This window comes from Periplaneta americana, chromosome 7, assembly GCF_040183065.1.
Source record: "Periplaneta americana isolate PAMFEO1 chromosome 7, P.americana_PAMFEO1_priV1, whole genome shotgun sequence".
NCBI classification, from domain to species: Eukaryota; Metazoa; Arthropoda; class Insecta; order Blattodea; family Blattidae; genus Periplaneta; species Periplaneta americana.
This window is the reverse complement of record NC_091123.1, coordinates 184,400,187-184,544,365: the sequence shown is the minus strand read 5'-3', so window position 1 is coordinate 184,544,365 and position 144,179 is coordinate 184,400,187. Positions and strand designations below refer to the sequence as shown.

At 35.3% G+C, this 144,179-nt stretch overlaps 2 protein-coding genes and 1 non-coding gene across 4 annotated transcripts; 2 read left to right on the top strand and 1 right to left on the bottom strand.

Annotated features, from left to right (window-relative positions):
• Positions 1 to 28,190: 28,190 nt before the first annotated feature.
• Prp16 (ATP-dependent RNA helicase l(1)G0007) lies at positions 28,191 to 112,673 on the bottom strand. Its single transcript, XM_069832042.1, has 20 exons — positions 112,106 to 112,673; positions 111,730 to 111,865; positions 108,931 to 109,142; positions 106,046 to 106,259; positions 104,531 to 104,766; positions 101,440 to 101,654; positions 99,769 to 99,954; positions 95,083 to 95,403; positions 89,994 to 90,236; positions 83,232 to 83,378; positions 50,879 to 51,089; positions 47,869 to 48,087; positions 46,276 to 46,435; positions 40,140 to 40,290; positions 38,567 to 38,738; positions 37,528 to 37,669; positions 37,278 to 37,438; positions 35,894 to 36,048; positions 33,829 to 34,046; positions 28,191 to 29,125 (listed from the first exon to the last, which is right to left on the bottom strand). The coding sequence occupies exons 1-20, from the start codon at positions 112,254 to 112,256 to the stop codon at positions 29,044 to 29,046; spliced, it is 3,732 nt and encodes a 1,243-aa protein (XP_069688143.1). The 5' UTR covers positions 112,257 to 112,673; the 3' UTR covers positions 28,191 to 29,043.
• On the top strand, positions 55,580 to 75,539 carry l(1)G0469 (lethal (1) G0469). Of its 2 annotated transcripts, none has more exons than XR_011333271.1 (5): positions 55,580 to 55,736; positions 57,776 to 57,974; positions 69,868 to 70,043; positions 72,692 to 72,790; positions 75,324 to 75,539. XR_011333271.1 is itself a non-coding variant. In XM_069832043.1 (5 exons), exons 1-5 carry the CDS (start codon positions 55,682 to 55,684, stop codon positions 75,414 to 75,416), a joined length of 603 nt encoding a protein of 200 aa, XP_069688144.1. In that variant the 5' UTR covers positions 55,581 to 55,681; the 3' UTR covers positions 75,417 to 75,539. The 2 variants fall into 2 exon arrangements, 1 of the variants encoding a protein (XP_069688144.1); XM_069832043.1 differs by having other exon boundaries at positions 55,581 to 55,736; positions 57,776 to 57,955.
• Positions 112,674 to 113,123: 450 nt separating the features above from the next.
• TRNAP-UGG (transfer RNA proline (anticodon UGG)) lies at positions 113,124 to 113,195 on the top strand. The gene has a single exon. It is a non-coding gene; the product is annotated as a tRNA-Pro (tRNA).
• The last annotated feature ends 30,984 nt before the right edge of the window (positions 113,196 to 144,179 follow it).

Genomic DNA, 144,179 nt, shown 5'->3' with positions numbered 1-144,179 from the left:
TACGATTAAATACGGGTTCGGCCTACATGCAGTCTAATAGGGAATAAGATTTCACATCCTCCTACAAGAAATGAAACCAGTCCCGTTACTATGAGAGAGCGATGATTGATGACTCAATAAACAGTAGTAGTAGTAAAGCCTGTGTGATGAATCTTGTCTCACTGTGAAAAGAGAGAGAAAGGAGATATGTCTTACCTCGTCTGTGTTGTTACTGCGATGGGGAGAGTGAAACGATGCCAGTGGCGGAGGGGTCTAGTTGATACATTCTCTAGCGCAAAATAAAGTAACAAATTATCTCTCTTCGTACTATATAGTTCCGTCACTGAGCTTGTCTTTCAAGAAACTGAGTTCCGGTAGCGTGTACTATAACAAGGTTTTGAAAGGAATCCTGAAAATTTACAACCCTACTATAATCTCCACCCCCTTTTGAAGAGACTTGGTTTTATTGCTACTGAGACAAGACAAACCTTACCAGGTATAGTAGTAGTAGTAGTAGTAGTAGTAGTAGTAGTAGTAGTAGTAGTAGAAGTAGTAGTAGTAGAGTAGTAGTAGTAGTAGTAGAAGTAGTAGTAGTAGAGTAGTAGTAGTAGTAGTAGTAGTAGTAGTAGTAGTAGTAGTAGTAGTAGTAGTAGTAAGAGCAGAAATGCTTTAAAATGCCCATACTATCATTCCCTTCTTATTAAAATCCCCTAATTCTTGTATTCATATAAAATACTAGCCGTACCCGTGCGCTCCGCTGCACCCGTTAAAAATGAATATAAAGTAATTACATAATTAAAATAGGACGTTTGATCCAGGGAACATTTGTGTTTGATAGAAGGATAAATCGTTCAATATGTTACTTAATTTAAATTGTATTTAAATAATTAAAATGCGATCATTTTAGTCCAGAGACACTCATTTGGCGCAATGACAATTCCTTTAACATGTTTCTTAATTTTTATTACATGCAACCATAGTTTAATGAACATTGAGATCATTTAGATTTCATGTGTATATTTTATTTTACTTGTTATAGGTTTCCATTGAATTATGGTAATAACGTAATTTTAACCCTTGTTTTCTACGTATTCAGTAAATTGCGCTTGGCCCACTATGGTTCTGAACCCTTCAAATAACTTAAATTATATTATATTATATTACATGTAACTGTAATAACATTATAGCATTATGTCCATCTAGAGAAACTACACTTTCCAATGGTGAAGAAATAATTAATTATACAAATCGGTTAATTTAGCTTTCGATTGTTGCTGTCCAAGGCACCTTATAGACGAAGTCATTTGTTTTTTAATTCATTACACGGCCTTAGATGGCAGTTATTTTAATTTTAAAACTAATTTATCTCATTAAATATCAGTCCTATCAAAATTTTTAAAGGAATAAAACTTATCAGAAATTATTTTTAAAGAAACTTTTGTTATGTAACATTTTTCATGAAAATCAATAATAAGCGAGATATTTCGATTTATTTAATTCAGGCCCCCTTATAACCCCTCTTTTAAATAATGTATTTTGAATGCCATATAGCCTAAAATCTAAGTTACAACGAACTTAATTTATATTCCAATTTTCATCGAAATCCGTTCAGCCATTATCGCGTGAAAAGGTAACAAACATACATACATACATACATACATACATACATACAAAAATTTCAAAAAAGCGATTTTCGGTTTCAGGGTGGTTAATTATATATGGTAGGACCAATTATTTTTGGAAAATCGAAAATTACCAGACAAATTTCGGCTACAGATATATTATTAGTATAGATTTGTGACAAAATTAGTGTCAACTTCTGTTCTATATAATTTAAGTATTCTCTTTAAATCTGAGACCAAAAATAGGTAACATCAATGTTCTACGCGAAAATAAACCCTCCGTTTTACTATTCCAACAACAGTAATAAATATAACTGTGAAATTTAACACTGTGTCAATCCATCTATTCCGCTGTAAATTGACAGTCATTCAAACAAATTCATAGCTCTCTTCCTCTCAATTATTCTCACTTGAATGAAGGATGTCTACACTACATAAATTATGGAATTAAAGCATTAATACTGTCAATTCGTTTCTCAGGTCATCCGGCTCTTTCCGGCGTTCATTAATCAAAGTCGCAAGATGTAACATCGGGCGGCTCTTTGCACCCGTTGCCATTCAAAACTTGAGAGACCGCCAGTGGCTCACAATAGAGAGCGCGTTAAAGAGTGCTTCCTACACAAACGTGGAATTTTACCTACTCTGTTTCCACCAAAAACTGCATTCGACTCCGACCCTACAGACACATTAAAAACGTTACAGAATTGATAACAGACTTACTTCCAACTCTAATTCCTTCTTTGATTACGAGATTCACGACTGAAGGGCTCCCTGCAAAAATGTGGTGGCTCCACTTTTACAAAGTTGTGCTGAACAACAAAAACATTTTAAGGCCCGATTGTATAAACCATTTAATCTTAGATCAGAGGTTAAATTGATCCTTGTTTCAGCTGAACTTGGAATTTTGTGTTGTATAAAGTTTAATCTGAGATTAATTTGTCTTAAACTAAAGTCAACTTTGACTGAAGAAATTTCTCCGATTAAGTTAGATGATTCAAGTTCAGTTATTTCTTTTCTGTTTGAAATATACGAGTGACAGATTGTGCAAATAAAATATCCATTATTATTAATATCAATAGATATGGTAGATACATTTATATATATTTCTTTCAATTTCTTGCCTTAATACACAAACAATCTTATATTTTATAAGGCTCTATCGTGTTCAGCAGTATCAAATAACATAACCTATAATTATATTATGTCTATAACAACCATTAATTATTAATGGATATGATAGGTACATTCATAAATTTTCAATTTATTGCATTACTAAACGAAAATAGTCGTTTTATAAAGCTTTATTATGTTTAGCAGTATCAAACACCATAACATGTTAACAACTCGGAGAACAGTCAACCTTCTTCTTATTGTCCGCCATTATTTACATTGCACAAAAAACCAGTGTCTCCAACAGAGTGTAATACGAAAAGTCGCCAAAAAGTAGTTGTAAAGTCGCTAGATTTCTCATTATCAACAAAGAAAGATTAAATTTTGTCACTATGGGTTGCTAAAAAGGTCACTAAATCCCTATTTAAGCAATATAAAAGTTAAAAGAAATTGTTGTTGAAAAAGAGTTGAAGTCGCTAGATTGGCAACACTGAACAAACCTGTATAACATGGTCCGCGCATCACGTATTTCACCTGTTTATGCGATGTTGCCAGATCCTTTTCACGTGAACTTAGATTGCATTTGAACCAAGGTAATTTGATCGCAGAAAAGTTTTATACAATAGAAGAAGTGTCTGAACTCGGTTTACTTTTCGATCTACGATCAAAGTTGATCTTTAGTCAGGGAGTTTTATACAATTGGGCCTAAAACATCAAAATTAAACCGTCTAGCCGCGAAACCAGGTGGCCCGGGTTCGATTACCGGTCGGGGCAAGTTACCTGGTTGAGGTTTTTTCCGGGGTTTTCCCTCAACCCAATATGAGCAAATGCTGGGTAACTTTCGGTGTTGGACCCCGGACTCATTTCACCGGCATTATCACCTTCATCTCATTCAGACGCTAAATAACCTAAGATGTTGATAAAGCGTCGTAATTTTTTTTTAATTTTTAATTGGGTTATTTTACGACGCTGTATCAACATCTAGGTTATTTAGCGTCTGAATGAAATGGTGGTAATGCCGGTGAAATGAGTCCGGGGTCCAGCACCGAAAGTTACCCAGCATTTGCTCGTATTGGGTTGAGGGAAAACCCCGGAAAAAACCTCAACCAGGTAACTTGCCCCGACCGGGATTCGAACCCGGGCCACCTGGTTTCGCGGTCAGACGCGCTGAGCGTCGTAAAATAACCTACTGAAATAAATAAAAAAAATGTTAATTCTGTTATAATTGGTTTATAACGAACGCGTAGATCAGCGAGGCGATATAGCGAAATGCTGCTCTTACAACTCTCGTACAAAAGCTCTGGTTGGCAAACCTACTACAAAGGAGGCTTGTGCAATAAATGTCATGGCAGAGCTCCATTCATTCATCGTTAGTCTCTTCCAAGTCCATTCTGTTCCATCGCCATCAGGTTCTTCGAAGATGACTTGGCATACTGTAGTGTACTTTCATGCAAGTTTCAACAAATCAAACACAAGATGATGAATGCACGGTTGTTATAGAGAACAGGTGAGAGTAAAGAGGATATTATGGAAGCAGAACACGACTGAAAGGGAAAGTGATAAAGTGATTACTAAAAAAAAACACACTCTAGTACGCCTACTATACCTAGTCGTTCATAAAAAAGACGATGACGCATGAAAGGATATGAAACGTTCACTGGAGACCACTTGTCTTTCATGCACGAAAAATTGTATCTATATAACAGTAATAAAATTAGCATTCCAACATTTTGCAACCACTAACAAAGCGTTGCATTGTAATGCCTCCAGTTCTGCACAAAGCAGCCGTGGCGAGAACGTGACTCGCAAGACATTGTGGCTCGCAGTGCTTGCTTCTAACCTCCGCCAACCCCCACCCTCTCACTCACTGGAGTCAAACTCTGTTCCATTTGTATTTGTATCTGACCTGCGAGTGGCATACGTCTCTCTCGAAACCATGTACGAAAGTTCCAAGTAGGATGGGAGGACGCATTTTTTTGCTGTCAATATGATGAGAATATTAAATGTATGATTTGTTCACAAGTATTACGAGGAAAACGATTGTATAATATAAAACGGCATTATACTACATGCCAGTGATGAAACATTAAAAGATTAAGTGTTGTCGTCGTAGTCATCGTCATCATCATCATCATCATCATTATCTCTGTACGTCGACCCTTTTTCAGCAGATGCACGAATGACGCGGTTAGCTCTTCAATTTGAACTCATTGATTTACTATGTGATGTCAAATGAAAGCTAGATGTAAGGACTTGACAAATGTTGAACTTTCAAATCTTTGCCAAAAAATAAATATCCTAACCTTCGTTCTTGTCATGTTCGCTACAACTTACGTTTGTGAAAAATAATTTTCAACAATTAAAATAGTAAAAACCAAATTTAGATCACGACTGACAGAAAAATACCTTCGTGGCAGTAAGTGATATAATTCCTGATTTTGAAACTTTGTCGCAGAGACATTCTGAAGACAGTTAATTTTAGGTTGTGATATTGTTCATTCATTGTTCATTTCTTTCTTCGTTACACATACTAAATATTACTTTGTAGCCTTGTACCGTATAAAATTATATTTAAGCGCTTGACGTAAGGAAAATGGAAATCCGTTAATAAGTCAGACAGTTGCTTCACTCCCCTTCGGGTGTCCGCCTCCTTCCATAGGTGCTATGCATGTTGCAGGTTACACAGTGGCTCGGCGCACAACTACATTTTCGCCACCGCTGGCACAAAGTGTTTTCAATGGCACTTGCAAGAAAAGACACGGGCCAGGGGAAAAATAAAAATAAAAACAGATGCGGAGAAATTCAAATAGTACCTAGCTTTATGAAGGAAAGGTGAGTGCAGTCAAATGAAATGTTGAAATATCTGCAGAAAATGCTTCGTAACGTTCTAAGTACGAACTTATTGGCCAATTTATAAACGGTAACAATTTCGCAAGACTTAATCATTTCTTCCACTATGGTTACTCCAACTAATAAATTTCAAAGCTGATAGGAGAACCTCGCCAATCCGAAACCCAGCAATCTGGAATTTCTGTTAATCCGAAACATGGCGGAGATTTTACCTAACCTCACCAGACTGCGATATTCTTGAAAAGGTTAAGAAAACATTTTAAAATATTAATAAATTTAAAGTTTTCGTTAAATTCGGATTGAAACTGTTTAAAAATAATGGGTTTGAATGAATAACAAGAAGAAGAAGAAATAATGCACGGTATTATGAGGGAGTATAACCATAAAGTAATATATCGGGAAGAGAATTTCTGACAATCCTAACATTTGCCCCATCTATAGCTCGACCAACTACAAAAAGACCTTCGACTTTTCCAATACTCACGTGGCCATGGAGGGGGAGACGTCATCGCTATACGAGCAGCTCGCTAGGCCGGGTTACACTAGTCGGACTCCAACTGTGGTAGACTATGACACTGCCCCTTCCTTCAAAACGTTTTTTATCAAGTTGATCGAAACTCCCGTAGCTTCCTTGTTGATGTGACAACATTATATTTCAACTTAAATTCTTTTTTTTCTCTCTCTTTTAAGGGGTTAGGTACATCTTACAGCAGTAAAATTTTGGAAATATTCAACGTTTTTTCCTCCATTACTGTATCTTGTACAATAATGAAAATTGGTATGTGTAAAACACTATATGAGAAAAATATTTTTACGATTTAAAAAAAATTATTTACATTTTTTTTTTTTTTTTTCAAAATTCATTTCTCTATGCAGTGATGAAGCATTTCCCACATAATTCAAAAACTATCCAACATTCTGTGATTAAATTTTCTGTGTATTTATGTATGTTATATCTACAATATGATGCAAGATCACTTCTCTACCTTCGATAGATTGTCTGATAAAAAACAAAATAAAAAAATATATATTATTTATTAAGGAATGTAGTTGAAAGAGCATGATATTGTAAACATGAGTTTCAGTAATAAAATAAAAGAGAGAGAACATGAAGAAGTTAACAAGTGTATGAATTATAAGGGATACGCTTCATCACTGCACAGTGAACTGCCATCATTTTGAATTTGTAAAAAATATATATAAATAATTTTTTAAAATCGTAAAAATATTTTTAATATAGCAGAAGGACAGTATTGTGAATGCTCACATTTAAATGCATTTATTTTAACATTATTTCCGTTCTCGTTCTCGTTTTTGTTCCCGGTTTATTGTGAACCAGCCTTAATATGTGCATGCGTGTCTAATGCCTACCCACTTCACTTGCGTGATTCGGGTTCCGCATACTGCGGATAGATGGCAGGGCTGTGATCCATTTTTAAAGTTGCACAGCACTTCGGCGGACCACGTTATGCATGATGTGTATTTGTGAAGAATTATATCGTGTACTATAGTCGCGATGCTGTTATTCCCGGCGTGACTCCTCCTCTTTGCTTACGTCTTAGAAAGTCAAGGCTCTATAAAGTCTAGGTAGATAGTATCGTCCGCTATTTTTGTTCTTTCGTTGCTGAGCTACCAGACGAGGGATCTATTTTGCCACACCCTTAAACATCATCATGTCGTTGCTCCTATGATAATAAATCAAACGCACTGTAATTGAGCGGCAAATAACGTCCTCGTGTGCTTTCTGCGAACGCCAACGAAAGAGCCAAAATGGCGGGCGATTATATTAAGTATTTATCTAGCCTTAGGAAATGCTTAACATCTTCATCAGTTGTGATTCGCAAGACGCTCACGTTTAAATGTAGCCGACCTGCAACGTGATTGGCTGCCGGAAATTGGAGCGACGGGACTATAGGATGATGATTAAGGTGAAACGGGGAAACCCGGCGCCGGCAAGTAACCTATTCTTGTCGAATAGCACAAGAGGGCCGACAGGCTTAACGTCCCCATCCGACGGATGAACCTCTATCAACAGTGACATATGCCTTCTCTTCATATACACTGTGGAGAGATTTGGGATTTAACCCAGGCATATTGGTACACAATTTAGTGATTACAAGTTGTGCACCGCTCTCTCTCCTAGTCCCGAGGTAGAAATCTTACATGAAAATTTCTGACCATGATCAGTAATATTAATTTAAGATGAGATGAGAGCCATTCTATTTCAAAGAAATTAACATTTTTCAAAATAATTGATTAAATGGCGATCGTACTAGTATTAATTATGTAAGCATGTGCGGCTTACAGCTGTTTCGGTGCTACTTGACACCATCCTCAGAGCCTTCTGTGTCTCGGCGTCATCTCAACTTCGCTGCCAGTTGTGTGGGTGCGTTCGTGTGATGAATAGTTGTGTCAAATAGTGTGTGTGTTCTGAAATTGATCTGTGTGTTGATTATTTGATTAGGGTGTGTTGTAGTGTGTCTGTATATTTCATATTGTTCTAGTGTGTTGAGTTTTTGGATTTTGGGTTGTATGTGTAGGATTTCCATGTCTGTATTTATGTTATTGTATGTGTGGTTAGCATTAGTTATGTGTTCGGCATATGTAGATGTATTGTGTCCTCTGGTTATTGCTTTAATGTGTTCTTTGTATCGAGTTTCGAATGATCTGCCTGTCTGTCCAATGTAGAAATTGTCGCAACTATTGCATGTGAGCTTGTATATTCAAGTGTTAAAAGTAGTGTACGAAAGATTCAACATGGATAATATTTTTCACTATTATTCAGATACGAAGTACGGAACAATCTTAAGCGTTTTCACGTATTTACGGAATCGAGATTCTTACTCAACATCCATGTAAATGCGATCTTTGTCACAGAAGCACTCCTTGCACAAACACATCTGAAGACTATCTAGTGCTAAAAGCATGATCTGCTAAAAGCCGGTAATGGTGCCGGATGACAGTTCAACAGATTTGCGCTTGGAGTTTGCACAAGAGACGAGCAAGCTATTAACATGAAGGAAATGTGACAGTTAACAGCATTAATTAACAATGATCAGGCAAGTGATCCAATCCTGCTAATCAACGTTCTCTCACAGAATCTAACTTAATTCTTAAAGGTGAAGCGATGTGACAGAACTAAATAAACAAGTAAGTTATCTCCTAAGGAGTTCATTTCTTGACCTCCACTAATTTTACAGCGTACAATTCAAATCGATATCTCTGAGCTCACTTGCTTGTCAGTTGTTGTAAATGGTCTCGCAGTGCTATACATAACCATGACTATGTCTTAACAAGATATGGCTTAACAGATTTACACAACTTACCTATATTGTTTTTCTTTTCGCAGCGGAGTAACCGGTACTGGTTTTACTCAAATATCTTGTATATCGTCGGCTTACGTCAAAATACAATCAATCAATTTTGGGCATTTCAAAACTTAAGGAGAGAAAAAATGACTAAATTTTCAAAAAAAAAAAATATATATATATATATATATATATATATATATATATATTGTGACACCGACGTGAGATTCGAACTCACGACCAGCGTCCCGCAAGAAAGCAGATCGCACAGACTCAACGCAACGAGAGTGCGCGCGCATCTGGTGCTGGTAGAGAGGAGAGGGCTCTGGATTTTTCTGGAGTGCCATCTCTGGAGACGCGTCGAACTTTCGAGACTACGTCGCTGCGATCATAAAAGAAGAAACGCCAGCGAACTCGAGCAGAGTTTTCAGTTGATTAGTCAGCCAGTCAGTGAGAAAGCCAGAGCAAGCAAGCCAGTCTTGTGTACCGGAGTTCGACTCGAGTGTGCGTTCGCAACTGCGTCAGCATCTGAAGGCCTGAGTCCGAGTGCAGTGGACCGCAGTTGGAGGGACCTGAGTTCGAGTACAGTGAACTTTCTTTGAAGGTCTGTGGTTCGAGATACTGTGAACTCGAGTGACTGAGATAGAAGAACTGTGAACTGAGAACTGATAGTTCTGATTTGTAAATAGTGCTTTGTAAATATTAGTTAAGATTAACAGTTCATTGTTGTTCGTAATAGTCCAAGTAAATTGTCATTGTCGTCGGTGGAGTGCTATAACGAATACTGTGTTGAGTGAAAATCCAATTGTTGACGAGAGCGTTTAAGGCGAATTGTAGAAAGGAATTATTGTTGTGGCGAATAAATTACATTGTTGTTACTAATAAAATTCACGATATATATATATATATATATATATATATATATATATATATATATATATACTTTAAAATACTCTGTGATATGTGTGGATCGCCATTTTTAAACTTCCTGCATTTTGGATTTTTAAATCACTCGCCCACTTTTATTGTTGTTTCCGGTAAATTAAGTTATTTTTTTTTTCTTTAAAATACTCTTTGATATGTGTGGAATGCATTGCATAACATTTTGTGGGTATTTGTGCCCTTATCGGATGTTGAGACGTCATTTTTAAACTTCCTGTCCTATGGATTTTAAATCACACGCCCGCTTTTATCGGTTTCCAGTAACTTCATTTTTTTTTTTTTTTTTTTGCTACATTGCCAGACAAAATGGATATAATTTCTGAACTATTGAAGATACATGCATGAAATTTAGGACACACATTCTTTAGACTATTAGGACACTTTTCTCTGTAACAGAATTTTGTTAATTGATATCATTTAAAAAATACGTCCATTTGTTTGCAAGAAAGGAAATCAGAAAATTGTTACTAAATTGTAATTGTTTATTTTACAGACGTAGGGACTAATATTAAAATTCTGTTACAGTTTGTAGAACATACTTTTGCAAATACATTGCAAAAACTGTTTGCATCTATCTTTAAAAACGGTTTAGATATATCGGTTTTAGTACAATCCTGCATTGGGTATATTTTTTTTCAAAATTGGGCCCCGAAATAATTTTTTTTCAAAATATTTTTATTTGGTTGAGTTGCCATAGCTATGAGCTCTCTACATGCAAAAAAATTAATAATTTACACCAAATAGGAAAAAAGTTAAAAAAAATACCATCCTCTCCCCGTAAGAGGTTTTTAGCCTCATTCACGATATATCGCCATTCGTCTCTCTTCTTTGCATCTTCTTGTCCTCCCACTGTAGAAAGATGATCATATACTTGGTCCTGCCAACGGAGACGAGGTCTACCAAGAGGTCTGTACATCTTGGAGAACAGTCGAAAGCTTTTCGTAGAAGAGAGTCTTCATCACGCCGTAGAACGTGTCCAAGCTAACGTAGTCTTCGACTTTTTATTAAGGCTATTACGTCCGGATCTTTATAAATATCCCTTAGTTCCCTGTTCTTCAAAATTCTCCATGTGTTATTTTCTTGAATGGGACCACAAATCTTCCCCAAGATTTTGTTCTCAAAAGTAAAAAGGGATTTTGTTGTTGTTGTTGTTTTTTTTTTTTTTTTGTTAATATCCAAGTTTCACAGCAATATAGGAGAGTTGGTAGGTTATTGTTTTATAGCATCTTAATTTTGATAATCTAGAAAGGAGTTTGGAACTAAGCAATTTATGAAGGGAGTAGCAACACTTATTTGCCGTAACGAGTCTACATTCAATTTCTTTCCCAAAATAAGCCTGTTTCATTAATTAATTCATTAATTATACTTCTTCTTCCCTTCAAGTATTAGGCCAAATGGCCTGTTACGATCTCACAGTTGAATTTTCAATCCAGCGCTTCTTTGGACGACCGAGAGATCTCTTCCCGTTTGGACGATAGTGGAGCATGACTTTTGGGATTCTATCTCTATGCAGATGATTTAGCCAGTTGTTCTGATAATGTTTTACGTGATTGGCAACAGGTTCTAGTTGTAATTCTTCCATTACATCTTCATTGCGTTTGTGATCCCATTTAGTATATCCCGCTGTATATCTCATAAAGTCGACCTGGTTGGCGAGTTGGTAAAGCGCTGGCCTTCTATGCCCAGGTTGCAGGTTCGATCCTGGGCCAGGTCGATGGCATTTAAGCGTGCTTAAATGCGACAGGCTCATGTCAGTAGATTTACTGGCATGTAAAAGAACTCCTGCGGGACAAAATTCCGGCACATCCGGCGACGCTGATATAACCTCTGCAGTTGCGAGCGTCGTTAAATAAAACATAACATTTAACATTTATCTCATAGATTTCATTTCATTAGCCGTTATTCTGCTTCCGTCTTTCTTCCTCAATGTCCATGCCTCACTGCCGTAACAAAGTACAGGTCTCGCCAAGGTTTTGTAAAGACGAATTCTAGTATGCCTTTGTACTAGGGAAGGTTTCATAATCGATATTAATTATCCCCATTGTTTTGGTGTATTTAGAAATTTTCTGTGAAATGTCTACTTCATCGAAAAAAGATAATGTATATCCGAGATATGTAAAATAATTGACTCTTTCTAATATTTTTTAATCTAAACATATTTTGCTAGGCACAGGGTATTTTCCGCGGAAGGCCATAATTTTAGTCTTTTCTTTATTGATTTTCATATCATATTTAATTCCAATTTTGTTAAAATTAAAAATTCAACGTTGTAATTCATCTTCTGAGGATACCACCAGAGCTAAATCGTCTGCAAAAAGTAATGAATCTAGTTGTAAATATCTAAGTATTTAAATTCAGTAACTTTTTTAAACTCCCAATCTATTATAAATGACAAAATACATTAAGTCAAAAATATTACCTCTAAGATAAAGGCATTTTGAAAGCTCTTAACAAAACTGAATCCTCAAAATATTATTTTTAGTGAGTTGTTTCTCTTTATCCTATTTAATTTTCCAATTCTAAGTTTAGGCCTATACGTATATATTATGTACAGCATTTTATATAGGCCTACGTATTTTTCTCAGAAGTAATATTTTTGACTTAATGTGTTTTGCTTGTAAACCGACAATATTATGTTTATAGAGCCACGAATTACGACGGCACAGAAGCCGCGAGTTATCATTTCAGGGATGGCAATAAAATTGAAACGCACCATAACGTTGCAACCCTTTTCCCTGATTGAATGAATTATTCTCGCTCATTTTCATCTTCCACAATGTAAGCAGTCTAAACAGTAGCATGAGGTAATTCGCCAATATCTCATGATGTATGCAGGCTACATGTTGCGGAGCTTTTATAGCAAAATGGAAAATTTATACGAATACCAGTTTTGAACTATTTGTATAATTATTACTAGGGCTAGGATTTTGATGACCTATAAATCATGAATAAATGTCCTAAAACATTGCATTTATGACCTAAAAATCTTTCAAAAATTCCCTTAAAATGCCGTAAAAATTGCTCTTGTATAATTGGCTTAGTAGAAAAAGAGGTTTTGTACTAAATATTTAGACTAGTAATTAAATTAAATTCTAGTACCATCATTTAAGTTTATTTAATTTTACATAATTTTTTTAAGTGGTACACTTTAATTAATTATTTTACCTGATGTGGTTTCATGTAGTTCACCACAAGGCCATTAAACCAAAGGTCCCGGGTTCGATACCCGGCTTCGGAACAATTTTTCCCTCGAAATTATTCAAATCAACTTTACAGGGAGTTATACCTGAAATCTTGATTTGCATAATACACGTCACTGTTCGTTAACAGAAAACCACAATTTAAGTCACACGGAGTTAGTGTGCACTCGAAGTTGGTTGCTTGACGGTTGTCAGCCCACTTTGAGGTCTGTGGATATAGAGGGAAAAATTGGATCGGTGTCGGTTAGAGTTCCCGAGTAGCTCAGTGGTAGAGCGTTGGTACGTTAAACCAAAGGTCCCGGGTTCGATACCCGGCTCCGGAACAATTTTTCCCTCGAAATTATTCAAGGCCATTCTTATCCGGAATTAGCAGGTATAAAGGAGTCTATTTTGAAGGGGTGGTTGGGTTCGATACCCGGCTCCGGAACAATTTTTCCCTCGAAATTATTCAAGGCCATTCTTATCCGGAATTAGCAGGTATAAAGGAGTCTATTTTGAAGGGGTGGTTGGAGTGTACTACGTTAAAATGGCAATATTTGTGTAGAAAAAGGATTAAAATATTATAGAAAATAATGGGTATTAGCCATCGGCGTAGCCTGGTCGGTTAAGGCGCTTGCCTGCCAATCCGGAGTTGCGCTCGGCCGCGGGTCCCATTCCCGCTTGGGCTGATTATCTGGCTGGGTTTTTTCTGAGGTTTTTCCCAACCGTAAGACAAATGTCAGGTAATCTATGGCGAATACTCGGCCTCATCTCGCCAAATATCATATCACTATCACCAATTCCATCGACGCTAAATAACCTCGTAGTTGATACAGCGTCGTTAAATAACCAAGTAAAAAATAATGGGTATTAATGGACAAAATATGTAGACAAAATATCAAAGGAAATAAACATTACTTTATATTAATAATGGGATTTATGGCCAAAATTAAATGAAAATGCCTCAAAAATGTCCGAATAAAACAAAAGATGCTCTTATGAGTTTTAAGCGGCAAAAAATGCAAAAAAAAAATGCCCTAAGAAATATGTCTTAAAACACTCAGTTTATCACATAACATCTAAATACTAATGCAGCTATGTTTCTGGCTTACTAGAAAAAAAAATGCAATTTCATCAAAATCCTAGTCCTAATTATTACATTTAAAATCAGAGGCAAGGGTATTACCGGTAACATTAAAATAACAAAATATAACCCATGAGTGACACCATAGGAACATTGAAACTTGTGGAATCTGAGAAAGAAATCGGATAGAAACATGTGTCTTTAAAAACACACATTGTGCTGAAATCATCACATTCTTACAAATCTCTTTTACAAATTCACAACATTCCTGCAACTGGCGTTCTCATTAATTACGAACAATAGGGTAGCTGCGAATATATTGAATAAGCAGTCGTGGACAGCCGAAAAAAGGGTGGTCCTCCAGCTTAGGGGTTGGGCGAAGGGCTAACAACCCATCACCGTAAAAAACCGCTTGTTACGAAACCTAACAATAAGCCTAGGAATGGGACTGATTCTCCGGCACGACCACAGCAAAGGAATAAGGTTATAAGATTTGACACAAGTCCTCAAATTGCAGAAAAGAATACTCAAAATCATTAAAAAAGTTCCTATTCGGACTGAAAGTATAAAAATTTTCAGAGAACTAAAAATCTTACCTGTACCCTGCATATATATTTTAGAAACAGTGTGCTTTATTCATCAAAACATAGATTCCTTTAAAACAAATTCAACCTATCATGAGTATAACACCAGAACATCCCAAACATACATCTGAATTACCACAGGCTTACCAGAAGTCTTAACAGCATATCACATAGAGGCAGCAATTTATATAATAAACTTCCACAGAAAATCAAAGAACTTAACATAAGAAAATTAAAAAAAGAGGTAAAGAACATTGTATTAACACATATGCCATTTTGCACAAATGAATACCTAAATTTAAAATTTTAGAATTTAACGTTTCTTGATACTGCCCTTGACCATTTATGTTTCAGGTAACTCAGAGTTGAAGAAAAGACAGGGGAAAGCAAAAAGAGAAGATACTAGGTAGAACAGTGGAGACTGAAGATCAAGCTTGTCCTATATATATTTTTTTTTATTTTTTTTCTCTCTTTTTTTTGCATGTCACTTAATATTAAACTGTTAAATTTATTTAGAATTAAGTCTATTTTTGTATTATATTGTATGTTATGTCATTTTTCTTGTGTACTGACGACGCCATGAATGCTTGTAATTCTATTCGGCTAATAAAGATCTAATCTAATCTAATCTAATCTAATTTGTACCGGTTGTTCTGTATGGTTGTGAAACTTGGACTCTCACTTTGAGAGAAGAACAGAGATTAAGGGTGTTTGAGAATAAGGTTCTTAGGAAAATATATGGGGCTAAGAGGGATGAAGTTACAGGAGAATGGAGAAAGTTACACAACGCAGAACTGCACACATTGTATTCTTCACCTGACATAATTAGGAACATTAAATCCAGACGTTTGAGATGGGCAGGGCATGTAGCACGTATGGGCGAATTCAGAAATGCATTTAGAGTGTTAGTTGGGAGGCCGGAGGGAAAAAGACCTGTTGCTATTAGTGAGTGAGGAAGATAGTTACTCATTGTTGACGATTTTAAATTTACAAAGCTAGTGAACTTAAATCTGAAAGTGTAATGCGAAAATATAGGGTTCTAATTACCAGGAAGGAAAAATTGATCGATTCAGATTCATAAAAAGTACATGTTATAGCTTTGCCAAAGTACAGTACAGTATTAGTGATGAACAAGTGTTTGATAATCGACACGCATAAAGTATTAGTGTTGAACAAGTGTTTCATAATCGGCACGGGCAGTTTCAGTGCAGTTTGTATCTTCTACTCCTCGGTCATCCAGTGCAGTTTACATGGTAGCCTATAGTCGCGACGCTGTTATTCCCGGCGTGACTCCTCCTCTTTGCTTACGTCTTAGGAAGTCAAGGCTCTATAAAGTCTTGGTAGGTAGTATCGTTCGCCATTTTTGTTCTTTCGTTGCCGAGCTACCATACGAGGAATCTATTTGCCACACAGTTAAACATTATCATGTCGTAGCTCCTATGATAATAAATCAAACGCACTGTAATTTAGCAAATAATTGAGCGGCAAATAACGTCTTCGTGTGCTTTCTGCGAACGCCAACGAAAGAGCCAAAATGGCGGGCGATTATATTAAGTATTTATCGAGCCTTAAGAAATGAATAACGTCCTCATAAGCGAATCCCAAGACGCACACGTTTAAATGTAGCCGACGTGCAACGCGATTGGCTGCCGGAAATTAGAGCGACGAGACTATAGTAAGTAACAGCCCGGTTTATTTGCAGTTGCGTTTACTATTTTCCAGTGTAATTTACAATCGCCCGAGTTCAGTAGCTGGTGATGCAAAATAGGGATGGGCAAAAATAACCGGTTACTTCGATTACGGGCTACTTTTGCTTGCCGGTTTAACGTGATAACCGGTCAGTTTTCTCAATAACCGAACGACATCTCAAATTTAATGCCAGTCGAACATCGTTTCCCTTTATTATTTTCTAGGTACTCAACCCTCTGTAGGCCATTCCTAGAGGGGGGGGGTTGGATTATTTTACGACGCTGTATCAACATCTAGGTTATTTAGCGTCTGAATGAAATGAAGGTGATAATGCCGGTGAAATGAGTCCGGGGTCCAACACCGAAAGTTACCCAGCATTTGCTCGTATTGGGTTGAGGGAAAACCCTGGGAAAAACCTCAACCAGGTTACTTGCCCCGACCGGGATTCGAACCCGGGCCACCTGGTTTCGCGGCCACAGGTGTGGACCCATACCTAGATATGGGGTAACCATGGCTTACCGGTACTGCTTTACTTACTTCATCTTCCATTGATGGCAAAACGAAATTAGACTTCGAATCAATGTCAACTTTCTTTGATTGGCGTATGATATTATCTGCGGGCATTGGAGCATTTCAATTGGCGATAAACATTTTTTTTTCCAATGGCATAGATTATTCATATTTTTATGAAAAGTATCATATTTAAGATAATTGTAAAAATTGTGCAAGTTGTATTATTTTTCGTTTATCTTATCTATAACCCTAAGTGAAGTAATTAACTAAATGCAATTTCATAACCTCTTATTATTCTTTGTATTTTGTTTAGGGACGTCATTGATGATTTTCTGCATCTAATGACGTGTCCACACCTGTGGAGTAACGGTTAGCGCGTCTGTCCGCGAAACCAGATGGCCCGGGTTCGATTCCCGGTTGGAGCAAGTTACCTGGTTGAGGTTTTTTCCGGAATTTTCCCTCAACCCAATATGAGCAAATGCTGGGTAACTTTCGGTGCTGGACCCCGGACTCATTTCACCGGCATTATCACGTTCGTCTCATTCAGACGCCAAATAACCTTCGATGTTGATAAATCGTCGTAAAATAACCTACTAAAATAAATAAATCTAATGACGTTACTTTAACTACAGTATCTTCTGGTTGGTTTACAGTTGACTGCGAAGTGTTCCCCGATTTCTAATACAAATAACAAGTCATTTTGTTTTCCTGACTAATTTGCAGAGTTTAAAATGCTAAAAAAAAAAAATAAATAAATAAAACCGGAAAATAACAGGTTATTTTTGATCGGTTAACTTTCTTCAGGTTAAATTAATTTTAAAATAAGCTGTTAACCGATAACCGGTTATTTTCGAATAACCTCCCACGTCTAATGCATAATAGGGCACTGGAGGTTGAAACTAAGTTATGAAAGACCGATGATAAAGGATTGGAAACGATTTTCTCATCATTCCGTTTATCCTGCTATTATTATACAATAAAATTCAAACTCGAGTAATACGTTTTAATGGCGTTGCCATAAAAAAGGTGAAGCTGGTGGGACTACAATACTAAGGCCGTGTCTCAAAGCTACATTTTTCAGCTGAATTGAACTAGATTGTTGACTAAATAGCCGGATGTGGCATCAGAAGTTACGATCCAAAGCTACGTAGTGCATAGCAATCAAGTCCGTAGATAGCTAGTAAACGAAAATGTTTGCTTGATTGTTGACTTGTATACTAAACAAACATGGATACCTCATTAACAATTGGGGTTATGAAATCTGATGATGCTTTGGAAATAAAATGTGAGTTCAATGTAGAATAACACGCTAACTTGGAACATTGACATTGTTGGTATCAGCGTTACATTTTTTTTTTTTTTTAATATTGTAATATTTCAGGCTCTTACCTTTTCCACATTTATTTCGATTGTTGACAGCCAAACGTAATTTTCATAGACATCTTTTGAACATCTTTTGCAATTCTACATCTTTCTACGTTACTTTTCTAGTGTCTCAGGAATTATCATTCAGTTCATAAACCTGAGACTTAAGTTTCATGAACTGTTTACTGGAAAACTGTTTATAAACAAAGAATCCGAATTTCCAAAAAATAACAGCTGATAACTCGTAATTAAACTGCATTAGGACACTTCCTTCTTAATTTAGTGCTATAGCGTAATTTCATGGGTTTGAGAAAACTAGTCTACGAAGAAGGCCATGATTCCAGCATACTTATCCAAAGCTCCCTAGTGTGTAGTTTACAAGTCAGCCAATTGCTATTCACTAGTGTGTAGTATAGACTTGAGCTTTGAGACACGGACTAAAAATTGAATCCTGAAGTTATGATGACAAGTCATTTCCTTTAGGCCTATATTCGTAAAATGGACATCCTTGTTTAAATTACGCTCTGGCCATACACTGACAAGACTAATAGCAGTGCAATACACTAAACGCACCCCCAAAAATACAAATATGGCAGAACAAAAAGTCGCGTAGGCCCAAATTTCGAGAAAGTGGCATAACATGCATAAGTAGGGTGCGAATTAACGGGGATGGGGATGGGGATGGGGGGATTTTCATCCCCCCATCCCCCCATTCGAAAGTTATCCCCCTCTCATAAATTCACATTAACATCACTGCCAGGGATAACTTCTATCCCTCTCACAAAATATAATTGTTTTAATACGAGTACATGTACTTCATAAAGTACAAAATAAGCAAAGAAAATGATACTGAAGTATTATCATCACCGGCAAGCTGACAACAATCAATAACTTAGGAATTACACATCTTATCTTAAGCCTGCTCATGGATATTATTATTATTATTATTATTGTTATTATTATTATGATAACTATAGAGGGATTAGTATCCTCAACACATGTTATAAGATATTTAGTAGGATTTTAAATTAAAAATTAAAAAAAGATGCTGAAACTTTCCTTCTGGAGTGTCAAAATGGCTTTAAAAAAGGAAGATCATGTGTAGATCCATTATTTAGTATCAAACTATTGTTAGAAAAAAGAAGAGAATTTAATTTAGAAACCCATATAGCTTTTATTGATTTTGTGAAAGCTTTTGATAAAGTCCGAAGAGACGTTTTATTCGACAAATTACAAGATAAAAATATTCCAAATTTGCTATTACAAAATATAATAGAAATCTACACAGACAGCAAAATAAGTGTCAAAATAAATAACTGTATATCCGAAAGAAAATTAGTTAATAATGGAGTTCGACAAGGTTGCCCACTATCACCAACTTTATTTAATATTTATATAAATGAAATTATTTTAAAATGGAACCAAATCTACACATCAGGAATCAAAATAACCAGTGCTCTAACATTAAATACCTTACTCTATGCCGATGATCAAGTCATAATTTCCAATTCAGAGGATAATTTAGAAAGAGGATTATATACATTAAATAAAATATTAAAAGATTTTGGGATGGAAATTTCAGCACGAAAATCAAAAGTAATGGCATTTTTAGGACAAGACCCAGTCAGAAGTAAAATAATACACAATAACCAATGCCTAGAACAAGTACAAAATTTCAATTATCTGGGTTGTGAAATATCTTATCAAAATGAAAAAGATGTGAACAAGAAAATTACCAAATTTACACAAATTCTAGGAATAATAAACAATACATTAAAAGCTAAATTAGTACAAAAACCTACATGAATAAAAATAGGGCCTATATAATACCCTAGCATTACCTTCCCTTTTATACGGAAGCGAGATTTGGACATTAAAGAAAAAAGACATGAACAGAATCAAAGCAACGGAAATGAAATTTTTCTGGAGGCCAGCAGGATATACTCTTTTAGACCGAAAAAGGAATGAAGAAATTTTAGAGCAATTAGAAGTAGAGTAAGTAGCAGAAAAAATCAACAGATACAAATTAAATTGGCTAGATCATGTAAGAAGAATGGAAAATTCAAGAATCCCAAAAATTATGATGCAGTATAAACCTAGAGGGCATCGTCGACCAGGAAGACCTTTTAGAAGACTGCTAGATGGGGCCGAAACAGGTCTACAGAGGCCTAATTCGTGAAGGATATGATGATGATGATCAAGATGCAAGACAAGCAACTCAGTGCGACCAAGCGTTGAGCCGTATAGAATGAGGATGATAATAATAATAATAATTAATTTTACGTATGGTATTCTCTATCTAGGATTCTATCCCCCTCCTCATCAGAAACGTGTATGCTTACTTTATAGTTCAATCAATATTTTCTTCTCATTAACTTAGCTATTAATAGAATCATTATCCGCAATTCACTGCCACATCTAGTTATCCACGCACAATAAAATCTAGGATAATTTGGCTAATAGAGTGAATATGTCCCAAACTGTTTAAGGGTATATGTATGTGAACGACCACAAATATTATCAGAAAATGCAGCTCTAAATTTCTAGAATTTTATAAGAAAATAAACTCACAATTGGACAAAGATTACAAGGTACAACAAGACTTATTAGAACTTAAATATCTGATAAAAGTATAAAAAACGTTACTAATAATATTTTCCAAACCAGTTTTATCAAAGTAGGCTATGAAAAAAAAACAAAAGAATTCTGCAGTTACATCATTTGGTAACCGTAACATTGTAGAGTTGTTTATTTTAATACAATTAATTTTTTATTTGTCCTATATAAAATACATTAAAATTTACAGAATGTTTTGTGACCTAATTTTTCTACTTTCAAAGAAATTGGCATTATTGTAGTCTACCTTTTGCATAAATGTATGTTAAATCAGTTTACAAAATTTCAGAATTCTATCTCTAATGGTAGTGGAGTTATGAAACAATGTGTAAAAATTTTCAAATTTTGGAAAATTTAATTTAAAGTAAAAAGTGAATTGTAAAAAAAAATATTATTAGTAACCATTTTTATACTTATATCAGATATTTAAGTTCTAATAAGTCTTGTTGTGGTACCTTGTAATCGTTGTCCAATTGTGAATTCATTTCCTTATAAAATTTTAGAAATTTAGGGCCTCCATTTTCTGATAACATTAAGTGGTCGTTCACATACATATACCCTTAAAAAAAAGCCTGGAATTATACAAAAAAAAAAACGTAGCCAACAATAAGATTTAAGCGTTGATATATTTTACGAATGCACAGATCTATTGTACCACTATACCATATATATCAATTGTTGTATTTCAAGGCTTAATGTATCATATTTAAAGTACGTTAAATCAGAGTAAATTGAGCGCTGCACGCATTTCATGTCACTCCACGTGACTAATGTCAGTAAAAATTTGAAGCTGTGTGCTGTAAAAAGTTTCCACTTTTATTCTTGTTGGAAATTACAAATTATTTTCGGAGTGCTGCCTACTCTTTAACATGCATCATATCACACAGAAGATTAGTAACGTATTTACTTCGCAAATTTTACAAGTTCCTCGAGATAAACATAATGACGTCATACTCGCGCCGTGTGACATTGCCTTCTTGAATCACGTGGGGACATCGATCCGCCCGTCTGGACTCTGGAGCCTAGTTTTTTTTTTCCCTCGGTATACTTGCGAAAAGCAAGCCTCTCCCCCGACTTGCTCCGTCCCAGCTGACGTGAAACACAGTCACCCATTCGTCCGTCCGCTAGTAAGCGGCTCAATTAAACTACATTAGCCTTGTTTGTTGCTTCTCCACCCTAACTCTGCACGAAAATCATAATATAACCATGCCACAAAACTACGACATGAATTTCGTAAACAATGACATCAGAGGTTTCAATCTCCACTTCCAAGCTTCCCTGAAATACTGAGCGAACTCTTGTCATGAGAAATCCCTTTCCTATAACGAAAGAGCGTGGGTAATAAATCAAGGTGATATGTGGTTTGTCTTTAAAATCAGATAGGAGCCAGCTTATATTCTGTAATTAATCACATTTTCGTTCATACAATCATGTCTAACAAATATGACGCCGAGTAACGTAAAATAGTTTTTCGAGAAACTTACGCAACTCTCCGTATTTTACCGTCTTTGTTAAATAAATTGTACTACTGTATTTTATTTAACGGAATGCGGTATAAAATATTTTTTCAACACGTGTTTAACTTCCTTCAGTAAATTACACAAGAAGAAACAATTATAAAATTACATTATTTTTTCCTTCGCATCACTATTATTCTATTAAAATACAAAATTATGTCATTTGTACACTTACCATTCAAGGACCAAATATGAGATGGCAGAGAATGAGCTGTATAAACCCTTCCAAGGCTGATATTAGCTGCTAATGGACTGTCCAAAACATGATCTTCTGGCGAACTGCTGTCAGTTTCTGGGGATTCGGATATGTCGTATGCTCCAACATTAGAGTTCGGTATTCCTATTGCTTCATGACTTGAGTGACTATCTGGTACACTAGATAGAGAACGAGCTCTTTGCCTGTCACTAGACACTGTACCGGGAATTGCACGAAGAAGGCTAAATCCTGTACCTCCTGCAACAACATCCGAGCTACTGCTAGTTGAAAAAGTTCGAGCTCGAGGACTAGTTCCTCCACCATTTGCTGTACTCGCTTTAGCACCCATTACACTTATATAATTTCAATTGTTTATAAACAGTTAATTTTATATTTCGTATGTGTTAAGTGCCGGAATCTCGTTGAAAATAACACCAAATCATATCACTAAACCGTAGACAATACACCTCTTTCAATAACAACCGGCCATATTGCGATAGACTACACTAGTGCCATCTCTGATATATTGAAAGACATGAACTAGGGCTAAACAAATGACACCCAGAATGCAACTATTAATTTTATGCTTCTTTTGTCGTATTTCAAAATTTGTTTTTACCAAAATTTAACTGCTTTCATATTAATACGTTATGCGAGTTCATTGTCATATCTTTGAAATTCTTTCTTACCAATATGAATTTAAACCATAAAATATACATATCACTTATGTATATTAACTGGAATGAAACCCTATTAAGCAATGTTTTAAACTACAGTATGTTGCTGATAGTTTAAATACACATGCAAAAAAAAAAAAAAAAAAAAAAAAAACACACATTACCCTTGCTATTTGGTAACATTAGCACTGATACTCGGGAGGAAATTAAACACAGAATAAATATGGGAAATGCCTGTTATTATTCGGTTGAGAAACTTTTATCATCCAGTTTGCTGTCGAAAAATCTGAAAGTTAGAATTTATTTATACCGGTTCTTCTGTATAGTTGTGAAACTTGGACTCTCACTTTGAGAGAGGAACAGAGATTAAGGGTGTTTGAGAATAAGGTGCTTAGGAAAATATTTGGGGCTAAGAGGGATGAAGTTACAGGAGAATGGAGAAAGTTACACAACACAGAACTGCAAGCATTGTATTCTTCACCTGACATAATTAGGAACATTAAATCCAGACGTTTGAGATGGGCAGGACATGTAGCACGTATGGGCCAATGCAGAAATGCATATAGAGTGTTAGTTGGGAGGCCGGTGGGAAAAAGACCTTTAGGGAGGCCGAGACGTAGATGGAAAGATAATATTAAAATGGATTTGAGGGAGGTGGGATATGATGATAGAGAATGGATTAATTTCGCTCAGGATATGGACCAATGACGGGCTTATGTGAGGACGGCAATGAACCTGCGGGTTCCTTAAAAGCCAGTAGTAAGTAAGCACTGTTGTCTGCTATTGGAGAAGCACTAGTTGTTCACAGTAGATAATGCTGAAAATTCCAGTCAAGCAGATATTAAACAAAAACAGAACATAGGTAGGCCTAATGAATTAAATAAAATTACCTATAGTGGTACCCGATACCGGTATTATAAGTGTAGGTTACAACATTATAGGCTACAATTTTCAACTTTACTCTCTTTTCCCTATTTTTAATCCAAAAAGAAATTTAATATTCTCATATTTTCATAAAATATCAATTACAGTTAAACATAATGAGTGAACAAATAATAGGCGATAATAAAATTATAATGTATTTTACAATACATAATAAGCTAACGCATAAATTTGCTAGTGAAACAATGAAATTACGGCCAAAAAATAAACAAATCTACGAGAACCTTCAAATAAGAACCTCGTATGGAAAGTTTAAGAGACAAATTGAGAAATACAAATATAAGAGCTAAATTAGGAGCATTTAACAAAATCATAATCAATTTTAGCCTCCGAATATATACACTGAGGCCTAATCTGTGATTAGAAAATTATAATAATTGAATATTTTAATACAGTAAGTCCCAGCAAACATTAAGAGTGATTCTGTTGGCAACCAGCAGCAGATCTCTCCCATACAGTAGCTGCTGGAAGTGTTGACCATCTTGTATTCACATCATTCACAGAATCTGTTTTATTAAACTTATTCCCTAATGTAGTATTGTCTTTCTGTACAAACTGGGTAGCCAGGAAATTTACGTCTGAAGTTTTCCTTTGTTCTGCCACACAATTCCTTTTTCCCATATGTACGTTTTCAAAACATGTACATGTGATGCACTTAAATATGTGACCACTGCAAAAAAATAACAAAACATAATAAACTGCACTTATTTTCAGCTGCTTCAATGCGTGTCTTTACTGCAGACAGACTGACAGAGCTAATTTCGGAGAATGGGGATTCACCAGTCATGCAGCTTTCACGTGTTGATCTCCATATCTCATTCCCTCATTTCCGCTATCTTGAGACATACACTATAAGAGCTCAGGTGTAAAGGATAACATTATAAGCACCGATCAGGAGTGATAAACTAAGCCATTTTGAATCTTGCGTACACTACGTTTAACATTTGAATATAAGTAATTGATTAACTAGTGGACTTACTCATGTTAACAACTCGTGAACCAACAACACTACAATGAAGAAGTGAACACAATCAAATGCATAGCACAAGAAAATGGTTACAACCCAAACATAATGGACATCATAAGAAAGACAAAACAAAACTTAACAAACACAAAAACACGCAAAACACAACACAAACACAAGAAATACATCACACTAACATATGAAAACAATTAATATTAGGTACCCTCCACAAAACTGGCTTCATTTATACACCGACGGATCCTTGATCTCCAGAGAACAAGGTGCTGGTGCAGGTGTTACATGCTGTCTCTTCTCACTTTATAGATCTGTTGGGTATGGAACAACAAGTTTTGATGGAGAAATCATTGCAATAAGTGAAAGTCTCAGGAATCTTCTATGCCACATCAATAAATTTAAGAATGCAGTTATATTGCCAGACTCCAAAGCAGCTATTCTATCAATAGTCTCTAAACACACATCTTCATCTCAAACAGCAGAAATAACTAAAATGCTCTCTCAATTAATATCACTCAATAAAAGAATTGTATTCCAATGGATACCATCCCATTATGGAATCCTGGAAAACGAGAATGTGGATGCTTTAGCAAAGAAGGGCAGCACTGCTACTTACAGACCTGTTACTAAATCTAAGTATTACTCTGTGAAAAGATTTATTAAATCTACATACTTAGACATCAACAAACAAAATTTGATAACACAATCTCAAGGGAAAAAATGGAACTCTCTGCATCAAAATCCACAGTTAATTCCCGATTTACCACGAAAATCGTCTGTAGCTGCATTTAGATTGGCAACAGGCCATGATTGTTTGGCCAAACACCTGCATAGAATTGGAATATATCAGTCCCCTAACTGCTCATTGTGCAACTCCAACCAAGAAATGGATTCGGAACACCTCAAAATCTGTGCTTCATTGGCTGATCATGATAATATCTTTGAAAAATATTGGAGTGCAAGAAGTCAAATGACTTTATTGTCAAACGCCTGGCATTAGAAAACAACAACAACATATGAAAACAAAAGCACACATAAGACCGCATCTTCATTCAGAAAGCAGAAATACAACATAGCATACAGAACAGAAAACACACTACAAAGACATCTCAACACACAAACAACACAAACAAATAAATACGACTACACAGGAGTATACAAACTCACATGTAATAGTTGCGACAAGTTCTACATTGGACAGACAGGCAGATCATTCCAAACTCGATACAAAGAACACATTAAAGCAATAACCAGAGGACACAATACATCTACATATGCCGATCACATAACCAATGCTAACCATACATACAATAACATAAATGCGGACATGGAAATCCTACACATACAACCCAAGAACCAAAAACTCAACACACTAGAACAATACGAAATATACAGACACACTAAAACACACCCTAATCAAATTCTCAACACACAGATCAATTTCAGAACACACACACACTATTTGACTCCACTATTCAACACCTTTCAACAATCAAATGCACCCACATAACAGGCAGCGAAGTTCGAGATGACGCCGAGATCTATACCTTGACCAAAACTACTTCCGACTTGACAGTTTACAGAGAAGGGGGAGCAGTGTTGTCATGTTTCCCATCTTTCGTGTAAGCGAGCGCGCTGCCGATAGAGTGCAGTAATGAACGGCTGACATGAACACATACATTTCTAACCAATTTGTTGAACACTAGGTATTAAAATTTGTGTACATTATTACTTTTATTAGTCTATTATTATTATTATTATTATTACTACTAGTAGTAGTAGTAGTAGTAGTAGTAGTAGTAGTAGTAGTAGTAGTAGTAGTAGTAGTAGAGTAATAGTACTGGTATTCTTCAATGTAGTTAGAAAAGCGTCGAAAGGACTGTAAACTGTAAAAACAGGTTCAAATTTAATACGAAACGTCTACTTTTATGAGTGTCGGTATTCTTCAATGTAATATTGTTAGAAAGGCGTTCAAAAAATTGTAAACTGTAAAATTATTTATGATTAAAAATCTGCACGGCCTCTTTCTTTTCCAATATCGATAACAGTGCTCTTATTAATTTTAACACAAGCAGCAGTTTTCATTACGACTTGCGCCAAAGGTAAAAAAGCCCCGCCATTATCTTTTTCCCTCTCAAAATACTCTCTTACATTACACACTATCTCTCGCGCTTGACTCTTTAACGGGGCACCTTGTACAATATTCTTTGTTCTCCGCCTGCCTTTCCTTCCTTCCGACATTGCACAGGTCACCTGTTTAGAAACTCTCGCAGAAACTAGAAAACACACACTAGCCATACACTCACCAATGACAACGAAGATAATACGTGTAATATAATTGAAACAGAATAATTATCGATACCGGTACACTAGACCAATAATACAACTAAATAATATTTTTAATTCACACAAAGTACGTGCTAACCAGCCAACTCAAAGTCATTCCGGCCACTGTATTCACCTCTAGGCCGTGGTATTCACGTGCAACTTGTAAACATAGACACGGCAACACCGTCCCGTTACCATGGTTACGCCTCTCTCGTGATTGGTTGATTTCAATGTTTGCCATGGTAACATGCTAAAGGCGCCATTTGTCAGGTCGGAAGTTGTTTTGGACAGTCCATAGTAGGCTCTGAAGATGGTGTGATGAAGCACCGAAACAGCTGTAAGCCGCACAGACTTACATAATTAACACGAGTAAGTCCGCTAGTTAATCAATTACTGATAAACTAAGCTAAACATTAGGGAATTCATCAGCAATGAATCAATTGGCACCTAGTGGTTAGTCATAAAACTTATTAAATTTATTAATATAACATAGTAAGTAAGTTTTAATCTGGTAAAGTGGCGTGAATTCACGGATGCAAGTAGCAGTGGTGGCAGAGTTGGGTGACAGAAACAGCGGGAAAATTCACAGGGGTTCACTGTATATAATAAATATCAATGACATAATGATTTAACAGATTGCTACAGAGCTAGACTATGTAAACAGGTAAGGATAGGGTCCAGTGAGAATTCACAAGAAAGAATGAACTTAGTTTCAGTGCACACAGAACCTTTTTTTTATTCTTAGATCGAAAGTTTCATAAAAATAAACATGATGGTACTTCACCTACTGGAGCAAATTCAGTCAGACAGAAGGCTTAGATGTATGTATGTATGTATGTATGTATGTATGTATGTATAAATACCAGGTGCCAGCACTTGTTTGTTATATTTCAGCATTAAAATCCCCTTTAACTAAATTTCATCAACAGAAACTGAGCTGTACCAAAAAAAAAAGTAAATATACACGTTTATGAATACTAAAATAAGTTTAAACTATAAAATATGAAATTGTATCAACTAAAAGAGCAATAAAAGCAAAAGCAGAGTAAATCAGTATCCTCTTTTATATCTGTTTTAGTTATGGAGAAGTATAAAACGTTGTACTATTTATTCATTAAATAATCAAGTACCCCATGTACAAGGTGAAATAACGATAGTATCAAAATATACTCTCTCAAATTAGATGGTCAGCTCTAGAGTAACATCGATAAATGTAATTAAATTACAAAACAAGTCTTTTAACAATACGTAATTTTCTCGATTCACAAATTGTTTTCATGGGATACGTATATCTTTCATATTGCTTTTTCTGGTGCAATCATGTCTTTCTATCTCCAGAGAATGTTACAGCCAATGACCCTGCTTAAGGTCATCAAAGGTATATTGGTATGAGCGATTTAAGAGTACCATATCATTAAGTAAGATGAAATATGATGTGTTGGTGATTTTCTAATTTATTTCGCACATGTCAAATGCACTTTGCTCTGAGTTAAATACTAAATGAGATCATTTTTCTATTAAAAAAATGTTGTTTGTAGTTCGTCATAAGGACAGAGTACAGCTTCAAAGTCCAAATCGTGCAGGAGTCCTGCGAGGTGTCACTGGTGTTCCGGGTTCTCGGACCCCTGGTGTAACTATTTCGGCTCTGTAAATACAAAATACGCAAACAATTAAACAGAAGCTATAATAATATTACACCACATTATTTTATAAAAGATACCTTGGCAATATTTATTGACTTTCAGTTAGCATATGACTCTGTTTGGAGAAATAAATTATTACTAAAACTCCAGAAATTAGGTATCTCCAGCAATATGTTCAGATGGATATCAGAATTCCTTAGTCAAAGATTCATTGCCACTAAATTCAATAATTCACTTTCTAGTTACAGACAAACATATCGAGGTCTACCTCAGGGCGCTGTCCTCAGCACAACTTTATTCAATATTTATATAAATGACTTACCCTCCCTATTAGAGGAATCAAACATGAAAACAGCACTATTTGCAGATGATATAGTTTTGTGGACTTCCGGATCTTACAGACATAGAGACAAAATTCAAAATTCTGCTCTTAAAGTTCTAAATCAACTACATGAATGGAATACATCAAATTTGATGGCACTCAATTTAAGCAAAAGTAACTACCAAATATTTTCACTCGGTAAAAAAGAAAGAGAATTCAATATCCAATACAATGGCCAACACCTTCCTAGGACTTATGAATCCAAATATCTTGGAGTTATTTTCGATAGTAAGTTAACATGGAGCATCCATTTGAAATACATTTCTGAAAAAGCTCGTAAAAGATTTTCCCTTCTAAAAAGACTAGCAGGAAAGAAATGGGGATGCTCTAGGAATACTTTGAACACTACATACAAAATGTTTATACAGCCAGTGCTGGCATACTCCGGAGAAATTTTAATTACTTCACCTTTCACAAACGAAATAGAATATGTTCAAAACCAAGCTCTCAGGCTCATTACTAGTGGAATCAAAACAACTCCAATAGATTCTATGAGATTCCTCACTAATATTAACAGTATCAAAATGACAATAGAAGAAAAAGCACTGATTCAATATGAAAAACTTATCAGATTACCAGGAAACAATTGGCATTCATACAGTCCTCTCAGTAGATTGAAAACTCAAAAAAGTTTTTTCATATCCATTGTTCAAGAATTAAAACAGAAAATCAATATCCCGAATTTAAAAGAAAACTTACAAATTAAACCAAACCCTTTAACTCTATAACCTTTTAACTCTATTAAATATAGAATATAATCTAAATTTAACAGAAGAAATACTGAAATCAGAAGTAAACACTGAAATACTGAAACAATTGTCTTTAGAGACAATTAATATTAGGTACCCTCCACAAAACTGGCTTCATTTATACACCGACGGATCCTTGATCTCTAGAGAACAAGGTGCCGGTGCAGGTGTTACATGCTGTCTCTTCTCACTTTACAGATCTGTTGGGTATGGAACAACAAGTTTTGATGGAGAAATCATTGCAATAAGTGAAAGTCTCAGGAATCTTCCATGCCACATCAATAAATTTAGGAATGCAGTTATATTGTCAGACTCCAAAGCAGCTATTCTATCAATCGTCTCTAAACACACACCTTCATCTCAAACAGCAGAAATAACTAAAATGCTCTCTCAATTAATATCACTCAATAAAAGAATTGTATTCCAATGGATACCATCCCATTGTGGAATCCTGGGAAACGAGAATGCGGATGCTTTAGCAAAGAAGGGCAGCACTGCTACTTACAGACCTGTTACTAAATCTACGTATTACTCTGTGAAAAGATTTATTAAATCTACATACTTAGACTTCAACAAACAAAATTTGATAACACAATCCCAAGGGAAAAAATGGAACTCTCTGCATCATAATCCACAGTTGATTCCCGATTTACCACGAAAATCGTCTGTAGCTGCATTTAGATTGGCAACAGGCCATAATTGTTTGGCTAAACACCTGCATAGAATTGGAATATATCAGTCCCCTAACTGCCCATTGTGCAACTCAAACCAAGAAATGGATTCGGAACATCTCAAAATCTGTGCTTCAGTGGCTGGTCATGATAATATCTTTGAAAAATATTGGAGTGCAAGAGGTCAAATGACTTTATTGTCAAACGCCTGGCATTAGAAAACAACAACAACATTATTTTATAAAGGGAAGTTAAGTTTAGTTTAAACTCAGTGTGTGTTTTATCTTCTTACCTTCCCTCGCATGTAAGCTACTTAGGTGGGCCCACTGTACAACCCAGAATACATGAAATGATGTGCACACTCTAAGGCATACATGGGCACAATTTTCGGTTATGTGAGGCACTCGATTTGAAATAGTTTGTTTACTAGGAGAGGAGACTGCAGAGTAGGATGGGAAATATAAACTGCTGTGACCTGCGTCACCTTATCGTAATCGCTAAGGTGATCAGTGGCGAATTATTAGGAAAGCGCTTGGTTAACATGAGAGACTCGAAAACTTTTATTCAATTTGGCAAATTAATTCGGCAGCTTTAATCATAAACCTCTTTACTGTTTCTCCATCGCTGAATTGATTTAAATCACAGGCGAGAAATTGCGTAACTAGCCAATAATATTCCATCACGTTGTCTACGTTTATTTTCTTGAATATTCTGGTGTTTATCAAGATTACTTAATGGATTTGCACGTTCGACCTAAAATAATTTCAGAAAATCATATTTCGTTTTCTACCCACATTTGATATTTTTTTTATAAATTTCTTTTGGAAATAATACGTACAAACAACATTTAATTCCTCGTACCTTTTAATGCAGCGTGTTTAAGGTATAATGTCGTATTTAGTATACTATGCAAATGTTAAGATCATAAATTTTCCTCGGAATTGTACGAAAAATAGCATTTAATTGTCTTACCTTCTAATTCAGCATGTTCTTTATGACATAAGGAGTAATGTCGTTGTATATTAAATTTATTAATGCCTAATAGGATTTTAGAGCATAACATACATCGTATGTTCTCCCCTTCTAAACAGCAAAAAAACTTCCTCCCATTTCTCATGAAATAATCGTTTTCTAACGCTTACACACTGCTTTGATAATGCCATTATGCCACCACTGATATTGCTTATGAAACTGATATAGAACCTGCCCACGCCTAGGAGCTACGTGAGGGAGGAACGGGGACTGTGAAGGTGATGTCACTCAGAGCGATAAGCTCTGTGAAGGTCAGTAAGGCATTATTTCTCAAGTATGCTCTAAGGTCTCCCACACTACAGATTTCCCTCGAAATCCCCTACAATCTGCAGAATTCCTTTTACCTTTCCACATTGGCATCACTGTGGTTTCTCAATCCTGATCCTACAAGGTACCATGAGTCCAGAGGAGACCCCACGTTACATAGCACTACCACTAGCAACTAATGACCACTAACCATGGGGTCCAAGTTCAGTGGTGGCTCGAAATATGGGAAAGAAATGGTGATGATGGTGAAAAGGGGAAGAGTAATTAAGATGACGAAATGAGTCCGAAGTTCAATGCCGAAAGTTACCCAGCAATTCTGCTTCAATTGGTTGAGGGAAAAGCTCGGAAAAAACTCAATCAGGTAACTTGTCCCAACCAGAATTTGAACATGAGCTTGCTCGTTTCACGATCAGATATGCTATCCATTACTCCACAGCAGTGGACGATTTCTGACTCTCAATGAAGTCTGATCAGAGAGTGATGCCAGCAGAAATAATCTCAACAACATAATTATTTTTAACACATTTAATCCATTCAAACTGCAGATGAGATGGCAAACTTTGAGATTTGGAAACATATAGAATAGTGCAAAACATCAAATACAGGAGTAAAAGAAGGAATGAAAGTATTTCAACATAGAGTGAATGAAATTTAATAATAGTGAAGTAGAACCCTGTTAATTCGCACTAATTAGGAGGATAAGTTGCCCGAATTAACTGAAATAGCCCAAAAGAATGGTACAAAGTACATTGAAACTCCGTTCACAGCAACAAAACATGTCTATTAGATATGTTGTTGTTGTTTTTTAATGCCAGGCGTTTGACAATAAAGTCATTTGACCTCTTGTACTCCAATATTTTTCAAAGATATTATCATGGCCAGCCACTGAAGCACAGATTTTGAGGTGTTCCGAATCCATTTCTTGGTTTGAGTTGCACAATGGGCACTTAGGGGACTGATATATTCCAAAAACGGAAAAAGTAAAAGAAATTCATTGCATGGTAAAACAAATTCAAATGCTAAATAAAAAAGTGGTCTTCCAATGGATCCCGGCCCACTGTGGACTGAACGGTAACGAGAAAGCAGATATGTTTGCAAAGAAAGGAACTAAAATCAACTTAAAAACAAATTTCAAGTTCCCATATGAATCAATAAAGCGAGTCATAAAAAGAATAAGTAACAGCGAACAGGCAAAACATCAAAATTCAAAATGGAAAGAATCATTCAAAGATCCAAAACTAATTCCTGATCTACCTCGAAAATCTGCCGTGGCCATGTTTAGATTGATTGCCTCAGTAAACACCTCCATCGTATTGGAGTACTGAATTCACCTAAATGTTTACTGTGCACCAGAGAAGAGGACATGGAGATGGAGCACCTGGCTAATTGTGAAACTCTTAGGACATTTGTGGACCTTCCATCAAAATATTAGGCAGCAAGAAGGATGATGACTTCATTGTTAAATCCAGAGCATTAGATACACACACATATTCCAAAAACTGGAAATACATAAATGGACAAAATTTAAATTTAAAAAGGACTGTGGAATGTAAATGTACATGTAAACTGAGACAAAATCAAAATAAGAGAAATAAAAGACATACACTCTTGTTCCAGCTTGTAGTTTCCGCTCCTGTTCCTCTTTACGAGCCTTAATCTCCTCCTGTGCTATTTTCATCTGTCCCTCCATCTCCTGCAAATGTTCCAACGCTTGTCGTCGTTTAGCACGCCCAGAACGTCCGGTCTCTTTTACAGAGAAGAACATGGGCCCCAATTCAGCCAGCCAGTGACCATCAACCGCTGTCACGCACTGCATGTACTCCTGCGTAACACAATCAAAACTCATGAGTTTTAAATACATCTTCACAAATGAACACACTCACATTGAACAATTCAGCTTCTTGAATCAAGTTACGGTAATTTATAATAAATCCACACAATATCAGGGATTAACTATTACAGAGTTTTTGCCTGTAACCATCGTAATTTGTTAACACTATATTCAGGTTAATAGTAATTAGGGAAAACTCGGGAATTTTACTTGAAGCAAGTAAAGAGATAGTTTTGGAGGTAAGTTCTGAAAAGACAAGTATATGATTATGTCTCGTGACCAGAACATAGTACGAAATGGAAATATAAAAATTGAAGATTTACCCCTTGAAAAGGTGGAATACTTCAAATATCTTGGAGCAACAGTAACAAATATAAATGATACTCGGGAGGAAATTAAACGCAGAATAAATATGGGAAATGCCTATTATTATTCGGTTGAGAAGCTTTTGTCATCTAGTCTGCTCTCAAAAAATCTGAAAGTTAGAATTTATAAAACAATTATATTACCGGTTGTTCTGCATGTTGTGAAACTTGGACTCTCACTTTTAAAGAGAGGAATAGAGATCAAGGGTATTCGAGAATAAGAAGCTTAGGAAAATATATGGGGCTAAGAGGGATGAAGTAACAGGAGAATGGAGAAAGTTACACAACGCAAAACTGCACGCATTGTATTTTTCACTTAACATAAATAGGAACATTAAATCCAGATGTTTGAGGTGGGCAGGGCATGTAGCACGTATGGGCGAATCCAGAAGTGCATATAGAGTGTTAGTTGGAAGGCCAGAGGGAAAAAGACCTTTGGGGAGGTCGAGACATAGATGAAAGGATAATATAAAAAATGGATTTGAGGGAGGTGGGATATATTAGGGAATGGATTAATCTTGCTCAGGATAGGGACCGATGGCGGGCTTATGTGAGGGCAGCAATGAATCTCCGGGTTCTTTAAAAGCCATTTGCAAGTAGGTAAGTACAGTGGATTCTCCTAAGTTCGACTGAACAGAATTGAAAGTTCAGTCCAATAAGGGTAGTGGGTGTGGCAGGTGAAATGAATACAAATTCTTATTGGTTATCCATCAACGAATACAGTACTGTACTTGCATTTCCTGCCCGCCCCGAGACTTGTGTATGCGCTTCTAGTACCACAGTGGGTTTCGACAGTTCCGTCTCACAAACGGCACAGTTCTCAAATAGAAAAGGAAGAGTTCTTTAATTTAAAATCAGTGATTAAATATGGATGTCCTAATCAATAAAATATTCTATAGATGTAGATTCATTTTCCGGGCTGAGAGGCCGTGGTCTAAACCACGGCCTCTCAGCCCGGAAAATGAATCTACATCTATAGACTCCGGCCGTGAAAGCCTACACTGCAAGAATAAAATATTCTGTTTTTCTTTAACATAAGTATCACTACAAGACACAGAACCAATTTCCATTCAAATGGCAAACCCATTTCTTAGTGCCCATATAGGGGTGTTTCTAATTCTCCTACGTAAGCAGTCAAACTATAGGATATCGAACTTGTTTTCTGTCGAACTTAAGAGCTTCCAATGTAAGTATTTGTTAAAGTTAGGGTTGGTTATACAATTACTTCTACAGTTCCTTGAAAGGAACATTACATACAACACAACTGATCAGCACTAACAGAGTCATGTAAATGGTAGTGTTTGTATATGCTGGTAAGTGATAAGATAATTACATAGTATATTATTTCAATTTATAATCAAACTAATAAGACTGAAACAAAATAAAATTATAAAAATTATTATAATACTTTGTATTTACTAATATTACAGCCTAGTAAGCACACAACTTTGTTGCAACTATAGCATAATTTACCTTTGCTGTCATTATAAGCTCGTGGTACACAACATAGTCGGGGGTGAAGCCCATTCCGAACAGCGCAGATGTGGGATGAAGGTGACAAGGCATTCCTGTCCGACAGTTCACATACTCCCCGATACCTTTCAGCCTTGCTGCTTGATGGAAGTAAGCTGTGAACAGAAACAATCACAATGGCAAGAATCACGAAAATTACGAAAACTATTAGTAGTCTTCTGCTGTTTTTTTTTAGCTCAATTTGTTACACAAATCATATGCGTTATTTTCAAGAGACAGCAACAATCAATCTTCAATTCTTCTCAGTGATATAAGATTAAATGAAGATACAATATTAATACTAAAAGCCTTCTACCTTTGTAACAAAAACTGAACGACAAGAAACCTTATAGGTTAAGTTAAATACTATCGGTATATTCCTGCATATCCAAACTTTATTCCATTGAAAAAATTACGACTAAAGGCTGGTTCACAATAAACCGGGAACAAGAACCAGAATGAAGACGAGAAGCAGAGGACGCGAATATGAAAATTGTTGATTCACAATAAACCGAGAACATAGACGACTATGCATATCGATATGCATGTCAATAACGATATGTAAAGTCGATATTACGCATTCTGATGTTATTTATATATAATTGACCTAAGGCGTTCTCTCATGACTACAAGGCAGCCAACATAAACACAGATTAACCAACTTCGAAATTTCAACTGAAACATCTCATTAGATACGGTACTATAAATATGCCCATGCATCTTTATTATCACAACCTATTTTAAGTCTACCATAAAGTAAAATAATTAGAGAAGAAACATTTGTAATAGAACAAAAATGAACACAACAGTAGTTATTGAATTGAAGCGTGAATATGTAGCGTGTAATACAGCCAATACAGTAATAAAATATGATTCACTTACGATCGGAGTTCAAAGATGCAGCTATTGAAAGTCACGTGTTATCCTTCATTTTCTCATCTTTATACGAGGCGTGCCGCTTATCGTAAACATGAGGATTTTCCTCAACACTCAATATTAGAATCTCATCAAATAAAACTTGCTCCATGATGCACAGCACAGAACAAAATAATGCATAGGTTATGTCACGGTCTTCTTGCTACAAAATATACGACGACAAAATAGCAATAGAATGAATCTAGTGGGCTGTGATCGGAAACGTGAACGCCAAAGTTGAAACTTGGCCAACTCTCCGTTCCCGATCCCGGGCTCTGGCAAGCTTTTCGTTAATTGTGAATGCTCATGTTTAAATGTACACATTTCAACAATTTTACCGTTTCGTTTTAGTTCCGATTCTCGTTTCCGGTTTATTGTTAACCAGCCTTACTATGCAGCTGATATGTTTATCTAATGTAGAACAACATACCTGAGCAAATACATTTCCGAATGATATCCCACTCTGTGCCACACGACACAACCTCAATTTTCTGCTGGACTAAAATATCCTTCAACTGTTGACGAACTTCACGCACTTTGCGCATTGCTTTGACATGGATGAAATGGTCATTGCACCAGCCAGCAGAATAACTGAAACGAATCATAAGAAAGTCATTATTTATTAATGGTAGGTATGATTTAATTTAGTTTCTAACTCTCAAATGAGGAATTTTACTTACTTGTTCGTCTTCCACTGATTGTAAACATTGAGATAAGTTAAATGATCAGATTCAGGTACTTGGAATTTCTCTCTCACTGCATCTGCTTCCTCCTCTCGACCTTTCGGTCGATAGAATATTGATGGCACCGATAACATTGACACTATAAAAATTAGCACAATAGAGGAAGAACATGAAGTCAACACACATTATGGTTAAATTCATTTTTACACAAAGTAGGAGAGATGAAAGTGTACTTCCTTTTAAAAGTGATTTACGTATCACTTTGGTCCTCAATTTTATTCGTAGTTCACCTACAACAAATTTCTTAAATAGGATGTCATCTTTCTGCATTCAGTCATTTCACTTTCTAATAAATAATTCTGAGGGGAGAAATAGATTTCTAAAGCATTACATTGTGACTGTTATGAGGGAATAGATATTTTATTGAATTTAAATACTTTATTGTCACAATCTTGCCATGGTATGAAAGAAAAATTTCACAACCTCCAGTGGGATTCGAACCTGCGACTTCCTGTAGATATTTTAAGAAATTACTTCGAGACAAGACAACATGTCATTAAATTATAAAATAAATTCCTTTTAAATATGTAAAGCAGGCTTTCATGAACTTTGGAACCTAATATCTTGGGGATAACGATATCATTGGGAAGGACTGTCAAACTACGAACACTTTTTAAGATACTGTATCAGAAAGCCTCATGCAATGTACACAGTTTTACTCGAGGTGTCATTACCACAACAATATATTCCAGATTAGACACATATTCAGACGAAGTACAGATAACTGTTAATCACTATTTTAGTTGTTCGTTATTGATAACACCAATCACTTTAGCCTTGGCAATCATAGGTATTACCTAGGGGTTCAAGGTATCGTAAACTTCGACAAACACGGATATAAACATGTGATTGTAAGGTGCATTAACGTAAACGTTTACAAAACAGAAACTCCTCTTGATTGTGAACTCCAGTGAAGTCAAGGAGATTAATAAATATATACACAACGTAAAGGAATAAATGAAATGACAATTTTTACCTATGATAAGGATTTCTGCAGAACATCCCATCTGACAGGACACAATCAGCATCTGACACTGCGGAGGATCAAGAGGAAACTCTGCCATTTGACGACCCAATGGAGTGAGTGCCCCAGTATGATCCAAAGCTCCAAGAATCCATAACTGGTATAAAGAATTAAGGATGTTGTCCTGAAATTTAAATAAATTCTCAATAAACTTTAACGAACCGACTACAGCACAGAACATCTCATTTTTAAAAGAGACAACTCAATGTACAAAGAGACTGTGAGAGTTGAAAATAATTCACACACTCTTTGGCTAGTGGTCAGTTGCACTTGAGTTGCATGTTATTTGTTTTTTAAAATTACATTAAAATTACATGCTGCCAGGAAGTCAAGAGGTGGATAGCACGGCGAAAGAAGCTTTTAATAGAAAAAGGAGCATCTTCTGCGGACTTCTGGAAAAAGAACTAAGGAAGAGACTAGGGAAGTGCTTTGTGCGGAGTGTGGTATTGTATGGGGCAGAAACATGGACATTACGACGAAATGAAGGATAAATACTAGAAGCATCTGAAATGTGGATATAGAGAAAAGTGAAGCGTGTGAAATGAACAGACAAAATAAAGAATGAAGCTGTGTTGGAAAGAGTGGGTGAAGAAAGAATGATGCTGAAACTGATCAGGAAGACAAAAAGGAATTGGTTGGGTTACTGGTTGAGAAGAAACTGCCTTCTGAAGGATGTATTGAAAGGAATGGTGAATGGGAGAAGAGTTTGAGGCAGAAGAAGATATCAGATGATAGATGATATTAAGATATATGGATCATATGCGGAGACTAAGAGGAAGGCAGAAAATAGGAAAGATTGGAAAAATCTGGGTTTGCAGTGAAAGACCTGCCTTTGGGCAGAACACTATGAATGAATGAAAATTCATATAAAGAATCCTTATGACAAGAATTTTAAACACATAATTTAAAATACAAAATAATTAGCAAATACGAAAAAAACAGAATGATTAAATAAATAATAATTAAACCATTACCCTGACAAACTATAGTCCTAAAAAAACTGTTATTGTTGGTTTTCAAATCGAGATTCCCCAAGCGAGTAAATAAATAAATAAATAAATAAATAAATAAATAAATAAATAAATGAATGAATGAATCAATCAATCAATAAAAATGAATGAATGAATGAATGAATGAATCAATCAATCAATGAATAAATAAATAAAAATGAATAAATAAATAAATAAATAAATAAATAAATAAAGTGTTCATTCATAATGCATAGTCTAAAAGGTTCCTGAGGCTAAAAGTAACATGTATATTAACTTCTTACACTAAAGGCACCTGAACAAAGTTAGAAAAAAAGCTGAAAGCTGGGTGTCATGGTATTACAAGCTTGATGGTGGTGAGAAGAAGACCAATGAAGCACAAAATTCAACATGTTTAATCACACCACTGGGAGCAGCATCTCCTGCTGCAACTAATTTACTCATCTTGGTGACAGATTCATGAAAATCTTCAGTTCTTATACCAAGTATGTAAATACTTCCTCTTGTACCACTGATTATTATTTATGAATTCACACCTGAGGAGGAGGATCCATGAAGTGAAACTGGAGCAAGTCTTGGACTCCAAGAGACTTGAGGAGGAGAACTGTATTAGCCAAGTTCGTCCTCTGAATCTCTGGCACGGTTGTGACTAGCAGCTCATCTTTGTACTGCCGCTCTGTATATAACCTATCAACAAACATCACATTAAACATTATCGGTCTTGCTAATAAAAACTCTTATATCGACGTTAAACTGTCTTATACTTACATAATGAATAGCTCGTTTATAAGGCTTGTATAACAACACAACTGTCAAACAGCTACGTCACAGTTTCGTCATTACTTCATTACGAAAGATAATAGAAAATCTGAGGTTCCCTATTGCATCCAACAGTGTAAGCTAGTGTGCAGCTCTAAGTATTGATAGTACAACTGGGCCTGATCGATTACCACGCTATATTCTCATCAAAGGGTACAGCTACAGCAAAATAATTCTAATTATTCTGTGCTCTTTGGTTTATTCTTCTGTGGTTACTAGGCAACCATCATCAAAAATTACAACCGATTCGAACACCTGTTAGAGTGGTGGCCATTTTTTTTCTCTATATACAATGCTTAAAATTGCACTTTTTTAATACATTCCTTTCAGTTATAAGCCCTTTTCTCTGCCATAGTTCTGTAAAAATATAGGCTACATATTTCTTTTTCCTTCCTTTCCCCTTTTTGTTCTCTTTATCAGCTGATGAATTTATTGTCATAGCCTTTTTATCGTGAATTTTATTTAATTTTCGTATTTATTTTATTTTTTATTATTATTTTATTACATTCCATTTTGATATATTCTTCCTTACGTTTTTCCATATTAACCATCTGTACTACATGAGTTGCTTTACTATATTCCAATGTATTTTACTTTCTTTTTTTTTTTTTCTATTATGGTATTATTTTCATGTTGTTTAGTGTCGATTTTATTATGCTATTATTATTATTTTTTTTTTGTAATATGTTAGTATTCTGTTCTTTAACTTTTTGTTAAATTTTAACTGCTTGTATACTTTGTGACCTGGTAGAGTGTAAGAGAAGGCCCCATGGCCTTAACTCTGCCAGTATAAATAAAGAATTATTATTATTATTATTATTATTATTATTATTATTATTATTATTAACGCTTAAATAAAGCGTTTCATGTATATAACTACCGCAAAGGAACTCCCATGTATAGTTACATCGCTTATGCATGATTTATTAGTAATGTTTTCTGTTTGAACTCTGTGTAAGTCTCATATAAAAACTACACACGGTTTATTAGTATGACTATATTTACAAAGATCAACTAAATAAGTTATTCACGATACAAGTGTTAAAATGGCATTTTATTTTGCAAGTAGATAAGTCATCATCATGATAATACTACCATTGTTTCTTTTAAGTTGGTTATTGAACAATGCTGTATCAACTACTAGATTATTTAGCGTCGATGGGATTGGTGATAGCGAGTTTGTCATAGATTACCCAACATTCGCCTTATGGTTGGGGAAAATCTCGGAAAAAAAAACCCGACCAATCAGTCCAAGCGGGAATCGAATCCACGCCCGAGTACAACTCCAGATCATCAGGCAAGCGTCTTGGCCGAACTGAGCTAGGCTAGTGGCACTACCTTTGTTATCAGCATTGACTAAATTTTACGTTATATGATCCATGTATTCACCCAGAGTATTGGCCATTCTGGTCTTTTTTTTATTAGGTTATTTTACGATGCTTTATCAACATCTTCGGTTATTTAGCGTCTGAATGAGATGAAGGTGATAATGCTGGTGAAATGAGTCCGGGGTCCAGCACCGAAAGTTACCCAGCATTTGCTCATACTGGGATGAGGGAAAACCCCGGAAAAAATCTCAACCAGGTAACTTGCCCCGACCGGGAATCGAACCCGGGCCACCTGGTGTCGCAGTCAGACGCGCTGACCATTATTCCACAGGTGTGGACCATTCTAGTCTTACTGGAGCTTTTCTTTAGAATGGATTCAGCAATAAAATCCCAGGCTCACAAAATCAAATAACAAATGATCTTATTAGACAGCTTTTGAATGTATACATACGCCTGTTACTATAAACATATTAAATAAACAAACGTAGCAGTTGAAGATTATAGTTTATACATACTAAGGCAGGACTATGATAATATTGTAAACGTATTAACTGTATTAATTGATCACGTGTAGCAGTTAAAGATTACTGTTTGTATAGTGTTATTACATCACCTCATATCTGACATGAACCCAATACGGTAATCCTTTTCCTGCAATGGATGTGTCTACTATTATGTCATAATGAGCCAAATATATAGAAACGCTTTTCTTTTATACTTATAAAGATGCCTACAGGATTAAAGAATGTAATGTTATCTCACCTCATTATGCCACACTTGATAACTCAAGCAGTAACACCAACACATGGGATTCCTACATTTATTTGCTCCATGACACGTTGCTTTAAGAGCCATGCAATTCGTCTCCTGGGAAGAAGACACAGTGTAGCAAATTCTTGTTGCTTTGTACAGCAGTGATAAGAAGGGTAGTGTATTACGATGTGTTAGGGAAAAAGGGAGTTTTTCGAAATAATCAGTCCTATAGTCCCGTTGCTCTAATTTCCAGCAGTCAATCGCGTTGCAGGTCGGCTACATTTAAACGCGTGCGTCTTGTGATTCGCTGATTCATTTCTTAAGGCTCGATAAATACTTAATATAATCGCCCGCCATTTTAGCTCTTTCGCTGGCGTTTGCAGAAAGCACACGAAGACGTTATTTGCAGCTCAATTATTTGCTGAATTACATTGCGTTTGATTTATTATCATAGGAGCTACGACATGATAATGTTTAACGGTGTGGCAAATAGATTCCTCTTATGGTAGCTCGGCAACGTAAGAACAAAAATGGCGAACGATACTACCTACCTAGACTTTATAGAGCCTTCACTTACTAAGATGTAAGCAAAGAGGCGGAGTCACGCCAGAAATAACAGCGTCAGGACTATAATACCAGCTTTGTACCGCTACATCATAAATTTCGTCTGGACTTCCTAGAAATATTCTAGTTTTCAGTCATACTTCATGCATTTTTTTTTTCATGACTTCCAACAATTTTAATGTGGACCTAGGAGGAACTGGAGTCTCACCAACAACAATTACGAAAAGAGAAACAGATAAAACAAAAATTATGGCATTCTGTGGGAAATACCCAATACAAAGTAAAATTTGTCTCGATAATAAAATATTAGAAAGATGTAATACTTTCCCATATTTAGGTTACAATCTTTCCATTTTTGAAGAATTGGACATATCACAGAAAATTAATAAATACACAAGAGCTATGGGCGTTATAAATAGTGTGACGAAACCATCCTTGGTTCAGAAACACACCCGCTACAACACATTGGCACAACCGATGCTCAGCTATGGCAGCGAAGCATGGACACTGAAGAAAGCAGATAAAAGCAGAATAACGGCTTGTGAAATGCGATTCATGCGAAGAACAGCGGGCTATACTAAATGGGATCTGAAAAGAAATTGTGAAATTTTAAAGGAACTAAGAACTCAACCAGTTTTAGATTAGATTGTTCAATATCAGTCTAATTCGAAACATCATTTGGAAAGAATGAGTAATAGTAGACTCCCAAAGGCAATTTATGATTATGTACCACATGGCCAAAGATCTGTGGGTCGTCCTGCTAAGAGATGGCGTGAAAATTTTATGTGAGACCGTAACAGGCCTTGTGGCCTAACACTTGTCAGGCAGAAGAAGAAGAAGAAACAAAGTGTTCAAGATCTTGACATATATTTCAAGTCAACAGTCATCACACAAGGAGCGCACTCAATTGAGTGACTTGGCGGCCAGGACTCTACTCTATCTCCTTTGTCAACATATATAAGTCGAACATGAAGTAAGGCCACTAAGGGTAAAGAAACAAAGGAGAAAGATTCGATCTGGTGCGGTGAGTTGGATTTCGGCATAGCTCAGTCGTTAGAGCGCCCAGTGCGTAGAACTGGGAGACCCGGTGCCGTGGCAATTTTTTTTCCGTTAATAACAAAAGAGAAGTAGAGTTCCAGAGCTCGAAGTCCTAAACGCAATACAGTCCTGAATAATGATGATGATGATGATGATGATGATGACGATGATGATGATGATGGTCAATCAATCTTCCTAATGTATCCAGCTGTTTGCTGACAACATACAGTAAAGTCCACTGTAGTCTATTCAGTTGTTGTTTTTCACTGCTTATGATTCATGGAGTCCATCAGTGTAAAATTCTCTGGAGGTAAAATAGTCCCTCAATTGGATCTTCAGGTAGGGACTGCACTGAGAGATGCCAAGAATCGTACTAAAGTACTTATTTAATGACGATGATGATGATGATGATGATGATAATTCGAAATTTTCTCGGGCTTCCAGCCAGGTCATAAGTTGGTGATCCACCGACGTTTCGAGGATGTTCATCTTCCTCATCTTCAGGGTTAAATGATATCTGAGGGTACCCAGCTCCTTAATTTACAGTGCCAGAGGGAGGAGTCAGCCGAGGAGCTGTGCGCCGATTGGCTGTTATTAGTGCGGACTGTGGCCGACGTGTCGTCTTGCTTTGTGCTTTTCGCCTGAATGACCTTGGGTCTCACGGTGGGCTCGGCAGACGAGTTCTCATGTACATGACGACACATCGGCCGCGTTCTCGCCGCGGTCCGCACTAATAACAGCCAATTGGCGCACAGCTCCTCGGCTGACTCCTCCCTCTGGCACTAATAAAATTAAAGAGCCGGGTACCCTTAGTTATCATTTAACCCTGAAGATGAGGAAGATGAACATCCTCGAAACGTCGGTGGATCACCAACTTATGACCTGGCTGGAAGCCCGAGAAAATTTCGAATTATCATGTCGCCAGGAAAGCTTCAGTAGTTACATGATGATGATGATCAATCAATCTTCTTAATGTATCCAGCTGTTTGCTGACAACATAAAGTCCACTATAGTCCACTGTAGTCTATTCAGTTGTTGTTTTTCAATGCTTAAGATTCATGGAATCTCTGTGTAAAATTCTCCAGAGCTAAAATAGTCCCTCAATCGGATCTCCGGGTAGAGACTGCACTTAGAGATGCTAAGAATTGTACTAAAGTACTTATTTAATGATGATGATGATGATATTATTATTATTATTGTTATTATTATTGTTATTATTATTATTATTATTATTATTATTATTATTATTATTATTATCATTATCATTAGGGAAAACACGGGAATTTTACTGGAAGCAAGTAAAGAGATAGGTTTGGAAGTAAATCCCGAAAAGACAAAGTATATGATTATGTCTCGTGACGGGAATATTGTACGAAATGGAAATATAAAAATTGGAAATTTATCTTTTGAAGAGGTGGAGAAGTTCAAATATCTTGGAGCAACAGTAACAAATATAAATGATACTCGGGAGGAAATTAAACACAGAATAAATATGGGAAATGCCTGTTATTATTCGGTTGAGAAGCTCTTATCATCCAGTCTGCTGTCAAAAAATCTGAAAGTTAGAATTTATAAAACAGTTATATTACCGGTTGTTCTGTATGGTTGTGAAGCTTGGACTCTCACTTTGAGAGAGGAACAGAGATTGAGGGTGTTTGAGAATAAGATTCTTAGGAAAATATCTGGGGCTAAGAGGGATGAAGTTACAGGAGAATGGAGAAAGTTACACAACACAGAACTGCACGCATTGTATTCTTCACCTGACATAATTAGGAACATTAAATCCAGACGTTTGAGATGGGCCGGGCATGTAGCATGTATGGGCGAATCCAGAAATGCATATAGAGTGTTAGCTGGGAGGCCGGAGGGAAAAAGACCTTTAGGGAGGCCGAGACGTAGTTGGGAAGATAATATTAAAATGGATTTCAGGGAGGTGGGATATGATGATAGAGAATGAATTAATCTTGCTCAGGATAGGGACCAATGGCGGGCTTATGTGAGGACGGCAATGAACCTCTGGGTTCCTTAAAAGCCAGTAAGTAAGTAAGTATTATTATTATCATCATCATTACCACTGCCACCGGGTAGTACCACTGCCACCAGGTGCTTGCCCACTTGCAGTGTAAATAAATACATACATTAACATTATTAAGAATCAATTTGAGGGTACCTGAAGCACTGGCCCGGCCCGGTCCTGCCAGCTCGCCCTGAGCGCTGATTTGCATTGGCTTGGCTGATGGGGTAGATCTGCAGGGCATCCATGCCAATACGAGGGTTGTACACCTTCAGCTTGCAGTAACCAGAATCCACCACATACATGATGCCGTCCACTATGGCACAGAGAGTAACCTGTATTACGAGGCACATGCAAAGTAACCTGTCTCCAGTTTCAAGACATCAAATTATTAGAATCAAACTTCTCCTGTAACAGAAAATTAATTTATCAGCATTTCGACATATTTTAGGAAAATTATGCCTTCGTTAACGAATATGTAAGCATTTAATGGAATTTGTGAGTTTTTAATATTAGATTATTTACATAATCATCAATATGTTAGGAAAAAAAATCCACAAACTATTAGGAAAAACATGGCAATTGTACTTGAAGCAAGTAATGAGATAGATTTGGAAGTAAGTCCCCAAAAAAACAAAGTATATGATCATGTCTCGTGACCAGAACATAGGATGAAATGGAAATATAAAAACTGGAAATTTATCTTTTGAAAAGGTGGAAAAATTCAAATACTTTGGAGCAACTGCTATTATTCGGTTGAGAAGCTTTTGTCATCTAGTCTACTTACAAAAAAACTCAAAGTTGGAATTTATAAAACAGTTATATTACCGGTTGTTCTATATGGTTGTGAAACTTGGACTCACACTTCGAAAGAGGAACAGAAGTTAAGGGTGTTTGAGAATAAGGTGCTTAGGAAAATATTTGGGGCTAAAAGGGATGAAGTTATAGAAGAATGGAGAAGGTTACACAACACAGAACTGCACGCATTGTATTCTTCACCTGACATAATTAGGAACATTAAATCCAGACGTTTGAGATGGGCAGGGCATGTAGCACGTATGGGCGAATCCAGAAATGCATATAGAGTGTTAGTCGGGAGGCTGGAGGGGAAAAAGACTTTTGGGTAGGCCGAGACGTAGCTGGGAGGATAATATTAAAATGGATTTGAGGGAGGTGGGATATGATGCTAGGGACTGGATTAATCTTATTAGGGACTGATGGCGGGCCTTTGTGAGTTCGGCAATGAAAGTCCAGGTTCTTTAAAAGCCAGTAAGTAAGTAAGTCGTTTCTAACGTATTTTTTATGTTTACGAAAATCTGCGAAAGTAAAATGCATGTTAAACTATATATTACACCTTTCTTTAGTCCACTCGTGCTAACAAATGTGTTTATGACAAGCAATGATAATTCAATAACACTAAGGCATTCTTCACTAAGGACAGTGAAATGTCCGATATTTCTGCAGTTATGACATGGTTTAAAAACCTGACAATCCTGCACCATCATTTATAGTGCACAGGAAGGCACGAGCTCCCTAATTTCGAGAACTGTAGTTTTGATGGAATGATTAAGATCATCTAAATGGAGATATAGAGAAGCAGATCACATAGTCTAATACTAAACAATTTATGAAGAAGAAGAAGATGAAGAAGAAGAAGACGAAGAAAAAGAAGAATTCTTTTAAGTCCCTTCATTATGTTTCGAAGAACAGCAGTGGTAAAGAACTTAAAAATATATCCCCTTCTCTTACCTGTTAAAGATGTTTCTGCAATATTGGTTGCAACAACACATTTCCTCAGTCCTTCAGGTGACCTCTGGAAAATTTTTGCTTGAAGATCTGAAGGCAGTTGTGAATAGATGGGCAGTACAGACAGTTGAGGAGCATTGTCAATCTCCCCAAGCCTCTCAGCCAGAACTTCACATGTCACTTCTATGTCTTCCTGACCAGGCATGAAAATGAGGATGTCACCTAAAAAAAAAAGAAAGTCACAACTGTGTAAATATTCAGAAGTATAGAAAGATCACACAAAATCGAAGGGACTAATTGAGGAGTTTGCCGGAAAAAGGGCGTATATGTCAATATGGCGAATTGAGATACATGCAATCTAAGATTTTAAAACGCACCTGAATAAAATGATATACACGCACGCAGCCCTGTCCTGCAGGTATGTACAGTACAATCAAAACAAAATTTCTCTACTATAATTATTCACTACATTTTAAACCGTTTTCCCGAAGAAGGGCGTATAGGTCTATCCGCCTTTCTTCCGGCAAAGCCCTCAATTGCAGTAACTGAACTTCTGTAGATTGAAAACTCAAAAAAGTTTCATATCCATTGTTCAAGAATTAAAACAGAAAATCAATATCCCGAATTTAAAAGAAAACCTACAAATTAAACCAAACCCTTTAACTCTATTAAATATGGAATATAATCTAAATTTAACAGAAGAAATACTGAAATCAGAAGTAAACACTGAAATACTAAAACAATTGTCTTTAGAGACAATTAATATTAGGTACCCTCCACAAAACTGGCTTCATTTATACACTGACGGATCCTTGATCTCCAGAGAACAAGGTGCCGGTGCAGGTGTTATGTGCTGTCTCTTCTCACTTTATAGATCACTTGGGTATGGAACAACAAGTTTTGATGGAGAAATCATTGCAATAAGTGAAAGTCTCAGGAATCTTCTATGCCATATCAGTAAATTTAAAAATGCAGTTATATTGTCAGACTCCAAAGCAGCTATTCTATCAATAGTCTCTAAACACACACCTTCATCTCAAACAGCACAAATAACTAAAATGCTCTCTCAATTAATATCACTCAATAAAAGAATTGTATTCCAATGGATACCATCCCATTGTGGAATCCTGGGAAACGAGAATGCGGATGCTTTAGCAAAGAAGGGCAGCACTGCTACTTACAGACCTGTTACTAAATCTACGTATTACTCTGTGAAAAGATTCATTAAATCTACATACTTAGACTTCAACAAACAAAATTTGATAACACAATCTCAAAAGAAAAAAATGGAACTCTCTGCATCATAATCCACAGTTAATTCCCGATTTACCACGAAAATCGTCTGTAGCTGCATTTAGATTGGCAACAGGCCATGATTGTTTGGCCAAACACCTGCATAGAATTGGAATATATCAGTCCCCTAACTGCCCATTGTGCAACTCAAACCAAGAAATGGATTCGGAACACCTCAAAATCTGTGCTTCAGTGGCTGGCCATGGTAATATCTTTGAAAAATATTGGAGTGCAAGAGGTCAAATGACTTTATTGTCAAACGCCTGGCATTAGAAAACAACAACAACAACTTTGTCTGAAGGCTGGAGACAGATGTAACACAACGTCATGTAACATTCAATATTAAAAGATGACTAAATCCAATACTAGCAGAAACGTACCTGTAGCTGAATAATTCCAAACCTCTGGACAAAGAAAGAACCGAATTTTGAGAATCAATATTTCTAATAATATAGTTTCTTGGTCTATATCAATTTATGAATTAATAATAATAATGGTGGTGGTGGTGGTGGTGATGGTGGTGGTGGTGGTGGTGGCGGCGGCATTGGGGGCGGTGGTGGTGGTGGTGGGTAAACAGTAACAATATCTAAATTTATTGTTACCAAATCAACCGTTACTATATTTCAGGGCACAAAGAAAAAGAATGTTCAAGTGCATTTACGAAAGTTGACAAGTGAATGCAATTCTGCACAAGTACTTTAATTTAACTTATTCCCATACTGATATTTCTCATGTAAAACTGATAAGTGGGACAATAATTAAAGGAACTTTTCATTTACAAAGAGCATAAAAATGTTGTTGTTGTTTTCTAATGCCAGGCGTTTGACAATAAAGTCATTTGATCTCTTGCACTCCAATATTTTTCAAAGATATTACCATGGCCAGCCACTGAAGCACAGATTTTGAGGTGTTCCGAATCCATTTCTTGGTTTGAGTTGCACAATGGGCAGTTAGGGGACTGATATATTCCAATTCTATGCAGGTGTTAGGCCAAACAATCATGGCCTGTTGCCAATCTAAATGCAGCTACAGACGATTTTCGTGGTAAATCGGGAATTAACTGTGGATTTTGATGCAGAGAGTTCCATTTTTTCCCTTGAGATTGTGTTCTCAAATTTTGTTTGTTGAAGTCTAAGTATGTAGATTTAAGAAATCTTTTCACAGAGTAATACGTAGATTTAGTAACAGGTCTGTAAGTAGCAGTGCTGCCCTTCTTTGCTAAAGCATCCGCATTCTCGTTTCCCAGGATTCCACAATGGGATGGTATCCATTGGAATACAATTCTTTTATTGAGTGATATTAATTGAGAGAGCATTTTAGTTATTTGTGCTGTTTGAGATGAAGGTGTGTGTTTAGAGACTATTGATAGAATAGCTGATTTGGAGTCTGACAATATAACTGCATTCCTAAATTTATTGATGTGGCATAGAAGATTCCTGAGACATTCACTTATTTTAATGATTTCACCATCAATAAATGTACTTAATCTTTATTGACAGCAAAGTTCTGGTTTGTTAAATTTCTACGAATATTTTAAATGTAAAAAGTCTGTTTGGCACTTTTCCATTCACAAAATATAATAATAAAGTATTTTACAAAACCATTCAGTCTGTTCAATGTTATCCAGAATATACTATTTGCTTATATTTCATAAAAATATTGTTTTTTTTTTTCTAGTCAGCTTAATCAACTGTATAAACTCACAAGATCATCTACTAACCTTCATTTGGCTGTAGATGAATCTGCAAAGCCTGTTTCACAGCTGAATCCACATAATCTTCTACAGGATTCTTACTGAAAAACGTATCCACTGGAAATGTGCGACCTGGGATGGTGAAAGTGGGTACATTTCCAAAAAAAGTTGAAAATTTTGTAGCATCCATTGTAGCAGATGTTACTATTAGCTTCAAATCTTGCCTGCGAGCAACCACCTAGAAGCATATAAACACATGTAATCATATTAAAAATATAAATATATAAGGAGTAGGAAATGCCAACAAATGGATATACCAGTTCAAAACACACATATATTCTCAACGAATTTTGCAGACGACCAAGTATTATTAGCTCAAGATCGCTATGATAAGGAATACACGGCAAGAAAACTAAAAGAAGAATATGAAAAATGGGGACTTTCCATAAATATTGGGAAAACTAAATATTTATGTATAGGAGAAGAAAATTAAAATTTGATAATGGAGAAGAATTAGAACCATATACTGAATGCACTTATTTAAGCACAAAGATAGACCATTCAGGAGATAACATAGTGGAAATTTAAAACAGAATTACACAAACAAAACAAGCAAAAAAAGCTCTAAATTCTATTTGGTGGAGCAAAAATATTGCAAAAAAATTTAAAATAACAAATACAGTGAAACCTCTCATTTATGGACATCGAAGGGACGTAACAATCTGTCCGCATCTAGGAAGTGTCCTTTATTGGGAGAGAGGCTCCCCAATCTAACAGTAAATTTATAATATGCATTCAGTATCCCTTCACACTTTAAATGAAATGTATTACTGTAGTTTAATTCAACATAAATACAGTCTATAAATACAGTCTACTGTACTACAGTAAATTCTTTGCAACTTTGAACTACAGTAGATAAGACCGAAAAAGGAAAATAAAATACCGTGTCATGCAATTTTATTCTAGGTCTACACTTATGCAGTATTGTAATTTACAGTTTTCAACTTAACCTTCACGTTCAGGTGCCATGTCTCTCGAAACAGAACAACTGATTGAAGTGAAGAGAATAATCCTACTAACCCTACGTGTCGAATACAATTTCACGATCACGGAAACCTGGACCTATCAAACAGGTTAAATTTTATGAATCTGTTTATCCACCTGCTTCCAGCTAACAAGGGTTAGCTAGTGGTAGCCTACGAGACCCTTATTGTCTTCTTTCATGTTAAGGAATTTCTGTACAGTTCTCAAAACTAAATTTTCCATTTTTGAAACACATTATGTCTTGAAATCCAAGTTCTGTCCGCAGTCAGCAGGTAAAGCAAGCTTTAGGACTGTGAAACAGCTGTCCGTGTCCGTGTCCGTGTCTGAGAGTGTCCGTAAACGAGAGTTTAATTTATCATTATTTCTTTATTTTTTTTCAGTTGGGATATAAAAATCTGACCATATATGAGGAGTATATGTATCTTGGGGGTGTCTGTAAGGAGAGGTTTCATTGTATATCAAACCATAATCCAAAGTATCCTAACATAATGGAGCTGAAGTTTGGCAAATTCCAACTAGGGAAACAAAAAGGATTTTAAGTACAGAAATGGATGTCCTAAGATAATCAGCTGGGAAATCTAAAATGGAAAAAATAAGAAATAGACGAATAACGAAATTAAATTTAAATTGCTTTATTTAACGATGCTCGCAACTGTCGAGGTTATATCAGAGTTGCCGGTGTGCCAGAATTTTGTCCCGGAAGAGTTCTTTTACATACCAGTAAATCTACTGACATGAGCCTGTCGCACTTAAGCACACTTAAATGCCATCGACCTGGGTCGGGACCAAACATCTCAGCACATAGCAACAACCTTCATTTCAATCTGCTTGCCCAATCAGAGAATACCTGTTGCCAGTCCCTGCACAAGAATTAAAGCTAATGTGATGAATAACTTTCTTAATAAGCCGTACAGATCTTTTATTATTGTGCAACGTCACAGTTTGCAGTGAGGGGGAAGAGAGATAGCAAAAGGTTGTAATGCTTTTTAATACTCTGACGCCCACGACCAAGATTAGCCACTTGAAATTTAGCAATCACTCACCAACAGAGATATCATACAACATCTGTACATTTTAGAGAAAAATCATAAGAACATTTTATTGGAATGAGAATGCTCTACAATACATACAAATTAGACTATAATACAGACGTGGACAAATTATTAGACTAAATTAATTATATGTGTAACGAAACTGTATTTATCGATTGAAATAATGAACAAAAATGTATTTTGCACAGAAATAATGAACAGAAAATTGAGTCTTGAGGTTACTAATATTTTGTGAACATTCCTTTAATCTTTATTAACACATTGATTTTGTCAGGGATGCTGAAAAACCAAAGTTTGACACATTCTTTGAATATCAGCATCATTTAGCCAGATATTAGACAGTGCTTAAATTAGTCCATGTTTTGTTGTAAACCTCTTTTTGTTCACTTTCTTCTTCAGTATAGATCACAGATTTTCAATTTCGTTCATGTCCGGTCTTCTTGCAGGCCATGGGAGAACACACTTTCTGCAGTATATAATTAAAACAACATTAGTACCAACGTAGCCAGAAAAAAATATACTTAACCATTGGAAAAATATACCAGAAGATGTAATCAATGATATTTACAACAACAGAGACTTTGTGAATTATACTGATAGTTGATATGATGAATTATATTATGTTTCCAAGAGAAACGCGTTTTAGTCTAATAATTTGTCCACGTCTGTAATAAGCAGTTTTGTTGTTTAGTTGATTAAGAGATTCCCCCCCCCCCTCGAAAATCACTAAGGAACAATTCATTCATTCATAGTTTTCTGCCCAAGGGCAGGTCTTTCACTGCAAACCCAGCATTCTCTAATCTTTCCTATTTTCTGCCTTCCTCTTTGTCTCCGCATATGATCCTTATACCGTAATATCGTCTATCATCTGATATCGTCTTTTGCCCCGAACTTTCCTGCCATTCACCATTCCTTCCAGTGCATCCTTCAGTAGACAGTTTCTTCTCAACCAGTGACTCAACCAATTCCATTTCCTCTTCCTGATCAGTATCATTCTTTCTTCACCCACTCTTTCCAACACAGCTTCATTTCTTATTCTGTCTGTCCATTTCACAAATTCCATTTTTCTCCATATCCACATTTAAAATGCTTCTATTTGCTTCTCTTCACTTCGTCATAATGGCCATGTTTCTGCCCCATACAATGAGGAACAAAATGAGAACTATATTTCTTTTTCATGATTCATCACTGTAAATAAACGCATAAGATCTCATTATACTCTGTATATCATTAAATGTCACGGAAATGGTTGAAATATGAATAATTGTGTGAGTTCTAAGTCATAGGTCATATTTTGTATTCAATTTGCGCGATACCACTAAAAAGCATTTAAAGGAATTCTGAAAGGGACGGGGGTGAGAATCAGTGAAATGTTTGTTTTAACATAAAATAATTCGTTGCGCTACAGCCCGTGAAGGGCCTAGACCAACCAGCCGGCTGCTGGCCTCACGCCCACATGCCGAAGCAGAGGTGGACGATCATCCAACCAGAATGGAGGTAATGTGTGGTTAGCACGATGATCCTCCCCAGCTATTATAGCTGGTATTTGCAACCAGGTTTAGCTACCTATGTAGCTCCCCAAGCGCATCACGATGCTGGGTGGGCACCGGTCTCATACACAGGCAGAAATTTCATGAGAAAATTTCTTCTCCCATGAGGACTCGAACCAGCGCGCATTCCGTAATGCGAGTCCTAGGCGCGATGCCTTAGACCATGACGCCATGGCACGGGACTTGTTTTAACATATTAAGAGAAATGTATTCTATTTATTTATTTTTGAAAGGGTATTGAATACGAATAATACTTACTTACAAATGGCTTTTAAGGAACCCGAAGGATCATTGCCGCCCTCACATAAGCCGCCATCGGTCCCTATCCTGTGCAAGATTAATCCAGTCTCTATCATCATATCCCACCTCCCTCAAATCCATTTTATATTATCTTCCCATCTACGTCTCGGCCTCCCCAAAGGTCTTTTTCCCTCTGGTCTCCCAACTAACACTCTATATGCATTTCTGGATTCGCCCATACGTGCTACATGCCCTGCCCATCTCAAACGTCTGGATTTAATGTTCCTAATTATGTCAGGTGAAGAATACAATGCGTGCAGTTCTGCGTTGTGTAACTTTCTCCATTCTCCTGTAACTTCATCCAGCTTAGCCCCAAATATTTTCCTAAGCACCTTATTCTCAAACACCCTTAACCTATGTTCCTCTCTCAGAGTGAGAGTCCAAGTTTCACAACCATACAGAACAACCGGTAATATAATATATAATATAATATACGAATAATATAATGTATAAATTATATGACGATTATCTGAACTGGATTGTGCAACAAACTACAAACATCATTATACATTCTGATTTCAGCATAAAAGTATTTCATCAGTTTTCTTTCTTTCTTTTTTCTTATTTTTTTTAAAGTAAAGTAGGCTATGACTCCTATCAAAACTCGGCTTGTTTGTGTTCATATTAATAATAACACGTGGCTTAGTATCTTTACAAAGTTTACTTTATACCAACATTACAAACTGTCAGTTGTTATTGCACACTTCACTATGACCTTTATACAAATATTCCGTATTATCAATACCCTGAGACGTAGTAGATCAAGATAATGTTATCTCGCTTACACAACAGGTAAAATCTGACACGTAAATATAAGATACAAAGATATGAGCGTCAGAACAGTTACAGCTAGTGAGTGACCAAAGCAGTGTTAACTACACATCATGACTTCTGGAAGACAAGGTCGTACGAGCATCAGGGCAATGCCAAACAAATTAGGTAACACCTTGTTTTGAATAACACCTATTGCAGAGTTCACAGTGTAGCGTGGGACTTAAAACTTGGTGCTAGAGAATTACGACTTTTATGATTTAAACACAAGACATTGTTATGAAATACGAACAACACAGTACTAGAAAATTCACTAGAGGCTTACATCAGACTTTCTTTCCATGATGGTGAAAGCAGAAAATGTAGAAGTGAAACCAGTTCCACTCAGTTGTTAAAAACGGCAAAATACAGTCCTGCCTATCTCTCATTATTCTTATTATTCTTTCAGTTGCGCACTCTGAATTATCAAAATATATTATGATTTTGGGTAGCATAATGATCGTCGGAATATGTATGATAAGAACTTTCTTGTGTTAAATATTATTGACGTACCTTGTTAACATGTTTCGACATATTTTCGGTCATCTTCCGAAACATGTTAACAAGGTACGTTAATAATATTTAACACAAGAAAGTTCTTATCATACATATTTCGAAGTGATACAGTGTTAAAAGTTGTGTAATCAAGATGTATAATGATCGTCTTAGATATTGGAGAAAAAATGGGAGTATAAGGGTACAGTACATCAGTTATTCATAGATTTCAAAAAGACATATGACTCGGTTAATATGATATTCTTATTGAATTTGGTATTCCCAAGAAACTAGTTTGATTAATTAAAATGTGTCTCAATGAAACTTACAGGAGAGTCTGTATAGGTCAGATTTTATCTGATGCTTTTCCAGTTCACTGCGAGCCAAAGCAAGGAGATGCACTATCTCCTTTACTTTTTAACTTCACTCTAGAATATGCCATTAGGAAAGTTCAGGATAACAGGCAGGGTTTGGAATTGAACAGGTTACATCAGCTTCTTGTCTATGCGGATGACGTGAATATGTTAGGAGAAAATCCACAAATAATTAGGGAAAACACGGAAATTTTACTTGAGGTAAAGCAATAGGTTTAGAAGTAAATCCCGAAAAGACAAAGTATATGATTATGTCTCGTGACCAGAATATTGTACGAAATGGAAAAAAAGAGGTGGAAAAATTGAAATATCTTGGAGCAACAGTAACACACTCTGGAGGAAATTAAACGCAGAATAAATATGGGAAATGCCTGTTATTATTCGGTTGAGAAGCTTTTATCATCCAGTCTGCTGTCAAAAAATCTGAAAGTTAAGATTTATAAAACAGTTATATTATCGGTTCTTCTGTACAGTTGTGAAACGTGGACTCTCACTTTGAGAGAGGATGAAGTGATAGGAGAATGGAGAGAGTTACACAACACAGAACTGCACGCATTGTATTCTTCACCTGACATAATTAGGAACATTATATCCAGACGTTTGAGATGGGCAGGGCATGTAGCACATATGGGCGAATCCAGAAATGCATATAGAGTGTTAGTTGAGAAGCTGTAGGAAAAAAGACCTTTGGAGAGGCCGAGACGTAGATGGGAGGATAATATTAAAATGGGTTTGAGGGAGGTGGGATATGATGGTAGAGACTGGATTGATCTTGCTCAGGATAGGGACCAATGGCGGGCTTATGTGAGGGCGGCAATGATCCTTCGGGTTCCTTAAAAAGCCATTTGTAAGTAAGTAAGTATAATGATCTTTCTGAAATTTCCCCGCTAATTTCTTAATCATTCTTCTCTCTGAAATCCCATAACATACCCTACCTATAACAACTAGTTTTACTTTATTCTCCAAAATCATACACTTTACAGGCAAATATATTTACAGCTCTGCAGGTGCCTCACTGTGTTTTTCCACTGAAACTTGTTATATTCTTTTTCAATAAGAAATGTATTACAAATAACTCTTTACACACATTTCAATGCTAGCCATCTGCAAAACATACATGCATCTGACATCTGTAAAGCTGCGTTGATAGGCTTTCATATTAGCAGCAATTAACGCCTCATATGCATATGCAAACACAGGTGTGGAAGTCAGAATCACAAATCAGAATGGTTTGAGAGTGAGCAATGCATACAAAGGATCATACTAATACAGATGTTATACAATTCTCTATAATGGCAGGAATTCCTGAGCTATCAAAGCAAATTGGCAGCTTGAAGTTTACAGTCATGACGGTTTCCAAATGGTTGGAGGAGTCGGAAAAATCAGTATTTTGCAATGTTATGGAAACTGGAGATATTGTGGAAGTAGAGCACAATGACGTGCACCGCTGGGGGATCGGCATAAGGACATCAACATCACGTAAGCATTAACAATGTTGGTATGTAATATGCATATGTAACAAAATATTTATTTAGTACTACCACAGTCTAGTATATACAGTCACGAAGCTTGAGTTCTGAGGTTGCTAGGAACAATTCACTGTGCCAGTACTATTTCGCATTGTCTGTAATGAAGCGATATTAGCGACCCTAGTGGTTAGCAACTATCTATGTATGCATATTTACTACGTATTGAGCTTCGTGACTATATACTAGACTGTGGTACTACTCTATAATGAGAAATGTGATTATTAGGAATCCTCCTCATTGCTTGTATGCTATAACCAGGATTATGATACTTAAATAAAAACAAAAATGAATTTGATCACCTAATCACACATAAGAGAAAGCTTTAGAAGAAAATTATTTAAATGTATTTTAAAATCAAGTTGAGTAAATTTGTAACACAGGTATAAAAATGTTGCTTCAGATTAAGATGGGATATTGTAATCACGAAATAAGATAGAGAAGCTGATATAAAACATGAAGTTCTATGAATTATAAAAATATGGCATTTGAAGAGTTCGCGGGAAAAATTATGAATGTCACAGTTTTCTTAAGGTTGATGTCATTATCTAAATCAATGGATCAATGCGAAATTTAATGTTGTTCTTATGAAAAATGGTAAAAAGGAGATTTATCACCACGAATACAGTAATCCTTTCCTTTATTTTCTATAGAAACAGCACTACATCTTGCAGTTATAGACTCAATTAGATCATTATCTAATCCTTATCAGAAATGTGACATTCATCGTTTTTCCTGCGAACTCTTCTTTCAAGTTCCTCATTAAAACTTCAGACTAGTCCGGACACTGAAAAAGAGAGTTACAGAAATCCATGTCCTATATTTTCCTTTTAGTACGGAGGTGAAATAAGATGCATTAAATGTGTGAAATTAATTGTTGTATTCAGGCATGAGTTAGGACCTACACTCACTCCGATTTTTATTACATTGGGGAAAGTATGAAAACTGTTATCCACATCACTATTACAAGTTCCCTTAATTTAAATATTCAAGTAATAAAAATTCATACATCTTGATTACACAACTTTTAACACTACATTACTTACGAATAAAAATATGTATACGACTTTTACATATGATTTGGTTAAGAAAGAAGTTTTATATAATATTCTTATTGAATTTGGTATTCCCAAGAAACTAGTTCGATTAATTAAAATGTGTCTTAGTGAAATTTACAGCAGAGTCCATATAGGCCGTTTCTATCAGATGAGTTTCCAATTCATTGCGGCTAAAGCAAGGAGATGCACTATCACCTTTACTTTTTAACTTCACTCTAGAGTATGCCATTAGGAAAGTTCAGGATAACAGGTTTGGAATTGAACGGGTTACATCAGCTGCTTGTCTATGCGGATGACTAGGAGAAAATCCACAAACGATTAGGGACAACACGGAAATTCTACAGGGACATCATTTTATTTTACTAACATTTTTAATATTAATCTGGCTATACCTTTCTATTAACGACTGAAACAGGAAACACCGTTTGCTACCCCTTCCACGATTGGAGTAGGAACAGGAGGGAAGAAAAGTAGTTCATCCATTTATGTAAACTAGAAAATATCGCAATTTTGAGTTTGATAATTTTCATTAGGTTTTTGTTTAATCAAAATATAGTACTGTATTAACACTTAGTGTTTTTACTCACGAATTGAGCTATCCATTCGGACGTATTAATTATGCATTGTAAATTGTACTGTTACAGCACATTAGCGTACGATATAGAGAATGAAGTTAAATTGAAAATTATCATAATATGGATATTTAAACACATTTTTGAAAATGGTGGCCGTTCATTTCGATACAGGCTTCAGTTCTTTTGTGCATATTATCACACTATAGATTATTGTACCTAATTACAACTACCAGTTTCGTCCTTCGTACGAGTAACTCATGTTGAAATAATTCTGTACCTACTCTAGTCGTAGAAAGAGGGGGGGGATCACGTGACAGTTAATTACTTAACGAGGCCCTTTTATTTAAGTTATTTTAAACAGTTGTATAATATTACGTCGACGTCCAATTCCTAACAGAAATTAATGTTTTCAGAAAAGAGCTAGATAGCCCAGCTACTAGACTTTACAGAGGAGCGAACAGAAGCAGGTGGGGGAAACCGGGATGCGACGTAGGCAAACGGACGACAGTATCTGTGCGAAAATATGATTCAATATTGAAAGTTCTTTCGTCACTGGAAAACGCGAACATATTTCTGGAACGTACTGTACTCACTCAGTACTGCTTACGCGCCCTCTTCTCTGTGTCGTGAACGGTTGGAAGTTTACTAGTAGAGGGGGTGGGAGTGAAGTACATTCAAAAACTCAGGTACAATAAAAATTGAAGTAAAAATAAAATGATGTCCCTGTACTTGAAGCAAGTAAAGCAACAGGGTTGGAAGTAAATCCCCAAAAGACTAAGTATATGATTATGTCTTGTGACCAGAATATTGTACGAAATGGAAATATAAAAATTGGAGATTTATCCTTCGAAGAGGTGGAAAAATTCAAATATCTTGGAGCAACAGTAACAAATATAAATGATACTCGAGAGGAAATTAAACGCAGAATAAATATGGGAAATGCCTGTTATTATTCGGTTGAGAAGCTTTTGTCATCTAGTCTGCTGTCAAAAAATCTGAAAGTTAGAATTTATAAAACAGTTATACTACCTGTTGTTCTGTATGGTTGTGAAACTTGGACTCTCACTTTGATACAGGAACAGAGATTAAGGGTGTTTGAGAATAAGGTTCTTAGGAAAATATTTGGGGCTAAGAGGGATGAAGCTACAGGAGAATGGAGAAAGTTACACAACGCAGAACTGCACGCATTGTATACTTCACCTGACATAATTAGGAACATAAAATCCAGACGTTTGAGATGGGCAGGGCATGTAGCACGTATGGGTGAATCCAGAAATGCATATAGAGTGTTAGTTGGGAGGCCGGAGAGAAAAAGACCTTTGGGGAGGCCGAGATGTAGATGGGAAGATAATATTAAAATGGATTTGAGGGAAGTGGGATATGATGATGGAGACTGGATTAATCTTGCTCAGGATAGGGACCGATGGCGGGCTTATGCGAGGGCGGCAATGAACCTCCGGGTTCCTTAAAAGCAAGTAAGTAAGTAAGTATATGACTTTCACGTGTTAACTTGAACTAAATTTAAAATACCTTAGTTGACTAGTTTTGGCTGCATCAGAACTGTGTGGTCCTTGCGTCAAGAAAATTGATACAACCCCAGCATAACAGACAACATAATAAAAAAGACAAAACATAATTGTAAGAAACATAGGAACACAACACAAACACAAGAACACATAAAATACATCACACTAACATACGAAAACAAAAACACACACAAGATCGCATCTTCATTCAAGAAATTAAACTATAACATCGCATACAGAACACAAAACACTATAAAAAAACATCTCAACACACAAACAACACAAACAAATACAACCTCACATGCAACAGCTGCAACAACTTCTATATTGGACAGACAGGCAGATCATTTCAAACACGTTACAAGGAACACATCACAGCCATAAGCACATAACACTTTCACATACGCAGAACACATCACTAATGCCAACCACACCTACAGCAACATGCGCACAGTCATGGAAATTCTACATATTCATCCGAAAAACCAGAAACTAAACACACTAGAGCAATACGAAATATACAGACACACAAAAGCACACCCACAACAAATCCTCAACACATAACTGAATTTCAGAACAAACACACTATTTGACTCCACACTACACAACACAAACGCACCCCCACCAGGGATGAAGACACCGGAAGATGCGAGGACCACGCAGTTTTGAAGATGGCTCCCAAGCCGAAACTAGTCAACTAAGGTATTTTTAAAATTAGTTCAAATTAATACGTGAAAGTCATACACATATTTTTATTCCTAAAAAATTCATTCTTGGAATTTTGGACCGAACAGTTTTTACAGTTTCGATTGTCTTCATGTGCATATTGTTTGATTTTGTTCTTTTTCATAACTACTATTTTTCAACTTAAAACCCCGTAATATATTAATTGGCTTTCACGAGAAAAAAAGGAAGAAAAGAAAAAGAAAATCAGTGTATTTTCCAGATGACGTTATTTATTTATTTATTTATTTAATCTGACAGGATTAAGTCCATAAGGCCTTCCCTTCCATTCTATCAGATAGCACATATAAATGCAAAAAAGAAATACAGACGCTGATGAAAATAATACAAATTAAATTAAAGCCCTATAGAGGGTCAACAGGGTCAAAAGAACACTATAGAGCTCTCATCGAGCTAATACAAGAAAAAAGAAGGAAGAAAACAGAGACAGCAATGATGATAGTAATAACTGATAATAATAATAATGGTAATAACTAGCCGTACCCGTGCGCTCCGCTGCACCCATTAGAAATAAATATAAAGTAATTACATAATTAAAATAGGACATTTGATCCAGGGAACATTCGTGTTTGATAGAAGGATAAATCGTTTAATATGTTACTTAATTTAAATTGCATCCAAATAATTAAAATGCGATCATTTTGATCCAGTCATAAAAATTATTTTAGGAAATACAGGAAACGAATGCCTATCAAGTTTTCTGTGCATAAGAAGCTATTTTAATCTTACCTGTCCTCGATTCACTCAGAAGTTACTGTAATAACATTATAGCATTATGTCCATCTAGAGAAACCACACTTTCCAATGATGAAATAATAATTAATTATACAAATCGGTTAATTTAGCTTCCGATATTACTTCATACAAACACAGAAACATTGTCTGTAGGCTATGTTTAATAGCTTTCGATTGTTTATGTCCAAGGTCCCTTATAGACGAAGTCATTTGTTTTTTATTTCATTGCACCGCCTTAGATGGCGTTGTTATTGTAATTTTGAAACTCATTTATCTCATTAAATATCAGTCCTATCAAAATTTTGCATGGAATAAAACTTATCGGAAATTATTTTTAAAGAAACTTTTGTTATGTAATATTTTTCATGAAAATTAATAATAAGGGAGATATTTCGATTTATTTAATTCAAGTCCCCTTATAACCCCCCCCCCTTTTAAATAATAGCCTAAATTCTAAGTTACAACGAACTTAATTTATATTCCAATTTTCATATAAATCGGTTCAGCCATTATCACGTGAAAAGGTAACAAACATCCAGACAGACAGACAGATATACAAACAAAAATAAAAAAAAAAAAAAAAAAAGCGATTTTCGGTTTCAGGGCGGTTAATTATATATGTTAGGACCAATTATTTTTGGAAAATCGAAAATTACCACAAAAATTTCGGCTACAGATTTATTATTAGTATAGATAATAATAATAATAATAATAAATGCATTACATGCGTTACAGTTTCCTTTGAGGAAAAGTCCGTAATCGAATATTCAAAATGGTGGAAGAAGGGGGGAGGGTGGAAGCAAATAGTTTAGAATTGATCACCACACACTTGTAGCAGAAGCAGATTAACGTTATGAACGTGTGTCTATTTATATGAAAGGTTACACTTCTCACGAATGGCTGAGAAAGTATGATCTACAATGTTAAGAATACAAAATCATATCTCCTATATTCATCAAGAAAAACTGAAAAATCTATTCCTATTTGCATACTTACCGACTCCAAGGGGGCTATATTTAATGTAATTAAATATATACCAAACCTATATGCACATAGAATTATTCCACTTCAGAAACAACTAAGTAAACTAAAAGAACTCCAAAAGGAAATAACATTTCAATGGATACCTAGTCATTGTGGTATACCTGGAAAAGAGAAAGTCGATAATATTGCAAAACAGGGAACATATTTGCAACCAAGACGTCTTCGAGTGATATCTCTATCCAGTGCTTTTGCTTCACTACAGTCTCATTTTATAAACCTACTAGCCGTACCCGTGCGCTCCGCTACACCCGTTAGAAATAAATATAAAGTAATTACATAATTAAAATAGGACGTTTGATGCAGGGAACATTCGTGTTTGATAGAAGGATAAATCGTTTATTATGTTACTTAATTTAAATTGTATTCAAATAATTAAAATGCGGTCATGTTGGTCCAGAGACACTCATTTGGTGCAATGACAATTCCTTTAACAGGTTTCTTAATTTTTATTACATGCAACCATAGTTTAATGAAGATTGACATCATTTAGATTTAATGTGTATATTTTATTTTACTTGTTATAGGTTTCCATTGAATTATGGTAATAACTTAATTTTAACCCTTGTTTTATACGTATTCAGTAAATGGGCGCTTGGCCCACTATGGTTCTGAACCCTTCAAATAACTTAAATTATATTCTATAATATTACATAATATGTTATATTATATTATATTATATTATATTATATTATATTATATTATATCAGAAGTTACTGTAATAACATTATAGCATTATGTCGATCTAAAGAAACTACACTTTCCAATGGTGAAATAATGATTAATTATAAAAATCGGTTAATTTAGCTTCCGATATTACTTCATACAAATACAGAAACATTCTCTTAGGCTATCTTTCATAGCTTTCGATTGTTGCTGTCCAAGGCCCCTTATAGACGAAGTCATTTGTTTTTTAATTCATTACACAGCCTTAGATGGCAGTTATTTTAATTTTAAAATTCATTTATCTCATTAAATATCAGTCGTATCAAAATTTTTCAAGGAATAAAACTTATCGCAAATTATTTTTAAAGAAACTTTTGTTAAATACCATTTTTCACAAAAATCAATAATAAGCGAGATATTTCGATTTATTTAATTCAAGCCCCCTTATAACCCCCCTTTTAAATAATGTATTTTGAATGCCATATAGCCTAAAATCTAAGTTACAACGAACTTAATTTATATTCCAATTTTCATCGAAATCCGTTCAGCCATTATCGCGTGAAAAGGTAACAAACATACAGACAGACAGACAGACAGACATACAAACAAAAATAAAAAAAAAAGCGATTTTCGGTTTCAGGGTAGTTAATTATTTATGTTAGGACCAATTATTTTTGGAAAATCTAAAATTACCAGAAAAATTTCGGCTGCAGATTTATTATTAGTATAGATGGATCAACAAGTCTGTACAAAAGAAACCAAATGACATGGAAATGTACAAAAACTTGCCTAGACATGTTCAAACATTTTTAGCAAGAGCCAGAAAAGGTCGCATTGTCACACAATTGTACCTACACCGATTTCACATTTCTGATAATCCTACTTGTCTGTGGTGTAATAATCTGGAACACATTCTTCTATACTGTCCATCCATAAACCACAAAAGAAGTAAATTAAAATCGTCAGTACCAGTTGCAGAAGACACAGCCCTGCAGTATATATTGACTACACCCCAACTGTGGCTACTAGCAACAGGCATCTATAATGAACACCGATCAAAATACCCCTCATTTCTGTGAAAAACAACAACTGAATAGACTACAGTGAACTATAGTGGACTTTATGTTGTCAGCAAACAGCTGGATACATTAAGAAGATTAACTGATCAAGAAAAACTGATCACTTTACATTATTTACAGAATATCCCAAAATACATTCACACAAAACTTCTAATTCATAGTTATTCAAACATGTGTTCGAGCATTAACGCATTAAACTTGAATTATAGATGTTCAGGATTTCAGATACCATCTTGAATTACATTACAATCCTTCGTATAAGTTCATTATCATTTGAGGAAAAATTTACTAATAAGCAATAATAAGTCTGTTCATGCTTTAGACTTGAGACTTTGTCACACAGAAATAAACTGTACCACAGTTTATTGTATTACTGATGACGGGATTTTTCTTGTTGCCAAAACTTTCAGAACAGCTCTGAGGTTCATTCTTACTCTTATCAAATTGAGTACAGGGTCTTTCCTGGGGGTAAAGGCGGTCTGAGCCTGGAGCCCTACCACCATGCACCTTCATGCTGTGTAAAAGAAGATACCTTTATCCAGGGGCGGCTCGTCCATAAGAGCTGCAGCACTCCCTGCTTTGACAGGAAAATAATAATAATATTTATTTTAATTTGTAGAAGAATTGTTACAGCTTTTATTGGTAAATTGCTTTATATTTCATCTGGCCGGGAATATGTACTATTATCTGATGCATAATCTTTTTGCGCGTCAACTGTATTGGAATTGACACTGCATTCAAAGTCGTCCTGGGATCTGCAGGGTGGTCAGCTCATAGAGAGTGTGTCTTGCATGGTCAGGGGGTAGAGAGGTGAAGGGAAGCAGAGAGAAACTGCCGCTATTAAAGCCCATATTTCGCTGCAGTGGCTTGCAGAGCCAGGCCACAAGGGAAGATCTTTCCTCCCCTCCCACACCGCTATTGTAATGCTGCGTCAAATGGATTCTCTATTCCCTTGAAACTTAATGACAAAATTTTTATTTTCTCTTCACATACTTATTGTTGTAGAATCTTATCGAGTTAATATAATGAAATTAATATTATTTTTTGCCTTATTATTACGTATATATCCAGTCTCCAGCAAAACCTTAGGATTTGCCTTAACTCAAAATGATTGCACGAGTAGAATCCTTTTGATATAGCACGTAAAATACGAAAGAGACTTCTTTTCCAGTTTTAGAACATTGTTGACCATCACTATATCTGAGTGTTGCTTTGGTGTGACGTCTTAGTACCGTAACTTAACCAGTGCAAATGTGCAAGCATGAGAGTGTGTGAATTACAGAATATTAATTTTATTTTTCTCAACTTTCCCTTGGGGAGAAGATTGATGTAATGAAGTGAAATTACAGGATCGTCCGTTACCCGACTTAAATCTTACTCAAGCTTCCAGCCGAAATAGTGCATATATGTAAGGAAATATAACAATGAAATTTACGCTAAGCATTTGTGGTTACGTAGATGTGAACAAAAAAGAATTCTGTATTTTGTTTTCCTTCCCTCCTCTTCGGTGATGATACTGCATAGATTTAGGACATTTGCCCCTAAAAATTAAAAAGCACGAAACTTTGCAGTCTCACCTGAAAAATGTTGTTTCATTGGCTATGTTAGGAATAACTAATATTGCTGCGCAATTAAGTGAAATGAACAGAACAAACATTCTCAAACATAATCAAGAAAAAATCGTCAAATTATTTCAAAAAAATATTGATTGTATCAAATTTTGTGGCCAATATGAACTTCCCCTCAGGGGACATGATGAGTGATTATGGCAAATGATGCCACAGACATCTCCCAACTAAGTCAGGAAGTTTTGATTTTTCGATATGTAGTGCATTTATTTTTTTCCTATACTTATTAGTAATGATATCAAGAAGTGAAATTTGTATGTACCAAAATCTACTGCAGCTCCCCCAATCCACAAGTTCACGAGCCACCAGTGCCTTTATCTTTAACTTACTGTGTTTAAAAGAACAGAAGCAAGCATTTAGTTTAGAAACAGAGGGTGTAGAGATAGCCTAAATCATTCACTATCATTCTTTTTTGTAATAACAGAGGCACAGTATGAAATAATCTACATAGATACATACATACATACATGCACCAAAAACGTTATAAATTCGCGAAAATAGTTTTGCACTGTAAATATTTTTGGTTATGTAACAGTGAAACAAAAATAGTAAGACAAAAGAACGAGAGAAATATGCCATTGTAAAGATGTGAACAAACAAACATTTCATTCCAAATATTTACAAAACAAAGGTCGCAATGGAGGAAGCGTGAAACCCTAACAGAATTCACGACATATTCTTTCTTATCAAAAAGTCACGTACTGAAACTTAAATCCTGAAGTTCTACCGAACCTTGATAATATAAGTGTGCATTCAATTACAGGGCAAAAGCTGATTATGTAGAACAGATTAACTTTAAACAAAGATCATATGTGTGTTTATTTAGCTACACAAAAATTTAATTTGAAGAATGACTACAACAGTAAGTTAAACATTAAGAAGATTGATTGATTAGTTCAAAATATAATTCCAAATTACACTGAAGTGTTACTAATTTAGTTCTCGTTGTGAAGAAATCATAAAGTGAACTTAAAGAAAACGAATTAATTTTAATTGAAATTACTAATTTACAGCTATTACACAAGAGATCCCTCCCAAATTATTATTTATTATTATTATTATTATTATTATTATTATTATTATTATTATTATTATCATCATCATCATCATTACTACCACTACCACCAGTAGTGACATTCAGCCAGTTCGCACCAGTTTGAACAAATCGATTGTTAAATTATTTCTAGGTAATATTTGCAATTACCATGGACATATAGGCATATGTTTAACATAGGTACACACGAAAGAACTGGTTGTTAAACTTTTTGAATATCAACCACTGACTACCACTACTACTATTATTATTATTATTATTATTATTATTATTACTACCACTATTATTATTATTATTATTATTATTATTATTATTATTATTATTATTATTATTATTGCAAACATAAAAAAAATCATTTCTTATTAGAGGAAATACTAAGAAACTGGTTTAATTTTTCATAATGTTACCTGATGAAGCCTGTTTGTAACATAAAAATTACCTTTTTTCGTTTTTATCTTTATTATTTTAATTTTATCTTTTTTATCACAGGAAATTACTACGATTTTGACCTAATCTTCCATTTATTACTAGATCAAACTATTTCGTATGTTTCTACTTTCTGGGTACTGAAAGGTAATTGAATAAGTGTTAAAAAAAACTAAAAATAAAATTCGTGCAAATAAAAAACTCTAACATAAAGCATAGAGTAAACATTGGAGATAAATAGTCATGAATTCTGATTGCTTTGATAGAGAAATCTAACCTTAACATTCGGCGCCTGACCACAAAACACTGAAAAACAATGGAACTTATTACAACTCTGATGCAGCATTGCTTTCCATTATGTTGTATGTTGTGTGTGAGTGTATGTGTTGAAATCCTTGGAGGGCTGCGAAATAATGCTCGAAGTGTAAAATGTAAAAAAAAGTTCTGAAATGCTCATGTTTAGTGATAATTATTATCAATTCATTAAAAAAAGTCTCGTCTTTTTAAAAAAATAATTGAAAACAAATAATTAATTTCACGTCGTTATTTCTGTATATACAGAAATGCAGTCCTTTTTAGACTGTCCCTTTTAACTCCTGTTATACTCAAAAAGATTCGCACTTTCAACATCTTTGTATATGGAATGCAAAACTGTACTAAAATATCGCAATCTTCATCTTACGATGTTGGATGACGTATATACGTCCGTTGATGTGACATATTAATGAATTTAAATACTTTTTATAGTCACAATCATGCCATGGTATGAAAGAAAAACGTATATACGTCATCCAACATCGTAAGATGAAGATTACATTTGTAAAGTTTCTTCCCAACCATAAGCAGTGCTGACTAGATCAGACGCTATGGACAGTACTCTATAACAGAGTCGCCAGTATGAAAGGATGATTCCAAGTCTTTGACATGAGACGAACTCGATAGCTCAGTTGGTAGAGCGCCTGACCGGAGTGCAGGAAGTCGCAGGTTCGAATCCCGCTCGAGGTTGTGAAATTTTTCTTTCATATCATGGCATGATTGTGACAATAAAAAGTATTTAAATTCATTAAAATATCGCATTATAAAGAGTGAATCTTTTGTGAAACATATGAATGTGAAAGATTTACTACGATTATTTTTGTTTTTACTTGCAATTTTAATCAGTTTCTGCTTCACTGCCATTCTACTGATAATAAAAATATTTTCATAGTATAAAAGTATCACTACGAATTACAAAGTACGTTAATTTCATTTAAAAAATCAGGAAAAAAAGTACTAATTACTACACACAATTCTTTTCTTAGATTCAATCTACAGCATTACTGTACTTTTTCAGGCAGCAAAGGTGCTGATGGAATTCAAGTTGTAAGTTATAGATCTGATCAAGATAAAGTTGTGAAGGAGAAACTGGAGAAGTTCTGGGTTCCTGGCAGCAGAATACGGATCAATAATCACAGTGACCGACAAATGGTTTATCACAGCGAGCTGGAGATACGGCAACAAACTGAATACGTGTGTAACACTTGTAATTTCATTAATTCATATTTTAGAGATAAGAAACAGAAAAAAATGACACTAAAAGAAACCGAAAATGTTAACAGATGAAGAGAATCATAGGTCGCTGATCATATGAAATCAATGAATTAGTGAACGAAATCAAAGCACTCTTAAAATCACGATAAATCATCACAACAAGATAATCATCATCAAAATAATCATTATCATCATCACAATCACCATTATCACTAACTATTAACAGAATTTCGATCACTACTGTTATCATGATTTTCGTCGTCGACATCTTAATCATCATCATCATCATCATCGCCACCATAACCATAATCTCACAATCAAGTTCCTACTAATATAACAACTTCATAGAGTACCAGTACTAAAATTATCAGTGGTTGAATTTTAATACACAATATCAAGAGTTCTTAGTGACTGGTATAGCTCATGCAGTAGCTCTGTTGCCTACTCATCTGGAACTTCACTCGGGCATGGGTTCAATTCCCATTTGGGCTGACTGCCTCATTAGGTTTTTTTCCGAGGTTACCCCAACTGTACAGCAAATGCCAGGTAATCACATGAAGAATCCTCAACCTCATCTCACTATCACCAATTCCATCTATAGTAAATAACTCAGTAACTGATACAGCGCATTAAATAAGTGACTAAAAAACACCAGGAGTTTTTGAAGTGAAGGGTGAATACTGAATAGGATCAAAGCTTATTATTAGGATACAAAATAAAATGAAGGAACAAGCTGGTAACACAATTCGAGTGATAGGTCTCAAGTGAATAATGGGGAGACATTTCAACAACTTTTAGCAAAAAAGTAAATAACGGGGAGACATTTCAAGAAGTTTTAGCAAAAAAGTAAATAACGGGGAGACATTTCAAGAAGTTTTAGCAAAAAAGTAAATAACGGGGAGACATTTCAAGAAGTTTTAGCAAGAAAGTAAATAATGGGGAGACATTTCAAGAAGTTTTAGTAAGAAAGTAAATAATGGGGAGACATTTCAAGAAGTTTTAGCAAGAAAGTAAATAATGGGGAGACATTTCAAGAAGTTTTAGCAAGAAAGTAAATAATGGGGAGACATTTCAAGAAGTTTTAGCAAGAAAGTAAATAATGGGGAGACATTTCAACAAGTTTTAGCAAGAAAGTAAATAATGGGGAAACATTTCAACAAGTTTTAGCAAGAAAGTAAATAACAGGTAGACATTTCAAGAAGTTTTAACAAGAAAGTAAATAATGGGGAGACATTTCAAGAAGTTTTAGCAAGAAAGTAAATAATGGGGAGACATTTCAAGAAGTTTTAGCAAGAAAGTAAATAACGGGGAGACATTTTAAGAAGTTTTAGCAAGAAAGTAAATAACAGGGAGACATTTCAAGAAGTTTTAGCAAGAAGGTAAATAATGGGGAGACATTTCAAGAAGTTTTAGCAAGAAAGTAAATAATGGGGAGACATTTCAAGAAGTTTTAGCAAGAAAGTAAATAACGGGGAGACATTTCAAGAAGTTTTAGTAAGAAGGTTAACATTTGTTAATATTATCACGTACAGTAATTTATATATATTGAACTTACTGACATGTAGCCATTTGCGTCTTGGCGAATATGATTAAGAATCCTGTTCTGACGTTGAGGTTGAGGCACCCATTAGGTCGGATTCTATTAGCCCCATATGATAGGACAACATAAATAAGTATGAAAGTACGCAGGATGAAAGAAGATGAAGGTAATAATGACAGTGAAACAAACTCTGAAAGTTACCCAGCATTTGCTCTTAACGAGTTGAGGGAGAACCCCAGAAAAAATACCTCAACTAGGCAACTTGTCCTAACCAGGATTCGATCCGGAGCCCATTAGTTTTGCAGTCACACATACTAACCACTACTTCAAAGCAGTAGACTATAATATAGCATACAGAATATTAGAAAAAACTGAGTGAGATACTTCACATACAAAACTAAAACTACAAATATATTATCAGGAATAAAGGTTAGTTGATTGGTTTGTTTTCAATGCCTCTTTCTATAGTATGGTTAACAAGACATATATGAAATTTTTTATACTGTTTAAGATTAATTGTATTTCTAAGGTTGGGACACCTGCAAGACAAAATTCGTTATCCTCAATGATAGGATAAAGGGCGGCTATTATCGTTAGTGTGAAGTGTCTCTTTACAAGAAGAGTAAACATACACGTAACTTAAAAAAAGTCATTATTTTATTTCATGTTTTGTTAATTCCCTGAACCTAACTTGCACGTTCCAAGTCCTGAACACCTAATTGACTTTTATTCCCCAAATATTGCATCACAATTACAAAAATGATAAGTGATAATGAATGACTGCAACCAATTCAACAATGGAAATCAAACTTACATTTTATAACATGGCCTACTGGTTTAAGATTTACAGAAATATAATGGAGATGAATGAATAAAGCAAAATCTCCGGAAAAATAAATCAACAATGTACTTGAGTTACGGTATCTAATAGTTCCTGAAAAACACTAATTTAAATTATCTTTCTTATCTCTCTTATCATTCTAAATTTTATCACAACTACATTAATCCAATTTCAATAGAGTAATACTTCACATAATGACGAATTGGTAGAATTATACACTTATTATAACATTATTATGTGTTTCAGGCATTGAGACATCAAAGAAAACAGAAATGGCACAACAGTCAACATTTCGCACATTGGTGTCGTCACGGTGAGATGGGAGGAAGCAAGGAAGAAAGACATGTATGTTTACAAAGTTACATTATGTTACGAGTTCAGGCAGGCAAGTCACGTACAATAGATGGAGGGGAAGTTAATGACACTTATAGGCAATTCTTCATACTGGAAACAAAACAAAAATATATTAATTTTGCTCCATGTTTAATGACTTAGCATAAAAATAAACTGTGGTCAATGTTTTCACTCCTCTCTTATGTCATACCTCTTGGAAAGTTTTAAATTTTAATACAGATACAGGTATTGCTAAAATATGTCGACAGAAAAAAATTATTCCTTTATGTACACTTTTTCTGTGAAAACATGCCGAGTTATGAGTAAAACTTATAGCCTACTTTACTTCAAAATGCTGACCAAAGATATGCAATGTCATTATCTGTAAGTACATACCAAATCATTAATCTCATCGAACTCCAATTGCTAGGTGTAATAGATAACATAAAAAGTGGCTGAAAACTAAGCTTAAAATTATTCAAACATAACTTCGAATGCAATATCATAGTCAGAAGCTAATGTATATATAAGCTTGATACATAAGTATATCAATTTTAATTTGCTTATGTATAGTATGATTTGTACATAAATATATTAAGACCGAAAAATTATTTCTTTTTGCCATTTCCCAGAGTAATAACAATCTAAATTGTGTATTTCTATTATGTTGTACATCTCAAAAGTTTGGACGTCCATCACTTTGATAAGAATGCAAAACTATATGATGCCTACATGTCTACTTAATGTCAGGATGTTTGTAACAAATCTTATATTTACAAGATTTCTGTTATTGTTATCTAATGACGAGACGTAAGGATTCAATCCATGAGTCTTCTGACGTTCCAGTACAGTTTTGAGAGGTTCTTCGTCTTCTAGAGCTTAGGATCCAGTTTTCGGCAGTGAAGTAGATGTTGTCCATTCATTTTAGTGCTCTGCCCCTTGCAGATAGTGCAGTGTTCAGAGTTATATAAATTTTCATGCGATATAGATGTGATGCTAGACAGTCTTGCTCAGTGTTCAGTCAAGGTTGCTGTTACTTCTTTTCTAGGTTTAGTTTTGTTCACCTGCCACGTTCCTTTAATATTTCTCCAAATTTTGTCCTGGGATAATTTCGATGCGTCTGCGTGAAATAGATCATGGGTTCGATTTGTTACTAGTCTTCTCACTGTTTTTGTGTCCAGTGAGGTTGAAGTAGGATTAAGTATTGCTCTCTTCTTAGCAAGTATTACAAGATTTCTTATATTTATAAGACTGTCAATTCAAAACTTCAGTCAACAACACAATGCCCTTGCAATTTTATTACTCTACTTTTTTTCCTCCCTTCTAGAAGGAAGGTATGCTCAAAATGGGGATAAACTTATCAATTTTTGTAACCTGATAAAAAAAATTCATAAATACTGCAATACAGAAAGGGAGTACCATTGCACAATCAATAAATCTGCTAAAAGACAAAAAGAGACAGAAATGTAAACACATAATTTCAAAGTAGAGTCATCGTCATGATCTATGAGTATCGTAAATAAATTCCTACAAAAAAAATACCATAAACATTTAATATAAATAAAAGATTATTATTATTATTATTATTATTATTATTATTATTATTATTATTATTATTTATACCTATAAGCCTAAATCTCTCTCTCCAGTTGTCAGATGCATGAAAGCTGCCAATTTATATTATATTAATTCATATCCGTTTAATGTATAGTTTGTTGTTTGGCTATTCTTATATTAAGCATATTCATTTCAATTTCGTTTGTGTTGTTTTTAGCTTTTCTGTATCATGTATTTTGCAGTTACCTATTCATTTTTTTATATTTGTCTCTAATTTTAATAATTATTTGTATGCACTATTTGGTTATTCCTTGTTCACTGTAAATCTTGCTAACTCTTATCTTGTGCTGAACTGTTATTGGCCCCAGGCTGTTGTACAGCACAATAAATATTAGTAAATAAATAAATAAATAAAAATAAATTATTATTATTATTATTATTATTATTATTATTATTATTATTATTATTATTATTATTATTATTATGTTTTTCGAGCATAATAATATCAGTTGAAATAAAAACACTTATTTCCCTTCCATCCATACATAAGAACGTATCTTAAAGCAGATGGCTAGTTACATTATACATATAAAAAAGCAATGTACTGATATAGATTAAAAATCTTCTAATAAATCATTTATCTGCTTCAAAGATAGATTCTTTTGGCCTACTTCATCCTCATTTATATGAAAATATTGAAGTACCGATAACATAGACCAGTAGCAAGTATTCCTGTAGTCACTATTGTGCAAGGCCACAAAGACAAACATAAAACAAGAAACATTCTGTCTCTATAAAAAGGAAAGAAATCTTTATCTTCTCTGCTGGTACTCTAATTCAAGCTCACTGAATTTATGGCTGTATTCGTCATCACTTTGACCTCAGCAGAGGATAGATATTATTTACTACTCTAAAGTTATTCCTATTAACTCAAATAGAGCTTGAACAGTGTTCGTTGCTTTACTTATTGTGTGTGTCATCTTTCCAGATAAGCGACATGGCAAAATGGGGAAGTTTGTCAGCTACCGCTGGAGCCTGGATGTTTATGAAGAGCAGAAGACAGCGGCATAATACAGAATAGCAACGCACTTACTACTAAATTAATCAGTATTACCAACTGTAAACCAGTCTAACAAATCCCCATATCTATTTAATGTAAACTAAATATGTAATATCTTAAATATAAACAATACATTTTTTTAAATAACCTTTGCAAGTGTCTCATGCATTAATCTGTCTATGTGTGTGCGTGCGTGTGTGTGTGTGTGCGCACGTGTGTGTGTGTGTGTGCCTACCCACTTCACTTGCGTGATTCGGTACTGTGTAAATGTTAAACCTATTTAATAGGATCCAATGATAAAACAAGTTGGCTCACTTTAACAACTAGACAATTTCTCCACTCCTCTCAATCCATCTAACTTACGTTAAATCATACAGTGTGTATTCTCCATGGCAGAGGATAATCATATCCGTGTCAGTAATTGCATGACACATGATAGCACCAAAATTTACTGGGTGTTCAGTTCAAAGTGTGTCATGGCTCGCTGTATGACGGCATGTGGCTAGCCGATGAGCCTAGACAATTCATTCTTCCTACACTTCCGCAGAGGCATATTACCTATGTGCCAGAGAAGTTGCCTAGCAAGTACGGCGTTCATTCTGAAGAGTACTTACTGATACGTACAGTAACTCCAGTAATGGCAGGAATGTGAACTGTTTGGAAACATGTACTGGGGTGAGTTTTTTTCTTACTGTCGGAATATGGGGAGAGGATTAAGACGATTACTTACGTACAGTATTTATTGACATTAACTTCGACAGTCAACATGGACACGGAGCATTTGATTTGTGTTGTGGAATTACGCAACCAGTGATAACAAATACCCTGCGTATGACTTGGCCGCACAAAACACAGTTCGAAAGAGGTTATGGTAGCACACAGATCGTACAGACCGCCATCTGTTGCTACGATGTTCAAGTTATACCGTACACGTTCTCAAGTTCAGATTGAACGCCTTGATTAATAGGCAACTTCTCTGACATAAAAGCTTAAACTTGCTTCAAATTGCTGACTCACAACAGTGACGTCATGACACACTTTGAAATGAACACCTAGTAGTATATACAGTCACGAAGCTCAATATGTAGGGAATATGCATCCATAGATAGTTGCTAACACTAGGATCGCTGCTATTGCCTCATTACAGACAATGTGAAATAATATCAGCACAGTCTATTGTTCCTGGTACCCTCAACAACTCAAGCTTCGTGACTGTATATACTAGACTGTGAGAGCACTGATAATGATGATGAACTGGTGAAATGGCAGCAAAGAAAAAACTGACTCATACTGTTCCTATTTTTTATAATTTCTACATGCAGTTGCTTAGACTTGAAAGTGAATATGCCTGGGATGCTGATTATTCAATTAATGATATGCACATTCATACCTTTTCCATTCCCCTAAATACTTATATGTTAATATTCTGAGCACACAGATGACTTCTAGACAAATATGAACTAGTCAGGCCTGTATTTAAGCATGGACCACAGGAGTCCAGGCCCAGGGAGGCAAAAAAAAAGTCGAGCTAAAATAATAATTTATGTATCTAGGGTGAAATGAAGATGTTTATAGCAAGGGCTACGGAGTTGCTGCAGAGGGTCTCTGGCCCGAAGATGCAAGTGGGCTGAGGTTTAAACATGAAATTTCGCCAAAGGTTCATACATTATTTTTGGTGCAGTAGTCCGTAATTGGATAAATGAAAACTTTCTGATAAGAGTTTTAAGTTACAAATTCACTTTGTGTTTGTAAAGGGTGCGGCAAAACATCCTCCCTAATTTAAAGTTTAAATAAAAAACAGATGGATCAAAATAAGGAAACTTTATTAATATGAATGGTATCTTAACAGTGGGAAGTTTTCATTTTTTGAATAACGTGTCTCTCAAATGGTGTCCTTCACTATCAATGCATTGTTGAATGCGACTTCGGAAATTCTGCATCACTCTAACTAGCATTTCTTGAGGAATAAGACCAATTTCTTCCTGTATTGCATTTCTCAGGTCTGGTAAAGTCCTCGGCCGATGTTTGAACATCTCAGCCTTAAGATGCCCCCCAGAGAAAAACATTGCAGAGTGCAAGGTCTGGTGATCGTGCTGGCCAGGGGATGTCGCCACGTGAAGAAATTAAGTGTCTGGGAAACCTCTGTCTCAGGACTTGGAGAGAAATCTGAGTTGTGTGAGAGGTGGCTCCGTCCTGCTGAAACCATACCTGGTCAATCTGCAGCGCATTGAGTCTTGGTGCCAAAAAATTGTTGATCATAAAAGAGTACCGCTGAGAGTTCACTGTCACAGTAGCACCATCCTCTTCAAAAAAGTAAGGACCAAGTATCCCGACTCTTGCAACCGCGCACCATACAGTAACACGGTCATTATGTAGAGGTTTTTCATGAAGTTCACGAGGGTTCTGTCCACTCCAGTATCGGAAATTTTAATGATTCACGCATCCTGATGAGTGAAAATGTGTAATGCAGATGCTGAAGATGCTGTGGTTCCTTTTAGTGATGAAGCACGATCACCAGACCTTGCACCCTGCGATTTTTTTCTAAGGGGGCATCTTAAGGCTGAGGTGTTCAAATATCGGCCTAGGACTTTGCCAGATCTAAGAAATGCAATACAGGAAGAAATTGATCTTATTCCTCAAGAAATGCTAACTTAGAGTGATGCAGAATTTCCGAAGTTGCATTCAACAATGCATTGATACTGAAGGACACAACTTGAGAGACACGTTATTCAAAAATGAAAAATTCCCACTGTTAAGATATCATTCATATTAATAAAGTTTCCTTATTTTGATCCACCTGTTTTTTTTTTTAACTTTAAATTAGGGAGGATGTTTTGCCGCACCCTTTATGTCTTGTTTAGCATATTTTGTTTTGGTATTTAGGGGCTCTGTATACTAGAAAAAAAAAAAAAAAGAATAAGTAGAATAAAAATTATTCGTTGAGCGAGGCCATGCATGAGCCTAATATTTCTTTGTTGTTAAGTTACCAGTCTCTGAATTTAATAAACAATGTTCTGTTATGTTGAAAATGATGTCGGGATCTGTTGAAACCGAAATTCCTTCTGGAGTTGTTATTAAAGCCAAACAAGCTGAAGATAAGCTGTTGCCAATTAAATAATTATAAGTAAATAAAGGGCATATTTTTGACTCTATGGCCTATAAAAGTTTTTTTGGGCCCGCAAAGTTATAATGGGCTGTATTACATATATTGTATCCCATATCCATGGAGAAATTTGACAATTATGGACTAATGTACTACAAATAAATTTTCGATATTTTGTAACTTCACAGATGCCTGCTTCAGATAGTAGCATATGTTAAATTATTGTTAAATGCTACTTTTTTTTACATTTTGACTGCTAAATCTTTAAGATTTACGTTAAGTTAGTTGGTGAGGGCGCAAAACTGTTTTCAGCCCATTTACATAACACTACCTAATTACAGAACTGGTTCTAGTACATTATAATATGCAATGATTATTTATCTAAGTGTAAATGCTAAAGTCTTTCAAGTAAAGATTAATACACATATTTAATTTAACTATATAACTTTCTAAGAAAAACGCAATGAAACGAAAGAGAATTTCTGCTATATTCTTCACTAATCCTTTTTATTGTTAATTGAAGAAACACGCCTTCTTATATAGAAGTGATTCAGCTTCTATTCTGACAAAAGATTAGATTACTGTCCTGTCCCGTTTGCAGAATTTCTCCTGAGCTTGTAAGATAGTCTTCCTTTTCCAATTAGGACATCACAAACAGATCATTTGCTATCCAAAAATGTAGCCATTCAGTGAAAACTTCATTCTAAAACTATAGTAACAATCCACGACATGTTCCATTCTCAATAATGAAAACCCAAAGTCAAGAGAACAGATAAATCTGTACTGGGAAGTAAGGTGAATGATATGACTGTACCACTGGAAACGAACAGATGAACTACCTAACTGTTTTAACCATTTCACAACTCAGCCATAATATTACTTCACACCAAAAACGGAGACGAAAACAAAAACTAGCAAATAGATGTTTCCAAAGAAGACATGATTATGTGCTTCCGCTTACACTCATATAATATAATTTCTCATCAGAGAAAAGATTGAAGCCACACCCAAAAGAATAATGAATTAGATGATTAGCACGCATTACAAGTTACTGTACATCAGTTTCTTTCCTACTAACTATTCCATTACGTGCTACTATTAAATTCTAAGAAGAAATGTCATGAAAATGATATGCACTTTCTTATTATATGATTTACGATTTTCACAGCAACCCAAGTTTTCTTTTATCATGATGCAGATGAAATTCCTGTTTATAGCTTATTTTCTAGATTCTAGAACATTATTTTCTAGATTCTAGAACTATCATTCAAAGGGCAAACAAAGCTGAAAACAATAACTATGTACCCAAGTAAGATGAACTACTTTCAATCTTGGAGTTAAAAAAAAAACATTTTATAATTCCAAAAGATAATACTGTATATCTCTCTTACTAGATTATGAATTATTAAGCATCCCTGTCACCATAGTCACAATGCTCTTAAGTCACACACAACTTTCAAGCAGTGCAAGCCTGCTTATTCTTTTCTTTAACAGTGGAAGTGCATGCAGTTTAAATTTACTTACTTACTTACTTACAAATGGCTTTTAAGGAACCCGAAGGTTCATTGCTACCCTCACATAAGCCCGCCATCGGTCCCTATCCTGTGCAAGATTAATCCAGTCTCTATCATCATACCCCAACTCCCTCAAATCCATTTTAATATTATCTTCCCATCTACGTCTCGGCCTCCCTAAAGGTCTTTTTCCCTCCAGCCTCCCAACTAACACTCTATATGCATTTCTGGATTCGCCCATATGTGCTACATGCCCTGCCCATCTCAAACGTCTGGATTTAATGTTCCTAATTATGTCAGATGAAGAATACAATGCGTGCAGTTCTGCATTGTGTAACTTTCTCCATTCTCCTGTAACTTCATCCCTCTTAGCCCCAAATATTTTCCTAAGAACCTTATTCTCAAACACCCTTAATCTCTGTTCCTCTCTCAAAGTAAGAGTCCAAGTTTCACAACCATACAGAACAACCGGTAATATAACTGATTTATAAATTCTAACTTTCAGATGGTTTAAACTTACAGAATGTAAAAGAAACTTCTTGCTTTAGTACGAAATTTAATTTTTCTTCAAAATTACAGGAAAAGCTAAAAGCTCTACAGCTCTTTAAAAACAGTCAACACTATTCAGTTTCATTTATTTTAAGTTTTGAATATCAATAAACTTCATCAAATTAATTTAAAAAGCAAAAACGAAAAAGGGAAATGCCGAAAACATAATGATTATAATAGAATTTTAATCAATCATTTTTTTTTTGTAAAATGCTCTAAATTTCACAATTTCATGAAAACAACACCTTAATAATGTAAAGCATACTACTGAATGTTTTCACGGTTAATAATACAAATGGATTAGTGTACTTACTTACTTAGATCAGCAAATTGATCAATCATTTCAAGGTCAACTTTTTAATAAACTCTAAAATTGCTATCATGGCTAGAAATAACAATAATAAAACTTAATTGCATTTAATTATCTTGTAAAATACCATATAAATATACAGCCATGACAATTTCAAAGTTTTAAATTTCTAATACGATTCTCATATAAGCTCTACTGGATTAGTGTACTATTTACTGTTCACAGTAATATCATAGATTTAAAGCACACAAGAGAACCACGTTCATGAAAAAGGGCTTCAGGGAAAATTTCAAATTTTTCAGCATTTTTTCACCCATGTTGAATTTTGACACTCAATAACTTCTGCAGTTGAGATAATTGTTAAAAATAAAATACTAGTATTATGTAATATAAAAAAAAAAAAAAAGGCATTGGGGAGGCTTGAAGGTAGAGCTCCAAGCTTACATGACCTCAGCACTAAAATGGGGTGGTGTGTGTGCCAACCCTTTTACCCCAGTAAAAAAGCCAGTACTCAATTTGTAGGAGGATGAGTGTATCCTGGGGTTATTCTGTAAGTTTTGGCAACCAGAAAAATCCAGCCATCATTAGAGATTGAAATATGCTACACTACAGTTCTACAACAAAATTTATACCGCATCTTGATAGTGGATCACAGGGAAGTGTGTAATCTGGCTCTGAAGAAATTATGGGAACAGTTACGTATCTCAATGAAAAGTGATAACATGAACATTTAATAAACTACTCAAAATTAATACTCCGTTACGTTATGAATATCCATTACACAACACAACAAACACAAAATGTATCTGATAAAATAATTCCATATTTATTTACATACTCACATACGCACATATATGGCAAACACACAGGTGCAAAAGGGTGACGAGGAAAAAATGTATACTGTATTTAAGCTCACTGCATTGTACAGTATGTGTAAGGGCTGTTCCATTTCAAATCAACCGAAATATAGAGAAAATTGACCTTGCAATTTTTAAATACAATGAAACTTTTTCTGTCCATAGACAACTGTGATATAATGCTTTGTGCAAAGTTTGAGGCATCAGAACTTCATAGTGTTTAAATTAAAAATATTTAAATTTATCGTATTTTCATAAAATTAGCAATTTTAAACTGTTGTGGCCCCGAAACCCTTTCACCCAACGATCAAAATTATGGTTTATTTTGATGCTGAGAAGTTAAAGTTTATATTGAAATGTAAACAGTTTTTCTTACTTTTTATGGAAATGGAGAAATTTAGATTTTTCTTCATTAAGAGGCCTTTGCCCAAGAAAAAATATGTTTAAAATATATGGTTACATTCCGCATTGAAAGTACAAATAAACACATATTTTTTTTACTGGTGCACAGTTGATAAGAAAGTATTGAAAATATCAAATAAAGAAAATAAATAGTACGCGCGTGAACTAACCAGCTGACTGTGAGGCGGGAGCTAGCCGAGACAAGCAAGGCCAGGAGACAAATACGTGATGTTTCGTCTAGTAGCACATAGCTAGGCTAGGTTTATCACAAGTTTTCATAAACACAGGAGTAAAATGACGCCCAAAGGTCGCTTATCTTCAGCTCTCGGCCAGTGTGTGCGGTACTGCGCAATTCAAGTCCAGGCGTGTGAAAATAATTTATTTAATACCCTCGAAACTTATTGCCGAGCCACTAAGTAAACAATGCCGAATTCCTCTTAATAATGCAAGGTTTTTTCTCAATATTTTTTTACATTTTTACAAATGACCAAAAAGCCTAAAAGCAAATAAAATCAGATTATCTGTCTCTCAGTATGCAATAAAAATAAGGATTACTTCTTATCACAACCTACCAAATGTCTGCTTCAAAATGAGCTCCCGTTCAATGTTCTGCAGTAAATGGTTCCAGAGTTCTGAGCCCTGAAAGAGGCTTGTTTTTATAAAATACGCTAAATTTGTCACTCAATAATACGAAAACCGTTTGACTTTCTATAGTACATTTTTGAAAATGCACTCCCCTCAGCATGTTGTATAAGTAGGGAAAAAATTAGAGCATAAAAAATGCGAGGTTTTTTACTGATCGATTTCATAATATATGGAATAGCCTGTAAGTGCTTAAGGGATATATGTAAAAGCATACGGAAAACTAAATATACGAAAGCACTTTCTTCTAGAATAGTGAGGAAAATACTTAGCATGAGGTTACATTTCAGATGCTACAGATGAATGACAATTACTATGGAAATTATGTCCTTGCTTAAATACACAGGAATACCAAAGCAATAGCTTTAGTAGTGACGAAATCAATGTGTTATAATGGAGTTTCTTTACAACACAAAGCTCGCTGCAAAAAATGGCATTTAATTGCTTCTTTTTACTCACCTCTCGTAGTAATCCAAAGAGAACATCAGTGCTGAGAGAGCGTTCATGGGCTTCATCCATAATAATGGCACTGTAGTTGTCCAGGTCTGATTCTCTAAGAGATTCCCGTAGAAGAATACCGTCTGTCATGTACTTGATCATAGTTTTCTGTGAAAAAAATAAGTAGTACGAAATTTGAAATGATAATTTATTTACTTTGAAAAACTAAATCTACTTATACTGATAATAAATCTGTAGCCGAAATTTTTCTGGTAATTTTCGATTTTCCAAAAGTAATTGGTCCTAACATATACAATTAACCACCCTCAAACCGAAAATCCCTTTTTTGAAATTTTTGTTTGTATGTCTGTCTGTCTGTCTGTCTGTATGTTTGTTACCTTTTCACGCGATAATGGCTGAACCGATTTCGATGAAAATTGGAATATAAATTAAGTTCGTTGTAACTTAGATTATAGGCTATATGGCATTCAAAATACGTTATTTAAAAGGGGAGTTATAAGGGGGCCTGAATTAAATAAATCGAAATATCTCGCTTATTATTGATTTTTGTCAGAAAGGCATATGACTCGGTTAAGAGGGAAGTATTATATGATATTCTTATTGAATTTGGTATTCCCAAGAAACTAGTTCGATTAATTAAAATGTGTCTCAGTGAAATATACAGCAGAGTCCGTATAGGTCAGTTTCTATCTGATGCTTTTCCAATTCACTGTGGGCTAAAGCAGGGAGATGCACTATCACCTTTACTTTTTAACTTCGCTTTAGAATATGCCATTAGGAAAGTTCAGGATAACAGGCAAGGTTTGGAATTGAACGGGTTACATCAGCTTCTTGTCTATGCGGATGACGTGAATATGTTAGGAGAAAATACACAAATGATTAGGGAAAACACGGAAATTTTACTTGAAGCAAGTAAAGCGGTAGGTTTGGAAGTAAATCCCGAAAAGACAAAGTATATGATTATGTCTCGTGACCAGAATATTGTACGAAATGGAAATATAAAAATTGGAGATTTATCCTGTGAAGAGGTAGAAAAATTCAAATATCTTGGAGCAACAGTAACAAATATAAATGACACTCGGGAGGAAATTAAACGCAGAATAAATATGGGAAATGCCTGTTATTATTCGGTTGAGAAGCTCTTATCATCCAGTCTGCTGTCCAAAAATCTGAAAGTTAGAATTTATAAAACAGTTATATTACCGGTTCTTCTATATGGTTGTGAAACTTGGACTCTCACTTTGAGAGAGGAACATAGGTTAAGGGTGTTTGAGAATAAGGTGCTTAGGAAAATATTTGGGGCTAAGCGGGTTGAAGTTACAGGAGAATGGAGAAAGTTACACAACACAGAACTGCACGCATTGTATTCTTCACCTGACATAATTAGGAACTTAAAATCCAGACATTTGCGATGGGCAGGGCATGTAGCACGTATGGGCGAATCCAGAAATGCATATAGAGTGTTAGTTGGGAGACCGAAAGGAAAAAGACCTTTAGGGAGGCCGAGACGTAGATGGGAGGATAATATTAAAATGGATTTGAGGGAGGTGGGGTATGATGATAGAGACTGGATTAATCTTGCACAGGATAAGGACCGCTGGCGGGCTTATGTGAGGGCGGCAGTGAACTTCCGGGTTCCTTAAAAGCCATTTGTAATTAAGTATTATTGATTTTTGTGAAATATGTTACATAACAAAAGTTTCTTTAAAAATGATTTCTGATAAGTTTTGTTCTCTGAAAAATTTTGATAGGACTGATATTTAATGAGATAAATGAGTTTTAAAATTAAAATAACTGCCATCTAAGGCGGTGTATTGAAATAAAAAACAAATGACTTCGTCTATAAGGGGCCTTGGACACAACAATCGAAAGCTATGAAACATAGCCTACAGACAATGTTTCTGTGTTTGTATGAAGTAATATCAGAAGCTAAATTAACCGATTTGTATAATTAATTATTATTTCATCATTGGAAAGTGTAGTTTCTCTGGATGGGCATAATGCTATAATGTTATTACAGTAACTTGTGAGTGAATTGAGGACAGGTAAGATTAAAATAGCTTCTTATGCACAGAAAACTTGATAGGTTATTCTGTATATTCATTTCCTGTATTTCTTAAAATAATGTTTATGAACATATTCATTTTTATCTCAGAGAATTAACGAACAATGAAAGTGTATTGATTTAGTATGCAGTAATAGTACGTTAACTTAGCAATCCATTATTTTAAAATTCAAATTTTAACTATGCTCAATTGAATCGTGTTAAAATACATAAAATACATATGCAATAAATGCAATGCAAAAAAATTGGGTAATGAGCCAAGCAGATTATGTTGCGCTGTTGTAAAAGTTGTTCCTCCTGAGATTCAAGAGCTCCCACAACAAATTAAAAACTTTCTAATTCGAGTACATCCGTTATCAACACACTTTTTCATAATATAATATAATATAAACATAATAATAAATCTGTAGCCAAAATTTTTCTGTTAATTTTCGCTTTTCCAAAAATAATTGGTAATAACAATTAAGAAACATGTTAAAGGAATTGTCATTGCACCAGATGAGTGGTCTCTGGATCAAAATGGTCGCATTTTAATATTAAATACAATTTAAATTAAGTAACATATTAAACGATTTATCATTCTATCAAACACGAATGTTCCCTGGATCAAACGTCCTATTTTAATTATGTAATTACTTTATATTTATTTCTAATGGGTGCAGCGGAGCGCACGGGTACGGCTAGTTGCAAATAATTTTTTTTAGAAAACTCCAAGCTTTTAAAGAAAGATAATTTAAACTACTTTAACAAAAGATAATATCACGCTATTTGTTGTGTTATGGGTGAGGCAGGTCATAATGATCCAGCATTAGGGTTGCCAACCTTCTCGTATTTCCCAGGATCTCTTGTATTTGTTCCTAATTTTTAACAATCTCCCAGCTCCCTTATTTTTCTTCTCTTTGAGAACTTTCCCCTTATTTTTTTATATTGTAAAAATCTTTATTCTAAACATTTTATTTTGCCGTGAATGATGATGAATTTTGTTGTTCAAGAGATACATTACAATGTGCAATCTTTTCAGTCTAATGATTGCCAGAAATAGGTTTTAGTGGTCATCTGTTTAAAATTAAACAATATTAATGTTATTTGGAAAAGCTGGCTAGTTTTGTTCTAAGCATACCAAGTTGTTGTTGTTGTTTTCTAATGCCAGGCGTTTGACAATAAAGTCATTTGACCTCTTGCACTCCAATATTTTTCAAAGATATTATCATGACCAGCCACTGAAGCACAGATTTTGAGGTGTTCCGAATCCATTTCTTGGTTTGAGTTGCACAATGGGCAGTTAGGGGACTGATATATTCCAATTCTATGCAGGTGTTTGGCCAAACAATCATGGCCTGTTGCTAATCTAAATGCAGCTACAGACGATTTTCGTGGTAAATCGGGAATTAACTGTGGATTTTGATGCAGAGAGTTCCATTTTTTCCCTTGGGATTGTGTTATCAAATTTTGTTTGTTGAAGTCTAAGTATGTAGATTTAATAAATCTCTTCACAGAGTAATACGTAGATTTAGTAACAGGTCTGTAAGTAGCAGTGCTGCCCTTCTTTGCTAAAGCATCCACATTCTCGTTTCCCAGGATTCCACAATGGGATGGTATCCATTGGAATACAATTCTTTTATTGAGTGATATTAATTGAGAGAGCATTTTAGTTATTTCTGCTGTTTGAGATGAAGGTGTGTGTTTAGAAACTATTGATAGAATAGCTGCTTTGGAGTCTGACAATATAACTGCATTCCTAAATTTATTGATGTGGCATAGAAGGTTCCTGAGACATTCACTTATTGCAATGATTTCACCACCAAAACTTGTTGTTCCATATCCAAGAGATCTATAAAGTGAGAAGAGACAGCACGTAACACCTGCACCGGCACCTTGTTCTCTGGAGATCAAGGATCCGTCAGTGTATAAATGAAGCCAGTTTTGTGGAGGGTACCAAATATTAATTGTCTCTAAAGACAATTGTTTCAGTATTTCAGTGTTTACTTCTGATTTCAGTATTTCTTCTGTTAAATTTAGATTATATTCTATATTTAATAGAGTTAAAGGGTTTGGTTTAATTTGTAAGTTTTCTTTTAAATTCGGAATATTGATTTTCTGTTTTAATTCTTGAACAATGGATATGAAACTTTTTTGAGTTTTCAATCTACGGAGAGGACTGTATGAATGCCAATTGTTTCCTGGTAATCTGATAAGTTTTTCATATTGAATCAGTGCTTTTTCTTCTATTGTCATTTTGATGCTGTTAATATTAGTGAGGAATCTCATAGAATCTATTGGAGTTGTTTTGATTCCATCAGTAATGAGTCTGAGAGCTTGGTTTTGAACATATTCTATGTCGTTTATGAAAGGTGAAGTAATTAAAATTTCTCCGCAGTATGTCAGCACTGGCTGTATAAACATTTTGTATGTAGTGTTCAAAGTATTCCTAGAGCATCCCAATTTCTTTCCTGCTAGTCTTTTTAGAAGGGAGAATCTTTTACGAGCTTTTTCAGAAATGTATTTCAAATGGATGCTCCATGTTAACTTACTATCGAAAATAACTCCAAGATATTTGGATTCATAAGTCCTAGGAAGGTGTTGGCCATTGTATTGGATATTGAATTCTCTTTCTTTTTTACCGAGTGAAAATATTTGGTAGTTACTTTTGCTTAAATTGTCATCAAATTTGATGTACTCCATTCATGTAGTTGATTTAGAGCTTTAAGAGCAGAATTTTGAATTTTGTCTCTATGTCTGTAAGATCCGGAAGTCCACAAAACTATATCATCTGCATATAATGTAAATTACTTTAACGAAAGAGATTATTAAAGGGTTCTAATTCATCATGTTATAAGTATTATGTTATGGGTGAGGCTGGTCATTATGATCCAGCACTATGACCCCTGCTGATCTACTGTGCTAAGGCTAGGCGCATTCTTACCCACACAATTCGACTGTGCTAAATGTCCTTATGTATCTAAGTTTCATGCAGGCAACCTTCTTGTCCCTAACTAACTCATCTGTAGGTCACCAACCAGTGTTGGAAGAATGGTATAAAAATGAGAATGGAATGAATATTGTACAGAATGATACTAATGTCTATAATGAGGAAAAGGGAGAACCTCGAAATAAACATAAACTCCAATCCTGTCTACATGGATTTTCAAAATGAAAAGTCCCAGCATTGACTGAGACACAAACCCAGATCATCTGCGTGATAGGCCAATAGTCTAGAATCTCAATCATGCAGCCACTGCAGAGGCTATTTCACCATAACTCCATTACGTTTGTAACAATATAAACCTTTCGAAAGTAATGTTCGGGAACTATTAAAAAGTATTACAGTGAAACCTCGCTTATAATTTTTAAGGGAAATTGCTACAATAATGTTTAAATGGAAAAACGTAGAAGTGAAAAAAACAGTCATTTTCAATTGGAATTTAAATTTATTTAATCATAATTACATCACTTCAGACAGTAATACCAACACAATTAAAAAAAATACACTTGTATCATCTTATGAGTTGTGAATCAAGTTGAAACTATTTGATGCTGCTTTGAAAAACCAGTAAATTTTAGTTTTCTTTATCGATTTTGCTACACAGTCACTCATCATCAGATTATAAGACTTTTTTCTAGATAGTAAAAGTCCAATCTGCATCCTTTTTGCAGTTTCATGGCTAGATCCAGCACTTTGTACATTTTCCCTTATTTTATTTTCATTATCTATTATTGAATTTCTACTTATTCATAAGATTACTAGACCTTTTTCTATTCTTATGTGGAATATGGGAGTCCCAAACACTGATCAAGATTCTTCTTTATTTTATTAGGATTATTCTTGACCTGATCTAGAATTTCTATTTTTTCCTGGAGAATTAATGATTTCTCGAGATTTTTTTTATTTATTGGCAAATAAACACACACGTTTCTCCTCTCAAAGACGAAAGCAGACTAAATAGCAAATGTAAGTTATGCATTGCCAGTTATGCAAAAAAAAAAAATTTTACCAATAAAATCCCCATGACAAAAATATCCAAAACAGGGCACAAAAAAAAAAAAAAACACGTGTTCGTTATGTTTGTAGACCTGAGCCACACTTTGAACTTTGCCAGTCGGAATAATTGTTGCCTTCTTATCTTCTGAATATCAGTATTACAATAAACAACTAAATCAGTGGAATCATTTCAAAATAAAGAGACCAGTGCATGTTGCTTCAAACAAACGAAAAAATCTACATCATTGTCATACTCAATCCTTTCCCTTTCAAAACAAACAAAAAAGGTAATGTATAAATGAGTGAATTTCTCATATAGAGACAGAAAAAAATAACCCACAAACATGAAAACATAGAGACAAAATTTTGGTGCCTTAAAAATTTTGCATATGAACACAAAAATCGTGTAAGCGAATAACATATAAGAGAGGTTCTACTGTGTATTACACTAGTTAATATTATTATATTCCAATTATAATACAGATTCTGACTTTATCTGAAGTCTAGAAAGTGAAAATAAGTCTTATCTTACTCTTACTTCAAATTAACAAGATAAAAATGTGTACAATTGAGCATTAACGAGTGCCAAATAGTTAAATAATGACAACAATTATATCAACTTTTATCTTAATATAGCCATTGAGAACCAAAATAACAACACTGATTAGATGATCTGACCATTTATAAGAAATAAGTGTTCTAAAACACTCATGCTCACCTCTGATGTACAATCTTCAAATCTAATGGCATAGCCCACTTCGTCGCCGAGATGTGTGCCCATTTCATCTGAAACTCGTTTAGCTACAGACATGGCTGCAACTCGACGAGGCTGTGTGCAACCAATCATGCCGTAGCGACTATACCCGTCCTCGTGAAGGTATTGGGTGAGCTGCGTTGTCTTGCCACTTCCAGTTTCACCCACAATAATGACTACGTTGTTTTCTCGAATGACATTTAACAGCTGAAAATGTGAAACAAAAACTAATAAAAAGCCGAACAAAATTACGGCAGTGAAGGAAATGTTGATGCAACCTGACTTTCTATAAGCATAATCGAAGACGGATTTAGCTATAAGCTAAGCAGGCTACATCAAGAATAGTACATTTTAAGCAATGGTAACAGTCTGGAGAAAATAGACTTGTACAAAACAATTAATCAGTTCACTCAGCAGAAGGCAAGGTGAAAGTTGAAATTCCAATTATCTCTTTAAAATAAATTCAGAATCCACAAGCCTACTTTCTTATTACAGGAAAAGGGAGGGGTAAAAATTATTAAAAAATAGGCGGCAATTTTATGTGTCTATGGGCAGTAGAACTGTAAATCAGCCATTAAATATAATAAGAAACCTTACTGTTACATCACAAATTTGTAACTCTAGTAAGAAATCTGAACTAAATAGAACAGCAGCTATCTATCTTGCAATAAGGCAATGGATTGGTGAAATTTCTAATTTCTATAATTTTACACCAATTAAAGTGAAACTTTTACCACAAATTTCTTACAATGTGGGTAAGTAATACACAAATTTTCACTTTGGTATTCCGATTAGTTTACTTACAATTAAATATTTGTTGTTTTTTTAATACTGGATTATAATTGTCCCAATTTTCAAAGTTTACATAATATTACTTTAAATTTATATTTAATTTATTCCTGATAGAAGTATGTAAAATATGACACATGCTTTTCATATTCTTCCAATTACTTCTTGAGAAAAAAAATATTTTCAGTTTTTTAAAACTTATCACATTCTCAACACATGATGATTTAAATACTTTCAATAGCAGAAGAAAACAAATTTGTCAGTTTACTTCACATGCTTTTGTGGACGTCTGTGCTTAATTTCACTGAGATTGGAGAAAGACTGCATTCATTAGAGCATTTCGAATGTTACAAAATGTTGACAATTGGAAAATCGAGAAAACAAGTGTCAAAGTACAGCATGTATATGTATTCGGAACATCTCAAAATCTGTGCTTCAGTGGCTGGTCATGATAATATCTTTGAAAAATATTGGAGTGCAAGAGGTCAAATGACTTCATTGTCAAATGCCTGGCATTAGAAAACAACATAACAACAACATATGATAACTATTGCTCTGGCCCTTTAAATTCGTCCTGAGGAGCTTTAAATTGTGATATGGCCAAAATAAGCACAGATATAGAAAACTGAAACATTATTTTATTTTTTAGAGTTAAAAACAAAATTTCAATTTTTTTAATGGTTTTCTCGTTATTTTCACCGATCCATAGCCTTAAGAATTTTTCATATTTTATTTGTAAATTTATAACATATTTTACAAAAACACATCTTTATAAAACAATATAATTAACAGAATAATAACCTGCATTAAAACCCTTAAGTGAGCCAAGTTAGCTCTGTTGACAGAGTGTCAGATTATGAAGAGGAAAGACCAGGTAAAGGAGGAATTTTTCACGTCATAACTAAAAAAAAAACTCTGGGGTGTACTCAGCGTCATAAAAGTGAGCGCCAGGTCTTTTTTTTTACTAACGGCATGTACTTGACATGTGTCAATCACTCAAATGTCGCCATCTAGAGGGTGATGCACTGAAGCTTGTAGTTCTTTCAGCACCCCTGGTGCACCATTCGAGGCAAACAGCAATGATGATGATGATGATGAAGATGATTAATGGAGCAATGGTGGAATGCCAGTAGAGGAAAAGGAGTACCCTGCAAAAACCTACCACCGAACACTGTTTTTGTTCACCACAAATTCCAGTTGCACCCACCAGAATTCGAACCTGGGTTACCAGCAAGGAAAGCTAACACACAAGCCATTTGGCTAATGATGCACTACACCAGGTCTTTTCTGAAAGAAAATGGCAGTAAAAGTATGATACTGGATCACATGGTCTCATTCTAGTATTGAGATCAAAGAAATATTGGAATTCTACCTTTCTACCTCATTATGCACCTCAGTGACACATTTACAGGCATCATTAATCTATCAGAAACCATAAATATATGGTCTTCAACAAGTGTACGTGTAGACAAACACGTTCCATTTAGGTTAGGTGATATTTAATTCTAAAGCAATCTTATTGTGGAAAAACCATTTAAAACAACATCTTGAATAAATCATCTGTTCCCTATAATCTAGTTTCAATTCAAGTAGCTGATTAGATATGATACCTTTGCTATACCACAGATGATATGTGAGTACTTCCTCATGGAACAAGTGTGGTTAATTTGACATTAGGAACAGGAGAGAGACACAAGAAAAGCACTCTTTACAAAATCTTTTTTCACGAAAATTTCAAAGTGCACCTGCCATGATTGAACCAGAGTCACTAAGAGCCAATTATCCATTATTTAACTAATGGTGTGCCATGAAATTGAATTAGGTGTCAGTAATTTCAGTGAATACCTACATCATTAGAAAGACCTACTACTGCAAAAAATAAATTTTTTATATACAGTAAAACCCTGATAAGACGCTGTTCAAGGGACAGGATGTAAAACGCGTATTAACTGGGACCATGTATTAGGCGGGTATACTAATTTTGACTTATATACAGTATCTATTACCATTTTTCTTTATTGAAATACATGATTCATGAAAGGTAATACAGTATTATTCCATTATGTAATTACTGTACTGTATGTCAAAGACATTTACAATATATACTGTACTTAATTCTTTCAGAAAAAAAGTCATTTATAGTTATTTGCCACGTGCGTGTTCTCCAAGTCCTCATGTTTACCACACGTCAGTTTCTGCGATTACATCCTCCCGACGTCGCAGCTGTAGTGATTGAGTCGCGATTTTTTATTATCATTCTTAATGTCGATGATGGGATTCCTAATGCATCAGGGAGTTGTTTCTGAGTAAGAGTACTGTTCTCATCGTACTTTCGTAAGATTTCCAATTTTTCCGACACAGAAAGCGCTTTTTGTTTAACACTCATTGTAATCACATTCACAGACACTTCAATACACTAAAGGACAACAAACTGCCCAGCAAAAATTTCCAGAATTTTATTATGGCCGAGTGAAGAATGCTGTTTGAGAGAGAGGGTTAGCAAGAGCGTGAGGTATTGTAACTGTATGTGGGCTTTAACCACGCAGGTAAGAAGTCGAATAAGAGAGCGTAAAAAAGAGGGTGGGGTATACTAAAGCATGAAGTATGAAGGTTTAAATGCGCAGGTAAAGGGTCGAATACCAATACTTTTCAGGTTAATGGCACCAGTGAGTTCAGTGACCAAGATGTTTCATTGCTGTTACAGTACATTGCTGAAAATTACTTCGAAAATATTCCACAAAAACAGAGTATTATGCGGGACTTGAGCGCAACAAACGGGGTATTTTATAAAGGCATTATATATGAAATGTGCAGGGACCGGACAAAAAAAGCGTATTACACGGGATAGCATAATAGGCATGCGCGTCTTATCGAGGTTTTACTGTATATTCAATGATAATAGCAATGTGGCGTTGTTTTCCAATGCTCAGCTAGTCTGTAACGAAGGCATTTGCCGAGAATAGTAATGTACCCACACATAAATCCCTACAGGGTGAGCCAAACCTAAGGGACCAGCAATCCTGCCGTCTGGTAGGCAGATCGCCTGCTCTTGCTGATAAAATAATTGCCATTTCACAGCACTACAGTCTGGCAAGTGATCTTCTGCATAACTAGTGAAATATTTATTTAAGGAAATGGAGAGATTCTTACTTTAATTCCAGAGTACTTGCTCAAAATGTCCTCCATTACGTTCTATACACATGTTGCAACAATGTGTGAAGTGCTGGGACAATCATAGGAGTTCGTCCTCACTAATATTATGTATCAGCAGTGTCATTTCATCCCTATTAACACACATTAATCTAACAACATAATGTTTCGATGGTTGTGTACAGTCTCTAGAAAGTGTGGTCCAAACTTGCGTAAGCCCAACTCATAGAACTTCTTCATTAGATACGTTTCAATGAGGAAAATGCACTGCTGTACTGTGTATCCATCCATGGTTAAAAGTAAGTACAGTAAAACCCCGTTTTAATATTCTCATTTTAAAGAATAATTATCACTAAGAATAATGTAATTAATTCCCACTTTTAATAAAACCCAATTTAAGAAATATCCGTTTGTAAGCAATATTTTTCAAGTGGATTTTGTGATAATGAGGCTCAAAATATCGACCTGCCTTTCAATAATAAATAGTACCGGCATATTCAATAGCATATTTCAATCGATAGTAATGTGGCGCCATGTGGCAGCGTTATTCTTTATGGTCCTGCTTTGCGTTGCTTTCACAGAATAGTTGCTTTGCTTGCTTTGTTCTCACGAGTCGTGTGAATCCTGTTTCCAAGTATTTTTTGTTAGTTCTTGCATCATTATAATGGCTGCTAAATGGAAGAAATTAACTATTGGACAGAAAATGAAAATAATAAGGGATGTCAAGGCTTTCTGAAATTTTCTGTCACCTAATTCCTTGTAAGAATTCTCTCTTCACTAATAAAACTTCATGCTTACCATCATCCCTATCCAAGTAAAATACTAATCTTCTTCGAGATAATCAGCTGTAGATCTAGCCGGCATTTTGTTTTACTATGTCTGCTAATCACTGGATCTCCTCTAACCGCTCGAATATGGCCGGTTACAGATTACCATGTTTAACCTCCTTTTTAAGTTCTAACTGAGGTTGATTCACTGTAAAAATACTTAACCAGGGGTTAGGTGGCAATTTTAACTGAATGTTACACTAACCAACATCGATGCTGTGGGCATTAACTTGATTATTTAATATTTCAGTACACGACAGAGAAAATAATTCATTCTCACAACTCACCTCTTGCCTTACAGCGAAGACGGGCAAATACCTCCGCTGCTGAAGAATAGTTTTCTTCTTAGAAAACTCGCTGGAAGCCTCAGCAGCCTCCTGCATATGATCAGCGAACTTTTGGTCTGTTTTGTAATCCGTTTCATCGTCTGCATTCAACCTGTCATCTTTCTCCTCATCCTTCTTGGGGACACCCATTATGTTGCCAATTGTGGTGCCCGCTATTTCCCAGTGCTTCTTCTGCGCCTTCTTTCTCTCCTTCTGCTCTCTAAATGCTCGCACAAGCGCTGAGCCTTTCCTAGCAACCATTGCCATATCTGATGTTGCATCCTGTTTTATAAGATTAGAAAAGAATAATGTTTAGTAACAGATTTGTTTCTACAGCAGTTTCTGACGATTTGCAACTGTCATGAGTATGCAGACATCAACTTTTCTGCTCGTAAATTCCAAGTGCACATGCTTATGACAGTTGCAAACTGTCAGAAACTGCTGGAGAAAAAAAACCTATTAATTGTATCTGTTAACTTTAGAACACATCTATGCCACATCAATAAATTTAGGAATGCAGTTATATTGTCCGACTCCAAAGCAGCTATTCTATCAATAGTCTCTACACACACACCTTCATCTCAAACAGCAGAAATAACTAAAATCCTCTCTCAATTAATATCACTCAATAAAAGAATTGTATTCCAATGGATACCATCCCATTGTGGAATCCTGGGAAACGAGAATGCGGATGCTTTAGCAAAGAAGGGCAGCACTGCTACTTACAGACCTGTTACTAAATCTACATATTACTCTGTGAAAAGATTTATTAAATCTACATACTTAGAATTCAACAAACAAAATTTGATAACACAATCTCAAGAAAAAAAATGGAACTCTCTGCATCAAAATCCACAGTTAATTCCCGATTTACCACGAAAATCGTCTGTAGCTGCATTTAGATTGGCAACAGGCCATGATTGTTTGGCCAAACACCTGCATAGAATTGGAATATATCAGTCCCCTAACTGCCCATTGTGCAACTCAAACCAAGAAATGGATTCGGAACATCTCAAAATCTGTGCTTCATTGGCTGGTCATGATAATATCTTTGAAAAATATTGGAGTGCAAGAGGTCAAATGACTTTATTGTCAAACGCCTGGCATTAGAAAACAACAACAACACAACTTTAGAACACAAGTTTATTTTCCTAAATTATCTAATAAATAAGGACAACAGACTCAACTACACAAAATTTCTAGGACTTTTTATAGACTCCAGTTTAACATGGGATAAGCACATCGAATACATATGCACAAAGCTATCAAGAGTTTCATATTTGTTAAAGAAATTAACGACTTGCGTTTCTCAAAATTATTTAAGATGTGCCTACTTTTCTTTCTTTCAGTTGATAATCCAATATGCCCTAATTTTCTGGGGAAATGGAACCAAAATTGGAAGCGTCTTGATTTTACAAAAGAAAGCCATTAGAATTTTATGTAAATCAAACTATCTGGAACATTGTCAGCCACTTTTCAGACAATCACGGACTTTAACAATCATAAATTTGTACATATATGATCTAGTACTTTACACTCTACAAAATATCGACAATTACTCATTAGTGGCCGATATACATGATCATGAAATTAGAAATAGTGAACAAATTAATATTCCATATTGTAGATTACACAAGAGTAACACAAACTTCTTAATTATGGGGATGAAATTATATAATAAGCTCCCCAGTCAATATTATAAATTACCAATCAATAGCTTCAAAACTAGATTTTACAACTGGTTATTAAATAATCCTTTTTATTCTGTTGCTGAGTTTTTCAGCACAAATTTGTATGAAATTGTATTTTAATAAATAAGTTTAATTGCAATTTAGTTAGTTTTCTTTAATTTAAAAGTTTCAAATTATTTCATGTTTTCATTGTATTATTTAAATTTTACTGTTTCTTTTATTAGTGTTTTTTAAAATGTATTTATATGTTTTTCAATGTATTCTGACGAAGCCTAAAACTGCATGTCTAATGGCCAAATAAATTGAATTGAATTGAATGGGTAATAAACCTTAGACATATTTTTTATCGTTTTTTAATCAAGTTTTGTGACTATGCACTCTTTACTGAAAAAGAAATTAATATGACAAGAAAAATTTGACTTGCATAGGTCTTTGATCACATACAATGACATACCAAATTAGACATGATCAGAATACAAGTGTTTCAATGCCAACACTGAAACTAATCTCTTATTATCTGTAACATTGCATAAATCATTTGCTTTTGTCATGGATTATTCTGTTATAGTAAAGGGAAGATTTAACGCACAAATTAATGTTTTCTTAATACCCCCCTGCAGGGTTGCCAGACATCCTGATTTCCTAGGATTGTTCTGGATTTTAATGGTGTGTCTTGTGTCCTGGATTGAGTTATATTTGTCCCAGAATGTCAAATTGGAAAAATACAATGTTTGCTCATTTCTTTAAAATTCCTTATTCATTTTTTCAAGACTCTGTCCAACCTATGTTCAACATCGTCATTAACGTCACCTGTTGTCCCCTATCAGGATGTATTGAAATAAAAATTATAATACTATAGTATGTATTAGATACTATACAAGATTTTTATTCTTTACTCTCTTTGGAAGTTGACTTATTACTGATAGGATTTAAACAATGTATCATTAATTTTTCTCTATGTGTCAGGCTGTTATATGACATTAACTTTTTCGGACTTTATCATTAATTCTAAGAAAGTTTCACAATGTAACAAAAATGTAACAACATTATGTTTGGGTCCTATGTAATTAGTTGAAATACATGAAGCGAATAAAATCAGTTGTATTGCAAACTGAATTATTTAAAATGTGTAGTCATGTTAAAGTACACATAATCACCTGTCCTGGATTCCTGATGAGAGAATCTGGCAACCCTGTCCTATGTTATTTAATTATCATATTTCTATTCATTTTTTTAAGCTTATTAGATCTGTAACTCATGACTACAAGCATGTCATGATTTAGAGTTCAGATTTTTATATAATACGATACATATTTTATTCCTTTATCTAGAAACCAAAAATACATACATATGATGTCATGGAAGGTACAGAAATGTTTCCTTCCACAGTGTACTGTCATAAGTTCAAGGGCGTTTGTTGGGTGTTGCATGCATGCAGTTCACCTCAATCTGCTGAGAGCTACTGAAAGGATTACTCATTTGTGCGTAATGTAGTGTAAGTTATAGTGTTATTTGTAATTGTTTGGGTTGAGAACAATGAAGGAATTACTCATACACCTTATTGGTGGTGCCACTTATGAGTAGGGACCGGATTTTTATGTAATATCAAGGTGTGAAATATGTACATATTTATATAAGAAAAATAAGCTGAATATGTACCAAAATATGTAAAATCATGAAAATATTTAATATCAATATCTGGCAGGTATAGGATAGGTAAGACTCTCCAGTTGTGATTTCATAGGGCACCCGACTTTTTTACCGTACACTTGACACATTACTATTTTTCCATCTGTAGTGAAAGCTTCGTCCATCGCAATCCATGATTTTATTTTTTGTTGTTAGGGTTGAAGATACAGGGGCCATTAGTTAGTTAAAAGCAGTAGCTAACTCACTTGCACTTTATCCTACTAAAACTAGAGAACTGAGTGAAATGAATGACACAACAGTACTGCAAGCACTGTTTCGCTTTACTGGATTAGGAGAAAATAAGAGGAGATGTAGGACACATGCATTTTAGCTGCTCCCTGTAAGAAACAAAGTACCTACTAAAACCTCAAACTATAGGCATTTACAAACTGTTGTTTGAAAAGTGACATTCCTGTCTCATTTAGAAGGGTAGGATTATTCCAGCCGAGAACCATACTTTCTAATTGCTCGGAAAATCCCATTTCCGTATAGGTCTACTAAATTTAAAGTAAAGAGGTCAAGCAATAACCTGAAAAGCTATTTATTTTAATTTTTCAACATCTTTCCAGTTTGTTCCTTTACTCCAGCTCCTTTTCAAAAGTCGGCTACTTTATTGCGGCTCATGTCAGACTTGATATGGATTTTCCCTGGAAGGAATAGGACGAGGGTGGGTAAGGCTGCAAATTGCATGGGAACGGCTTGTTAAGACGTGTGCAGAACAATTATAGTTCGAGACAAATCATGTTGTACTCATCCCACTCCACCGCAAGAAGACAACGCTACTTTCTGAGTGATTTTTACAATACAAGATAGTTGTATGAGAAAGGTTGCCTTTTGTTCACTCATATTTACATGGGTGGTATGGGATGAGTGCCTCTACTACTTCCTGGAACTAAGGACGTTATGTTTCGTCTCCAAATTTATATTTTCTTGGGTAGGTAAAAAGGCTTTTTAAATCTGTGTAATTCAAATTGTAAACTTCCCCAGCAGAAGTTTTTTTTTTTTCTTTTAGAAAAGTAAAAGTGAATATGTAGATTTATGTAATACCAAGCCATAAATTGTAATGTGGGGTAAATATGTAAACATATGTAGTATCAAATTTTAATATATTGATGGTAATTACAAGATTCGCAAAGACTTGTTATTTATATGCGGTTAGGTTGAAAGGAACATAATATGTAATTACATAAAAATCTGGTCTCTACTTATGAGGTTCTAACCTGTCTTCGGAGAGTTCACTAAATAACAACATCTTACAGTATCTTACCTTAACAGGGACCACAGGTTCAGGCTGTTTTGTGAATACAATGCGGCCATCAAGAAATGGCGGCACAATGTTGTGTACCAAGAGATGAACTCTGTCCACGCTTTCCTCATCAAAATCTTCGTCCACATCAACAGAATGCACCACACCACTGGTCAGCATTCTGTTTCGTTCCCATAGTTCATTATCCTGGAAATGACAAATGTTAGCTGAGTTAAAGTTTCTGTATGAAATATCGAGCCTTGAGATTTTATTCAGCTTTCTCTTGTTCACTGAATCATCCATAAAATTACAAGGCCTGTCTAAAATGTATCCGACCTTAAATTTTCCCGCGCAAAGTAGTGATTCTAAGGCGGCGCCACTGTGCACGGTGGAAGGAGGAACCGTAATGCGCATGCTTGAATTTTTTCACCGCATTCGCTTGTGCCAGTCACTGGCTGGTGGTCACCAAGTAAGGTGCTGTTCTAAGTGTTTGTCAGATTTAGTTTTCTCGCAAGATGACTGAACGAATTGAGCAAAGATACTGCATCAAATTTTGTCAAAAGCTTGGTGATTCTCAAAGTCAAACAATTCGTAAGATTCAGCAGGTGTTTGGGGAAGATGCGATGGGTGTAACACAAATTAAGAAGTGGTTCAACCGATTCAAAGATGGTCGCACATCAGCGGAGAGTGAGCAGCGTTGTGGCAGGCCCCAAACTGCTCGGAGTGCAGCTGTTGTTGAGAGGGTGCGAAATTTGGTGATGGCAGATCGTCGTTTGACCGTGCGGGAGATTGCCAAAGAGGTTGGAGTGAGTAAAGATTCTGCACATGCAATTTTGCGTGATGATTTGAACATGAACCGAGTGGCTGCGAAATTCGTGCCCAAGTTGTTGTCCCCGGAACAAAAAGACCTCCGTCGTGACGTTGCACAGGACCTTCTGGACACCGCCAACACTGATCCTGGGTTTCTGAACACCGTGATAACTGGAGATGAGTAATGGGTGTACGGGTACGACCCAGAAACAAAAAGACAGTCGTCGCAATGGAAGCATCCCGAGTCTCCAAGGCCGAAGAAAGCGCGGCAGGTGCGAAGCAAAACAAGGTGATGCTGACTGTTTTCTTTGATGTCCGTGGAATTGTGCATCACGAATACGCACCGGAAGGACAAACGGTGACAAAGGAGTACTATCACGATGTTCTCCGGCGACTCCATGATGCAGTTCGGCGCAAAAGATCAGACATGTGGACGGCGAACAACTGGCACTTGCATCACGACAACGCCCCCGCACATTCATCCCAATTGATCCACACTTTCTTGGCCAAACATGGAATTACAACCGTTCGCCAACCTCCCTACTCTCCAGACCTGGATCCTTGCGACTTCTGGTTGTTTCCAAAATTGAAGACACCACTGAAAGGATCCCGTTTTGAGAGTAGAGAAGAGATAATGCGGAACGCGACGACGGAGCTGAACACCATTCCAAAAGAAGACTTCCAGAGGTGTTTCCGGCAGTGGAAGGATTGGTGGGCTAAGTGTGTGCAAGCACAAGGGGCCTATTTTGAAGGGGATTAGGGTCCCAACCCCGTCAGGTATTTGAAATATTTTTTCTGGCTAAAGGTCGGATACTTTTTAGACAGGCCTCGTATATGCCTAACCCATTTTTTTTAATTACCCAATACAGTATATTCACTCACTTTGTTTATTTGCCGCTGCTGAGCTGACATGCGTTTCTTCCTCCTTTGTTCTAACTGCTCTTCTTTCTTCTTCGTGTAGTCCTCACTCAGGTTAGCAAAAGGGTTGTTATCATCGTCATAACCTTCGTCTATTGCGTACCATTCTCTGTCTAGCCTCTTCTGTTCCTCTTCCCACAACTCTCGATCTTCATTTGAGGCCCACTGAAAATCATTCTCTGAAATAAAGATAAAGAATTTCATTACAAAACTCAGAGGAAAACAGGTTTCTATTAAAATAAATATAGCAAATAAATAAATCGAAGGAATCAAAATTTAACATTGCCACAGTATACATCACATATTCATTTGTATGAGGTCTCGCCCACCTCATTGAATATTACACGACTACTATTTCTGAAGTAGCTAGCCAATATGTATTATTATTATTTAATACGAGAAAAATTCGTACCAGCACCGGGAATCGAACCCAGGACCTCTCAACTCTGCGCGCTCTTTCCAACTGAGCTACGCCGGGACACAATCCACGGCACCGGCTGAACCCCTCTCGTAATGCTTTTTACAGCCTTACTACCTGCATTTGAGACGATTCACGTCATATATGCAGGAGCGCATATTTAAATGACTTTCTCGTATTAAATAGTAATAATACATATTGGCTACTTCAGAAATAGTAGTCGTGTAATATTCAATGAGGTGGGCGAGACCTCATACAAATGAATATGTGATGTATTAACTGTTAGCAATTGTCACAAACTGATGTTGAATATGGCCACAAAGTCATATAAATATGCGCTCCTGTATATATGACGTGAATCATCTCAAATGCAGGTAGTAAGGCTGTAAAAACCATTACGAGAGGGGTTCAGCCGGCGCTGTGGATCATGTCCCGGCATAGCTCAGTTGGAAAGAGCGCTCAGCGCACAGAGCTGAGAAGTCCTGGGTTCGATTCCCGGTGCTGGTACGAATTTTTCTCGTATTAAATAGTAATTGCCACAGTATGTTTAGTTTATCTTTCGACAACAATTAAAAACAATGTGACTATAACATTACAGACACAAAGCCAACTTAAATGCAAGCAAACACAATAGTTCTGCAAACGTAATAGTCCTGTGTAAAGGAACATCAGGAAAAAACTTAAGCAGAATGAAATAGTGTACTTTCTACCAGTTCTGGTGTACGTGCATGCATGTGTGTGTGTTTTTTAGAAGGGCTGGACATCATTGAAGATGATTCTGATCCATTTCTTCCTGAAGACAGTACGATGGACAAAGTGGAGAAGAAAAAATTCCAATTCTGTTCAAGTGTTTTGAAAAACAGTCACGCCCCGTGAGTAAACGAAAGGATGCAACTGTACTTTTCTTATAAATGTACCACAAATGACTACTGTAGATAAATATAAATTTTTCTTAAGAATTGGTAATGAACATTTTGAACTTCTTTGAATAACACATGTTTTGCAAACCATTGCAGATCTTCTAGACATTCTAAGATTTCTTTTGAATAGGACTCTTCCTTTTCTCAGAATGTTTTTGTGGTCTTTGAAGTTATGTTCCACAGTCAAGAGTTGGTTATTTTCTATTATTATTAGCTCTCCCACGTGTCAAAATTATAGGATATTTCTTGATACATTGGTATAAAGGACATAAAAGAACAGGATTTTTTTGCAGCCAAAATTGTAACAGTTATGTCATTTTTATCCTCTGGTCATAATAGTGTAAATTACTTTTATATCAAAAGCTTTTTGTTTGATGACGTCTTGTAACAATTTTTCATTTTGAATGGATTTCGACAGACCATTTGAACAACTGTCGAGGGAATCTTTATATATCAGGATTCAGTTTGAACAATCAACTGTAATGCAAGCCCTATTGTGTGAAGTAATCTTATGATGTACATATCCCAGCTGTGGCGAGAACGTGACTCGCGAAACATTGTGGCTCGCAGTGAAAGCTGTGCATTAGCTTGCTTCTAACCTCCGCCAACCCCCACCCTCTCACTCACTGGAGTCAAACTCCGTTCCATTTGTATTTGTCTCTGACCTGCGAGTGGTATATGTCTCTCTCGAAACCATGTACGAAAGTTCACAAGTAGGATGGGAGGACGCATTTTTTGCTGTCAATATGATGAGAATATTAAATGTATGATTTGTTCACAAGTATTACGAGGAAAACGGTTGTATAACATAAAACGGCATTATACTACATGTTACTGATAAAACATTAAAAGGTTAAGTGTTATTGTTATTGTTATCATCATCATCATCATCATCTCTGTACGTCGACCCTTTTTCAGCAGATGTACGAATAATACGGTTAGCTCTTCAATTTGAACTCACTGATTTACTATGTGATGTCAAATGAAAGCTAGATGTAAGGACTTGACAAAAGTTGAACTTTCAAATCTTTGCCAAAAAATAAATATCCGAAGCTTCGTTCTTTCGCTTGCTCTGTTGAAGCCATGTTCGCTACAACTTACGTTTGTGAAAAATTATTTTCAACAATTAAAATAGTAAAAACCAAATTTAGATCACGACTGACAGACAAATAGCTTTGTGATCAACTACGACTGGCAGTAGGTGAAATAATTCCTGATTTTGAAATTCTGTCGCAGAGACATTCTGAAGACAGTTAATTTTAGGTTGTGATAATGTTCATTATTGTTCATTTCTTTCTTCGTTACATGTACTAAACATTAGTTCGTAGCCTTGTACTGTATAAAATTATATTTAAATGCTTGACGTAAGAAAAATGAAAATCCGTTAATAAGTCAGACGTTGCTTCACTTCCCCTTCGGGTGTCCGCCTGCCTCCATAGGTGCTATGCACGTTGCAGGTTACACAGTGGCCGGCGCACGATTACATTTTCGCCACCGCTGACATATCCTATTAATAAACTGCGACAGCAAAATTTAAAGATCGACTATGTTAAGGTCACCCTTCTCTCTTGTCCATTCTTCAACTGTGTAAGTCTGCCACTCTATATAAGCATACGAATTACTTAAACTTTAGATCACCAATTTATACCAATTTTTCCCAGTCTCCTGCAAAGTATAAAACCCAGACTTCCCTGTAATTATATACAGTTTTGTTTACCCTTGCCAGGCAGAGGTGTTGCGCCTGTCTTCTTCCTATCACGGGCCCAAGCATTGTACTTGTGAGTAGGAGTGGGTCTCGGTGTATCATCGTGCCTCTGCTTGCGGTCTGGACGATCTGTTCCTCTGCGGGAACTCCTCTCTGACCAGTCACCGTCTGAACGGCCTGTTACAGGTGTGGGCAAATCCCAACTAGAACGACGTGATGGTACAGGATCATCCTCATCCCAACTAGTTCTGCAAAAACGTGAAGTAAAATAATTTTAAAAATATTGGACACCTATACCACATCGCAAAAAAAAAAAAAATCTTACACCAATTCACAGGACAAGTGGAAATCACAGAGCAAACTAACTGTCTTAGAAGATGGTACTAAATCTTGAATTTTCACATGGTGAACAGTAAATAATATGTTTTAAATGAGGAAGAAAGAAATAGTGTATTAGTCAGAAGAGATGTAGCTTTGACTATTTCCCATTGCCAGTCATGTAAAACAAACTCACAACGTTTTCAAAATTGAATGTAGTTAAGGGGAGAGGATGGTACTTTTTAAAACTTTTTTCCTATTTGGTGTAAAATATTAATTTTTTGTATGTAGAGAGCTCATAGCTGTAGCAATTCAACCTAACATAAATATGTTGAAAAAAAAAATTATTTGGAGGCCCAAATTTGAAAAAAATATACCCAATGCAGGACTGTACTAAAACCGATATATCTAAACCGTTTTTAAACATAGATTCAAACACGTTTTTTGCAATATATTTGCAAAAGCATGTTCTACAAACTGTCTGTAACAGAATTTTGATATTAGTCCCTACGTTTGTAAAATAAACAATTAAAATTTAGTAACAATTTTCTGATTTCCTTTCTTGCAAACAAGCGGATGAAATTTTAAAATGAAATCAATTAACAAAATTATGTTACAGAGAAAAGTTTCCTAATAGTCTAAAGAATGTGTGTTCTAAATTTCATGCATGTATCTTTAATAGTTCAGAAATTGTATCCATTTTTGTCTGGCAATGTAGCAAAAAAAATTAAGTTATAAAAGGGGGCATGTGATTTAAAAATCCATAGCGCAGGAAGTTTAAAAATGACGTCTCGACATCCGATAAGGGCACAAATACCCACAAAGTGTTATGCAATGCATTCCACACATATCAAAGAGTATTTTAAAGACAATTTTTTTTTAATTTAATTTACCGGAAACAACAATAAAAGTTGGCGGGTGATTTAAAAATCCATAATGCAGGAAATTTAAAAATGGCGACTCAACATGCGATAAGGGCACAAATACCCACAAAATGTTATGCTATGCATTCCACACACAGGCTATCACAGAGTATTTTAAAGAATTTATTTTTTTTTGCAAATTTACTCATTTTTCACCAAAAAATACTATCCTCTCCCCTTAAGAAGGTCAGAAAGGTATTACTGACTATGGTTGCTGTAAGTGGGAAATAAATAAATTCGCGAATGGAAATGCTAACAATTCTGTAAATAATTCCACTGTTCTCACCTGGATGGAGAATCCTTGATCTTGATATTTGGAGTGAGTGGCTCATCCTTAAAGCGTGGTGTTTCTGACCACTCTCTGGATCTAGAAGAACTCCTGTCCCGATCATAGTCTCTGCTACTCCTGACTGAACTTCGTTCACTGTCTCTGTCTCGGCTTCTTCTATCCCTATGATCTCTTCTCCTGTCTCTATCACTCTCTCTACTTCTGTCTCTATCTGCAAGAACACGAGTGTTAAAATCCTAATAAAGATACAAAAGATTACCTAGCTTACTTTTGCACTTCTGTTGAACTCATAGTACAAAACAAACATTATGCACAACTCACAAATACAAATAGTATTAACCTCAATTGAATCACTTATTTGAAAAAGATAATTTAACGACGCTGTATCAACTGCGTGATTATGCAGCATGATGATTCTCAACCAGTGATACACATACCTCTGGGGCTATTTGGAGAGGACTAAAGGGATACTACTCTTTGCCCATAATATTGCTAATATAGTATACTCATTAGGGATTAAGATTAATAAAAACAAAAAAACAGCGCACAGCATCTCATGAGGGCAAGGGTTTTTCCCCTGATGGAAAGGCAGCTAAGTTATACAATCCAAGTATTTAATATTTATTTATTTAACCTGGTAGAGATAAGGCCGTCAGGCCTTCTCTGCCCCTCTACCAGGGGATTACAACTATAATATGAAGAATAAAATTACAATTAATATTAAATTTACAATTACAATTGCAATAAAAATTAAAGTACGATAAGATTACCTGATTAATGAAAGCTAGACAATTTATTATAGAAGTTAAGAACAAAGAATATTTTTGTATTTACTGAATTACAAATTAAACCTAGAATAACAAAATTCTATAGTGATGAAATTACCATATATTGAAATATTTTGTGATAGAATAAGAGACCTATTTACAAGAAACCATGTCTGAACGAGTCTCAATTACTGACCAAGTGCCTAGTAAGTTTGCGTTTGAATTCAATTTCATTTCGACAGTCCCTGATGCTAGCAGGTAGCGAATTCCAGAGTCTTGGCAGGGCTATTGTGAAAGAGGATGAGTATGAGGAGGTGCGATGGGATGGTATTGTTAGTATTGTTTCATGGCGAGAGCGTGTGTTCAGATTGTGGTGGGAAGAAAGGTAAGTGAAGCGAGACGACAGGTACGAAGGAATAGAGGAGTTCAAGATTTTCAAGATAAGGAGAAGTGAATGTAAATTTCTTTTCTTACTTAGTTTAAGCCAACCTATTGCTTCCAGGGATGGGGTAATATGATCATAGATAGAATCCAAGGTAGCTACTCTGGAAAAACTCAAGCTAATTTGGATATTTCCACCTTTATCTACCTATCTCAGACTGTAACTACTTATTATGGTTTTGGTATTTCCAGGTTTCCTCGACCTCTTGGAGTGTATGTTAGAACCTGTTTTAGTGTGCAGTTTGCTGGACAACTGCAGTAAGTTAATTTTACGTAGTTTTTAAATAACAACAATATTATTGTTGACGCACGTTTCCAATCTTTTTTAATATGAGAAATCAGTTTGTCAATTTCACATGTCATATTATTTATTGTTATTCATTGCCTTGACGCCTGCCTTACACTACAAAAGTAACATCAGTACATTAATTACAGCATATAATAACTTTCATAATGATTGTTACACATTAAATTAACTTGTTATAATTATGATATTTACTATGGGTATATTTAACAAATACCGGAAGACTAATTACGTTTATAGAAAAGGACAGCAAACACTGGTGACGTATTTAGCTGGTGGGTAATTAGCATTTTAAATACAATACAGGTAATGAAGAAATAATATAATTTTAGATTTGTTTCCGTCTCGACTTATTTTAATGTTAACCCAGAAGTATATTTGTTAACACATTTTAATATTTTACTTGTGAACGTTTTCGCCCATTTTGGACATCTTCAGACCATAAAGATATCTGTACATAATTTCATAATACATATTGAAATTCTACAAACGATTAATGGAAATTTATAAATACACTAGAAACATTTTCTAAAAAGGTACACTAAATACAGCAACAAATGGTAGTTTTATGATAAATATGCATATTTAATGTCATGTTATAATCATTCATGACAGCTAGAGATCGCGAATGAATTATATTGGAACAATAAACTGTATAATGTCTCAAAGGTGAATACTTGTTTAACAATAAGACACTTAGGTTAAATGTGCATATTTTAACAGAAAGTCGCATGAAAATATTACATATAAAGAAAAACTTAATATCATCAAAAAAGTTCAGAAAGGTGTAAGGGGTTGTGGTTGAATGTTATATTGACGTTGGTGTAAATAGAAAGGATGTGGATTGAAGGCGAAAGGTTTGGAATTACAAAATGAATGTTAAATGTAGTTTATATACACTTAAGTGACGCTGTGATAATCTATTCAACACATACGTTGTGAATATGCACGATTGTGAAGGTTGCAACAGTCAAATTGTTACAAGTATGTGTCGTTATGATGGATAATATCAAGTTGTTATTGTTAATCTCATATTGCAGTAGAAGTTCGTTGTGTATTGAAGATTAATAGATGCCCAAAATGGGCGAAAACGTTCACAAGTAAAATATTAAAATGTGTTAACAAATATACTTCTGGGTTAGCATTAAAATAAATCAAGACAGAAACAAAATTAAAATTATATTATTTCTTCATTATAATTCGACTTATTTGACAACTTTATCAAAATGAATTCAAAATTCAAACAATACAGGTACTTTCATGTAAGCTAAATTAATATTTTTATGACAAATCAGAAATTCAAATTATGCCTACCTAGTTTTAATAGACAAATTTGTATACAGAATAAGTTCAAGTTTATGAACTCTTACCTGAATCTCTCTCCCTTTCACGCGAATGTCTGGATTTATCATAACTCTTCTCTTCTCTGTCTCGTTCTTTCTCGCGCTTTTTGTCCCTGGATGAAGCATGTAACACACTTCTCTCCTTATTCTTCTGCATCCGTTCCACTATTCTATCACGAGCTTCTTTCGATATTCCGCCAGTGTGTGACGGAGTTTCCACATGGGCTGGTCGATAATGCCTACAAACATTCAAATAGTATTCGAAAATCAAAGCATAATTTTTATAAAAGTATACAATGATACAAGTATTTACACATGAACTACACTGCCATTTTTAAACTAGGCCGTGTCTCAAAGCTACATTTACAACTGAAGTGATTGTTGACTAAATAACAGTTGAAATAGCCGGATGTAGCATCAGAATATACGATCCAAAGCCAGTGCATAGTAATCAAATCCGTAGTAGCTAGTAAACGAAAATGCTTGCTTGATTGTTGACTTACACATAAACAAACATGAATACCTCATTAGAATTGGAGGTTATGAAATCGGAAGATGCTTTGGAATTAAAATGTGAGTTCAATGTAGAATAATACGTTAAATTGGAACACTGACATTGTTGGTATCAGCGTTACATTTTTTAAATAGTGTACTATTTCAAGCCCTTATCTTTACCACATATATTTCGATTGTTGATAGCAAAACATAATTTTTATAGATATATTTTGAACATCTTTTACATTTCTACATCTTTCTAAGTTTCTTTTCTAGGGTCTGAGGAAACCTATCATCCAGTCATAAACCTGAGAATCAAGTTTCATGAACTGTTTACTGGGAAATTGTTTATAATCACAGAATTACAATTTCTAAACAATATCAGCTAATAATTCGTAATTAAACCAAATACCTTGTATTTGATTAAACTGCATTAGGACATTGCTTTCTTAATTTAGTGCTATGCATGGCCATGGCCATACCATAATGTCCTGGCTTTCAGAAACAATCTGTTAAGAAGGCCATGATTCCAGCATACGAGTACATGTTCAAAGCTCTCTAGTTTGCAGTTTACAAGTCAGCTAGTTATTAGTCACTGGCATGTAGTATAGACTTGAACTTAGAGACATAATGTAGAATAACACATTAACTTGGAACATTGACTGTTAGTGCCTGCTTTACATTTTTTAAATCTTGTAATATTTTTGGCCCTTATCTTTTCCACATATATTTCGATTGTTGATAGCAAAACGTAATTTTCATAGATATCTTTTGAACATCTTTTATATTTCCAGATCTTTCTACATCTCTTTTCTTGGGTCTGAGGACATTACCATTCAGTTCATAAACCTGAGGATCAAGTTTCATGAACTGGGAAACTATTTATAATCACAGAATTAAAATTTACAGAAAATAACAGCTGAAAACTCGTAATGAAACTGCATTAGGATACTGTCTTCTTAATCTAGTGCTATAAGACTGATATCCTTCCAGAATGTTGTCTATACTTATTGTCGCGTAATTCGATTTGATTTGTGTCAATTTGAGACAAAGATTGCTTCCATATTTCGTAACTACACATATAGGCTATTTTTGATAACTTCAATTCCTTTCTTGAGCATCTGGTCCTGGCCATTCTGCTGATATGCTGCAGCCAATTCGTCTCGTACTGATTAATGTGGGTATAACTTATATCTTCGTCAAAGACGTTCCTGGTTTGACTATTTATCCTCCAATCACAATCTAAAATCACAGGAGAGCCAAATTCTAGCAATTCCTCCTAATAGAACAACCCACTAGTCATCATCTTTTACTGTCTCTTTACGAGTTTCATAATTTCATTATTTTAGGTCTGATTATTATTATTATTATTATTATTATTATTATTATTATTATTATTATTATTATTATTAATTTGATTTAATTTTTTTTTATTTAATTTCTTCCTGTAACCACTACAGGTTGCCATCGACAAAGAGTACCATGATACAATAGAGTAAATGCCTTGAGGCTTAATGATAAATTGTTGTTAGAGTGAAAAATAACAATTTGAATTATATTGAAACACATGATATTAAACGATCTAACGTCAAGGAGCTGCGAATTAGTCATGGTCCATATGTATGATGCCTGAAAATAGCTATTGAGCCTTTGAGTGCTGCAATTGTTAGATCTCTTAAAATACTTTTATGTAGGCCAAAAGATTTACAGAAGTCGACTAGGAACCGGGGTATGGTCCCACGGGCTCCTATCATTAGTCCCGTAATGAGGATGGATTCCAGATGGTATTTGTCCTTATAAAAACTGATGGAGGGTTCATATATATTCCTTTTTTCCTCGTGTACTTTTTCTGGCTGGTGTTCGTGCGATTCGAATCTCACAGTAGGGTCTATGATGTAACCTTCAAGAGAGGGAGGTTTAAATGCAATTATGTAGATTCTTCGATTACTGTCCTCACTGGATATGCCGTGTACTTCTTCATATACTGAATAACCTTTGTTCCTTAAGGCAGTTGCTATTATAGATCTTACTGTATGATGCCGCGCATTTCGTAGAAGTTCACCGTGTGGACATAATTATTTTATTGGTGTGTTGGGAAGAAAAAAGGAGCTGTATCATATTGGTTGAGTGGAAAAGAAGGCCGAATGGCCTTAACTCTGCCAGTTAAAATAAAACAATATTATTATTATTATTATTATTATTATTATTATTATATTGTTCGCATTTTCATAATACTTTCTCTATAGTAGGTAGTTTATATTATAAGAAATTAAGTAAAAAAAAAACTTATGAAAGAACAAATGAATCATGACGATACTGGTAAGAACAAACCTTTCGTTCTTCTTTTCTTTTCTGTCTAGGTCTTGTTCGACTTCATTCCCATAGTCATCTTCATCCATATAAGAAGTAACCCTGGATTTCTTTGATTCTTCTTCTTCCGCATCTTCTTTTTGTTTTCTTCTTAAAGCTGAAAGAAAGGTAACTTTTATCAATAGGCTATTTTGTGTGCATCTGTGTGACTATGTAAACCTATCAAGAAGAGCTTAACAAGTTAATATTCATGACTATATGCATGTGACACAACCCATTGAAGCAAAAAAAAAAAAAAAGAATAGCCTTCTTTGGTGTAGCTTTTCTGGAAAAATACCGTTAATTTTATATACACGAAAGTAATAACACTCAAGAATTAGAAATTCATCCTTATTACCAGCTAATTTATCCAATCCAAGTATGGATTTCTTTGGAGCAGGAGCCTTAAATACATCATTTCCTTCCGGTTTCTTCTTTATAACAAGACCTCCTTTTTCGTTTTTACTGCCTTCTAACCTATACAGGTCTGAATCATCATCGGAACTCATATTGGAGTAAAATTATATCATGTTCCTTGTAGAATTGATCACTCCACCTAACCTAACAATAGGCCTACTGTGCTTTCATACACAAATTAGTTTTCGCATACAGGGTAGGCAGACAAAACAACATACTTAAGCAATGCAATCTCTAAAAACAAACCATTCCTTATTGAGTATTTGCTATGATAGGCCTACAATTAAAGACTTGTTTTCTTTTGCACAATCTTTTGTACGTTGCAATGATTAAAAATGTGACAATATTTCTTCCACTCTCATAACAATAGAAGGTGGTACACTTTCAAAACTGCCAAATCCTTTAATATAAGTAGAATTTAAGTTCACATAACTATTTTGACAAATCTTTCGCTGAAACAAACTATCTATAAATCACTTTGTACATTACAATAACAGACTGAGTCAATATCGTATATTGGCAACAGTGGTTTCACGAATATTACATACCAACAACATCTGTAATATAACACCAAAGTTTTACTATAGTTAAAGAAAGTCATTTAAATATATAATTGCAATAGAAAAGTCAAGAATACTATATACATTTAATTACAGCATTTATAGGTATTTATTTAAAGAATAGCTTGTTCTTACAGAAACCTTCAGTACCTCAGTTTACAAAGTTATGTTGGTATAACCGCCCTAGTTCGGGATAAGAAATTTTACTAACTATTCTCACAATTCCGCAATGCATATTAAAATGTGCTTATAAAATTAAAAAGACATGTACAAAACATATTACATGATTACTTATGCAATTAAGAGAGCACAATTAACAAATCGTTTCAATAATGTATGGTTAATAAACTTCCTAATTATACCTACATATATAAGTTTTGCAACGACAGTATCTATATCGGCTCAGTGGTCTAGGGGTATGATTCCTGCTTTGGGTGCAGGAGGTCCCGGGTTCAAATCCCGGCTGAGCCCTTGTTTTGTTTTTTGTCTCAATCTGGATTTATTATTTAACACATGTACCGCTATTTGTATATTTTATTTCAATATTTTCCATAATCTTATGTTAAGTCACTTACTCAATAAGAAGAATGCATTTGTTTCAGGAGGAATTCTGATGTTACAAGAACATCAATTTAAGGATATTCAAAATGCTTTTTGCAACCAATGATTGAAAAAAAAAAAAAAAAAAAGATGGCAGGTGCGAATCCCTATAATTGCGCGCAGTGGTTAGTGGCTGTGTTATTTGAGATTTCAAACAAACCCAGGTCACTGCTTGTTACGAATCATCTTAGAATAATCATTAATCGTAAAACTTGAACTTTTAATGAATATCGTAACCAATACAAGAAAATAAATTTAATGCAACATTCACGGTTCAAGCAGTTATCAGTCTTCATTTATTTTTTCGGTAATAGGCTATGTTGTGAGTTTTTTTTTTTAACTCTATAGCATCTATTAGTGTTTTATGGTTGTGTTAACAGATGGAGTTACTTGTCAACAATGTGACGCTGAAACTTGTGTTCAGGTTACTGAACAGCGTGATCTGTGGTCCTGATATTGTATTTTATATTTTTGATTATTAGTTAATTAATATTAACCCGGAACACTCACATTCATACAATTGGAATGGACATTTTTCTCGACTTAAAAAAATACCGACCGACTCTCCAGCGTTATGCAATATCATTCGCTTTATATGGGTCGAATTCATAGTCGTCACTTATAAAATGAGGAAACACTTAAGTAATGAGCATTTCCTTAGCACTTATTTCAGATCGTATTGCAGAGACGCTACTCATTCATATGCCTGAGCATTCCCTTGACATCGAAAGAAATATGGCAACATGGCTGGACGTGAGCGCTTTCCTACATTCAATTGTTTTCCAGCGCCTTCAAATTGTTAAATCGGCATTATTGTCATACACAAATACAAAAGTAAATATTATAGAGCTAAAAATTATACAAGATGTCCAGAAAGCATTTTACAGAAAAGAAAGAATTGAGCTAAGATAACTAGTTATGAAATATGGAGATATCGTCGAAAGTAAAAAAAAAAATGATAATACTCTCCAAAAGAAGAAATTGACATGGAACAAAATTTCAGTTGAGTTTAATGCAAACTCCGGAAATATTCCTGTAAGTAAATCATTTTCATTTATTTTTCAGTTATTTTTATGCTAAACAAAGTGGAAATTATATAATTACGCAAATTTTAACAGCTTATTCCTTGGGTGGAATACAAATAAAAATGCAAATAACACTTTGTTGGGACGTGAATACTTTTCGAAAAAAAATGTCACTTAAATCTACCTGAAATGCTGCTGTATCATAAAATCTCAAAGCAAGCAGTACTTTCAGCAGTGGCGAAATCGGTAAGCCTCATGGTTGTATTGTGAATTGAAATGAGAGACACCAGAATATCCACAACAGTGTTCTTGTCGAAACGGTATCTCCTCTTAAATTGTTGATCATTATACATCTCTAAAGGATTTTCCATATCTCTGATATATCTTTTGCTTGCCGAAACTCATTTTCACTTTAATTACAGAACTAATCAATTAAATTAAATCATAATCATCATCTATTGTATACCGAATCAGCTGATTACAATGCATATAAGGAAATACTTGAGTAAGCTGACAAGCTACCTTATTTGAATAAGTGTTCACTTCAGTGGGATTTATGAATTGGAAATTATTATAAGCAACTGCTTAAATGTTTCCTTACGATAAGTGTTGACTATGAATTCGGCCCTAAGTAAGTCTCCCCAATCTCCCCCATTAGTATTCAAATCCCACATTTTCAACAGTTTTCCACCAAATTTGTCAACAGACATTTTCTGATCGATTTAAGGAACTTGCAAGAATTAATTAGCATTGAGCCAATAATATGGTTGAATTGTATGGATTATATCCAGTAATATCGTGGTTAATGAATGTTAAAAAGAATTACGGAAAAATTAAAGCAATTTCAATATTCATTATTCACAACAACGCAACTTGGCCCAAAAGTGAAAACGCAGTTAGGGTAGAATATAGGCCTACCGATGGTGCAACACATGCATCTCCAAGGGATGGCAAGCTCTGGCGTAAACTATGGGACATTAAAAAATTATAGGAAAATCAATTATCTTAGTTTATTAATTTCCTACCATAACCAGAATTCTGGCCGTTTTAAGCCATATTTTCACACTAAACATTTCCTCATTACAGGCTATTAAATTATCACAAACCTTAATTAATTTATTTAAAAGAATGTACTGTACTATACAACGTCACGTATAGGGCAGGGTATAGCTTTTGACCAACACTTCACATACAAACATCGCGGACTTCCCTGGTCGTGTGATTAGCACGGCACAAGGCCACCGCTGAGACAACACAGTACAACACATGGCAAGAGGCAAACACTCAGTCCCGTGGACGAAAAATAGGCCTAAATCTCTTCCATTGCCCACACTCCGATGGGAAGCGCGTATGCTATCCACAGAACCAAATGGCAGAGTAGACACACATAGGCCTATATACATATTAATGTAGCATGGAACATAATGTCACACTATACCTAATGTTAAAATGAAGAAGCAAAATTTCATGAGGGAATACATTGTATAAGAATTAATTTCAGTTACATAAAATAAGGTTAAGATTTAACTCCAAAAACATTGCACACGAAGTTAACATAGTAGGCCTAGTTAGAACTTAGAATTATGAATCTATTTTTAGTTATGACTTTTTCGCTTAATATTAAATTATTAAATCTAAAAAAAAATTAAGTCGCGTTAAAATGTGGTACCAGAGAAGTGTGACTCGTCATATATTATTATTAACACTCTACTCTTAAGTATACTTAAACGGTCATTGTTGAATGAAATGCTGTATATTTAAAGAAAAATTGTAATTATATTATAATGCAATTTTGATTGAATTAACTTGCTTTTATAAATCAAAGTTTATTGTTACCGGTACGTTTCTGTTGAAAATACACGTTCTTACAAAGCTTCTTGCAGGTTTCTGCCTCTGTATTATTATTATTATTATTATTATTATTATTATTATTATTATTATCATCATCATCATCATTATCATCCTGAAAGGGGAGGACGTACCCTGTGCTTATTTTTTTGAAAGATGGGACATAACAGGAGCGTTGCGATCGGAAAAACAACTGAATGTCACATAGCGTGGTAGGCCTGTTGCTATGGTAACAACGGTTGAGTTGCCAAACTTACAGTTCCCACGTGGCGAGTGCTTAACAACTCTCTTGGCGACATTTATTGTGCACACAATGTTAGCATTGGTACGTTTCGTCTTTGATTCTCTGTCGATTTTTGTATTGTTTTCTTACCTTCGCGTCAATTGTCAATGAATGTTTTAACGTCAGCCATCTTAACGACAATTGCTAGCTTCCATCAGCTGGCAGCGTGGTAGTCCATATTGGCAACATAGCACTGTAGTTCCAAGCTTGGCCGCTTAACTCAAGAGGACTATATATAATTTTTTTTTTCCTTGTTGGTAACTCTATAGCATCTATTAGATTCTTTATGGTTGTGCTAACAGATGGAGTTACTTGTGAAAAATGTGACGCTGAAACGTGTGTTCGGGTTACTGCCCAGCGACAGTTCTGATGTATTTTATATTTGTGATGATTGGTTAATTAATACTAACCCGGCACACTCACAATCACACACATTCATAGAAATTTCCAGACTCTAGACACCCAGGGAATTCCTCTTCTTAAAGAAAAATTCAGAGAGAGCTGACCCTGGGAATCGAACCCGGGACCTCCTGATCTGGAAGCCAGCATGCTGACCAACAGACAGTTTGACATGTTTTTAGATAATATTGTTCTAAATTAAAGCATTAGGTAAAATTGTTAAGTAGGATAAAACCACTCTGTGAATTATTTTCAATATTTATTGTTTGTATAGGCCTACATATATTGTACGGAGCGATGCCTGGTCAAAAGCCAGGACCCTGAGAAAATCTTCATCGCGACCTTGTCCGCCGAAGTACCACTATCAATCTTGTTTCATTGCCTGTGAGTAGCCTCTGCAATTCGAAAGATGCGTTATATAAATTTCAATCCATTTTTATAAGACGCTTTGTCTAATGCAAGTGGAATAGGAAGTGACGGCGTTCCCATGGTAAGATGCCCTAACCTAAGTGTTCAATAACAAACTCTTCCGGGACTTTTACTACGGGTAAACACCGCGCCATTAACCTCTCGGCCCGAGCTCGCGGGGGGCCTTCTTCTCACAGCCAGGCAATACCGGTACTACGAGGGGGATCCAGGAAATAACGACCGTTTTGTTGTAATAATTAAAAAATATATATTTATTTGAAAAAAACAAAGACTGTTACATAACTAAAGCTTCCTTTACTTCTCTACATAATCTCCACCTACATTTAAACATTTGTCGTATCTGTTCACTAGCTTTAGAATTCCCGTGTTATACTCCTCTGCCGCCAGTTCATTAAGCCAGGTGTTCACTGCCTTCTTCAACTCTTCATCACTTCCAAAACGCGTACCACCCAGAAAGTCTTTCAGCTTAGTGAAAAGGTGAAAATCGCTAGGAGCAAGGTCTGGACTATAGGGCGGATGATCAAAGATTTCCCAACCGAATTGATCCAGCAATTCTCGAGTTGAAGCAGCAGTGTGCGGGCGGGCACAGATTTTGTGGTAGCCAAGATGTTGCGACACAATTTCACCAAGCAAAGAACGAGAAATGTCAGGAAAGGCAATATGCAATTCGTCGAGTGATGTGCGCCTGTCTTGCAAGATTCTGTCGTTCACTTTAGTCTTCAGGTCTTCTGTGATGAGTGATGGGCGTCCGGGTCGAGTTTCATCGTGGACATTTGTTCGCCCATTGTTGAACATTTCGCACCATTTTCTCACATTTCTTTCATTCATTACAGTATCACCATACACTTCTTTCAATTGCCGGTAAATTTCTGCAGGTTTCAAATGTCGGGCATTCAAAAATCGAATCACACTCCTCACCTCACAGTCGGCGGGATTATCAATCACGTCGTTCATTTTGAAGTAACACAAAATGCACAATGGCGACTTGTTGCAACCAGTACTCACAACATTATGAGAACACATGTTAAGGAAGCCAGTTGACCTTCAAACAAGGAAGGGGAGTCAGCTGCGCGGCGGGTATGCGCGAACGGTCGTTATTTCCTGGATCCCCCTCGTACATTCAATTCTTTCCATGGTGGTATTCTTCCACCATGAATTCTTTCCCACTTCTCTTCTTACCGGATTCACGACTGACTTGACCAAAGCCATAGCTTGCTAGATCATTGTCCGAGATCGCAGAATTCCAGAAAGGTATATCTATATATATAATTTGAATTGGTAATGGAAATTACGAGAAAACGGCTGAACGGATTTTAATAAATGACCCCTCATTTTGAAGCTTGGAACTCAAAGTTTTTCAGAAAAATAGTAGTTTTCAGTGAAATGTCAGGTAAAAAACGTAATACGGCGAACGCTAAGCTCCGCCCACGATCCCTTTCCACTTTTCCCCTACAAGCTCACCACACACTCTACGTCATGGGCTAGTGTTGTGTCGAATGCACATTTCATGTGGGTGGGGATAACTTCCCCTACTGGCGTTCGCCGTATTACGTTTTCGCCAAATGTCAATTTTTTCAACATAATTTTCCTATTTTCCAAAATTCATCTGTCGTCAGTTTTGAGAACTAGCTAATTGCATTTCAGAATAAAACAAAACACACACTACAGTAAACAATATTACACGAAGGCCATAATCTGCAAGAATGCTGACATATTTAGAGTTCAAATTAAATTGGTTATTAAAAACTTAACTTACTAAAAAATAATTTACAGGTTCGATTCTGTGGTGTGTAATTTTCTGGGTACAGCTGTCTATTGGATATTAAAAACTACGAAACTTGAGGTGGTTTGATGACATTATTACCATTAGAAATGAAATATTATTGCAGTTAATGCCATGATGTGACTATTTTTCATTAATTATACACATTAATGCTATATTGATGATATGAAAGTGAAACGTTTTGGAGTTATATGTATTAGTAGATGTAGAGAATAACTTACATTAGATTTTGATTTCTATATTTTACTGAGTGGCGGCTATATAGTATATATAGTATATGTTACTGAAAGCTATAAAACTTACGTAAGATAATATTATTAAAAATCAAATATTTTTATAGTTATTAATCAAGTGGGGTTGAGTCTTTTCCATGCATTTAATGGCGGTGTGGTGTAGATATTTATATGTGTGGTTCTCTTCAGTATTGGCTCAAGAGAGAGTATCTTTCATTATTATGGAAGCAAATAACTTTCAGAATGTCTGGTATTCTTCATTGAAAATAAATCTGAAAAATGCTTATTTGAACGTCTAATGAACTTAGTTTGCAGCATTTGCTGCACAAGCCACTAGTTAGTCTATAGTTCTTGGTTTTCATCATTCATAATTTAAAATTTTCACATTTAGTGTATTGCAGTTTACTGACAGGAATACTAAAACAATGTTAAGAATTTATGAAATAATAAATTAAAGAATCGCGAAGAATGGTCTTTCTGTGACATTTCACCTAAAACGAAGTATTTTTGTTGTATAACGAAAATATGTGATCACTATTTACATTTCCTATCGCCGCTTAAGGGGAACTTCACTTCTTACTTTGAAATGTAATGCCTTACCTCCGGAGGGCTCCGTCTCTCCCTTCGCTGTGTTGCCTGGAATCGGGAAGAGAGTAGGCCCTTGCGAGAATGTTTTCTTTCGTCACTCCCCTCAGATCTCCAAGAAAATATCAGATGTCTTCTACTCTTGTCAAACATAATATGAAGATCCTACCAGGAATATTTCTGGCGATATTTTACAGTAATGTTTAAATTACATTTCCCAAGTTAAATTCTTCCATAAAGAGATAAATATCACATTAATGTATAAACGTTATTTAACGACACTTTTTAAAATATGAAGATACTTAAAGTAAATGGTCCACACCTGTGAAGTAACGGTTAGCGCGTCTGGCCGCAAAACCAGGTGGCCCGGGTTCGAATCCCGGTCGGGACAAGTTATCTGGTTGAGGTTCTTTCCGGGGTTTTCCCTCAACCTAATTTGAGCAAATGCTGGGTAACTTTCGGTGCTGGACCCCGGACTCATTTCATCGGCATTATCACCTTCATCTCATTCAGACGCTAAATAACCTTAGATGTTGATACAGCGTCGTAAAATAACCTACTTAAAAATAAAGTAAATGAGATATGATGCATAAACGGCGCATGGAAGAATAGTAATGTCTGAGAGAACTGAATTACCAGTAAGAAACCTCCATCACAAAGCTTTGTCCCCAAACAACTCCTAGGATCTACCGGGAATCGAAGTCGATTCTTTTGGTACGAGTAGGGTAAAGTTGCCTAATTCCGTGTCATATTTAATTGTAATAAAAATTTTCAAATAACACCTAAATGACGTTATTTGGACCTTCAGCTACAGATTTTACAACATTCAGTGTCAACAGTTTCACAAGTTTGGTATATAATATATGATTCTTCATTGCTATACAGTGGCTCCTAAATCCGTGACAGGGATCCAAATTCCGTGATAGTGGTTTCCTAATTCTGTGAGTGATATCGTAATTCCGTGATACTAAAATAACCCTCATTAACTGCTCAGAAAACAAACGTGTATTTGGAAAAACACATTAAAGTCATGGTATATTGTTTTAATATGGATTAAGCAAGAAATTACAACACAAAAAGGGCCTAAGTGACAAATTTCATAGAAAATACTTGTGTAACTACAGGAATAGGGTAAACTGTATAGTGATTGACCACTTAAGCTAATGAATAATAAAACAATGAAATAGCGGAAAACAGTGATAACTTATTGAGAGAATTTTAAAGGCATTGGGTCAAGTGAAGATTCAGAAACAAATCAAAATCAATAAACAAAAGAAAAAATAAAATTTTAATGCAAAGATAAATTAAATAAACACAACAAGTCCACTTTTACAGTTATTGACCGTCTACTGCACAGTTATTGAATACTCATTTATTAATGATTGAACAACACATTTTCACAATTTTCACTTTTTTCTTGTCTGTTTCGTTTCTCTTCTTCTGATCTTTTTCATTAAGAACTATTCGCCACCGGCGTTGCTCTGTCGGCAAAGGTGTTTGCCTGCCGATCCGAAGTTTCGTTCGGGCGCGGGTTCAATTCCAGCTTGGGCTGATTACCTGGTTGGGTTTTTCCGAGGTTTTGCCCAACCGTAAGGCAAATTTCAGGTAATCTATGACGAATCCTCGGCCTCATCTCGCCAAATACCATCTCGCTATCATCAATCCCATCGACGCTAAATAACCTCGTAGTTGATACAGTGTCGTTAAATAACCAAGTTAAAAAAAATAAGAAAAGAACTCTTCTCGCTGCCTTTTCTTTCATTTCTTATTCGCTTCCTTTCTTCTCTTGCCTCTTCTTCCATTTTTCTCTTTTGTGCCTTATCAGAAGCAAGTGTGTGTCATTTCTCTGATGTTATTACAAATGGCTTCACCCAGCACTGGACGAGGACCAAAGAACACTTTTCCTTCAACGGGATATTTGTTTCTGGACGCTAAGGTTGCTTTTAGGACACCAAACTTCTTGGCAGCTTCATTTAAATCAAATCCACTGCGGACAGGTTCTGTAGCGTTTCGTAAAGCTTCCCCTGTATAATGCACTTTACCTGGCTTAGGCATTATAATATAGTATCAGTCCTGTAAAAATCCCCATCATTTAACCGATAACATATATAGAATTGAAGCACATTGGTCATTATTCTAACAAATAATTTATGAACGACCAATCACTGTAGTTTGCGGACATACACTTTATAGTGATTGACCACGGGGCATTTTTATGTCATATAAAAACTTTTACAAAATAATATTCTGTGGGCGGAAACCTTATACCTTTTCTCACACTGTGAGTGTAAAAACGAGCACCAGAATTTATGTATCCTTTGCAGAATAAATAAATTATTGCGTGCATTATTCTTAGCAATTTCTCTAGTTACTTACACTTGTTTACGTTCAGTTGCATTTCCAATCGATTTCAGTCCTCTCAGACAACAGACACTAACTCAGTGGGATGAACAGCGACAACTAACCACAAATAAGGGTTGTTACTAGAGGTATATGCAGCAAAAAGTGAAATCACGATCGTGGTTTATTCACAATATACTTGAAAAAAGGAAGCGGTCAATCACCGTATACTGGTCAATAACTACCTAGTTTACTCTACATATTACATATTAGTATATTATAAAGAAAATAAACTGAAAGTTAAATTCAATACAAAAATAAATTAGAATAAATTGAATTATAACACAATTATTTCTCATTATTTATATTCCTAACAACAACAGTAATTAAGTTAAATGTATGCCCTATTATTTTATTATAATTATAATTTATGTTTTCTACAACTTATTTCTATTATTATTTCCACGAACTGTTTTCTTTCATAGACATTAATTTTCACAATTTAGCGTTGACATCACTGGTCGAGTGAGCCAGGAAGGAGAAATATGAAAATAAATCCGAAAATGGGAAAGCTCCTGTAGCATTGTTATTGTCTCACAATGTTTAAATAATCATACACATTGATTCAGCTGGCTTTAATCTACAGTAATGTATCATTTTCATAATGCAAATATAAAATGTTTCTTCAGGAGCGGTTACAAGAGAAAGAAAAACTTACTGGTCAACCACCTTTCACTGAACAAAAGCTTCTGCAGTCGACTGCTTCTATTCAAAAGGCGGGTAGTCAATAGAATTGAAAAGAAGACATCTCCTGAGTCCTGGCTTCTGTTAGGTATTTCAAAAACTTAAAAATCAGAGACCATAACTCCATGGAAGTCAATTGAAATTTTATCACGGGATTAGGGGTATCACGGATTTAGGCACCTTTACCCTACATTTCATGACTTAGCTCGGCTGTGATAGTTACTGTATCGAAGTTATGCTGGTGTGACTTCCCAAGATGAAAGGTGTGATGCGAAAATTAATTGAAATTAAAATGGTGTGTTAACGAAACATGCCAAATCCCCGAGTGTGTTGTGTGTGATAAAAATCTCACTAATGTTATGCTTCCTAATAAATTGAAACGACATTTGGTAACAAAACATTCTTTTGTGCAAGATCGTGCGTATTTGCTTGGTTTCCGCACAAAACCAATCCGCGGAAAGTCTAAAATTCCACATTCAGTATTTCCAACCAAACACACATAACAATTTCTCTCTTCTTACCGCTTAAGTGACATATTGATTTTACTGCTTTAGGCTTTTAACATATTATTTTTAGAGACGTTCAATATAGTAATAATTATAAATTGGATACTTACCACTGCAATTTCACCTAAATTGCAATGTTAATTATTGTTTCTAAATATTTGCAAAAAATAAGTAAAGTCTACTACTCCACGAAACTTATTACTTTCCTGATACAAGTAACATTAAGGAAGTCGTGAAAAAATCAACGAGATTCCAGATGCCGATGTTATTACTGCAATATGTTATATAAATAATATTGTTAAAATATTAAAATGAAAAATAAATCATTACATAACCTTACCGTTTGTTTTAAGTTCGCATTTATAGACTGGGGGGAAAAAAAGACAGACGTATATCACGGCCTGCTGGAGTATAGTAAACACAGAAAACATTTATAGCAACAATGTTGAAGAAAGATATTTTGGTTTTCCGAAGTTGCCGTCATTAAACAGAAACCAACATGGAGATTTCATTGCAACTAATTAGAAATTCGTCTTTCAGGTATGTAATAAACGATCTTCGCACAAAATAATGTACGATACACGAGCGGTATGTTTGTTTTGATGTTCTCGGAAATTAAAAAAGCTCAACTACGTTTCGCTTTTTCAAACTTTTCCTCGAACATGAAAACTTCAACATACCGGTCTTGTAACGTATATTACTATTCTGTCAAACAAAGATATATATTATTATCGTCGATTGTTGGAACAAACTGAAAGAAACAAGTGACGCTCATGACGATGTCGGTACAGGTTTCACAAAAAGTACAGGAAGCTAGCTATAAGATAGCTGAACTTATCGTAAAGGCCAAAAAAACACATAATAGCCGAAACGTTGTAAATGCCTGAAAATGGGTCGTATGAGATGTTCCCAACTGTATGGCCCCTTGCTGACGGTAATAAAGTATTGATGGACTTAATTAAAGAACATTTAGTAATCTTGCAGCAGAAGTTCAAGAACTATTTCGGAGACAGTGTTCAAGAGTTTTACAGGTTTCGTGATTCATTCATTGTGAATTCAAAACATCTTCCGAATAATATACTCGTACAAGAGGAACTAACAGACTTAAAAGCAGACAGAATATTGAAATTAAAACTTCTCGAAGTGCCTTTGGAAACATTATTGTTGTCAATAAGGAGTGAATACCCAGCTATCTCTGAGATGACAGTTATTGCCATTTTCAACTACATATGTCTGTGAACTGGGCTTCTCGACGTTAACTGAAAATTAAAACATCAAAGAGGGAGAGACTCAAATCCATCGATGAAGAAATGAGGCTTGCACTGTTAACGATTCCGCCACAGATCAGCCACCTGTGTGCATCTAAGCAGGCCCAAGTATCACATTGAAGGTGTGAGGAAAGATATTTGAAGGGTACACGAGAAAAACGAACAATGTCACAATGCTCTTAAGGTTGATGTCATTATCTAATTCACTGTATTACTATAAACGTTAGTGTTATTTTTATTAAAAGTGGTAAAGGAGAATTAAAACCACGGATACACTCATCATTTCTTTCATTCCAAGTAGAAACATCAATAAATTTTGCAGTAATATACTGAAATAGGTCACTATCCCACCTCTATTGGAAATGTGACATTGTTCGTTTTTCCCGTGTACCCTTCATTTACTTTAATATTAGTAATAAAAATGCTTTATTTTCTACAATGAATTAAAGTTCATAAATTCTTAATAAATGCTAGAGTCGATTTCTGTTTTATAATAATAATAATAATAATAATAATAATAATAATAATAATAATAATAATAATATCTTCATCATCATCTTCACTTCATGGTTTAGGCCTAGTGCCTGTTCCGTCTTCACATTTTATTCAGTTCCACCTTTTCCTAGGACGTCCGATATCTCTTTTGCCTTTAGGTTGGTACTGTTGTATCAGTGCTGGAATTCTTTCGTTATCCATTCCAGACAGGTGTTCTTTCCACTTTCCTTTATAATCTTCAACTTTTTCGTTTATGTTGTATATATTTAATTCTTTACAGATATCCTCATTTCTTATCAGATCCCTTCTTGTGCATCCCTTTACTCTGCGAAGAAACCTCATCTCTGCAGCCTGTAATTTACTTTTATCTCTTTCTTTAATTATCCACGTTTCGCTTCCATATGTCAACACGGGTACTGCCAATAATAATAATAATAATAATAATAATAATAATAATAATAATAATAATAATAATAATAATAATTTTAATTACATTACGTGATTATATTAAGAGAGTCACATCATATGTTTCTGAGGGGATTAATATTTTAGTGTGCCGTGTTGAGTCTAGGCCCATCTAGGGTGTGCCGTGAGTATAAAAAGGTTGCGGAAACTGCTGTAGACTACTCTTTCCTTGAATTCCTTAAGGATGGAGCCAATCTGTATCTTCAGTGTTGAATGTGTCTGCATTTATGACAGGATACAAAAACTAAAAAATCTCTTACTGAAATTGCAAGAACTTGGCATGTTAACATGTTTCTTGCAGCACATGCGCTGTACCTATATCCTAGAAAATCAAGCTCAGTAGTAAGAATTTCTGAATCTTACAGCCGAAGCTTCTGTTTGAGAAATAAAAAAATAAAGAATGAAGCCACAGCCGTCGTTCCTGTCCGCTGACACGACTGACGAAGTGCGCTCGCAGCAGGGGACCAGAGAACTGATGTCACTTGTGTTTTTGTTAGCGATCCGCCTGTTGATGGACACTCCACGAGTTGCTGACCGCAGTGAGAAGGGCACGCCACCCTAATAATTCAGCACGCGACATGCACCCATGTCACCCTAGTTCAGCGTTGAGGGAGGAGGTTTCAAAATTATCATTTCCTTCACAGCCACTAATTTCAAGGAATGTCCCATTTTTCACAACCTGTCGCCCTTAGGTATTTTGCAGATCCTCTGCTGAGGAATAGCGGTTCTCAGTCTGTGGACTGCAAACCAATAAGTCGGTTGGGTTATTTTACGACGCTGTATCAACATCTAGGTTATTTAGCGTCTGAATGATATGAAGGTGATAATGCCGGTGAAATGAGTCGGGGTCCAGCACCGAAAATTACCCAGCATTTGCTCGTATTGGGTTGAGGGAAAACCCCGGAAAAAACCTCAACCAGGTAACTTGCCCCGACCGGGATTCGAACCCGGGCCACCTGGTTTCGCAGCCAGACGCGCTGACCGTTACTCCACAGGTGTGGACAATAAGTCGGTTGGACACAGTTAACAATGCCTCATTATTTGAATGTTATGGTTTATTTAACGACGGTCGCAACTGCAGAGGTTATATCAGCGTCGCCGGATGTGCCGGAATTCTGTCCCGCAGGAGTTCTTTTACATGCCAGTAAATCTACTGACATGAGCCTGTCGCATTTAAGCACACTTAAATGCCATCGACCTGGCCCGGGATCGAACCCGCAACCTTGGGCATAGAAGGCCAGCTCGTTATTTGATGAAGCTGTGTGTTGATAAGAGAGCTATAGGTCTCGCAAGCAGGGAATACCGACGGAAGGAATGCGAATCAAACAATGCGATAAGGAAGAGCGGGCGACAGATAGCTTGAATGATATTCAAGATACAGTCGGAAGAGAAATGACATCGATAGAATTAGTCTTGCGTTGTCATAGTTACATAACGACTTTAGTTTGTTCCATTGCATGTGAATACGTGTCTTGTATCGCACGGTATTATTATTTCATTCGTAAACATATGTTGTGCGTTTAATTAGCTTCGAATTTTTCTCTCACCGTTCTTTATTTCCACAGCGATGTCCTCATTTGTTAATCTTCTTGGAAGAGACAGTACTTCCATCGGCCCGCACCTCTCCCCTCTCAGCGTGCGTGCCTACATCGTCAAAACAGACGGCAACGCCACCATTGCTTTTCGGTAATCGTTCCTTGAGCGAGCTATACATAAATAATAACAACAAGAAAAATTGAAGCTCTAGGAGAAAAAAAAATGACAGTGGATTTGAGGAAATCGGTTGTAGCGAGATGGTATTTGGAGAGACTAGGATTCATCATATCATTACCTGACATTCGCTCTACAGTTGGGAGAAACGTCGGAAAATAAAACGGGTAATCAGCTCAAGGAGAAATGGAATCCACGCTCGAGTACACCTCCTGATCAGTAGGCAAACATGTCTACCGACTAATAAGCAAACGTTCTGATGGGGGCAGATAAAAAAGTTAATTTTTTTTCTTCCACTATGTTAATAATGTCAAAAGAAACGCTTATACAAATTTTGGCCACAGTTTCCTTCTGCTGCATTCTGTGATTCATCTTGCATTATTTTATGTTAATTGATGACTACAGTATTTTGTTTATATGACGTCATTCCATTTTCGGCCAATGAAGTGTAATGAAATTTTGAATTCCAACCAATCACAGTCATACATCGCGATAATTTCTACAGCTCGATTTATCACTATCAATTTATCGCATGGTCATTCTTTTTTTTAGTCAGTGTCGCCAACTGTTTCCACGTAAATCGATGAGCATGAATCCGTTGTACTAAATAAAGTGCGAAATCCTACTTCCACATCTACAGCTTCATCTTCTAATTCCATATCCATTGTATCTAAACAAAATGACACTCCTTCATAACAATTGTTCATTTAATATTAATGTATTAATCAGGTTCTTTGTAATTATACTATAAAATGTTTAAATTAAATTGTGATTTCAGCAGATAATGAAAACGTATTTCTGTTATAATAACAAGAGAAAAGCGCAGTACATGTAATTATTAACATTTTAAAACCTGTATTTCGCTTTTCTCAATTGGCATTACTGAATGACATTCAATTTCTTTATTGCAGTAATCGTTATTCATTTATTTCGACTTCACAATGTCTGAATAGGTTAAGTATTCGTAAATTAACATTTTGTGACCGAATTTTAGGGATATATTATTTACATTCTTATTTTATTCACGAAATGGTCTGTAGTAATGTCACGAGAGGTCTGAGATCTGCCGATAAATCCACGAGCGAAGCGAGTGGATTTATCTGGAAAATCTCAGACCTCGAGTGACATTTATTAGGACTATTTCGTGAATAAAATAAAAATGTAAATAATATATCCCTAAAATTCGATTACAAAATATTAATAATTGTATATTTACGAATACTTAACCTATTCAGACATTGTGAAGTTGAAATAGATGAATATCGATTACTGCAATAAAGAAATTCGATGTTATTATTCAGTAATGCCAATTGCGAAAAGCGAAATACAGGTTTAACAATGTTAATTACATGTACTGCACTTTTCTCTTATTATTATAATATAAATACATTTTCGTTATCTGCTGAAATCATAATTTAATTTAAACATTTTATAGTATAATTACAGTAACCTGATTAATACATTAATTAAATGAAGAATTGTTGAAAACGCAGTTATCTAATCTGAATGAAGGAATGTAATTTTTTTTTCAGATAGCCTACAATGGATATGGAATTGGAAGAAGAAGAAGATGTATTTTATAGGCTACAGTTATACAGGATTAGATTACCTATGTGAGCACGACCAGTGTCAGCTGTGCCTTATTTCGACCGTTACAATCAGTGCTACACGAAAGCATTATTTATAGCTCGACAAACGCATTCTCGCTGTAGTGTGTAACGGAACTAAGGCTGCATCTACACAGTTCAATATTTCAATCGCGTATGCGTGCAATCTGGGAAGAATATTGAAAGAATCAAGTTTAAAACGTACGTTAAATTAAGACGCATGAAGATTTTATGTCTACATGGAGCGCCGTTTTGAACGTCGTCTTCACTGCGTAAATATATTAATTAATATTAAATATCAATCTTGCATTCATTGCTTTAAAGTTGAAAGAAAAGTTTAACCGTGTAGTTGCATCTTAATGTATTCATGATCATCAATTTAAGGGGAAACAGTTGGCGACAACGACTAAACGAAAGAAAGACCATGCGATAAACTGATAGCGATAAATCTAGCTGCAAAAATTATCGCAAAGTGTGACTGTGACTGGTTGGAATTCAAAATTTCATTACACTTCATTGGTCGAAAATGGAATGACGTCATATAAACGAAATAGTCCTAATAAATGTCACTCGAGGTCTGAGATTTCCCAAATAAATCTTGTGACAATACTGTAGATAATTTATGAGTGTAATCAGAATTTTCAGAAATATATTTTGTCATTTTAGAAACTATTTTTCATTAAAATAGAACCTATTTAAGGTATCTAAAGTAACCTAAAAATCCGAGATCTGGTTTTTACAATATTTTGTGTAAGCGAATATTAATGATTGACTTAAGGAGAAGAAACTCTAAATGATATTGTCCACATACAATATATATGCGATTACAAAAAAGTGTTCTGTCTTGTGGTTCATATGATCCTGTCTTGCTTCCCCTGCTTCAGAATACACTGACCTGGGCTTAACCTCTCGACATCCAGGCTACTTGTCAGGGGTGACGCTAGGTTTAGTAATTTATGTAGTGGCAGTCCCTCCACTCCACCAGAATCACGAGTTTCAAATTCAGAAGGTCTGGTTCCTAGTAGTGTGGTGCCGCCTTCATTTTTCTAACTAAATGGACCATCAGCTGCAGCATTATGCTGACATTTCCTACGCCTTGATTTACAGAGAACGCTAAACAACGGTGACGCCTATCTCTTACCTTAGCACAGCGAACTTTATTTCATTTCTCACAAAAAGCAGGAAAATAACAGTCAGTTCACAGTGCATCGTATTTCTTTATCCGAGAGATGAACTTACGCGAAATACTCGCATTTGGTACGGAAAGGAGGTACTGAGACGGACTTTAACAGGAGAGACATATTATATCAATGGGTGATCGGCAGAACATCTGAAGTGCTAATTAAAAAAATGCGTTTTTACCTAATTAAAAAGGAAAAATCATGACGCACAGCCTGGCTAAACTGCATAAACGCGTCTCATTATATTATATTACTAGCCGTACCCGTGCGCTCCGCTGCACCCGTTAGAAATAAATATAAAGTAATTACATAATTAAAATAGGACGTTTGATCCAGGGAACATTCGTGTTTGATAGAAGGATAAATCGTTTAATATGCTACTTAATTTAAATTGCATCCAAATAATTAAAATGCGATCATTTTGGTCCAGAGACACTCATTTGGTGCAATGACAATTCCTTTAACATCTTTCTTAATTTTTATTACATGCAACCATAGTTTATTGAAGATTGACATCATTTAGATTTAATGTGTATATTTTATTTTACTTGTTATAGGTTTCCATTCAATTATGGTAATAACTTAATTTTAACCCTTGTTTTCTACGTATTCAGTAAATGGCGCTTGGCCCACTATGGTTCTGAACCCATCAAATAACTTAAATTATATTATATTATATTATATTATATTATATTATATTATATTATATTATATTATATTATATTATATTATATTATATCAGAAGTTACTGTAATAACATTATAGAATTATGTCCATCTAGAGAAACTACACTTTCCAATGGTGAAATAATAACTAATTATACAAATCGGTTAATTTAGCTTCCGATATTACTTCATACAAACACAGAAACATTCTCTGTAGGTTACCTTTCATAGCTTTCGATTGTTGCTGTCCAAGGCCCCTTATAGACGAAGTCATTTGTTTTTTAATTCATTACACGGCCTTAGATGGCAGTTATTTTAATTTTAAAACTCATTTATCTCATTAAATATCAATCCTATCAAACTTTTGCAAGGAATAAAACTTATCGCAAATTAGTTTTAAAGAGCCTTTTGTTATGTAACATTTTTCACAAAAATCAATAATAAGCCAGATATTTCGATTTATTTAATTCAGGCCCCCTTATAACCCCTCTTTTAAATAATGTATTTTGAATGCCATATAGCCTAAAATCTAAGTTACAACGAACGTAATTTATATTCCAATTTTCATCGAAATCCGTTCAGCCATTATCGCGTGAAAAGGTAACAAACATACAGACAGACAGACAGACATACAAACAAAAATAAAAAAAAAGCGATTTTCGGTTTCAGGGTGGTTAATTATATATGTTAGGACCAATTATTTTTGGAAAATCGAAAATTACCAGAAAAATTTCGGCTACAGATTTATTATTAGTATAGATATTATATTATATTATATTGTATTATATTATATTGTATTATATTATATTATATTATATTATATTATATTATATTATATTATATTATATTATATTTCATGCTCGACCATGCCGAAATGTAGTAATTATACACCTGGTAGCAGCCCTTTAATGGACCTCATTAAAGTACACCTATTCATTAAAGTTCAGGTTTTCCACCAATCAGAAAGCACCATTGTAGCAATATGAAAGCGCAAGTATCGATTATTCTCGGATATGCAATCGAAAAACAACTAGCGAAACGTCACGGAGGCTGGAAATCCAATACTGTCGCAGAAGGTTATGTTCTGTTACTATAATAATTAGCGTTAATTGCAAATAATATTCAAATAAATTCAATTTGTCATCTCGTTTTTCAATGTCTAAATCAATTTCCAGGTTATATCAAGATTAATGCTCATTTTACTCTCTAGATTATATCAAGGTTAATGACATTTGTTCCTCGGAAAAAAATCAATAGTTTCGCGTCTGCACGCATCTCACAATTTACGAGATATTGCACAAGGTCACTTCCGCTCCCCAGTCAGATAAGGATAATATGAATACTTATGAATAATTTCAAGTTATAAATATGGTCGAGCATAAGAAGTCGTATGAAACTTGACTATAATAGTAATTAAGACGCTCGTATGAAAATTATGAAACTCGCTTGCGCTCGTTTCATAAACATACTCGCGTCTTAATTACTACCATTATAGGCTCGTTGCATAATGTACTAATATTATATTATATTATATTATATGTATGTATGTATGCATGTATGTATTTATGTATGTATGTATGTATGCATGTATGTATGTTTGTATGTATTTATTCACACTGCAGTGGGTATATACCCGGTAGCAGTGGTAACTAATTACACTCAATAATGACAATAATAAACACAATTAGTAAAAAATACAATTAATAATAAATTAATAATAATAATAATAATAATAATTTATTTATTGATATTTATGTGCTGGACAACAGCCATAGGCCAATATAAGTCCAGCACAGTGATACGAATAATGCAATAAAATGAACAACTATGGTACACATTAAATAACTGAGTTAACAACAAAATGAAGAACATAGATTACGATGATTAATTTACAAGAATTAAAACTATAAAATATTAGAGAAAGGAGTTGATTCTTACTACGAAATTGTGTACAAGGATTATGCAAATAATATTAGCAAAGACATTGCCATGTTCTAATACTTCTATACATTGAATGGATCGAAATCGCCTACATGTAAGTTAGCATGTTTAATACATCTGGACACCGGCGAGGAGGATTTAGAATTTCTAATATAGAAGAGTTTGTGATGTCTCATGTCCTTCATAGGAATACGAAGGCTGACACTGTTTAAGAAAGATTGACAATTAATGTCATCTTTGAGGACCTTGCATAAGAATAAGTAATCGAGATCATGACGTCTGGCATACAGGCTTCGACATTTAAAGTGCTCGCATTTTTTATCATCGTTATACTCAGAGTTATTAAGCAGGAATCGGTAAGATCATAATGAAATAAATTTCTTTTGAATATTTTCCAGTTTTGCCGAATCAGTACTAGTAGTAGAGTTCAACACTACAGATACATATTCGAGTTTCGATCTCACTAATGTATAGTATAGTAATAATAATAATAATAATAATAATAATAATAATAATAATAATAATAATAATAATAATAACAGGGAGCATCCTAAATTAATGAAGAACGTTCACTTAAAATAACATTTAAAGTAAATCTAATTTGTATCTTAACCCTAAGTTCGAACTAAAACCCACGAGTATGATATGTTCATATATTATACTAGTGGCTTGTGCAGCAAATGCTGCCAACTAAGTTCATTAGACGTTGAAATAAACATTTTTCAGATTTATTTTCAATGAAGAATACCAGACATTTTGATAGTTATTTGCTTCCATAATAATGAAAGATACTCTCTCTCGAACCAATACTGAAGAGAACCACGCATATAAATATCAACACCACACCGCCATTAAATATATGAAAAAGACCCAACCCCACTTGATTAATAATTATAAAAATATTTGATTTTTAATAATATTATTATCTTACGTAAGTTTTATAGCTTTCAGTAACATATTCTATATAGTCGTCACCCAGTAAAACATAGAAATCAAAATCTAATTTAAGTTATTCTCTACATCTACTTATATAACCCCAAAACGTTTCACTTTCATATCATCAATATAGCATTAATATGTATAATTAATGAAAAATAGTCACATCATGGTATTAACTACAATAATATTTCATTTCTAATGGTAATAATGTCATCAAACCACCTCAAGTTTCGTAGTTTTTAATATCCAATACACAGCTGTACCCAGAAAATTACACACTACAGAATCGAACCTGTAAATTATTTTTAGTAAGCTAAGTTTTTAATAACCAATTTAATTTGAACTCTAAATATGTCAACATTCTTGCAGATCATGGCCTTCGTGTAATATTGTTTACTGTAGTGTGTGTTTTGTTTTATTCTGAAATGCAATTAGCTAGTTCTCAAAACTGACGACAGATGGATTTTGGAAAATAGGAAAATTATGCAGGAAAACTAACGCTTCACTGAAAGTTACTATTTTTCTGAAAAACTTTGGGTTCCAAGTTTCAAAATGAGGGGTCATTTATTAAAATTCTGTTCAGCCGTTTTTATGTAATTTCCATTACCAGTTCAAATTATATATAGATTATATTATATTATATTATATTATATTATATTATATTATATTATATTATAAAGAGCTCTAATCTCCGTTGTAGTTTCAGACTTTGTCTCCCAGAAACAAATGACGAGTATGGTCCACGAACCACGAGTTTGAAACAAATGACTACATGATCCCGGAAACGGAATATCGCTGTTCATAAGCTCACGCGATGTGGAAAGGAAGGACGTCAACGCCGAGGTGAGAGGATCCACCTGGCAGGGGCTGGTATGTTAATGCATACGGAACGGGATGAGCAGGAAGTCGTCCCACTCTTCTGCAATTCTGCCTGTGCGACGTAATGTAGGAACAAATCACGACCGGCCTCTTTGTCAAGTCTGTAGCCATGTTAAATCATGAGAATAACAAAGAAATGGTATTAATAACTTGTAAGTTTTTGCTAAAGTTAGCTAAAAGTTACGTGTTGGGGGTCCCATTCACATCGGAAATAACTTGTAAATGCAACAATATAAAAGCAGTTACAGAATTAACGTGAAATTTCATAATCCACAACGAAAACTTAACCGCAAAAAATAACCAATCACAAAACAGTAGGCCTAAGGGAAAACATAAAGAAGTAAAATCTACATATTTTTATGTCATGTAAGGAATACAAGCTGGACAAGACATCGTGGTTTTTTATTTTGTTTTTCTTAATTTTTACGTAAATATAAACGTATAAGTCTCTTTCTACACTACACTTTATTTTTACGTTTATTTGTAAGACCATCGTTGTCAATGGTTTCATTAAAGAAAATATTAAGACCTTCCATTTTCATGTTACAATTTGATGCGATAGGACCTTTAGGCTGGGATTACGTCCTACACGCTCCGATTTCAAGAAAGTCTGAGACCATCATTCCATGTTACCTGTTGAAATGTTTGTTTTCAATGTATTTTCTATGTCTATTCTTATTTGATAGGCCTATTTCTAGGTTTATTTAATTGTTTAAATTATGATTAATTTTTTAATTTTTAATTTTAGTAGGTTATTTTACGACTCTTTATCAACATTTCAGATTATGTAGCGTCTGAATGAGATGGTGATAATGCCGATGAAATGAGTCCGGGGTCCAGCACCGAAAGTTACCCAGCATTTTCTCCTACTGGGTTGAGGGAAAACCCCGGAAAAAACCTCAACCAGGTAACTTGCCCCGACCGGGAATGGAACCCGGGCCACATGGCTTTGCGGCTAGACGCGCTAACCGTTACTCCACAGGTGTGAACTAATTATGATTAAAATTATGTTTCTTTAAATGTATTAATTCTGAACGACGTTTGTTTTAATTTAATTAAAATTAAATAAGATTGTAGTTAAAATGTTATTTTTGATCAATCTTCATTCCCCCGTCAGTATTTTTTAAGTTATTCGCAGAAACGATTGAAATCAATTTTATACTCTTGCTCGCTTGTTTGGCAGTAAGAATTATAACTTCATTATGCTACATATCTTTACGAAGAACTACGTGTTTGTGGTGCGAGAAAATATGAAACAAGGAGAATAGAAGGACAACAGAACGTCAAAGAGAACAAGGGGAATGCAAGGATAACAAGAGGAATGCAAGGAGAACAAGGGAAATTCGAGGAGAAAAAGGAGAGTATGAGAACAAAGCGAAATCATAGATAACAAGGTGAAGACAAAGACAAGAGGAAGACAAGGAGAACAAGGGAAATATAAGGAGAATAATAGGAATACAAGGCGAATAAGAAGGATGCAAGAAGAACCAGAGGAAGACAAGAGAACAAGTGAAACTCGAGGGGAAGACAAGGAGAATAACGGGAAAGACAAGGATAATCAGTGGAATACAAGACATATTTTTACTTGACGATCAATCCCCAAGTTATCTTCTATACCTAGTGTTATATTGTCGGACCATCGGATCTGTGCCCCTTCAGCGCTGTCGTCGTTCTTGGAAAAGTTAACGCCTGTACTCACTCCATTCCACCCGCTTTCCTCCCACCACGTTAAACAGCAGGCCACGAACCTTGCCGAATAGGGATGTTGCCAAACTTCCGTCAAACGGTGTCATAAATAACTGGTCCTCCATGCTACAATATTATTTCTTTCAATCAAAATACATCTTGTATTTCTACATTTTTTAAACCTAAAGTCCATGTCTCGAATCACTTTCCGTAGTTTTTCTCTCCAACCTTGGAAATTATTGCTTCTCTCGCAAGCTTCAGTAATTTCTTCAATGTCGGAACTTCTTTCTGCACGGTATAAAATTCTTGTATCTTTCTTCTTAAAATACATCGGTTCATATCATCTACAAGAATTAAAAGTTCCCTTGGTCTGTTCTTCTCTGGTGATTCTAGCTTTTCATCTCCTGCACAGACTCCCTCTCTCCTGATTTTCTTTATTAGGAGCTCTGACCTGTCTATATAAATTACATTAAATGTTGTATTATTAGTATTAGATAAGTAAGTAATTTTAATACTTAATCAATTGAAATAAAATAAGCCTTACCTGTGATATCAGTTGCTCTTTTCGTTGCCTGATTTAAAGGACAGATATTGACCTGTTTGTTTCTTTTCATCGCAAAATGCTATTAGGTACTTGCTTAATAATATTTCTTTCGCCACTCCGTGCTACAGTATTCATGTTGAGTTGACAACACTGGACTGCAAGTGCAAATATTGTAAACTGTCCCGCAAGAAGGCCAAAATTGTGAGTAGTGGGGGAGAGAAAGGGAGAGAGATAGAAAAGAGAGAGATAGGAATGCAGGGAGAGAAATGAATTACCGAGGCTGAGAAGGAATTAGGGTTCAGTTCGCATATCTTACGGGGGCACAGATCCGATGGTCTGACTATAGCCTACATCAAAACATTCAACTGATCACAAAAATCACAAACAACACCAATCACCGAATCCAAACCCGCCGAATAAAAAGTCCGTGCTCTAGCGCCGAACAACAGGAAGGGCTATTCTGACATTTACTTTGTTATCAAAGAGACAGACATTTACGTCGTTCATGAACACTTTTATCGCCACATCAACTCGTGGAACACGGTTTGAGATCCACTGTCGTCATTTGTTATCATAGCAATTCATGAACACCACTAGCAGCGCTGATTCACTCTAATATTTCATTTCTTTAATTGATCTCGCTACCAACACTGTGCGAGCCACCCACGAGTGCCTGACTCATAAGAATAATGCACCATGTCTCACTGCAGCACGTGGAGATCTGTACCACAAACTGCAGCTTCACGATCCTGCCTCTTAACTCCAAGTGGGTCCTCATACCAAATCAATCAGGTATTGTACGCATTGTTGGCTATTTCAGAATGTTCATGTACTGCTACAGGGTGATCGGTTTGGGAAGACAAAATAAAAACGTGATAAAGTGAGAAATGTTGCTATTTATTGTTAAATAATTTGAATATGCATTCTAGTAGAATGGAAGTCAGTGGCGGTTCCTCGGGGGAGGGAAGGGAGGAACGTCCTCCTCACATTTTTCTTCAATTTGAAAGTAAATACCAAATAAAATATGTGCCTTGAAATTCAAGGAAGATTCGATAATTTTTAAGTTCACAGCTATAAGAAAACCTCGGTTGATCGAGTTTTAAACGATGCGCGCTCATGTGATGCTAGAAAACTGTGAGAAAGATGCGAGATTGTCTGTGTGGAGGAAAGTCAATCCATTCCTCCTTTACTGCAGTTAACACACATAGACAACAGCACACTAGCGGCCAGAGAAAGAAGCAGAGTTTTAAAGCGAGTAAATGAACGGAGAGGGAGGAGATCCTCCTCTGAATCAGCGCATGGGCGGGAAATAGAAACCGACTGGTCGTGCAGCAAGCTCGCTACCGCTGCCATCTAACGATCTTGCATTCAACCAGACTATAACACATCTAGGAGGAGGCACAATAAAAACCGTTTTAACGCAACGCAATAAAAAACACCATAATATAAACTTTTTTAAAATTATAAATCAAAAATATTATTCATTGCACTTTATGTAAGCTACTATTCATGGTTTGAAACTTTCAAGGATATTTGAAAGTTAAAGTCGGGTTTATATAAAACAAAGAGGAAGTAGTTCTACGTTAGTATCGCAGATCTTTTTGGCCCCTGAAATTCACTTCCGTTCATTGTGTACTAGACAGGGCAACAGCCAAGTTGTCAGTTTTGTACAAATATATTTGAAATTGAATGTAAGTAGGTACTCCAAACTACATTATTTTTAACATAAAAAATTGGCCACAGGCAACTTTGAACAATAATGGTAGTATGACTTTACAAGAACTGATATTCTTCAAAAGCATGTGATACTGAACTTGTAAAATGTACATGTGCCAACACAGACCACGTGGGTGGGTGCAGTGTTCTCGCTTTCCTCAGATTATTTCCCATTCCCATTTCTGCAGTTCCGATTACGTGTTAGTAGCTATAGTCTCTTCCAACACGTGTGATGATGTAGTGTGCTCGAAAAATGCTGCCAGGTGAGTCTCCTTGTAATTGTTAATTTTTGCAATTATTCAACAGATTATTGCTATACAGAAGGGAAGGCCAACCTCAACACTACCTGGTCTTACATGTATGCATGTTGGCTAATTTGTAGCATGTTTCATTCAAGAAGGTGTCATTTCGTCCTGTTACCTTTTTTCCTCCCCTTAAGAAATACGCAGGAGCCGCCACTGATGGAAGTTTTGTCCAAATTAGACCTCAACATGCCCACTATTGCGAACACGACACAGTTCATACCTTGAAGCTAATTCCTCCCATGAATATTCCTTCTTAACTCTTTATTATGTTATTAACGTTTAAAACACAACTGCAATATTAAGAAATTGGTGTTAGTACTTCTGTTTTACAGAAAGAAGCTATATAAAAATAACGACATGAAATTTCACGTTCCGTTTGAAGTTTGTGCACCACTGTTTTCTTAATCCAACAGGCTGCTTATTCCTCCTTCCATACCTAGCGCTTGATGCCCGCGCACTATACTGTTTTCGCTGTAAGAAAAATCCTAATGTAAACATAAGCACGTTGCTGTCATACCCGTGATTGGCTCCCAGTCGAAACACTCACACGACGCAGAGGAATATAGTTCGTATTTGGAAGGCACAATCTTGTATTATTTGAAAATAAAAAATTGAATTCTAGTTGTTAAATACAATGAAACATTTAACTTCACTCATATGTAAAACGCTATGTAAAAGAAAAGCTACTTTTATATTTTGTTATGTACTATGAACGCGGATGAATACAAACAGTAATACCGGGTAGTCTGTTCTTGTAACAACCTGTCGTCACTTGAGCTCGTAGTTGTTCTCGTAAGCACGTGGTACTGAAGTATGGCTTCTGCATTCTCGGTGTGTGTGGTTATTAAACATAAGAGTAGAAACCCTCTCAAAAGCGGAGAAAAACAAATAGTCTTAAATGTATATAATAAGTTATGTGAGTTTTAATTAGAGTAATTATAAAGTAAATGTTTCCTAAGCAAACGAATGCATAGTAGTGAGGTTAGGTCTACTTGACGAGTAACGGGAAATATTTAACATGAAACTAAGAGCGTATTCCGAATCTCACCGGTGAGCAATCCGATGGCATCACGGTGTTCCGAATTCCACCGATGACGTCATTGATGCTCCACCGGTGTCACACCGGTGCCATCAGCTTGTAGAGGTGATGGCAGTCTCCATCAGCCGCCATCAGTGAATCTGATTGGTTCTTGTATAGGGCGGGAATTAGCAGACGAATGACATCGTGCACTGTTGTGTCATGGCGGTGTGTTCTGCTGTATTGTTTGTAATGAGCACAACGTAAAAACAATATGTTAATGGCTTATGAGCGAACATGTCAGCGGACCAGTTATTACTACCGGTTCAAGAAATAAGTTGTTTATGATCTCTTTTCTTTGAGCGAGATGACAGTACGGGAATTTCGCAAAATTTTGCTAGCGTAGCACAAGCAACAACTTATACAGTCGCCATGACAGCCATCGATCCTTCCACCAGTTTTGTTCCTTATTTCGCTGCAACGTGACGTCATTGATGCCACCGGACCGGTGAGATTCGGAATACGCTGATAATGTACAACAGTAGGCGGGAACACGTACTGAGAATCTATGGCCAAACAGCGGCCAATGAAGCCTCACTTCAGTCACGTGCTATTGTTTACATTAGGATTTTTCTTACAGCGAAAAGATTATACATCAAGATCAGAAAAATGCGCTTGCTTTGACATCATTGATCTAGGGTATAAATAAACTTAACCAAAGAAATCACATATTGTGTTAAGTGCGTAATAGACTCTCGGAAATAGAAAAGATCAACTTCGTCTCGTCTTTTCTCATTTTTCTCGATTATGTTGTAATTCACTTGATGAGCCTTATGTGTCGCTATGTACTATAGTTGTCGTGGTGAATACGTAACTCACCACGGCACGGGGTTGAATGAGTAAGGTTGAAACCCACCTTGTTGGTTACGAAATTACTAAATATACTATGGCTCATCTGCAGTATCGGATTTCTCTCCACTGTCCTCAAGTTGGTTCAGCATGAACGTCCCGAAATAAATCACATCACAGTAATCTTACTCACATCTGCAACAGTCGTAACACTGCAACGTGAAAGTGAGGGACGCAGACCCTTGTAGCCGCGACCCTAAGTATATTCTATTATCCATGTGCTAAAAAGGATAAATGTTCATCTTCCCTTTTGCTTAAAAAAGTCGCTTGTGCAGACACTTGTATTTCCCTATTTCGACTATGCGGACATTTTACTGACTGACCTTTCCAGCGACAACAAAACGAAACTTCAACGTACTCATAATTTGTGTGTAGATTTTGTAAGCAATGTTCGAAAATATGATCATATTACTCCATCCCTGGAAACAATAGGTTGGCTTAAACTAGATAAGAAAAGAAATTTACATTCACTTCTCTTTCTCTTCGAAATCTTGAACTCTTCTATTCCTTCGTACCTGTCGTCTCGCTTCACTTACCTTTCTTCCCACCACAATCTGAACACACGCTCTCGCCATGAAACAATACTAACAATACCATCCCATCGTTCACCCTCATACTCATCTTCTTTCACAATAGCCCTGCCAAGACTCTGGAATTCGTTACCTGCTAGCATCAGGGACTGTCGAAATAAAATTGAATTCAAACACAAACTTACTAGGCACTTGGTCAGTAATTGAGACTCGTTCAGACATGGTTTCTTGTAAATAGTTGTCTTAATCTATCACAAAATATCTCAATATATGGTAATTTTATCACTATAGAATTTTGTTATTCTAGGTTTAATTTGTAATTCAGTAATTACAAAAATATTCTTTGTTCTTAACTTCTATGATAAATTGTCTAGCTTTCATTAATCAGGTAATCTTGTCGTACTTTAATTTTTATTGTAATTGTAATTGTAAATTTAATATTAATTGTAATTTTATTCTCCATATTATAGTTGTAATCCCCTGGTAGAGGGGCAGAGAAGACATGATGGCCTTATCTCTACCAGGTTAAATACATAAATACTACTAACCGTGAGAACGATTTGGAGTTATGATCACGGAATATATGGTTTAGTCCTGTTTCTATGATGTTATAAGCAATTGATTGTTTTGTAGTTATGGTAACCAAGTGTCTTTTTTTTATAACTTTTTCATAGATTTCAAGGCATTTGCTAATCGTGTTGATATAATTTCACTACCGGTATTTATTTTCTTTACGTTATGTGTAGTTCACCACATTTTTATTCTTAGTCTTCTTCATGTGATTATATTCTTAGATTCGTTCCTAAAAAAAAAACAAACGGAGAAACTTGATGCAAAATACGTCAAACAGTCATTCCTCTTTTCGGCCAGAAAATAGCGTCACTTTGGCTCGTTTGATCTACACTGTAATAAGTAGAAACCGGATGTTAGGCAAAATGCCTTTTTTTAACTGAGCTAATGTATGAGAGACCTATTAGACATAAACACGTTTCGTCACATTTGGGGACGATAGGCCCAATTTTTATCTTGTATTTTTTGCCTATTTTAGTTACCGTTGCCTATTTTTAGGTTAAATGCCTTTTTTAGCCTTTTTACGTCATTATTGTACATATTTTAATGCATTTAAAATAAACCGCACATAAATGATATCAAAAAACAAGAAAGAACTGTTGTACAAATTGAAAATATATAGTCACCTCACACAAATATTTGCTGAGAATCTTATTCTCCAGCAATACATATGTTTCCAAGAAGTCGTAAACTTTTCTCCCCTACCGATTCCATCTTATATGTTACTTAACAAAGATGTTTAAACAGTAAAACCCTAGCGCTCAGGTCACTTCGGGGTTTACCAGCGAAAGAATTGGGATAAGGAAAGTATTAAAAGCAAGTCTCCAGGTCCTGTTACTGTTGTCGCTTGCACGCACAAGTCACGCGTACTTTGAAGTCTCTAATCCCTTCTCACACCCCTCTTTTTGATACAACACACAGTCGGGTTTTCCCGATCTCTGAAAAAAAGTAGAGACAATCCTTCTGAAATAAGTTGTTTTAAGTTTGTTCCAATCACTTCAGTAGAAGTAAGTTAGAAAGATATTTTTCCAGCATGAAAAACGTTCTCTCTGTCAGGCGGCTCACTATGACAGTTGACAACTTAAAAAGCATCTTGTTGTGACATGTAACCGAGGAAAGTGAGTACCGTATGGGATAGTTTATTAAGTATTTGTCTAGTTTTTCTGTTTCCATGAATAATAAATGCCTATTTCACTGCCTATTTTTACTATTTTAATGCCTATATGCCTGCCTATTTTAATCAAAATAAATGTCTAAACATCCGGGCTCTAGTGATAAGGATTAAGCACAAACTTACAGTTCGATGGAATGAATTAGCAAGACAAGAAAACATACAGATTTCTAACGGAAAGAAAACAAATCTTCAATGACTGTGGACATTATGAGAAACCGTTAGGCTTACGCACATTACAGGTATCAATATTTCTGAGATAGCCTACAAAACACGAACATTATCCAGTATTTATAATTTCGCAATCATTAGTTCTTTTTACTTGGTTATTTAATGACGCTGTATCAACTACTCGATTATTTAGTGGGGGAAATGCATTGGCATTTTCAAACTGATTTCTATATTAAGGACTACTGTTACCTAACTTTAAAAACTTTATTTTCTTACTGATTTTTTTCATATGCGCATATAGGATCCCTCATATTTTTTTGCATTACTTACTTACTTACTTACAAATGGCTTTTAAGGAACCCGCAGGATCATTGCCGCCCTCGCATAAGCCCGCCATAGATCCCTATCCCGAGCAAGATTAATTCAATTTCTATCATCATATCCCACCTCCCTGAAATCCATTTTAATATTATCCTCCCATCTACGTCTCGGGTCCACACCTGTGGAGTAACGGTCAGCGCGTCTGGCCGCGAAACCAGGTGGCCCGGGTTCGAATCCCGGTCGGGGTAAGTTACCTGGTTGAGGTTTTTTTCGGGGTTTTCCCTCAACCAAATACGAGCAAATGCTGGGTAACTTTCGGTGCTGGACCCCGGACTCATTTCACCGGCATTATCACCTTCATTTCATTCAGACGCTAAATAACCTAGATGTTGATACAGCGTCGTAAAATAACCCAATAAAAAAATAACTCTACGTCTCGGCCTCCCCAAAGGTTCTTTTTCCCTCCGGCCTCCCAACTAACACTCTATATGCATTTCTGGATTCGCCCATACGTGCTACATGTCCTGCCCATCTCAAACGTCTGGATTTAATGTTCCTAATTATGTGAGGTGAAGAATACAATGCGTGC

What these genes read in the sequence shown, in the direction of transcription:
- Prp16 (XM_069832042.1), bottom strand. Translation starts at nt 112,256, where the DNA reads ATGAGTTCCGATGATGATTCAGACCTGTATAGGTTAGAAGGCAGTAAA. An exon ending in TGAAAGGGAGAGAGATTCAG is followed by an intron (nt 106,260 to 108,930) that starts GTAAGAGTTCAT and finishes GTGTTCTTGCAG; the next exon opens with ATAGAGACAGAAGTAGAGAG. An exon ending in TTGAAGATTGTACATCAGAG is followed by an intron (nt 83,379 to 89,993) that starts GTGAGCATGAGT and finishes TTTTTTTCACAG; the next exon opens with AAAACTATGATCAAGTACAT.